At 42.4% G+C, this 143330-nt stretch overlaps 5 protein-coding genes and 1 long non-coding RNA gene across 9 annotated transcripts in view; 3 read left to right on the top strand and 3 right to left on the bottom strand.

Moving 5' to 3' along the window:
* The window catches only part of RP2 (RP2 activator of ARL3 GTPase), an 11501-nt gene extending 7935 nt beyond the window's left edge, over positions 1 to 3566 (bottom strand). Inside the window, exon 1 of the mRNA XM_081001416.1 lies at positions 3329 to 3566. Within this exon, the coding sequence (XP_080857542.1) occupies positions 3329 to 3466 (138 nt within the window). The 5' untranslated portion in view covers positions 3467 to 3566. The remainder of the gene's footprint in view (positions 1 to 3328) is intronic.
* A 3795-nt stretch (positions 3567 to 7361) lies between these two features.
* On the top strand, positions 7362 to 59666 carry SLC9A7 (solute carrier family 9 member A7). 2 transcript variants are annotated; one of them, XM_081001468.1, is made up of 17 exons: positions 7362 to 8006; positions 26888 to 27087; positions 28042 to 28119; positions 31664 to 31740; positions 32131 to 32243; positions 34335 to 34440; positions 34689 to 34830; positions 35751 to 35856; positions 37373 to 37461; positions 38219 to 38332; positions 40217 to 40328; positions 43523 to 43676; positions 48753 to 48812; positions 52026 to 52089; positions 53005 to 53087; positions 54415 to 54520; positions 57800 to 59666. In XM_081001468.1, exons 1-17 carry the CDS (start codon positions 7745 to 7747, stop codon positions 58040 to 58042), a joined length of 2109 nt encoding a protein of 702 aa, XP_080857594.1. In that variant the 5' UTR covers positions 7362 to 7744; the 3' UTR covers positions 58043 to 59666. The 2 variants fall into 2 exon arrangements, with proteins under 2 accessions (XP_080857594.1, XP_080857595.1); XM_081001469.1 differs by lacking the exon at positions 48753 to 48812.
* A 2209-nt stretch (positions 59667 to 61875) lies between these two features.
* CHST7 (carbohydrate sulfotransferase 7) lies at positions 61876 to 79221 on the bottom strand. The gene is made up of 2 exons (XM_081001392.1): positions 76950 to 79221; positions 61876 to 66147 (listed from the first exon to the last, which is right to left on the bottom strand). The coding sequence occupies exons 1-2, from the start codon at positions 78460 to 78462 to the stop codon at positions 66143 to 66145; spliced, it is 1518 nt and encodes a 505-aa protein (XP_080857518.1). The 5' UTR covers positions 78463 to 79221; the 3' UTR covers positions 61876 to 66142.
* A 15944-nt stretch (positions 79222 to 95165) lies between these two features.
* On the bottom strand, positions 95166 to 98626 carry LOC308474914. The gene is made up of 2 exons (XR_013985036.1): positions 98550 to 98626; positions 95166 to 95621 (listed from the first exon to the last, which is right to left on the bottom strand). It is a non-coding gene; the product is annotated as an uncharacterized lncRNA (long non-coding RNA).
* A 329-nt stretch (positions 98627 to 98955) lies between these two features.
* TUBGCP5 (tubulin gamma complex component 5) lies at positions 98956 to 118307 on the top strand. Of its 2 annotated transcripts, XM_081001298.1 has the most exons (23): positions 98956 to 99269; positions 101195 to 101248; positions 101333 to 101441; positions 102016 to 102112; positions 102821 to 102897; positions 103527 to 103659; positions 104379 to 104493; positions 105047 to 105136; positions 105836 to 105929; positions 106093 to 106339; positions 106457 to 106659; positions 107019 to 107134; positions 108033 to 108301; positions 109122 to 109320; positions 110578 to 110766; positions 111288 to 111470; positions 111911 to 111995; positions 112108 to 112228; positions 113717 to 113895; positions 114324 to 114449; positions 115640 to 115728; positions 116637 to 116737; positions 117028 to 118307. In XM_081001298.1, the coding sequence occupies exons 1-23, from the start codon at positions 99094 to 99096 to the stop codon at positions 117072 to 117074; spliced, it is 3099 nt and encodes a 1032-aa protein (XP_080857424.1). In that variant the 5' UTR covers positions 98956 to 99093; the 3' UTR covers positions 117075 to 118307. The 2 variants fall into 2 exon arrangements, with proteins under 2 accessions (XP_080857424.1, XP_080857425.1); XM_081001299.1 differs by lacking the exon at positions 98956 to 99269 and having other exon boundaries at positions 99747 to 101248; positions 102020 to 102112.
* A 2532-nt stretch (positions 118308 to 120839) lies between these two features.
* The window catches only part of CYFIP1 (cytoplasmic FMR1 interacting protein 1), a 59908-nt gene continuing 37417 nt past the window's right edge, over positions 120840 to 143330 (top strand). Inside the window, exons 1-14 of one of the 2 annotated variants that reach the window (XM_081001287.1) lie at positions 120840 to 121002; positions 128561 to 128684; positions 128793 to 128882; positions 130245 to 130322; positions 130997 to 131098; positions 131363 to 131544; positions 134956 to 135052; positions 135243 to 135371; positions 138431 to 138535; positions 139613 to 139704; positions 139886 to 140003; positions 141178 to 141300; positions 141970 to 142095; positions 142200 to 142366. In XM_081001287.1, coding sequence (XP_080857413.1) covers positions 128568 to 128684; positions 128793 to 128882; positions 130245 to 130322; positions 130997 to 131098; positions 131363 to 131544; positions 134956 to 135052; positions 135243 to 135371; positions 138431 to 138535; positions 139613 to 139704; positions 139886 to 140003; positions 141178 to 141300; positions 141970 to 142095; positions 142200 to 142366 — 1526 coding nt within the window. In that variant the 5' untranslated portion in view covers positions 120840 to 121002; positions 128561 to 128567. The remainder of the gene's footprint in view (positions 121003 to 128560; positions 128685 to 128792; positions 128883 to 130244; positions 130323 to 130996; positions 131099 to 131362; positions 131545 to 134955; positions 135053 to 135242; positions 135372 to 138430; positions 138536 to 139612; positions 139705 to 139885; positions 140004 to 141177; positions 141301 to 141969; positions 142096 to 142199; positions 142367 to 143330) is intronic. The other variant, XM_081001286.1, reaches the window with a different exon arrangement.

The following is a 143330-nucleotide window of genomic DNA, read 5'->3' on the forward strand; positions in this document are numbered from 1 at the left end:
ACCCCACCCCTGTTCTTAGGGTTCAAGTAAAAAACCAAGTAGATTTGACAAGGCTGGTCTGCTCACTCCTGCTATAGAAGAGCTGGAGAAAATGACACTAGGAAAATTTATACAGAACTAGCCCTGAATTAATGGTGTGTGTGTGTGTGTGTGTGTGTGTGTGTGTGTATACCTACGAGAGAGAGAGAGAGAGAGAGAGATTTTAATTCTCAAAAAGCAGGTCCTCATATAGCCCAAACAGCACCACTTTGCATTTTCAGAGGAAACCATGGTTTGCACAAGTACAAAACAAAAACAAAAACTTTAGGGGAGGGGGCGGAAACCTAAGCAAGCTATGAAAACAACCCAATAAGGCCTAAACAGATTCAGAACATTGCCTGGACACTGAGGTGGGAGAAAGAGTATCTAGAAATTTGAGGTGGAGTATTCTACACAGCAGCATTTGTTGCAGGTCACACCTGTGCACCATTTATTACAAGTCCTTCTCATCAAGTAGCCTCGTCTGCCTTAATTCCAATCCTCCTCCATCATCATCCGTTTTAAAACATATTAAACTGGTGGCTTTATTTAATCCACTTAAGAGCCTTAGGTGACAAGGGCATTTGGCCATGGTTAAATATAAATATAACCCTTAAATTTAAGTGTGTCAAGTCTGCAATGCTTTAGAATAGTGATAGCACAGGGAATTAGTACAGTTTAAATCCTAGGCACTCTCTTTAAAGGAAGGGCTATTCCCTGAACCACATGGGCATTCATATGCTATATGCAGTCTCAGAAAAAGAACAGACAGGCCTAAAGACAAAGGTGGGGAAAGTGCAGTCCTCAAGACGATGCTCAGCTGCACTGCCATAATCCCTGACCACTGTCCATGCTGGCTAGGCCTGTTGTGAGTCCTGCAATATCTAGAGGAGAACAGATTCCCCACCTCTATGCATGCAGGATGGCCGATTTTGGAAAATCAAGCTCAACAATAACTTCAAATGAAATGACATTTGAAATAACACACCAATTAACATTTAACCTGATCACTTCAACAGCATACTGCATGTTTATTTCAAGGACACTGTCACTCTGAAGAATAGAATAGTGTTTCATTTCCGTATCTACGCTGGGAGCAGTTCATACCCTAACATATAAGAGGATTCATCCTATGTAGGACAGTGGTTCCCCAAGGGAGCAGTGGGATGGCTGACGGGAGCAGGCACAAAGAGTCTAGGGCAGACACCCCCAAACTCGGCCCTCCAGATGCTTTGGGACTACATTTCCCATCATCCCTGACCACTGGTCCCGTTCGCTAGGGATGATGCGAGTTGTAGTCCCAAAACATCTGGAGGGCCGAGTTTGGGGATGCCTGGTCAAGGGGGTACCAGGGGTGTAAATGACTATCAGACTGAAAAGCTGGTATCACTGATTTAAATGCATAAATTATGCTGAATGAAACTAAATAGTTTTAATTGGATTTTGAATACCGTAATTGTGCAAATGATTGTCACTGTTTTGCAATCTACTGTCTAGAGGGTGGCACTGTGGGTTAAACCACAGAGCCTAGGACTTGCCGATCAGAAGGTCGGCAGTTCGAATCCCCGCAACGGGGTGAGCTCCCGTTGCTCGGTCCCTGCTCCTGCCAACCTAGCAGTTCGACAGCACGTCAAGTGCAAGTAGATAAATAGGTACCACTCCAGCGGGAAGGTAAATGGCGTTTCCATGTGCTGCTCTGGTTCACCAGAAGCGGCTTAGTCATGTTGACCACATGACCCGGAAGCTGTATGCTGGCTCCCTCGGTCAATGAAGCAAGATGAGCGCCGCAACCCTAGAGTCGGTCACGACTGGACCTAATGGTCAGGGGTCCCTTTACCTTTACTTTATCTTCCTTAGCGGGTCATGCAAAGCACTTTTCTGAATAAAGCTTTTTTTATAGGGCAGGGGGTACAGGGGATTAGTTTATGGAACCAAAGGGACAGTGGACTAAAAAAAATGATGGTGTCATGCAAAAAAACATTTTAGACTCCTTAGTATGAGATCTATCAAATTGCAAACTATACTGTTTAAGGGAAGTTCCTTTCATTACCACAAGAGGAAGTTGAGTCAAAAACTACAGAAAAGCTTCCTCAGTTGAAATCACCTCCACCACCCACCAAGCACATGACCATAACATGAGTCAAGTGTTACATTACCTCTAAATTTTGAAATACTCAATGCACAGAACCAACTAAACAAAAAATAATTAGGGAGCCAGGAAAATAAAGTGTATGTGACCTCAAAGAGCGGCTTACATAGTGTTGTGGAAAGAATGCAATTAGTTAGCAAACAAGCACAGAATCCTCTGCGGGAAACAGCGGCCTTGGCTACTACCTGCAGCCTCATTGCCAATTCACAAGGGGTTGGGGTGGGTAGGAGGGATGAAATAAGAGGAAACCATGATGTTTTACAATCAGATACACAAGATTACAATGATGCCCTTTTTGCTCAAAATCGCAGAGCGATAACTATATCAGCTGTCAAACCCAAGATTTCCAGAGGTACCTCAAAGGCAAATCGATTGGTGGCATGATTTGAAATACCCTTCGCAGGATGCTGAGAGTGAAAGTACAAAACAGCTTATTCCACAACCCATTGTTGTAGTCTTTAGGATCCCACAACACTTACTATGCATAGTAAGGGCAGATTTAAGGAGTTAGATAACCACCTTCCTTAGGGATAAGAAAGGGATGCGCTAAGTGATGTTGAGCTTGCTCCTTAAGCAGGTAAGAGGATAAGACGTGCTGGAAAAGGAAGTACACGCAGAGAGGAAGGAAGAGTAACGAAAGACAGAAGACGTGTAAAAAGAAAGGAACTCGGGACGTCAGCAGGGAGGCGCCGAAGAAAACACATGATGGGCGACATGGAAGTCTACACGTAGCAGAACTGCTTGCACAACATTAAGGACATTAAGGTACCCGAGCAATGTTGGACCACAACCACCACCCCAGCCTACGGAAGGGTGTCTAAATACAGATTTTTCTGCAAAAACACCCCCCCCCCACGCTCAGGTCCAAGAAGTGTGACCCCTTCCACCCACCCTCTCCCGAAGAGGCACTTGGAAGAGCCGATGGGAGGAAAAACCCAGGCTTCCGCCACCCCAAGCCGACCCGTGTCCAAGGGCGTTCACACGTGCATCCTTGGCAGAAGCAGCGGGGAAGGAAGGAGCCCCAAGGGGAGAAAGGGGCGTCCGAAAGGGAGGATCACGCGTGCAGTCAAGGGAGAAGCAACGGGGGAGGAAGAAAGGGAGGGAAGCAGGAGCGCGTGCAGCTGGCCCTGGCGGGGAGTGGGCGGCAGGGCGGAGGGTTACCTTGGCTCGCTGGTCCCAGCTGTACTGCGGCTGCTTCTCGGCCTCCGAGGGCACCGCGACGTCTCCGTCCCCGCTCTCGCCGCCGCCGGGCTTCGGCTCTTTGGCCTGCTTCCTCCGCTTGGAGAAGAAGCAGCCCATGGCGGTTCACCTCCGGCCACAGCCCGCCTCCGGGATCGCGCAAGGCAGCGGCCACCACCCCAGCCGCGGCTCCCGCTAGCCGAATAAGCCTCGCCTGGCCCCGCCCTCCGCTTTAAGCGCCCGCTTCCGGCTTCAACCTCGCCCGTCTCCCAGGGCGACGGAGGAGGCTCCGCCCCCATGGGCGAGCTGCAGCCTATCGGCGGCTCGGGTCAGGGCCGTCAATCGGACTCGTTGACGAATCGGGAGGCTCTCCTCTTCCTCCTCCCCTGCCTGAGCCTGGAGGCAGAGGGAGAAGTGGGTTTTTTTCTTTTCTCAAATAAGAATAATAATGGAGGGAATCACTCGCTCCTCCTGTTCGTCACACTTTGCTGTCTTTCAGGGCGTGAAAATAAATAAATAAATCCCTGTATTGCAAGGGGGTTGGACTAGATGACCCTTGGGGTGCCTTCCAACTCTACAGTTCTATGATTCTAAACAAATGCCTTGGGGTCTGAAATATCCCCTGGGGATGGATGTGGGGGGAGTGTACTCTGTACATGCTCAGATGCAGGTGTGTATGTTAATTGTATCCAGGTATGCTGCAACTACAGGCTCATATTTGGCAAAAGGCACTAGGGCCAAGTTCTTGTTCATTTTCTCCCAAAATTTGGCCCTGCCCAATAACTAATGTGCTCTGGGAACTATTTTATGGCCTCTGTTAAGAAAATGTTATTGCATTTATCAGGGTTATAGGTGATGCTGTAAAGTTTATAGCATAAAGACTCTGCCATTTGGTTGTGTACTAAACAGAGTTTGTGGCCAAGGGAACTACGCCCCATTGCTTCCCTCGATCTCACTAGGTTTTATTTCAAATTAAATGGGAGACAGATTAGAGTGCAATCCTATACACCTCTATTCAAAAGTAAACCCCTTGGGACTTTCTCCCAAGTAAGTGAAGAAAGGACTGCAGCCTTCACATAATAGAACTTACAATGGAATCCTATGCTGCTTCCTCAGAAGCAGGCCTATGAACCTTAAAATACTAGGCTGTCTGTATATTAATAAGGAATAAAGAAGCAGTGGTTGCTTTAGCTGAAAGCTAGAAGCTTCAGTACAGACAAAGAATCTACTTCTTCACAGAGTGTGTACTTAAAACAAAAAATTTGTGACCACAGGATGTAGTGATGCCACCAACTTCGGATGGTTTTAAAAGGGGATTAAACAAATTCATGGAGGATAAAGCCATCACTGGCTACTAGTCCTGAGGGCTGTGTACTACCACCAGTACCAGAGGTGGTTTGCCTCTGAATACCAGTTGCTTGTGGGCAGTAATTGTATGATGTGTATAATAGTTGTTCTTCTGGAATCATCATTCAGGGATATGGAAACATGTAATAGTAAGATCAATTTGTAAATGAAGAGCTTATGGGACTGATTCCCTGTGTTCCCATGTTGCAGTGCAGAATTCAGTCTATTGTGCTAGCCACTGGGAAAAGAAATTGCTCACTATTTTGTATCCTTCTTCTTTTGCCTGATTTTGCACAGGCTTAGGCAAGCCTAAACAAATGGAATTCAATGGATACACAGCCCCATTTTTGTGTGCATACCTAGTGAGAAGTAAGCTCTCCTGTATTCAGTTGACAGGCAAGGGGAATATGTTCCCCACATGAACTTGAACTCCTGTCATCTCTGACCATTGGCCATGGTGGCTGGAGCTTCAACATCATTTGATAGGGCCACAGTTTCCTCACCCCTGTTCTGAGTAAACATGTTTAGTATTAACATGCTTAACAAATGAATAACCTTGCTTAATATTTACCCAACAGAATATATGGTAAACATTGCAGTTCTCTTTGGGAAATGCTGCTAGTAGACTCCAAGGAATTAATTATCCCAGTTGTTGACAGTACAAAATATCAAGGGACTAAAAGGAGAGGATGTGTGAAAACAGTTACACCATAAATAATAATCTGGCTCAGATTTCCTATAATATTTAGCATTCAGTTAGAAAGCAAAGGTGGTCAAATTGACCTATTAGAAAAATGTCAAAACCCACATTACAGCAGTATCTTTATTAAGCCAATGTGGCAGCATGCAAGGTTTTGAATTCTCCACAATGCTTCATTAGGCTAGAAGGGTAAACAAAACAAGAGGAAGGGAGGGGTGGAAAAATTTTGCTGATATTGGAGCCAAAGATGGAGTCTGCTTTAAGTCACAGTCTTAAGATGAAATATGGGAGGTGACAGACATTTATATGAAGTTCTGCAACGTACTTTGCTGGCTTGAGGTTGCACCAAAGAGTGCTGGAAAAAAGAAACATATATAGTAATGTTGTGTGCCACCCCAGTCAGATGGGTTGGGTACAAATAATGAAATAATAATAATAAATAATCTCAAAGTGGTGCGAAATTCCAGAGGTTCCAGGTGCTTGCTCAGAATTCGGTTTCTTTGGAATGAGGAATAGTGGAGACTATGCTATCTATGATACATGGTTTTTAAATGAAGGGGCTCACAGCATTAACACCCCAAGATGTCTTGCTTCTCCCATAGTCGCAGCCTTGGATTCAAGCAGAAGTCAAGCATGGTCGCACTTTCCGGCTTGTGCCTGCAATCTGCTTCTAGCCCAGCTCTCTCACACACCGGCCTCTGTCTTTCTCACTGCCATCCATTTGCCCTCCGGTACAGAGCAACCTCCTTTGCTATACCTTACTTTGGTCACTATGACCCTTGCCTGGCTAATTCAACAATGAAAACCTGTTAGATTTTAACCCTTGCTGAATCCAGGAATTAAGATAGGACTCCGGCATCAGATAGGAGAACTCCCCTGTGAACACACGATAGGAATTTTTAGAGTTCACATACATTATATCAGTAATCCTTACCGCAACCCTATAAGGCAGGTCTCAGTTTAACTATCCTCATATTGCAGATAAAAGGCTCAAGCTGACTGACTTTGTTAAGGCATCAAGTGAGACAATAGTTGCGGTGGAATTTGATCTGGAATCTTACCTATGTGCAAACATTACTCCACACCAGCTCCTGAAGCATAATCCTATCTAGGCTTACTTGGAAAGTACTCAATGGGTGCATTCCAGGTAAGGATGCCTAGTGTTCCTGTATCAGCATACACATTGTTATTTTTCCAGAAAAAGAGGTGCCAGAACTCACCATGAACGCCTCCATTGTTCTCTTATAATGGCAGTGGCACCTGAGAGATGCCAGAACCGTGTTCCAGCGAGTTCTGGCTGAAAAAAATCCCTGGACAGCAACTTATTTTTAATTTATTGGTTGCGTTTATATTCTACCTTATCTCCAAGGAGCTCAAGGTGGCATACATGGTTCTTCTCCACTTCCACATTTAATCCTCACCCAGCGGGCTTCACAGCTGCGTGAAGATCTGAACCCTGGTCTCCCAGGTACTAGTCCAAGACTGTCACCACAACACCACAAAGGCTCTCTTGTTTTTTTGCTGGAGGGACACTGAGAATGGAACAGGCGTTGCGGCAGCCCCAAACCCCAAGCTTCCCACTAAGCTCCCTTTTCACTTCTAGGTTTGCAATTTCTGAGAGAGCAGCATCGACAAGAACTGGATGCCCACCCTCTAGCAACTCTTGGGACTTTGAGCTTTCTCTACTCAGCTCGTGGTGTACCCTGGCTGCGGAAGGAGGCGGTAGCATGGCCTGCACCACTTCAGGAAGAGGCGGGGGGGGGCGCCTTACACTGTCGAATATGCTTCTTTAACTCTCGCCCAATTAAGCACAACAACAACAGTAAGCAGCAGACCTTTCCAAGGCACCAGACGCGGGGACACGATATTCCCCCGGATATATATATATATATATATATATATATTGCCTGCAATGGTACGGCCGTTCTCCCGCCTGGTTGCGCTGCCGGCGCAAATCCCGCCTCAGTGCGGGAGCGCAAGGAGGTGGCGCCGCCGCCGCCGCGCAGCTGGGAGCGTGGCAGGCCTTAAAAGAGGCGGGGCGGCGACGGCAGCGGCAAGTGACGGAGCAGTAGCAGCAACGCAGCGAGGGCTACAGCAGCCGGCAAACTTTGCCTGCCGGGACCTGCCTGGCGGAGAGGACCCGCGCAGAGGCGGAGTCTGGCGGCGGCGGCGGCGGCGCGCGCGCCACGGGGGATGAAGCTGCTGCTCCTGGCTTGGCGGCCACAGGCTGAGCGAGCGTAAGAGGCTGGCCAGGCATTGCAGAGGCTGCGGGCGGCTCGGTGCGCAGCTGCTGCGGGCCGGGGGAAGAGAGAAACACCGGCGGCAGCGGCGGCCCCAGCACCACCAGCAGCATGACGCGCCCTCCTCCGCTCCTGCTCCTTTCGCTGCTGCTGCTGCTGCTGCTTCGAATCCCCGGGCCGTGCTCCGGGGAGCGGAGCAGCAGCGCCCTGGAGGAGATCGCCACGGAGAAAGAAGCCGAGGAGAGCCACCGGCAGGACAGCGTGAGCCTCCTGACGTTCATCCTGCTGCTCACGCTCACCATCCTCACCATCTGGCTCTTCAAGCACCGCCGCGTCCGCTTCCTCCACGAGACCGGCCTGGCCATGATCTACGGTGAGGCTGGGGGTGCGCGCGCTCTCTCTCTGTGCTTTCAGGTCCTGGAGGAAGGAGGAAGGAGCAGAAGGACAGGGATGGGGAAAGAGATGGGTGTGTGCGCGCGAGATAGAGATCGCCTTTGATGCAAGCGCCTGCCGCGAACAAAGGCTTGTTAGCACACTTGCCTCAAATCCTGTAAGCAGCAGAGGGAGTGTGGGTGTTTGTGTGTGTCTTGCAAGGTCCTTCCGTTCCTCGCCTTGCTTTTTCTCTCCTTCATATACGACGACACAAAACTCTTCCGTATGTTGCGCGCGCGTTTGTGTGTGTCTCCCCCGCCCCCCTCCATCGAAACCTTATTTATTTGTGGAAGCGCCATGAATGTCAAGGCGATTTGCTAATTCCACCTGCCCTTGGCTGTGGAGGCGGGAGGAGGAGAGTTGCATTAGATTCCAAAGGGGCGGGAACAGCGACTGTGCCTATGGCAAAAGGATGCTCTATGGAGGTCAGGGTGGGGGGTACATGGTGGGGTATTAGATGGGCGAGGAGGCATTTGCTCTGGTTGCTTGGACCCCCCCCCCCCCATCGTTTCTTTGCCTGGTGGATGCGACTCCATTCCTCCTCTGCTTTTTTCTTCTGTGTCTTCAGATATATGGTTGTTTTGTGGTGTCTTGCTGGCATCGTTTTCTCAAGGCCCAGGGTCTGGATAAATGCAGATGCACATGTGTGAGCCTCTTCTCAAGTCAAACCTGCACCTCCTTGAAGAAGAATGAGCATCCCTCGAAATGTGTGCAATTAGCCAGGCCTCTGCTATTTCCTAATTCAGCGTTTCCAAGCTAATGGGGGAACAGAAGGTCAAATTGCTTTGGGCATCATCTGTTTTCTCTCTATATACACACCACCATATATACCACTATCGTAAGAGGCAAATTATGTAATGTGCATTTCAGAGAGGGCTTTTGCATATGCAAAATGTCAGTTGCTTTTTACATAATGGAAAAAAATAGAGATGTAAACTATGTTTTCGTGTCGCTTTTCTTAATGGAGATACATTATTATGACATGCTGAAATGTCCCCTGAGGAAACCTTCAGGCCTTATTTGAATGCTGCTCGCTAATTGAACTGGTAATGTGCATGGTGGTGCAGAAGTTAAATTTCTGTACGGTAAACATTTCAATTGTAGTCTTGACAGCAAGATTCTGTCATGTGCTACTTTTGGATTACCCTTTTGGATTCCCTTATTTTTTACTGGGAATAAACTGGGCATAATTTTGTTGTTCTTGTTGTTGTTATTGTTATCTTGGACTCTGTACAGGAAGACTAGACACATCTTTAAACATTCATGCTCTTTAGCTGGAAGCTTGGCTGCCTGCTAGCTTTGTGTTTTTTGTTTTTTTAATCTTTGGCCCTTGATGCTTCCTGGCTCCCTCCTGATTGTGCTGAAACTCTGCACCAGGAAAGGTTACCCAATGCACTTTAAATCCTTGTGTGTGGTCATGTGATGAAATTAAGTAAATACTGGTTTGGAGCTGTTCCATTTGCTGCTTCTTTTATATCAGATTTCTAAAATGGTTCAAAGTTGCAATGCACAGATGCCATGATCCCTGACTTTAGATCTGATTTTTATATCTTTTGCACTATTATTGTTCCCTGTTGTTGTATTTACTTGGGTTTCATTCTGCTGCTGTGCTTTAGTCTGTTAGATGTTACGTTTGTGTTTAATTTGGACATTGTTATGATCTTAACTTTTCTGTAAGCTGCACAGAGAACTTGTTCTTTTTTTCTTTTTTTTTTTGCTAAGTACTGTAATTAAATGAGAAAAGCTTGCCCTTTGAAAGGTTTTGGTGGTGGAAGATCAAAGTAAAAGTACCATACATTTGTTCCTACTATCTGATGTGGCACAGAACTGGGGAATTGTGATCAGCTCAGTAGCCACCAGATTTGATTAATGACTGGTGCAGAGGACTGCATGTGTACCTACACTGACATATATATAACCTTGTGCTATTTTCCTTTTGCATCTTCATTATCATAGCAATTCTTAAGTGTTCAGATTTTGATCATAGGCAGAAGTGTTGATTCTCAAACTCTGGGTTTGATTACTGTATTTGGTTCTTCTTTGCTGGTAAAAAATGAAATCTAAAAGGGCATAATGTCTGCTCAACATTCCATGGTGCAGATGTTTATTCTGGTAAGGAAGTGCCCATGAATGTTTGCACTGGGCAAAAAGCAACCGTTTCCTCCACTATAACTATTTAACAAATCCTTAAAAGTTAAAACAGTTGAAAAGCAATGGGATTTTCTCTGCTGAGGTTTCTCAACCTCTGACAATCTTCTTAGTCATTTGTTCCCTGCTGCAGTGCTGTGCTGTTGTTGCTGTAAGTCTTTTTTTTTTAACACCCTGAACACTTGGCAGTAAAGATATGCAAATGTTTCCTGTGTGCTGCAATCTTGTGCATGTCTACGCAGAAGTAAACCTCACTGAGTTTAATAGGAATTTCTCTAAGGAAAGCATGTATAGGATTTCATTCTTAGCGTAACAGCTTGCATTTGCATCATTTTCCAGACCATACAAAATCAGTTTCCATAAGTTATGGGTATACATAAGAAACATCCACATACTTGACCTGGATGTGGATGATATGATACACTCTCACCATGGGACATTTGTCTCAATAATAGGTTCTATGTTGATTTTTATATTTATATAGAATGGTTTTTTCCTCAATTCTTGAAGCTAAATGCATGGAATACAAAGCAGACTATTATAGGAAGTATAACATATGTTGGTAGGTTCTATGTACTTAAAATCTCAAGAATCTTTTTTTGCGTGTGTCCATCAATAAATATAACATAGCGTTTATTGAGATAAATGGCAGGCTTTTTTTTTTTAAAGAAAATTTTAAGACGCAAAGGTCTGTTTTGTTTCACAGAGTGCACATAGTACTGTAAAGTTACATAAGCAAAAACACAGAACCTTTCCCTGAGTTGCTTCCAAACTGACTTGACAGTGAAGAAGACAGCAGAAGGATAGAGGAAAGTGATCTGGTGCAATTATACACACTTAAGCTCTGTTCAGTTAAAAAATAGGAATTAAGGGATTAATCTAAAGGCTCGCTTAATTTATGAATTCTTTCCTATGAAGCATCTCGGAAGCAACATTGCAGTACATTAAAAACTCATGTGAAACCATAGCACACGTAAAATAAAAGGGAAAAAAGCTATTGCATATAGAAGCAATTTCATGTCCAGTGTAGATACCGACCGAGATAGAAATCTCCACTTAGAAGGTCTCTTGAAAGAGAGATGTCTTCAACAGATGCCAAAAAGACAACAGAGATACGCCTGTCCGGTATGTAACGCATGTGTAGGTGCCTACACACTAAAAGCTTGATTTTTGACATATGGAATGGACCTCCTGATAAGATGGTATCTGCAAGATGAGACTTATGTGGCAAAGTTGGGCTTTGAGGAGGGGTTTGAAAGAAAAGAGAGCTGGTGCTATCTATAAGTAGGGGATAAAATTGAAGTGTAAGAGACAGCAAAAAAGCAAGGGAGAATGAATGCTGATGAGGAAGACTTACCACTCTGGGTGACAGATCTAGGCTGAAGTCCTGTATTAGCTTACTTGAGAGTAAGCCCATTGAATTGAGTGGGACTTATTTCTGAGTACACACGTATAGGATTTCGCCGTTAACTAGGATTGTATAGTATTTATCCAATCTTACATATTGCTCCAGTCTTGTATAAAACAATATAGTAAATACTTGACTATTTATTTTTGGTAAAACTTTGGCAGTAATGTTGTTTGTAGCGTTTAAGCAATGGCTAAACCATTGTTATGATTTAGACAGGAAGACTTTAGCACTAAGTCAGTCTTCTTTACAGCCATATAACATTTATTGCTGGTGTTTAGTTGTAAGCCGTCTCAGCCGTTCTTTATTTGCATTTCAGGGACTTAACTCTACTTCCAAAAAGCACAGAAAAGCAATACTGAAGACAACCCATTGGCCTTGTTATTTCAGCACTGCGCTAGGAAAATCTAGCCTTCGGTGTGGAACATGGAATATGTCAAGCCAGTTTGGGAATACTGTTAGTTCTTTCCGCGTCATGTGTAAATTGCCCAATCACTGTGTGAGAGAAAAGGGGATTTCCGGACTTACTTGAAAGAAATTTTAAAGTAAATTAATTAAACACTCAGGTTTTTTTTTCTATTTCTTTTGGTAATCAAATTTAGTAACTGCTGTTAAAGCTGTTTCATGCTCATTTCCCATTGCAGGTGTAACTTATGCATGAAAGAGTATTCATCTTTGTAGGTAAAGGAAACACACGTTTGGGGAGGGGGGTGTTTATGAAATGGGACAAGAGTAACTTGTCTCGTGGTCATTTTGCTTAGACTCCCATGTGAGTCCAGAGTTTATTATTTAAAACGCAACGAACCTGAATGGTGGGAGAATAAGGATGGATGAAAAGAAGTACTTTTTCACACGGCTGGTAGGTAAACTATGGAATCTGTTAGCTCAAGACACGGTGATGATTACCACCAACCTGGCCAGTTTTAAAAGGGGCTTAGACTCAAGGAGGTGAAAGCTATCAATGGCTACCAATCATGATGGCTGTGTACTACCTCCAGGGTCAGAGGCTGCACTCCTCTGAATATCAGTTATTTTATTTATTATATTTTATGTATTTGTTGTTTTCCACAGACGTGTTTCAAAGTGGCTTTACAATGTGCTGTAAAAACAACATTAACATAACGCAGGGGTCAGCAGCCTAAGGCCCATGGGCCACAGGCAGCCCATGGGGGTCGTTTAACCGGCCCCTGGACCCCTGCCAGCCGCTCGGTCAGCTCCCGTGCGCCACGCTAAACTGGCGCAGAGCAGAGCGGGGGCCGCCTTCCACAACTCTGGCCGGCTTCCCATTGGCTGCAGGAAGCTCCTGCAGCCAATGAGAAGTTGCACATGCCTCCTCTGCACTGGAAGGAGCACTGGAAATAGTGTTTGCACATGTCTGTGCGCGCACTCTGGCCCACTGTGGCTTCTGCGGGACCGTGAACCAGCCTAAGCGACAAAAACCTTGCCGACCCCTGACATAAAGTGTAAGAACAAATAAAAATAAACACAGTAAGGCTTCTGTCCCTAACCCGACTTACCTGGGAGGAAGCCTTAAGCACTGCTCACATGCTTTCAAGCCTATCTGTACAGCTTATAAAGGCTAGAATTCGATCTACATTTCTTCATTCTTTTTTAAAATGAACCCTGAGATTCTTGAGATGCTGGAATACGCGTGGAGCTGGCCAATAAGACATCTTGTTTCTATTCTTTTTTTTTATTATGTATTCTGAGTTGATCATGGAGCTGAATTCTGTGCCCCATGCAAAATGACCAGTGTGAACCTGCCAGCCCCCTTGCTGGGTTCCTTTGAGACTTTTTATGATTCTGCATCAATAAAACCCCACCCTTGGTTCCTGAGGATCAGTAGTGGAAGGGAATTGTTGCAGTTGAGGTCCCCGCTTGTTGACTTCTCATAGGCCTCTGGTTGGTCACTGTGGTAAACAGATTGCACACTGGGGCAAAATAAATCTTAATTTCACACATACACTCATGAGCGTCTGAACTGTTGGAGCACAACCTTGGGGTTGTAGTGGACAGCTTGAGGAAGATGTTGGTCCAGTGGCCCCGTTGAACACAGTATGTCTTCTTTTGAGTAAACCTGTTTTGCAGTGCAATCCTACAAAATAATTTGAAGTTTTTCATCTTTAACAGCATTGCCATGGCAACCTTAAATAGTCCTCAGTTCTTAAACTATTTTGCTTGGCAGTTTGATTTTTGTTAACAGTGTTAAAATCCTTTCCTACACTTTTGTAAATGAGATAACTACAAAAGTAGCATTGCCTAGAACAAGGAACTAAAGTTCTGTGCCAGTTCTGAGAACTCTATTAGATATGTGGCACCAATTTCCAAGAACTTTAGTTCCTCATGAGGAAATGATCGCAATGAAAACACAGTTTTGGTTTCTTGTGAAGGCATGCCTTAATGTTGCACTCCTTCACCCTCTATCAGAAACTGCATTTATTATTATTTTAATGTTACCTGTATGAATTAGGGTGGTTTAAGGCAAAAATGATCTGCTAGGGGGTAAGTCTGGTCCCCAGCATCACCACAAAATTTTGTCAAGGTGTGGCAGAAATTCCTTATAGTGTTGCTCTTAAGGAAGACAGGATAAATATTACAAGTTTGAAAAAAATAAATGAAAATATAGTTAGATAAATATCATTTATAATTTTTTTAAAAAGGCATTTTGTTCTAGAATACATTTCTCCTTGAATTCTCTATTGTGGTTCCAACTTTATTATGAAGTCAAACCGCTTTTAAGCTGATCAACTGATGTGACAAAATATGGTTCTTGAATGATTGTCAGGAGGGTAGAATGGATATTAGAAGTTGGCTTCTTGTGGTTTAAGATAAATGGAAGACAGAAACGATTGGTCTGAATATCTTCCAGTTCTTGTTTGTCTCTTGTCACTAGATATTTGATGCTGGTGCATGGGCGCATTTAAAACTTTTATGGGTAACTGGATCTTGAGAAGCTGATGAAATGCCTACGTTTGAGGGACAAGGGAAGACTATTCCAATAGCGGGGTCAGTTTTGTCCAAACCTTTTTGCCTAGGAAACTTCCTAGCTTATTTATTTTGGATTTCATAAAATTTATACAACACTTGATTGTAAAAGCGAAACGGAACACCCCTCTCAAAGCAGTTTAAAAACCTCAAAGTGTTTTTTAGCTGACTCCTGACAGCAAAAACTGTCTTGATTCCTTATGCTGCATTTTGATCCCCAATATCGCTAACATCCACTAGTCATCCTGACTGTAAAGTTTAAAAAGCAGAAGCATGAATAAACCAGATAACTAAGTGAGACTGCTGCAGTGTGTCTCTGTGGGGAAGCTACTAATTGTGGTTTGTTGGTGTCGTTGTCGGCTGGAGGAAACATTGAGTGATGTTACGTACTTTTCGCTTTGGTGGTTGAATGAATCTCTGCTTGGATAATTATTTGCTCCTTTTTCATACAAAAAAGCTATTTACAGCCTCTCAGTAAGCAACAACTTATTTTTGTCAGATAGAAAATCAACCATCGGGTTCTCTTGAGCCACTGAGCAAACACCAGTCAGACACCAAATGATCAGCTCTGGTTTCAACGCTTGAAGTTACTTGTAGTAGAAGTCTTAAAGTTCATATATATATGGCACACTTTTGCAGAAACATTGACACACCCTTTCTGTGGCCATGCCCCTTGAGGAAGTGGTGAATATGTGTACAATAAGATCACAAAACAGTACCAAAAAAAAGTGATAGGCTGTTGCTTGTAGGGCCTGTGTTATTGTCAGGGACTGGACTGAGGAGGAATGGTGGGAGTCGCGTGCCCCCCTTTATCTGAACTTTCACAAGGGCAGAAGGACAGTATTGAATTAGAACAGTGGTTTGCAGAGGGACGAGGTCCAGAGGGGAAAAGCTGGGAAATACTGGGTGAGGAGCAGCTAGAAGAAGAAACACCAGGAGAGAGACAGCTGGCAGATTCACTGTCCTTGGAAAGCATTCCTGACCCCCCCCCCACCATCGCCTAAGACTAGAAGGGCTCTGAGAGTGATAGAACAGAAAGCGCAGCGGCAACAGGCTCAGATTACCTGACATAGGAGTGGCATAGATCAGGGGTCAGCAAACTTTTTCAGCAGGGGGCCGGTCCACTGTCCCTCAGACCTTGTGGAGGGCCGGACTATATTTTGAAAAAATAATAATGAACAAATTCCTATGCCCCACAAATAACCCAGAGATGCATTTTAAATAAAAGAACACATTCTACTCATGTAAAAATACGCTGATTCCCAGACTGTCCGCGGGCCGGATTTAGAAGGCAATTGGGCCTGATCCTGCCCCCAGGCCTTAGTTTGCCTACCTATGACGTAGATTAATGAGGATGGAGGGGGTGGACCTTTACTGGGAGCAACGCCATTTCTAGAGTGAGAGGCATTCCTTTGTCTCTCGCTGTGATTATTAAAGAAACTATCTGTAAGAACGCTCCTTTTGTTTGATCTGCCAATTTACTGCCACCGCGGGAGGGATCCAGTTCCCCGAAGCCTGACAGTTATTCTGTTTTTTGAGCCCCTTTCAAGTGGGTTGTCTGCCACAGCATGTAAAGCAATACCTGTGTATGGAATGGAGTGCGCCTGGTGTGTGTGTGGGAGCTTTAGATTATTCCCTTTTTGTGCAGATTTTGTTTAGCGTGTGGACGCTGCACAATGCTATGCAGCATGTGGGATTGGCCTTGGAAGACCCTGCTTATGAGTCTGGCATTGGTGGGCACAGAGAATAAGCCTTTTCCATAGTAGTTTCATGCTTGTGGAATTCTCTCCTAGTGAGGAGGAGATGATGATGATATTTACATGCCACCCTGGGCGGCTCTAAACAAAGTATTAAAAGCACAGTAAAACATCAACCTTTAAAAACTTCCCTAAATAGGGCTGCCAATAATAATAATAATTTTGTGTAGCCCCTACTTGAACATATTCTGTAAGCTTCTGGGGGGGGGGGAATTCAAACTGCCTTTGGCTGATTAATATTCCGCAGCCTTTTAAATGTGTTTGTGGGAGGGGGTTTATTGTTTTGTTGATTTTCTTTCACTATTTATTTGTGCTTTTACCTTGTGCTTTTTTCCTGTGAACCGCCCTAAGATCTTGTGATGAACGGTGGCATATAAACTACAGAACACCACATTATTATCATTTATTAGGTTTAACTGCTGCTATTTTTAATGTTGTGCAGTTTTAGGTTTATATATCTTGCCGGTATTACTCCACTGAATTGTGTCTTGAATTTTGTCTTGAAAGGTAGCATATAGGTTTTCTAAAAAATAAATAGTGGTTCCCTGCAAAGCTGTGCTGATTGGCATGATTTCCAAGGATGATTTAGCACATGTGTATGCCTGTTGAGTCAATATAGCTGCCTGCCTGCCTGCTTCCCATGGTTTGTTCTGACAGGCCTATCGGCACAACACTTACTTGAACTGATTTGCTTCCATTTCTCTTTTTGCTGCAGGTCCTCAGTATGCACTTTGCTGGCGATATCACACCCACAATAGACCAATGCACAGAAGCTTGCACGCTTCATATAAGGGTTAGGTAAGTGTGAATCTTTTCGCCAATATTGTATTTTTTTCGCCTGCCTCAATATTCTTATTTTATACTTGGGTCTTATAAAATAAGAATATTTTAAAGGAAAACATGCCATATTGAACAGCAACAAAGACCGTCGTCTTGTGTCCGTGAACAGGCTTTTCTGTCAATTATCCGGAGGGATATGATGTCGCCAGCAGAGTGCATCTGGGCTTGGACTGGCCAATCACTTGACAGCTGAAGGTTATGCCGGGCTGTCACTTTTCCTGGATCATTTTTTTGGGGGGAAAGAATTTTTTGGGGGTTGGGAAAGGTAAGTAGCTATTCTGAAATGTTGCTGGAACATCAAGCTGCTAGCAGTTCGTCTCTCTGCTGGCAATTACTTTACTTTGCTTTGCATATGTTTGTAATGTGTATATAGTCTGAATGTAATACAGTATCCTGATCCAAGGACATGGAATACAATTAGAAACTCAGTGCAAAAGGAAGGATTCCCAGTCATCTAACATGCATAATAGGAACAGGTAGGCACCTGCAAGAGAGAGAGAGAGAGAGGAAAGGTAGAAGAAAGAGTGGTTAACCATTCTTCTACCACCTGGCTTTCCTCTGCAACATTACTTTTCTTTCCAGGATATGTTTCCTTATTTGTCTAGAAAATCCAGTCCTGCAATCAGGTTTGGGAGGAAATGGTGGGATGGGAGGGGTTGGCAAGGGAAAATTGGTGGATGGCGGGAAGCTTAAGAGCTCTCTGCCTATACAATGCTGCAGATTCTCCCACCCACACCCTGCTATTGCTGCTTTGCATGTTTGAGGCAGGTGCACGATGAGGAATTCTTCACTGGTTGCCAAATCATCTAGCCCATGTCTCCATTTAGCTGGAGTATGGACTTGTGCAACTTCTTTTTCTTGAGAAATGTGTCATCAGCATTCAAAGCCTGGGGGAGTTTCAGCAGCAGCTTGGGACATGGAGTATGGTGTTGGCATGCGCAAAGTCAGAGATCCGACCTAGAGACTGGCATAACTGGAAATCGGCGAGAGGATATTTAAGCTTGGCCAAGGATGGAAAACTTGTGGCTTTTCTAGATGTTGCTAGACTCCCAGAGTACTGAAATATACACCGTAGCCAGTGTTCGAATTTTGCCAGGCGTACTTTGCACCTGGATGTCAGCCACTTGTGACCAAGTGAAGATGACCAGGTGCCAGGATGATACATAACGTCTCCACCGTCTGGAGGTGCATGCCTGGAGATCCTTGGATCTTGACTATTTTCACACACTAGCAACACGTCCTGTAGAATTCTACCCGTTGTATTTATCTGCACAATCAGAATGAATTTCAGGCGCCAAAAGGACAAATTGAAAAATTCGACTTTGGAGCCGTCTGCCCAAAAATGGAAACTAGGCATTCCATTTTGGCGACTGTAACCTTGGTTTAAGGAGCCATTTGATGCCTAGCTTAAATATCTCAGTTTCTAACACTGACTGCAGCATGTCACTAAGCAGCTCTGTCTTTCTTTTGGAATCGGTTTGTGACAGATCGACCAAAACTTTTGCAGCTATTGGATTGCAACAATCACCTGTCAGAAACCTTTGACGAATGGTTGGGGGGAGGGGGGTAAAGGCAGGAAGAAGAGACCACTTAAATGCAGAAGTAACTGGCGTCTTATTACCAGTGAAATTATGGCGTTTACATTCCCACCCCAGCCCAGCCAGAGCACTGGCTATTTTAAGAGTGCTAGTACAGGAAACATCTCTAGAGTGCTGCTCTGAATGGCTGCTTTTCATTGGTTCCATTTGGCCATCTAGGGAAAGAAAGCTTCCATTGATGTGAAGAGCATCTGTGAAGGATGAAGTGCAAGTAGGAATGATGGACTCTGGCGCTAATGAAAGGACAAATTGTCTTGTTGGGCATTTTCATTGGCAATATCTTGGAGTGTGCGTATAGGCATAAAGTGTTGATGATGATCTTGGAAACCATTTGGTACAATAAGGAATAATTTTGGTGCATTTTGGAGTTGTTGTTTTTTAATTTTGCAAGGAAGGGAAAGCCAATTCAGTGTTAGGGTGTGCATGGTATTATATCCCCACCCCCACCCCATTTCCACTGATTTTTGCCATTTAGATGACACATGTAAAGCTACAAATAGATTTTGGCTGGTTTCCTAGGAACTGTGTGAAATGCAACATAAATAAGGTCTGCACAAAGCAGAACATGTTATGAAACAGTTATGAATCCTAATACGTGGTACAGATTGAAGCTACGATGTGTATTGGAGAAAACAAATAAACTTTTTTATTTGTTTCTATTTTCATAAGCAGTTAGGAAAGAAATACTAGTTATTATTCCCCCTCTTTCAGTCTGTGTTAGCCAGATGGAAGCATATAGTAACAGTTGTGTGTACAGAGTTGCTATTTCTGTCTCTTAGCGTTACTAGAACAACAGCATTTCCCCCATTTTGGAGACTGACACAGGAAAAGGCTTGAAAATACTGAAAACAACTCTGTGTACAGTGACAGTAAGACGGTAACCAACCTTTATGAAGCCATCTTTGGTGCAGTCTTTTTTAAAAATACAGTAGTACCTCTGGTTACGAACTTAATTCGTCCCGGAGGTCCGTTCTTAACCTGAGGTACCACTTTAGCTAATGGGGCCTCCTGCTGCCGCCATGCCACCGGCGCACAATTTCTGTTCTCATCCTGAGGTAAAGTTTTTAAGCCAAGGTTCTACTTCCGGGTTAGCGGAGTCTGTAACCCAAAGTGTTTGTAACCTGAGGTGTTTGTAACCCGAGGTACCACTGTACTGTGTGTGGATGGTATCTCTCAAAAAAAGCATCAAGAGGTTCGAGTATATTGGGTACATCTGAAGACTTCTTCGTTTTTGTCAGCCTGGTGACTAACAGCTTGCAAGCAATGTGCAAAAGAGTGGCTAGAGCGACTTCCCTTTGTCTTTCCTCTCTGCCAAGATCAGAATCTTAAGCCATTGCATGGCCTTAACCGGCAAGAGCAAAAGCGCTGTTTCATTCAGTGAGAACTTGCAGAATTCACTGCCACCAGTTATGGTGGGGTGACCACCATTACTTAAATGGCCTTAAAGGGGAATTATATTCTGGTCCTGGGTGGGGTTGTACTAAACATGCCGTTTTGAGGGAGTGCTCCTGGACTTGGTGCCATCTGTGGAGCTGCAGATAATGTCAGTGGCCAAAAGTTCAACTGTGGTGTTATCTTTCTTCAGCGGTACATGCTTTGGTAACATCCTAACTAGATTACTGAAGTGCACCCTGTACGGGCCTGCCCTTGAAGACTGTTTGGACACTTTAATTGGAACACAATGTGGCAGCTAGAACATTTGTTAGGAGCTAGGCATTACAACAATATTACAGCTATTCTACATCAGTTATATGGGTCCTGGACCATTTTAAGGTGCTGTTAGTCTGAAGCACTGCCTCATCTGTAACATTGGCATCTCAGGCCCTGTTCTCAGTTCCACCGATGAGTTCTGTCAGATTGGCAGCTACAAGGGACAGAGCTGTCTCTGTGATGGCCTGTCACTCATGCAACACGCTCCCTGGTGATCTATGTATGACTACCTCCTCGGTGTTGTGCTTTCATTATTATTTCAGCCTGTATATGGATAATTTTTTGGAGCAGAGTCTTAGCAAATGTGCATCTGTTGCTATTTGTTTTATTTATTTGAAGCATGTCTGAGCCGCTTAATATTTTAAAATCTCTGATGCAGTATTTAATCATACAACAGAAAAACAGTGAAGCAGCACCGTAAAAAACAGATGCCACGTTAGAAACCAGTAAAGCATTGCTATTATTATAGGACCCTGGCCCAGTCCAGTAACGTAACTAGACTAATTTCATATAACACATTGTTTTGGTTTGAGTTAAGATTGTTTACTATTTTCAACTACATCCACAGAGCACCTACTGTTAAAATAGCATTATTTTAACTATGATTATAACGCTGGAAGTGCCTTGTAAGTGACTGACACACTCTCTTGGGAGAACAAGCTCCATTTATGCAATGGTGGTGACAGATTTAGGTTATGTTATGTCTGCATACATATAGATGCAATTTGGTAGAGCCTATTAAATACAGGTCAGTGGTCCCTTGCATATTTCCTATTGGGTAAGCTAGTTTAGGACATCTGGACAAAAGTTTCCATACTGTTATATCTTTTGTGTGATTGAGAGATATATTGGCAGGCAGAAATCAAGGAAAATATAAATCCTGTTCTGCTCAACAATGATGCCTGATGCTCTTTTAGATATTTTGTCAAGGGAACGGAAATGAGCTTCTTCTGCTATAGCAGACCAAATCTGACATGAATTCATACCTCATGTTGACATATTATTATGATCCGTTGGCTTCCAGACTCAAACTGTGGCACTGGTACTGGTGGTATTATAGTAAACAATGTCTTACTTCATAAAATATGGATCAGAGAGACATCTCTAGGAAGATGGATGTTTTTTGTTTTAATTTTGTACAGCATCCCCCACACGTGCCATCTCAATTATCCAAATTCTAGAAACAATTTTCTGAGGCACTATGGGAAAGCTGGTTCTTTTTTTAAAGGATCCCTCCCCCTCATTGCTTGTACACATGAGGAAAGGGACTTTCCGAAGTAGAGCTGCTAATATTAGACTACTTAAGCAAGTTCTCCTATTCTGAAAGCTCCTGTTTCAAGAGTCGGTTATTTGAAATAAATGAAGTTTAAGTTAGAAGTTTTTTAATGGTTGGATGAGGACCAGAGGAAGCCCTACACAGTCATGAAGCTTAAAGTACAATTTCAGCTGGGTAGCATGTGGTTTTATGGTGGATTATTATTATTAGTTGGAAAATCTGAATTAAATGGCCGGGGATTGGGGGGGGCAGGCTGCCACTTGGATGAGGACAACGTCTTGTGGACCACATGAGATGCACTGAATCCACTTTAAGCTGCTGCATGTACGCAGCTTGAAGTAGTTGGCAGCACTTCAGGGGATTGTGGTGCTGATCTGTTTGTGCCATAGCAGTGGCATGATTGCCTGAGTCATACACCAAAATAGACCCTGGATTCACACATCAGTATAGCCCTATTGACATTGAATGTTGAACATGTGATGAAGAGAGCAGGGTCCTTCCTTCTTGCTGTCCTCATCCATTCTGTTCCAATTACTCACTCTTTGCTCACTTTACTAGGGAGGGTGGTGGTCTGTGGGGGAGCCTGCTGTTTCAGTCAAAAGATTCTAGAGCCTTTTCATGTTCCAAAGTTTAAAGCTTGGAGATAAAGCAGAATCCTTATCTCTAGCAAACAGCTTTCCTTGAGTCACCGCAACTCTGCAAAATCTGAAGGCCAGGAAAGTGGAATGTCTTCTTTTCTCCCACCATTGCCGCCACTAAGTCTTGTGACGTTCCAATTGTGTTTTAACTCCCTATTAAAAGACATTGCTTCTATTTCCTCAAGCTTTTTTTTTCTTGCTTCACATTCATCTTTTTCTCTCTTTTTTCTACAATGATAGGTTGAAAAATGACTACATGTTGCAAAGGAGAAATGGCACAAGGCCATTGTAGTGGATGGCTTGGACCAGGGAGACATGGGTTCAAATCTCTGCTCAGCTTTGAAACTTTCTGGCTGAGCTTTGGTCAGTCACCACCTCATGTACATAACAAGGGTCTTGTAATTAGACATGTGGACAAGGAGCTATGTAAATTTCCCCGAGCTCCATGGAAGACCTCTGATCAATTCAAAGATTTGTGGACTGGCACAGGTACCAACACCAGTAAACATACCCATTCGTGTGTCATGTGAATTGAGCTTCTGCCCACTCACAGGCATGTGAATACTGCCAATGGTGTAGTACTAATGATTCCGTGCTTCAGTGGTAGCCAAATGTGTTGCCCTTTGGATGTTGTTGAACTCTCAGTACCCTAGTCATCATAGCCAATGGTCAGAGATGATGGAAGTTGTAGTCTGCTGTCATCAGGAGAGAACCGAAGTCCTATCTAAGTATTTTATTGAAGTTGAGAAATAGGTAACAGCTTTGCGGATGCTTACCAGTGAACATCAGCTTACTGTGCTGAACACCTCAAGAAGATGTTGAGATAGTCATTGGGAATCTACAGGTGGTTATGGGGAACCTGCTGTTTTTATATAATAACAGGACTTTTGCCTATTGCTAAAGTCCTTTTTTCTTCCATACTAGTGGAAGAGAAGTGTGATACCACAAGACACTGTTTGCCCCACAAACCTACACCGATGATTACAACAGCTTCTTTTACCCAAGGAATTTTTAGTCCTGTGTGATGGCTTGAGAGCTTGACAGTTCTTGGTTATGCATGCATTTCACATAGACCAGTGGTGTAGCATCTGCTCAACCCAGGTTGGTTCAAGGTAGGACTGGGAGAGACCCTTATCCAAAACCCTGCAGAGCCATTGCTGGTCAATAGAGACAATACTGAGCTGAATGGACCAGTTGGGCTGACACAGTATAAGGCAGCTTCTTAGGTAGGTAACTTTGGAGAAAGCCATGATTTGTTGTGTAGATGCTCTGTCAGTCACAATCCTTTGCTTCTTTTTGAATGGAACAAGAGTCCTTTGTTCATTCTCACCCGTGTACTTAAACGATTTTGCAAACGGGATATAAGACAGTTTGATTAATCACTTGCATGTTTCACTATCCAGTTGTCCTTGTCTCTCCTTTCTTCTCCTCTCCCCATTTGAAAATGTGTGTGGGTACAGCGAAGGCCTGCTAAACAGGTGAGTCATGAAATTGAACAAACCGGCTGTGTTGTATAAAGGAGGAAGAAACAAAATTTCCTCTCACTGAATTATCTTTGCAGCTGGCTGACACGGCCAAGGATTCTGGCACGGCCAACCACAAATATTTTTAAAATAGGCACCAGCCCCTGCATCGTGGGATGGGTTTAGAAGCAAAACACATTGTTGCACTTCCATGTGACATCTGTTTTTTGTCTCAACACCTGTGCTTCAAGCATACTTAATCTTGGTCGTAGTAAGGACTAGAAGAGTATTTCTCACACTGCTGAGATGCTTGATTTCAACATACTAGCAATGTTTCTGGAGCCACAAGCGATCCCCAAACTTGAAATCGTGCATCCGTGGCTCAGTCTCCCCTTTGAAAGTGTAACTTGTATTCCAGCTTAGTGTCTGTATAAGCTATTACCTAATTATTAGGCTGTGTGCTTGATTATTTTTAGAGGCAGAGCTTTCCTGGATTTATGCTTGCTGTTAATTTGTGTTAGCAGTTTAGCTAGAAAGTGGAGCAAGATTGCACAACACTTGCCTTCAGCAATCCTTAATTTAGCCGCAATGTGCATTGAATTTTTATTTTATTTTATTTTTGCCTGTGGCATTTTGGTTTTTGCTATGTATTCAGAATTAATTTTTAAGTTGCAGGGAAGATGCATGCCCTTTGCAGTAGGCCTTTGAATCTTCGTGTGTGTGTGTGTGTGTATCTTGTTAGGCTTCTTGTTGTTGTTTAGTTGTTTAGTCGTGTCCGACTCTTCATGACCCCATGGACCAGAGCACGCCAGGCATTCCTGTCTTCCACTGCCTCCCGCAGTTTGGTCAAACTCATGTTGGTAGCTTTTTCGCTTGGTTATTTGTAATGTGTCATCATGTAACACGTTCTAGATGCTAAATTTTCTGGGGCAAGAGGGACTCGCCATCTCAAGAGTCAATATTAACATGCAAATACAGTGAGGTTGTTTACTGTCTGATCGGAGCAGGTACGTCATGCTCAGAATAACAAAATTCATTGTAGGCACTTTGAAAATAGTCAAAGTTTAAGAAATGGGCAAGGATGTACTTGTGACGTTTCTATTTGTGTGTAACTGTATTGTGTAGCAAGTACAAACGCACCAGACTACGCATTCATTTGTATTTTAGTTTCCTCTCCCCCAAGTTGGCAAGACTTGTCTGACAGCAGCAAAAAACTCGAGCTTTTGTTGTCTTCAGCCCAGTCCTGAGGAATATTCTGCCAGTAGAAGTTCAGCAGGCGCCTTCTGTTTTAACCTTGAAACATTCACTGAAAACTTTTCCTTTGTTGTTGGAGATACCTTATCAAAGGACAAATCCATTAGCCCAAGTAGGCAGAACACACCCAACTCTCGGTTAGTACTGAATCCTGCTCTGTTTGCAGTAGTTCTTTACAACTGAACTAAAGTAAGATTGAGGCTGGACTGGTGGCATGTTGGGTCAATGGCTATTGGAATAGGTGGAAGAGTAAGAGAAGCTTAGGAAAATCAAACAACCCTACTTCTCAAAATGTGTTTTTAATAGCTCGTTGTGGTGTATAGACTGTGGCCAGTGAATCACACTTCCATAAGTCAGATTATCCTATGTTCAGTAACACAAAATAAGAGCTGGTGATCATGTTTCAGAGTTGCTGTGACTTATTACTCTTCTTGATTATCTGTTTGTTTTTATGTGCTATGTTCCTCCTTTGCTATTTCTATCTTCCTATCTTCCTCTCTTTACACCTGTGATACCTTCAGCAGATGGCTCATTTTTCTTAAGGTATCTTTTAGTGAAATAAATAAGAGGCCCATACTTATATTTAGGCTTGTTTTTGTTGCATTATGTACCCTTTTTATGGGGTGGACAATCTTACTTGATGGCTAGCTTCATTTTATTATATTTCATTGTTTTGATGCCATAAATAGTCTGGGAGCATCCAAGGATGCAGCATACAGTATCTGAAATTAAGCAGGTATGGTCCTAGTGTGACCCTGGATGAGAGACCTCACCTCAGGAGACAATAGTGTGTGTGTGTGTGTGTGTGTGTGTGTGTGTGTGTGTATACCTTTCCAAACAGCTATTTAAATCAGTCAGTAGAGGATGAGACTCTTAATCTCAAGGTTGTGAGTTGGAGACCCATGTTGGGCAATAGATTCCTGCATTGCAGGGGGTTGGACTAGACTGCCCTCATGATCCCTTCCAACTCTACAGTTCTTCTAAATGTTAGGTGGGCAGAGGTGGGTTTGGGCTATACTGATAGATTGCTAGCTGACTTGCTGTGGGTTGACAGGAGTTTCTCACTCCAGTTTGTTCGACAACAAGAAGGTTCTGCTCTCCCTCCCTGCTAAATGAAAGCATTATAATCTCTGATCTGTAATAGATTTGTACTTCTAGAATCGGGTCATGCTGGTGTTCAGTAGGTAACTGGTTCTGACTTCTAAGCTGCCACTTTGCATCCAACTCCCATTTGATGGATTTCAGTGGTTCTAGTAAAAATCAAAGAAGGTCCTATAAGCCTGAGGTGTTCTCAGTGCTTTTGTTGTCATAGTACTCACCAATGTGAAGTACCATCACCTTTTTCTTCTTCTTTTAACTGCCACTGGCAGCCATTTTGTGCTGCCACCCGCAGCAGATACAAGTTATAGTACCTCATTTTTAACTCCCCCCCCCCCAAAAAAAGCATCAGTACAGAGAATACTTCTCTAGTTGGGCCACAGGTCTGATACAATATAAAAATCCCTTTAGAAGAACAATGTACTCGTACTCAATTGCCTGCTTCTTTTTCTTTGTGCATGTTTAATATTAAAGCTAAGTGTTCTTACAGTGTGCCAAGCACACATTGTACCTTTGCATTAGCTACAGAATCAGTCATGTGTCAATCTTTAAAAAACATGGTCAGTTCTAAAATCAACAACAACCTGTTGACATCTGTATATGCCTGATAGGATATAAAACTCAAGACGTAACATCTTCTCTTTCAGGGCTCATTGTTGGAGTGATCTTGAGATATGGCATACCTCCCACCAGTGGTCGTGATAAACCGTTAAGCTGTTCCCAGGAGGACCGGGCTTACACAACTTTGTTGGTCAATATCAGCGGGAAATTCTTTGAATACACCTTAAAAGGAGAAATAAGTCCTGGAAAAATACACAATGTGGAACAGAATGACATGTTGCGAAAAGTGAGAGCTACCTTTTTGTTAACTGTGGCTGTTTATGAATGCATTTATTTTTGTGCTGCCCTGTTTTCGCAAGTCTCTTTCAGATCTCAGTACGTGTGATAATATGTGATACTTTCATTGTAAGGTTCTGTACTTTGCAATGTTGTTCAGATGTGGTAAGGAGATCCATTCATCTGGATTCCCTTACCCTTAGCATTTAAGAACTTATGCTTACTGGTTCCTCCAAGACAGTTTGGTAGTTCTGAGAAACATCAAACCATTGACACTGGACTATCCAGAATAAACATTCCCCATTCTTCCTCACCCTGGTCCTGTGAAGTAGGTTGCTGGTCTCAGTGCAGTGTGGAGCAGTGTGGAGCAGAATATCTTGTTGCCCAAGGTTACTTACTCAATTCCTTAGAACCTAGATTTTTTTTGTTTGTTTTTTTTGTTCAGCCTGTTGATTTTAAAGCAGCCCTTCACATTCTTAGGTCCCTCAGAACTTGCCACACCCCCAACTACCATGTCTTATTATGACCAGGGATGGCTGGAGTTGTAGTCTGACAACATCTGAGGACCTAAGGTTGGGAAAGACTGCTTTGAAGGTCTGTGAAGGACAACCAAGCTAGTATCTTTGCCTCTTCTGGAACACCTATATGACCACTTTATTATGTGCCAAATATAATCCTGGTTAGAAAACAAACAAACAAATAAATGTCATGAGAGTGATGGTTTTCTGAATGAACCCTAGACCATGGAACACTTAAAAAGAAAAAGAAAAACCTCTCTGCAGGAAACTGAGCATGTTGATAGCTTATTGGAATGAACCTGTGTTCCCTGATCTCTAGGAAATGATTGGTTTAATATAATGGCGAGAGATCGGCATAGGAAATCTGTGGGCAGACTGCAGATGTTTTAAGGATAGCCACCTAGAAACATTGTCTTACAGCTGTTTTTTCTGTGTTTTCTTTAAAGGTAACATTTGATCCAGAAGTGTTTTTCAACATCCTCCTGCCTCCCATTATTTTTCATGCTGGCTATAGTTTGAAAAAGGTAAGCCTGAAACATTTTCTGAACAATATTGCTCTGCCGGTGTGGACTTTGGTCCCGAGAGTAGAATACTCAGCTGTTAAAATCTGCCATATTTTGAGGCAGAGTTAAGTAACTCCTATTGGCTTGAATCCAGTGGACCATTCAAGCAAGACCATTCCTGCAGCAGCAGACCATCTATTCTTCCTCCACAAATGCTGAACTGCAGATTTTCATTCTGTGCTGTAGGTTGTTCCTATAGGTCCCCCCAAGAGATTTGTGAAGTTTGTTAGGTTGCATGGAGGAAGGCTGCCTGCAGGGAGCCTTTGTTCTATGCCAGGGATGTCCAAGAGGTAGATCATGATCTACTGGTAGATCACGGTGTGTCCATGGTAGATCTTGCCCCCCCCCCCCGAAAGCTCAAGAACTTTGGCTCCCTGAAAAAAAGCTCAACTTTGGTAGATCACCGCCAGGTTTTTTATAGTGGGAGTAGATCTCAGTCTCTTGAAAGTTGGACATGCCTGTTCTGTGCCACGTAGTTTGCATAATACTCCCTGTTCAGCCTTTGGCATAAAGGCCTGTCTCTAATTGATAGGCCTATAGGGTTGTGCACCAAAAAAATGCACCAGACAGACCTATCTGAGGATGATATTCCATAGATGAGGGGACACTATTAAAGACACTTCCCCTTGCTGCCACACACCATAGCTTTGCTACTGGGGCACTATGAGAAGGGCCCCTGTTAATGACATCAGGGCATGGGTTGGTATCCCAAACCATGTCAGTAAATTATACACACAACCCAGATGGATACAACCTGATCTTCTAACAATCCACATACTCCTATGATCTTTGTTTTCCCCTTAAGAAATAACATGAGCAGATGGGACTCATTAACCTGGGAAGGTAGCCCATCCAAGAGAAGGAAAACTCTGGTCCTAAACCTCAGCTGCCTTGTGGGATACGTTTGGGAGAACAAGATGCTAAGGAGTAAACCCTACACAAATCCAGAGTGGAGTTCCTAAGATGGATGGATGGATGGCGCCTTGTACGCCTCCTTCCAGCAACTCCCGCGGCTAAGCTGGTGCCAAATGTATCACTCTGATTTCCTTTGGACCACATCAGAGAAGCCAAGAGGGGGGTCTTGTTGTCTGGGCAGTCCAGGACCTCCATACACACTTCTCGGGCTTGCTCCCCAGGGAGGTCACTTCTGTGCTGCTACTGCAGTGGTTTGATTTCACCCGCAGAGGCACACTCCATTGTCTCTTTGTGCCAACAATCTGTGTTCAGGTAAACAAGCTTCTCAAGCATTTATGGTACTGTAAGACCAAACAACAACAACAACAAAAATAGATGCACTAAGTTGCTGATTGTTTTGAGAGCTCACTATAGTTAATGGTTGCTGAAGCCTTAATGGCTGCATTTAGTTCATGTTGGAAATTGGCTGTGGGCGACACATTACAAGCCAAGCAGGGCGTGAGAGGAGTTGAAGGAATAGGTTTCTTGTTCTGTTGCACCAAGGCATTCTTATGGATTTGCTCTGGTGAATTTGGGCCAGGTAGACCTTCATTCAAATCCCCTTTCGCTCAGTTGAGTAGTTTCATGGAGAATTAGGAATGTAGCTCACTGAATTACAGCAATTATATCTTATGCTGAATGGGGCTAACTGCCTCCCATGTCCAAGGTATATGTCCGTGTTGCTTTCTGCTTCACCCAGCCCAGCATTGGGTCTCCTTAACGTCCTTTCTGATGGAACCGTTTCTAAACAAAATTCTTTCCTCTAGTCAGTTTCATAGCATGGATCTCACTTTCACACACTTGCTCTCAACCAAATCTTTTTCTTAGGAATTCTCAGTCTGTAGCTAGCAGAAACTATGCTCCCTGGAGTACATGCTACATCATCTTCTGCTCAGAAGGCTTAGGCGGTGGTTCTCAACCTGTGGGTCCCCAGATGTTGTTGGACTACAACTCCCATCATCCCTGAGCTCTGGCCTTGCTAGCTAGGGGTGATGGGAGTTGTAGTTCAACAACATCTGGGGACCCACAGGTTGAGAAAGCCTGGCATAGAGGGACCTAGATGATGTCCTCAAAAACTGATGCCTTTTGTTGTGGATTGTTTATTATCCACTGAAACATGCACCTGAAAAAAGCAACCTTTTTGTTCCTTTTATTTATTTGACTGTGATTCTTTGCATTGCTTACGCTTATTGACTTCTTGGTTAAATAAACCTGTGAGCTGGAGGGAGCCGTGATTAATCTTGCCCTTATTAATAACCTCTGCCCTCTTAGCCAAGTCCCTGAGAGGTAATATGCTAGCCCTCCAGGCTCATTGGGTGGTTAGAGATGGGAATCTGGCAGAGTTTCACTGGGTACCCCAATTAAATAGAGATTCCCATGCACCCACATACTTAAAAACCAAACGTGCTGTTTAGCCTAGGGGATGGTGACAGCTACTCTATTGTGTTTGTCCAACTTGCTGAAGTGGTAGGCCTGATCCGCAGTAGATGGCTCCATGTGGGCTTTAACCATCAACCCACTGGGTGTTGCTTAGATCATTAGCTGAGGGTGTGTTGCAGCAACCTCTAATCACATAGGGGCTACCCTTTCCAAGTTGAGCTGCGGGTACCCCTCTTTCCCTGCAAGAGCTGAAGAGCCTGTAAAGTGTTTCTTGGAAGGCTAGGAGAGAAGCATTAAGCTTCCTCTAAGAGTGGTCTCTTGCTGAGGAAGCTTTTCAAAGCACTGCTTGGGCCAGATGGATCCTGTCTGGAGAGTTGTCTGATGGAGCAACGAAGAAGTTCTCCACCAAACTACTTCCTGCTCTTGCTCAAACTCAAGGCGTTTAAACAACGCCTTTGTAAATCCACACTCTTCAGAATGGCACAGCTTCCCTACTTGCCTTGTCTCTTCCACACCTCTGTCTGGGGTTCTGTTCATGATTCCCTAAGTCACTGGGGTTTTGAGCCTTGATTTGATGGCCAGCCTGAGCCATTTATACCAGGCCGTCCCAAAGTACGTGGAATCAAAATATGACTCGGACAAGACTAATAACAATCTCCCCAATACTTATTTATTAAAAAATTATGCCACTTGCTGTAACAAAAATCTCTAAGCTGCTCACAATAAAAACACAACATCCAGTGAATTTTCCTAAAAATGAGATAAAAAGAAAATGCAGCTGTATCTCATAAATAAAATTAAACAGTACAGGAAAGAAATTTGTTAAGAGGCGTTTAAGGATCATTACTGACTTTGCCTCATGAATTGCTCAAAGGAGAGCGTTCCATAGAGTGGGTGCTATTATCAAGAAAGCCCACTTATTCATTGTCACCAAGTAACAAACTGCTTGTTGTGGAACAATGAGCAGGGTCTCCTCAGAAGATCTTACAAGATCAGCTTAGTTTTTTGAAATGTTCCCTATATTTCAGAAGGATCACACAGTAGAGTTGGAATTTTTCTGTTCTCAGAATAGAATGTGACTTAACTAGAGCACTGAGAGTGTTGCATTCCTTGGAGTTACAGAAGCATTGCTTCTATATGGCTGCGCCTAACCCATTTCCCCCCTCTACAGAGGCACTTCTTCAGAAACTTGGGCTCTATTCTGGTTTATGCTTTCCTAGGAACTGCAGTCTCTTGTTTCATCATTGGGTAAGTTGAGTTTTGAGATACCATTTAGTCTCGTGGGATATAATTTTGGCATCTCTTTATCATCCATTGTTGTGCCTTAGCTTGTCCAGCAAGATCAGTGAGAATATCTTGGATGCTGTAATCTCTTACCTCTCAAATAATCATGCATACACTGGGTTGCGTGTTTGTCATCAGTAATAAAGTCAGTTCAAAGAGAAACTCATGCTATTCTCTTGACAGCAATGTATTTTTAAACTTATTTTAATATTTTATTCTAAGATTTGTCATGATGAAGGGCAGGTAATTTTTAAAAACGATAAATTAAAATATTGTACATTTTTATAAATAAATATAATCCAGAACAATCTGGTTTAAATGCTTCACTGAATTCTTCTTTCTTTTTCCTCCCAGGAATCTTATGTATGGTGTTGTAAAACTAATGAAGCTTGTGGGGCAGCTCTCTGATAAGTTTTACTACACAGATTGTCTCCTTTTTGGAGCCATTATATCTGCTACTGACCCAGGTATAGACTTCAGCTTAAAAAAAATCATTGGGTTTTTTATGACACCTTTTTTCCTTTTTACTGTTGTTGTTTATAGGATGAGAAGAAATAGTGTTAGGCAATTGTGTCTGATCTTTCCCGTGTCACAGAAATGTCTTTTTCCTTTCTATAAGGTGTAAGAATTGGAAGATTAACGTATAAACTCATTACAAAAATCTATAGGAGAAGTGTGGTTGATGGCATTATTATTTTTAAATGCAGTATAAATTTCCTGTCTGGGAGCCTTAAAGATGGGGTAAAATGGCTAAGAAAAATGAAAAATGCACAAGGAGTTTTGCAGTGTGGCTGTCTGCCAAAAACAGTCCTGCAGAGGTAGTGATACAAGTATTTCCTTATCTCTCCCCAGCCATAGTTTGTATAGACCTGGGTGGAGGGGGAGCTCTCCTGTAGCCCTAACAATGTGGGAATCTGCTTGTATGGATTCTTTCCACACTGTCAGACAAGCATGAGGAGACCTATGCAGGAGGAGCCAGTGGCATTCATGGCCCTTTGTGGAAACTGAGGCAATTTATAAATAACCTCGTCATGGCCTCCTCTGACACTTGTTCTGGGGCTTCTTATGGGCTGCGGGCGAGGATTGGAGGGGGGGTGGAAAGAAGCAGGAACATTATCTTTCCCCCTCATATTTGTGCCAATATTCTAGGGTGCATTGTGCATCGAATTATGCCTGCTGCAATGCCTGCATTCCATTCTAAGACAAAATTGCAGACTTTGGGGAGGGGGCAATGCTATCTTGTCTTGTCCCCTCCCCCATTACCATCACCCCCTACCATGCCGTTGGGTTTAACACAGAACTTTGTGACGAATTCTGGAGAACTCAAACGTTTGTTCGTGGCTTTTTGGTTGGTCCTAATAAGGCCTTGGGACACGGGTGGTGCTGTGGGTTAAACCACAGAGCCTAGGACTTGCCGATCAGAAGGTCGGCGGTTTGAATCCCCGCAACGGGGTGAGCTCCCGTTGCTCAGTCCCTGCTCCTGCCAACCTAGCAGTTTGAAAGCACGTCAAAGTGCAAGTAGATAAATAGGTACTGCTCCGGCGGGAAGGTAAATGGTGTTTCCATGTGCTGCTCTGGTTCGCCAGAAGCGGCTTAGTCATGCTGGCCACATGACCTGGAAGCTGTACACTGGCTCCCTCGGCCAATAAAGCGAGATGAGTGCCACAACCCCAGAGTCGGCCACGACTGGACCGAATGATCAGGGGTCCCTTTACCTTTAATAAGGCCTTAGTGTAGTTTTTGGGGTGTCCCGTCCCCCCTCTGCAATGAACCAACATGGCTATGCACATTTTAAATCTGGGGCAGAGGAAAGGTGCACTGTTGCAGAGGCAATACCCCCTCTGCAACAGTGCACCTTTCCTCTGCCCCAAACAGTAAGTGTTTACCATGTACTCAGTGAGATAATGCCAGATGTCTCCACATGAGGTCGTTTGCTGACTAAATGTTCCCCATGTGGGAACTGACAAGGTACTGAGTTGTCTTGTGATAACTTGAGCACATGCAAAATGAATGTAGGAACTAGGCCTTGGATAGATGTTTAGGAGACCTGGTACTTTTGTGTGTGTGACTGTACTCATGAGTAGTGATGTTAAATTCTTGAGAATAATCTTTTGGGGAATATTCTCGAATATTTTCAATTAATGAGATGTGTACATTTAAAGCAGCTTTGTGGACGACTCAGAATTTACAGTTTGTGGAGAATATTCTCCGGAGAATTTTCTAGCAGAGAATATTCTCACCTCACGTCACTACTCATGAGTAATTGAGTGCTATCACTTCCTTTTCTGCTGCCCATAGCAGCCATTTTGTGCTGACATTCGCAGCACCTACAGCAAAATAAAAATACTGAGGCCTCTTTTTTTTTTAAAAAAAGTACTGATTAGACCTTTCACCAACTGCCAACCTGTATTAAACTCCTTTGGTTTCATGGTTCTGTTATAGCTTGATAACATTCACTGCATACGAAGTCAGCAGAGAGCTGTTTCTTTCTTGCTCAAAATCAAATATACAATAAGACCAATTTTTAGTGCCTTGCTCTTCTCTTTTCCCAATTGTAGTCACTGTACTGGCAATTTTTAACGAACTTCATGCTGATGTTGACCTCTATGCACTGCTGTTTGGAGAGAGTGTTTTGAACGATGCTGTTGCTATTGTACTATCTTCGTAAGTAAAAAAAAATTAAGAGTTTTTGATGTGTTATGTGAAAGACCATTAATACAAAATGAACCAATTCCTGATAGTCTTGTAAATCAGATTTGGAAAGACTGCTGTTTTTGCATTTGCCTTGAGATCATTTGCGTGTGGTTGGGATGATAGATGGGAAAGATGCAGTTCCTAAGATAACTAAAGGAGGAAGAATTATGTGGGATAAATATTTTGCTCATTGCTGCTTCTTGTCCCCTCTGTTGCAGTTCTATTGTAGCATATCAGCCTACGGGAGGAAACATCCATGCTTTTGATGCAGCTGCCTTTTTTAAATCTGTTGGTGTTTTCCTTGGAATCTTTAGCGGCTCGTTCATGATGGGAGTAGTGACAGGAGTTGTGACAGCTCTGATATCCTTTTTCTGTTGAATGCTCCCAGTTTTTGTGTGTGTTTTTTTTGCAGATGCCCACTCACTTTTGACTTCATTCTCTGGTGAAAGCAGCATTTCGTCTTATCTGCTACAATCTTCAGGTCTTCTGCCTGTAGAATCATAGAGGGCGTCATGCCATTAAAAAAATAAAAAACACTGTACTAGAAAACTGCACTGAAATATAGACAACTTTGTTTTACAGGTAGATCAGTTTTTAGGTACAGTAGTCAGTTGCAGGTGAGGTCCCCCATCCTAAGAAAGCTGGAATAGGAATGCAAAAAAAAGGCAAGCAGGCAAACTGTGAAGCAAGACAGCCGTGAGATCGGAAGCCAGGAAGGTTGACAAGCAGAAACTCCCTAGAGCAGTGATGGCCAAACTTGGCCCTCCAGCTGTTTTGGGACTACAACTCCCATCATCCCTAGCTAACAGGACCAGTGGTCAGGGATGATGGGAATTGTAGTCCCAAAACAGTTGGAGGGCCAAGTTTGACCATCACTGCCCTAGAGGGAGACAAGGAAGCCAAATTGATGTGATCAGAATTTGGCTGCTGCCTAGATCAGGTGTGGGGAATCATTGGCCTTCCATATGTTACTGAACTACAACTTGCAGGAGCCCCAGCAAGCACAGCCGGGGCCAGGTATGATACGAGTTGTAGTATCATGTAGCAGTATTTGGAGAGAACCAAACGTTCCTTACACCCGGCTTAGGTGAATACCCAGCTCCGACTTTATAAGCATTTATAACTTGACCAGGTCAGGGAGAACCTGTGGTCCACATTTGGAGCTACAGTACCGTCACATGAGTACTAACTCATCACATTCAACCCTTTGGGAAGAGTTCTAATAGCTGCAGAAAATATCTAATGCTGTGAATTTTGCGATTCCTTAACACAATAATCACGTAACAAAGTTCACAAAACTGCATTGTTTCCCCTTACTGGAGACTGCACTCTTTTTTCTGATGTCTTGGAGTACGTTCTTGCTGGCTGAAGCTTGTGGCTTTACAGGTAAGATGCTTTGATATATTAACAGGCTCTGGAATGAATAGATTTTGTGCTTATACAGTAATTGGTATTATTATTAGGAACATATTGGGTACTCATGTTGTCACCTTTCAAATTACACTTGTGCTGATGTTACAAAGTTGCATAGTATGCATAATATAAATGCATAATATGAATTTGATTTCTGGCGTAATCTATTTGGCAAAAGGTTAACATGGAAACAAGTGATGAACATACGATAGTCAGTACTGTATCTTTTGGCCCTTGAAACTAGACTGCCTTCACATTGTAGATGTCCTGACATATATCTCCTTGTAGAAGTCGTGTGTTTTTCCTGGACATGGAAATCCTTTTAATGACCGGAGTTGTTAACATGTCCTCTTTGTAGATCTTTTTTCACAAATGGCTTTTCTAATTTATTTTGCAATGTGAAGACTTCATTGCTGCAATGTCAACAGATGACTGGGTGGTTGGAGTGCTCTTTATTTATTTTTATTTAATATAGGATTTTTATAGGTCCACACCAGGTTTGGATCCAGTGGATTTTTGACTTTGTGGTATGGCATGGGGATCTGTTCTTCAGTCTGCTTTTGATACCCCCCAACAGTTTAAAAAAAGGATTGCAATGTAGTATGGAGTCAGGAGCCTGCTTTTCACAAAACGCTGGGTGGCAAAGAGCAATACCACGGCTTTTTGGATTCCCAGCTGTAGATTTTATTCTCATTGCCTTTATAGCGGAGAGATTCACAACACATAAACCTTAAGAGGAGCCAAGGGAGTGGATGCCTTGTGTTCATTGTTGTTGAAAGGAGCAGAAAGCCTAGCAGAAAACAGACTTGTGTTTTCATAGAATTGTAGATTTGGAAGGGACCCTGAGGATCATCTATTCCAACCCCTGCAATGCAGGAATATGCAGCAGTCCCATACAGGGATCAAACCTGCAACCTTGGCATTCTCCGGACCATGCTCTAACCAACCGAGCCTTCCAGGTTTTACTCGCATTTCTCCAATATAAATAGCTGATTTGCTGGCCATCCAGTTCTTGGCCAGTGCTAATAAAGTTCATGCCAAGCCCATTTTGGGTTGATCTCTCCATATAAACACACCCAAGAGAGATTCTTTTAATCTTGCAAACCCTTAAGAAATATGAGGCACAACCCTGGGATTTGTTCCTGGAAGCAGGACTGAATCATGGAGTATATATCTGCCTGCCTGCCCTTGGAAGAGTGCAGAATGATTTTCCTCACCTAAAAATTAACAGAACCTGGTCCCTGCACCCATGGAATTATGGGACTACCTTTCCAGTACAGACGGCAAAGCGTTGATGCAGATTTAAGCCCCATTACTTCTCATTGGAACACAGGGCAGGATCACTGGAAAAAAATAACCCACAAAGATAGCAAGTATATATCAGAATGTAATGCTTCAGGATTTAAAGAAGATTGATATGAATACTAAGCCAGAAAAGAGATGATGTCTGCATTTAACCTAATGCTTCTTGTTCTGTTTCTCTTGGTAGGCGTGGTATCTGTCCTGTTCTGTGGAATCACACAAGCTCACTATACGTACAATAATCTGTCTGTTGAATCAAGAAGCCGAACCAAGCAGGTGAAATAATGTCTTCTTAGTTTTGCTTTCTCTCTCTCTCTCTCTCTCTCTATATATATATATAAAATAAGGCATGCTCCTCTTCATTTATTTTGAATGAAGGCTGCTGATACCTGGTAGAAATGGTTAATCTCACAGTTGATGAATGATTGATGAGGTGAAATGCACAATTGGGAGGGTCTTATGTACTTCTGCACTTGCAAGTCTGATTAGTACAATCTAGAGAAGGTATTTTGGACAGTAATATGAAAAGTGTGTGTTGAGAAATTGCGGTAGTTGCTTTCATTGCTTTTTCACCACGCTAATAAGAGTGCATTAAAAGCTTGGCAGTGGCTTCTTCTTCTTTAAAATCTTTTAGTACCTTGGATTTGCTCCCAAACCAGAAAACTACACAAGCAAATTTACAGTTGCCTGTCTCTGTGCTTTCGCACACTTCTTGGGCAGAGAAATTGTTTCTTTAAAAACAAGGTGTGCCCACAGCTATCTGCATGCATGCCCCTTTGGTATTTAATTGGGAACTGTAGTTTACTGCCAAGTTGCAATTCCCAGCACCCTCAGCAAACTACCATTTCCATGACTTTATGGCAGAGGGGGTGAAAGGTGCTTTACAATGTATGTTGTGCATGCTGTTTTAGATGGTTTGTTCAGAATAGGCTGCTCTGAAAAGCAAGTGTTTCTCTTGATAAGACATGTATATTGCGTTGAATTCCATTGGCAGACTTAAAGTTTTTTCTCCCTTCCCTAACTTCCTTTCCAGCTTTTTGAAGTGCTGCACTTCCTGGCTGAGAACTTCATATTTTCTTATATGGGCTTAGCACTCTTCACTTTCCAGAAGCATATATTCAGCCCCATTTTCATCATTGGAGCTTTCGTATCCTTTATTGGGTTCTTCTGCATTATAACATGTTTCTCGGCGGTGTTGCACTTCTGAGAAGCCAGTCTTGAAAGGGGAGGGGCGGATCTTTGGAGCAGCTGAGCTAAAGGAACTAAAACTGGATGAGAAAGGGGGAAGCCCTGTTTCCTCCAACAGGTGTCTGTGCACCTATAGGGAGAAAACAGGCCTTTAACACCTTGTGTGTCTAGTAGTACTTTCCTGCAAATGCCATGGTAAGAATACCGCTCTCTCAACTGGGCTGACTTCTGGGGCTTAGAGCCAGGGATCCTGAGGTGCAAATAACAAGTAAGAATTAGACATTTGCAGAGGAAATTGGGAAGGTGAGGGAAGAGGTAAGACCCTCCCATTAGCCAGTTCTCGCTGCACTTGAGGAACAAACACATACACAGAAACCATGTCTTCCTTGTAACCCGAAGCTTTTCTCTCTGAGGTAACTGCAACCTAATTCCTCTTGACAGTACTTTCCACCCAACCTTCCACTGATTTGGTGGCACACCTGAGACTTCTCTGTTGGCCCGTGTCATAACGTTACAAGAATATTATGTTGAAACCTTATGTTAGGCTTTTTTTAAAAAAAACCCGTATCAGTACGATGATAACTTAAAATCCTTTAAGTTGTACAGTGAATGTTAATAACAGTGGAATATCCTAACATACTGAATTTTCCCTGAGCAAATGGCCAAGGCTCTTGTTTGTTTTTGCTGGCATTCTTAAGAAATGGAAAGCAGCTTTATTCATGTGGTGTGTGTGAAACGGGCAAGCGGTCTCAAGTGCAGTCCCTGGCCTCTCCAGGTACGAACTGGGAGAGAACCATGTCTAAAACCCTGGTGAGCTATAACCAGCCACTGTAGGCCATGCTGGGACTATATGGAGCAATGGGCCTGACTCACTATAAGGCAGCTTCCAAAGGTAAGAAGTGAAGAGGATCCTGGTAAGGTTCACACATATGTGCACAGTTCACGAGTAAGAATCATAGAATTGCAGAGTTGGAAGAAGGAACCCAGCAAAGCAGCTGTCTCATACGGGGATCGAACCTGCAACCTTGGCGTTATCAGCACCACGCTCTTAACTGAGCTATCCGGGCTGAGCAAGAATTTTCCTTGTTTTTGAAGAGACCACTCCAGTTCTTCCTCTTCCGTTTTATCTCCTCTAAGCACCGTTTGTTTGGCCTTACGGAACAGCTCAAAAGCTGCCTGTGTGAAGGTTTAAGAGGAAGAAAGTGCCCACATGAGAAATTTTGCCCTGTAGGAGTGAGTGTTTCTACCCCTCAAATGAATGCTAATGTGACACAGACTCTGTTCAATATGAATGCAATGCTAATACAGTGGTACCTCGGGTTACAAACACCTTGGGTTACAAACTCCGCTAACCTGGAAGTAGTACCTCGGGTTAACAACTTTACCTCAGGATGAGAACAGAAATTGCACAGCGGTTCAGCAGGTCCCATTAGCTGAAGTGGTACCTCAGGTTAAGAATGACTTTCACTTGAGTGTGTTTGACTCAGCAGTGAGGGAAAGCCATGTGGGAGTTAAGTGCACTCTTAACTCTCTCTCTTTAGGGTGTCTCAAACAGAATAGCAGCAAACAAGCTTCTCTGTACTGGAGGGTTGTTAAGCAAGGGCTGCCTCCCCCCCCCCCCTTTTCTTAAAAACACACACACAAAAACAGCTGTAAGGGAGCAATAGTTACAGTATAGAGATACTGGCTTTACCTGTTCAGAGCCACATAACAGCAGGTTTCGAAAGAACAGAAAAAAAGGTATTTCCTGGGTTGGAAGAGAACACTTAAGTTTAAAGAAACTACCTGATCATAGTGTGACGTAGATAACAATATTGGATCCTTAACCAAAAGGTGCTGTTAGATAGCTGTTTTCCTGGGACGAGCTGCACACATCTACCCTCTTTCATTCTTCTTGAATCTGGGCAGAAGGCACAAGATCAGCTGGAATTTCCAGCACATGCTGATGTTTTCAGGTAAGATGATAAGATGAAGCTTGTAATCTTATCTCATCTACAACACAAAGTTCCCATCTGTAGATACAGGTATCACAGATATATAGCCAGGGTTTTTGTGGGAGGGGGGCAGGATTTTTTTTTGGGGGGGGGGAGAACCTCAGTTTGCTGTGTATTTTTATTGATTTGGGCTTGTCTCCTCCTACCTAGCATGCCCCTCAAGGGCCTCCTCTTCTCTCTCTCTCTCTCTCTCACTCACACACACACACACACACACACACACACCAAACTTCACAAAGGGTGACTATTTTTTCAATAAATAACTTCAGTGTTTCATGTAAAGTCCATCGGATTTATTTATACCCCCCCACTTCTTGAGAAGTGCTGTAGGGCAGAAAGGTTTGAAGAGGTGGGGGGGGGAGCCAGAGCAGGCCTTGGATACAGTTGTAATGCTGCTTGCCACCTTGGATGGATATCTAAAATAATAAAAAGAAATAGAGACTTCCGGGGTGGCGCCATCAGCAATGGCGGACTCCCTCTGAACTGGAGGGACTAGCTCCGCACGAAACGGGTCTTCTCCACTATGGCGAAGCGGGGACCCTTTTAAAAATCACAGGCGGATGAAGCCTGTGACCATGGGACTCGGCGGGCACCTTTAGCGCCCCCCCAACTCGCAAAGGAGCCCACTAACGGGCTCCGAAGTGAAGAGGGGGAAGTGGCGCGGTGCTGTGAGTCAACTGCTATTTCCGTGGAGCGAAGCCGCATAGCCGTTGCCGGAGAGCGCTGCCTTTTTCCTGGGACAATTTGGATTCTAAAATAAGCACCTGTGAGTACTTAAACTTTGAACAACTGGACTTTAAATAAGGACTTGCGAGCAGAAAGGAATTGGACTTAAAAATTTATTTCAATTTGGTACTGAAACGGGAAGGTCTAAACAGGAAGTCAGCCTTCCGTTCTTTTGTAGACAGAATAAAGCAAAGACAACGTAAACTAGAGCTCAGAAAATCGCCTCTAAAGGATTGGATTTCATCATTTAAAATTGTGGAACCCCCCTTCGACAGCAGGAGAAGAAGGGGGATCTTTTTCGGACTGTTTAAACCTGCAGAAGTGAGTTTAAAGTAAAGTAACTTTCCACCGTCCTGATCCTGGAGCGGGGTGTCAGGACTGACGTTTGAAGCTCATTGACCAGAGATAAACGTTTTTGACAGATAGCTAAAAGAAGATAAACATAGTGATTCCACTGTTTCTCTTCGCAGTTTAAAGGAACAAATATTGACAAAATATCTCAAAAAGGAAAACTTTGTCGCAAGAAGAAATAGAAGTTTTCTCCCTAGAGGGAGACTGTGAAACTGTAACCAATTCCAGGGAGCCGGCAGCTGTTACAGATTACAATCGTGGGAATAGACATTTGACCTTGCAGGACAATGTATTCAGAAGCTCTGTTGCGTGCTTTATATAAAACAAATGCCCTACTGGAACAGTTACATGACAAGATGAATTTGATGGCGAATTCAACTAGAAATTTTGAACAGGCAGTGGGAAATTTTGAACAGACAGTGGGAAAATATGTGGAGCCCACCCAGGAATTAAATCAGGAGTGTGTCCTGACAGAACAGGCCCAACAGGAATATGAGCTTTTGGATTTGACAAATGAACTTGGAAAAAGCCAGATTTGGAAAGAAAAAGTTTGGTTTGGCTTGGAAATGGGGGGCTGGATTGACCCCCCTATGCAGGGATGTTAGGACTTTTCAAATCTGGCAGTGGGCCGGGAGATGTTTGGGATTGTAGGGGCTCTTAATTTTGGAGGGTTTTTGAAACATGTTTTTAAATACCACATGGAATTTAGTGTCGAATATGGAAAAGGGGCTGATCTGTCGAGAAGGGTCAAAAATATTGCCAAGCTGGAGTTCCCACAAGCAGGAGACAAGGGAAAATACAGTTACAAATATGAAGAAGAGCTGCGGAAGGGACATGGAAGAGACTTAAGGGCCTCGGATATAAGGTTGCCAGGTTAATGCGCTAGATCGATGGGATAATAAGGACTGACAAAACCCGGGACCAGGAGGAAGGGACGCTGGATGAAGATTGGATTTGTTTTTATTTCTTTTTTTTACTATTAGGACTGTTTTATAAAATTGATGAATGTTAGAAAAATGTTGGAATGAAATTACTCGGCTTTAGTAAAAATGTTTAAAGAATTATGAAAGAATATTATGGTTATGAGAAGTTGGTAAGGATAAGATTTAAGTTTTAAGTTTCAAGGTTTTTTTTATAGAAAGATAAGATTAAAATAGTTTAAGGTAATGTAATGACAGAATATTATGACATATGGAAAGGATTTGCTGTGATAATTAACAACTAGGATACAAAGAAAGGGAGGAAGAGGAGGTCAAAGAAAGAAGGAAATGACAGTTGAGGATTTGAGAATAATGGGTTTGTTTTTAAATGTTTTTAAATGTTTGTGGTGTATTTTTGTTTTTTTTTATGTTTTCTTTCTTATTTTGAATTTGTATTCGTATTGTTGGAAGTGGTTTGTTTTTCTCTTTTTCCACTTTGTTTTTCTTTTGTAACTTAAAAAAAAAAGTTTTTCCCCCAATAAATATCATTTTAAAAAAATAAAAAGAAATAAAAAGAAATAAATGCCTTATAGGGGCTCAGGACAGGGAGGACGGGTTTTGTGTTTCTCTACCCTGTGGCTCTTGTGATGTTGTATCAACTGCTCTTTGTTGCACATGTTGCACATGTCTTGTCGCTCCACTGATTAATAACCTCTCTCAAGAGACTTGAGCAGAAACCTGCTTCCTTTGCATAACATAATTAGTTACTCAGAGAGCATATTTTAGGGCATCTTAATGGGGAACTGACAGCTTATTTTTGGAATGGAATGCCAACAGCCCTTAACAGTAAGCTGAAGAGACATATCCTCTTGGGGAAGGGCCATAGTTCAGCGGTAGAATATCTGTGTTGCTTGCAGAATGTCCCAGCGTCTGCAGCTAAGACTCTCTGCTTGACGAAGACCTGAAGAGAGAGATGGCTGGTCCATGTGATTCATACTGGACTAGATGTGCTTCTTATGTTTACTGCTCCCCCCCAAGTCTATATGACTTGGGACGAAAACACCTTAGCGTTCCAACTCTATGTTTGAGGGGGAAGTATCATACAAAACAGCTCTTGTGTTGTCAGGTTTTACATCCCTCTCACTTGTTTATCTACAGGACTTCGAGGAGCCATGGCATTTGCTCTAGCCATACGAGACACCGCAACTTATTCTCATCAGATGATGTTCTCCACCACACTCCTCATTGTCTTCTTCACTGTTTGGATCATTGGCGGAGGGACAACGCCCATGCTCTCATGGCTAAATATAAGGTGCCCATGTTGAATCTAAACTGTACCTTTTTCAGCGTCACGTTCACATTTCTTAAATAACAAGGAAATAACGCGAACTGCTTGATACGTACAAAATCAGTGTCATATGCATTCGATGTTTGGCTTTGCATCATAGGAGAATAACTGCTTATAACAGCAAAATCTTGCTGTTCATTCAGGGGTTGAGCATTTTGCTTGCTTCTTAATACCTAGTCATGTTTGAGGTCTGTGTGGGATTTTTGCAGGGTTAGGTTACCAAGATCGTGGTAGCTCACAATAAGTGGCCACAGTTAAATAGCAGAACCCTATCCTCTGTTATAACTTGTGGGATGCTGGTGCTTATCAAATAACATGAGAAGCTCATATATCCTACAAGGGATGCGGGGCATTTAAGAACCTTCCTCTGCAATCAGTAGAGCAACACATTTATTTCCTGTTTGCCTGGCACAGTTCAGATACGTTTCTGTAAGGCGATACATACAAGCAGAACATTTGTGCAAGGGGCGGGGACTGTTTTACTCTTCTATTGCAAGTTAATTATTTATAGGCTTTGTACTTTCCCAACATACAGTTTCTGGCGTGGGAGCAATATGTAGTCAGATGCTGGGGAATTGGCAAATTTGCTTGTAGTTTGTAGTGTACTTCTTGTGATCTTGTTTGATCTTAATTTGTCATCTAGTAATTTCCCATTTTCATAAGTTTCCAATGAGGTCAATAGGGGTTGTGGAAGCCCATTGACAAGAAGAGGACTCTGGTTCTGTACTGTGCTAAATGGCTTTTCATAACAAGAAGAGTTTGGATTTGATATCCCGCTTTATCACTACCCGAAGGAGTCTCAAAGTGGCTAACATTCTCCTTTCCCTTCCTCCCCCACAACAAACACTCTGTGAGGTGAGTGGGGCTGAGAGACTTCAGAGAAGTGTGACTAGCCCAAGGTCACCCAGCAGCTGCATGTGGAGGAGTGGGGACGCGAACCTGGTTCACCAGATTACGAGTCTACCGCTCTTAACCACTACACCACACTGGCTCTCCTACAAGCCTACTGCTATCTAAATAGAACTGTTTGGTTTTCTGTATTCTTGCCAGTGTATCATAAACAAAGATGTTGCAAAAGTGCCATTTCCTTCCCTCACCCCTTTGCCTAACCCAGCAATGTTTTTGAATGTTTCCTGGCTCTCTCTTACAAGTTCACCATTACAGATAGGTAGCCGTGTTGGTCTGCCATAGTCAAAATAAAAAAATCCTTCCAGTAGCACCTTTAAGACCAACTAAGTTAGTTCTTGGTATGAGCTTTCGTGTGCAAGCACACTTCTTCAGAAGAAGTGTGCTTGCACACGAAAGCTCATACCAAGAACTAACTTAGTTGGTCTTAAAGGTGCTACTGGAAGGATTTTTTTAAGTTCACCATTAGTTATGCACCAGGTTGTGTTCAAGCATTCATCTGGATGGGAAGCAAAAAACAAAACAAAACACTTAGTGGAAAAAACGGCTTAGCTTTGCAGTTACAGTTATGGATGTGTCTGTCCATGCTGTAGGAAACTGGAATGTGAGCTCTTCCTTGAGTGTGCTAGGTAGGCTTTCTTGACATTGACTGGTTTACCAGGTCTGACACTTATTTGTTGCTGTATTTGCTCTTAGCACGCTGAATAGGAAATATTTAAGTCAGGATTGATCGCTGTGCTGAATTGAAGGAGTGAGAGGCTGGGCCACTGATTTCAAACTTAATATTGGTACCCTTCCTGGAAACAAGTGTCACAGTCCTTTCGTTTGTGCCACAGGCATGGGAATGTACTTCAATATTGGACGAGCATTCTGGAACTCTATATACAGTTCAGTGTAACATATCTTCCTTTTGATTAGGTCTGCTAACCTCAGTGTGCTAAATTTGACCTTAGAGCTGCAGAAAAAATAATTGCAAGCCCCCATCTGCATTATCATACCACTTTTAAACAGCCATGCTTTCCTGCAAAGTGCAGATGAGGCTGCATGAGATGAAACCTTCAGTCCAGGAGGTGGCAGTCATGCGCAACATTAAAATACCATGCGAAAGAGAGTTGCCTGTTCATCGAGATCCTGCTGCAGAAAATGTCTCTCTGTACATTGCAAGAGAGTGGGATAGTGGCTGATAGCTGAGGATTAGACGCTCAGGACTCTGCACAGTAGGAATTGGAAGGTTGGTCTTGACTTCGCATGCCTGGCAGTTTGCTGCAGAGGTACACAACCTGTAGCCCTTTAGATGCTGTTGGACTAAACTCTTATCATCCCTGACCATTGGGTGTGTTGGCTGAGACTGATGGGAGTTGGACAGCAACGTGCAGGTTCCCCAACGCTGGGGTACTGTAATGTTTGCTGGAAGAATTATGTCTGGCTGAAGGTGCAGTGTCTGTTTCAAACTATCGCTAGCAAGAACAAATGTGGAAACTACAGATAGCACTTCCATGAGACATAGTGCCAATGCACTGCTACAGTCCTACCCACACTTAGCAGTTTGAACTCTGGGGGACTTAGAATGGTAAAGTTGGAAAGGACCAGGAAAGTCATCTAGTCCAAACCCCCTGGAAGCTTTTGCCCAACATGGGGCTCAAACCCATGACCCTGAGATTAAGAATCTCATGCTCTACTGACTGAACTATCCCAGCTTCTAAATAAATGCATGACATCAAGCGGCTATTGTGACATGGCTATCTGTAACAAGGTTATAACTGTCTGTTGTGACCCACTAGTCTGTATGCAGTGAGTGCAGTTACATTTTAAGTAATGCCTGAATAGGAGAGCTTAAAATCCGGTTGTCTTCAAAACCTTTTGCAGTTCACCCATCTTCAGAGAGAAGGGGCTTGAGCCAGGAAACCAAAAAACCACTGGCAGCGTTTTCTTCTGCAGAAAACAGCTGACTAAGCTAGTTTTCCTGGTAGTTCTCAGAAGAAATTAAACTAAACTGCAGCTAAATTCTGGTGTTCATTATGACCTAACGAAAATGAACTTTCGTTTTTAAAACGATTGCTTTTGGAAACAAGCAGTTGCCTTAAACATCTATTATATGTTTGGTCTTTTTAGAGGGTGGGGGGACATATTGGGGTATGGAAACGAAATGGATACATTTGAAGTGTCTGTAATTTCCTCCATTTTCAATGTTTACACTGTGAATTCCATTGCTTATGTAGTCAAAACAGCACCACACATACACACATGGAGGGTGTATCAGTAATGTTGAGGAAACTCCAAGGTTTGCAGAAGTACAGTTTTTTAAAAGAGAAAAAAAAAAATCCCACAGAGGCTGGGGAACTCCAAAAACAGTCCAATGAGTAGCGCATGAGACCCTTAATCTCAGGAGCCCCACATAGGGCAAAAGACTTCTGCATTGCAGGGGTTGGACTACAGTTCTGTGATTCTCTATGAATATGCTCATTGGCCATGGGCACTGTTTCTCTGAAGGCCGCTGGAGACTGGAGCGCTGAGCCCTTGGAGGGGGAAGCTGGCAAGTTGTTCTAAACCAAGTTTTGCCTTGGTTCATTTTGCTGTTTTGAGGCAATTGCACATGCCAAGCTTCTGCTTGTGCAACTAACTGAATCCAAGTCCCATGAACACAAGGGTTTCAGTCTCTCTTCTGCATTTTTGTGTGAGCCAAATAGTTCCCTTCACGTATAAGAGGTCAGGGGAGCTGCAGCACGATATACAATTAGGACACTTTGGGGTCAAGGAATGCGATAGAAGGGCAGTTGCACCCTTTCTTGTCTTTGCTGATGACACTGCTATACTCTCGAGTCCTTATTAGTTATCATTTACTAAGAAACTCCTCTTGTGTTTGAGTATACACCATCATTTGAAACTATATGACCTGGCTGCCACAGTCTGTCTGTGCCATAACAGTCACATCTAAATCTAGTCCATCCATAATGTGCATGGGGATCCTAGCATGTAAGAAGATCTAGTTCTGCTAGATCAGAATCTAGTTCTGCTTATCAGAACATTCTTAGAATCTTCAGCCATCTAGCTGAGCTTTCTTCCGCAGGAAGCGTCAGTTTCTGAATGTGTCAGTTTAGCCAGCAGGAAGGTTAGGGCATATGCCTGTATAGATATATATTGGGTTTTCTTTGTGGTTTGTTTTTCCCCACCTTGTTTTGCCACTAAGCTATGGTCACGTGGCAGTACTGAGCAGGAACGGGGAAGTTAAACTGGAAAATCAGAGTTGGGGTTTACAAGCACGGGAAGGGAGTAGAAACCTGAGAAAGAGGACCTTGAGGGGAGTGGGAGAGACAAAATGGGGACGGGGGAGAAGCAAAGGGCATTTGGGAGAACGCGCAGGAGTCAAGAAAGGAGATTGCAACCAGGAAAAAAGGAGGGGGGTGGAAGGAGAAGACTGTGTTCCACATAAATTGGCAGAGAAGCACTGAGGGAAGAGTCAGGAGGGAAGGAGTTACAAGCAGAGGGCTTGAGTGAAGAGGAACCTAAGAAGACTGTAGATCAGGCACAGGCAAACTCCAGCCCTCCAGGTGTTTGGGACTACAATTCCCATCATCCCTAGCTAACAGGACCAGTGGTCAGGCATGATGAGAATTGTAGCCCTAAACATCTGGAGGGCTGGAGTTTGCCTATGCCTGCTGTAGAATATAGGAATTGCAGCCATAGGCGTCTGGTTTGCTGCATTGTCCTTACTTTCTGGCTTTCCTTTTAAGTGTATAACACTTGTTTTTTTTTTATGTTTGTGTTTGCAAATGTGCTGAGGCCCTAGGGAGGGGCTTGTTTGAGTGGCAACGAGAGAGAGAGAGAGAGAGAGAGAGAGAGAGAGAGAGAGCATATTTGTTGTTGCACCCTGGAGTGTTGCCTGCTGCGTATGCCTAAAACATTTATTATTTCCGCAAGAATGATGGAATTGGTATTACACTAGCATTTCTCTTCTGATTTTATTGAGGTGTTTTGTTTTGTTTTTTAACATTTTAGTATTATGGTTGTGTGTGTGTGTGTGTGTGTGTGTATGTGTGTGCATAAAGCTGCCCTAAGAAACTTTTTGGGAGGGGTGGGGTGGAAGGCAGGGTAAAAATCTATAATTAAATAAATTCCATTCTTGTGCTGTACTAGAGTTGGCGAACATGTTCCATCGGTGGAAGAGATGAATGAAAGCCGCTGGCTGTACTTCAGGTGACAAATAATAGTTCCATTGGTAATGAGCTTTACCTGACGCTTGGCTTTCTTCATCTTTCTAACCTAAGGTGTATGCACTCTCTGTCTGCTGTTGCATGTCTTGCCTCTTAATGCTGCAGGATTCCTGGATTTTCTGCAAACCTTGCTTCATGTGGGTTGAAAGAATGCAGTAGCTGTTATCTACAGTCTCTTAACCTATAAGTTAAAAGGAGTGCACAGATTTAGAATGTAAACATGCATTCTAGGGAAGTCTTGCAATTCAGATAGAAATCGTGGCGTGTACTTTGGCTAAATTAGAACTTTCTGAATTAATACCTGAGCTTTTGCTGTGCTGTTCTTGTGAAGCACCAAGAATGTTATGCTTCATTATAGCGTATTAAAGCAAGCCAGTCTGATCTGGAAAATTGACATTTGTTTCTTAAGCACAGTGTACACAAAAGAATCCCATAATGGTTGACTACCTAGTAACTGTCCTAATAACATCCTTCCGGAACATCAATTCTAAGCAAACACAAATATTTGCATTAAGAGATTTTTTTTGTATGAACGTTATACTGGGGTGCAACCAGCTTGTTTTGTTTTTTTACTTAAAATTGAACACAAAAGGCTATTATTATTATTATTAATACTATTATTATTACTACTACTACTACAATATAAAAACACAACAATACATAACATGGTACCAAACAAAAACAATACCCCCCTACAGTTTAAAAGGCCATAGGTTGTTTAATTAGCCAAGGCCAGGGAGAAGAGGAATGTTTTTGCATGGTGCCTAACGATATGTAACAAAGGTGCCAGATGAGCCTCTGTGGGGAAAGCATTCCATGAATGGGGAGCCACCACAGACAAGGCCTGTTCTCATGTTGCTACCCTCTGGACCTCTCTTGGAGGAGGCACGTGAAGAAGAGCCTCAGATGATGACTGCAGGGTCTGGGTCAGTTCATATGAGGAGAGGCAGTCCTTGAAGGTATTGCAACCCTGAGTCATTACGCACTGAGGAGTCGGTGCATAAGATTGTACTGTAAAGGTTTTTGGAAGATCTAGTTAGGGTGGTATTTAGCTGGTATGTGATGCAATACCCACTTCCATTTTCAAAGGACAAACACAGGGAGGGAATTGTTATTTAAATTTGCATTTAATTAAGGACTTCCAGGCACCTAAAAGTAAAAGGGTTGGTTGCAGCGTTCCCCTTCCATGAATGGAGGATCTCCTTCTTTTTGTGGAAGGTGGAGGTTCCTGCTGTAAGAACAAGACAAAGTGATTTTTACTAATCCCTGCTTTTCCTCTGCTGTTCTGAAGATTTCCTCAACCTTCCGAAGCAGATTTTTGTGAGCGGAAGGTCATCCGAAAAGGGGTTAGATAGGTTTTGCTTGGGAAGCAGTTCTAGAGTTTAGAAGCTGCCACACCAAGAAGCACCTTGATTTGGCGTCCACCAAGTATGCGTCAAGCTTTGGTGGGACAGGAAGAGGAGTTTCTCTCGAACACCTGAAAACCTGGACAGGCTGATGTGGGGAGATGACCATATTTATAACCAAGTAGACCATTCCCAAGTCTTGAAGGGCTTTGTAGTTCCTTATCAGTACTTTGAGTTATCCCCAGAAACAGACTGGTAACTGGCGAAGCTGTTGTAACAAGGTAGTTGTGTGCTTCCAAGAAATAGCAGTTGCGTAATGGAAAGGGATACGAAAGTAAGTTGAGAAGATACTTTTTCAGGCAACGAAAGAATTGTGGGAAGTGGGGGGAGGGGAATTGAAGAGGTGACCATGTTCAAAAGTGAGGGCTTCTTCCCCCTTTTCTTTTTGGAAATACAAACTGTTGTTTGAAGGGATTTTACTCTATTGGGTACACTAAGAAAATCATCAACACGAGGAGCTTGCCATAGTGATTTTAGAAAGTGCGTACCCTTGCCTCTTTCCCCCAAATGCAGTATGGGAGCAAACAGTCCTCTATGGACCAGTACTGACAGTACTTAAGAAAACGAAAAGTGAAGACTACCATCTTCAGTTGGGACTTGGCAGGGGGTGAAGCTGTTCTTGCTTGACTCTCCGGCAATTGCCCAGCGAAGCTCAAGAACTGCTGTGCCAAAGGGTTAACCTCTTTGTATTCTATATATAAAAAAACCTACTCTCTTTTGGTCCTGCCACTTGAGAACGTTCAGCTGGAGAAATCAAGAACTGTAACTGTCCTATTCTGTCCTTCTGGGACATGTGGTTGATTGAACATTATCCAGCAGGGGAACTGACACCTTATTTGCCCTATACTTGGATTTGCTGTGTTCTGCTTGGTCACTGATGGCTTTGTCTTTCCATGCTTTAAAAACGTGTGCTGTTTTGAAAAACAACTTCCTCGTGGTCTGCTCTCTTGTAACCTTCTGCGAACTGATCTCTTCTTGGGTTTCTAAGCAACGGGATCTTAACTCTCTGCTTCTGCCCTGCGGCTCCTTTCACCCAAAGTATCTGAACCTTCAAAACTGTCACAAACCAGCTGTTTTGGGGCTACAATTCCCATCATCCCTGACCACTTGCCCTGCTAGCTAGGGATGATGGGAGTTGTAGTCCACAAACAGCTGGAGACCCAAGTTTGGGAAACCCTGATTTTATACCAATGTCCCATTGTCTCACCGGCCAAAAAAAAGGAGGCAGATGAAGTTTAAGTACATCTTGCTGAAACTAAGCAGATCTGGGTCTGGTCAGTACCTGAATGGGTGACTACCTGGGAGATAGAAAGATATATAGATATAGATATGGTTTTATGTCAGAAGAAACATGTGATATAAATATAAAAAAATAAATATGTCGTGAACCCATCATAACATAACAGAGGAATTGTAATCTACCTATTACATCATATAAGGAAAACAAGCTGATGTGATGCTCCAAGCTACTGGACATGACAATCAGCATTCTCTCTCTCTCCAAAATAATATGCTACTGCACCTTTATAAAGTGATTCCTTGCCCAGAGTTTTTAAATCTGGCAGCAGTGTTCAACTTGCAGTAGTTGGTGTGATGGGGCTTATCCTGACAGTGGCTGCATAGAATCCTGTAGATTACAATAATCTTTCTGAAACTTCTTGCACCGTAAAGTGTTCAGCCACCCTTTTACAATGGCGCCAAGCCCAGTTTAAAGGGCATTTCAAGTTCACTTAAGCACAACAGTATTCTGCATCCTCCCCTTGATGTTGTTTTGTTTTGTTCTTTGGCAGAGTTGGAGTTGATCCAGATCAAGACCCGCCACCCACTAACGACAGCTTTCAAGTTCTTCAAGGAGTGAGTAGCTACCTTTCTCCATAGGTTAATGAGATGCTGGAATCGTACTTCGACAAATCAAGAGTGCTAATTGCATGCAAGAGGCCAAAGTCCATAAGGTCTCTTATTACTTTCTTTTATCACATGAAAATCAGAGCAAAAGTTGCAGTTACTGGAAACCTGAGCTCATTCAAATCAGTTTCTTCTTGGTTACTAAAGGGGCATAGCAAATGGCTATATAGAAGAGATTCAAAAGCAGCAAAAAGGATGCAGAGTCTTTGGGGGTTTTCTACTGCTAGGATTTGGGACAACACTGGGGGATATTTAAGAAAATGAAACAATGCTCAGGTCAATTAGGGGCAAGCCCAGACCAAATGGGGAAGTATGGCATTCAGATTTAGGCAAATTGGACTAAAGGATTCCTCTCTGTAACAATTTTGGTGCTTTTGTCCATTCCATCATTCTATTCGTCATCACAATATTGCATTCAAAATATGCTCAGTAATCTTTTTGCTAATTTGATAGTTAAAATGCAATGCAATTTCCTCCTGGAGCACCATGATTCCAGGCCCAAGGTAGATAACAAATATCACATCTCTAGGTACATATGTTACAATGCAGGTTGGCATATAACATGTGATCGGGGACATGTGTAGGCTTGGTAACATAGCATGAAGGGGAGCATAAGGGACAGAGCTAATGCCCAGTAGAGAAACGTCCTATATCTGTTCCTCCTTTGCGTAGGTCCATATGGCTCATGGTCACCATCTCTTCCATTTTCCATTCCAAACAAAAGTGAAGACTACATCTTCACTTGGGGGCGAAGGTGTTCTTGCTTGACTCACTGGCAATTGCTCAGTGAAGCTCAAGTACTGCTGTGCCAAAGGGTTCACCTCTTTGTATTTCTATATATAAAACTGGTTGTCTTCTTGACAGGAGGGTCCAGATGCCGAAAGAAGGAACCGGACAAAACAGGAAAGTGTTTGGATCTTCAGGCTGTGGTACAGCTTTGACCACAAGTATCCTTTTCGAGCTGTTAGAAAGCGCTTCAAACAAGAGGTAGCCACTGGCTCTTTATAGCTGGTCTCTAGGATGAGAGTGGGCAGCTAGGATGAGAGTGCTCCAGCAGGAGCAATGGGCAAATAGCTCAGTTGGTTAGAGTGTGGCGCTGAGTTGGGACTAGATGACCCACAGGGTCCCTTCCAACGCAATGATTCCATGAAATGAAGGCACCACTTAACTCACAAATGGCCTAACCAGCAATAGGAAACTCCAAGAAATGGAGGGAGGAGGGAAGTTGCCAGAGCCCAGCATCAATAAAAAGATTACTTCCCAGAAGGCCGGTCAGCCAGGAAGAATTTGGGTAACCAGAAGAGCCAGGTGGCTTTCCTGATCCCAACCTTTTTACCCTTTACCTCTCTCCCTAACCTTCCCCAGTCACACAATCATCTTCACATGCGGAACGAAATCTGGAAATAGCCTTCCTCTGATGGCTTCATGAAGCCAGTGTCGCAACACAGAGCATGACACATCGTCTCGTTCTTCAGGGCATATGAAGAGTGAGGTTAATGCTAGCCAATGCCAGAAACAGACTAGCGTTGCACAACACAGCGTCCTGATCTGCGTGTTGCAACAGTGGCGAGGAAAAGCTGTTGCCCAGGTGCCATGTCCAGCTTTTTCTGCATGAACACGCCGGCTGCCTCTAAGCCCCCTGATCAGGCAGCTTTGAAATAATGGCATGTGACACGGGGACAAATAGAAGAAGATACCTTCACCCCGGTATGGCTTCCCTTTATCACATACACAGCCCAACAAGACAACGACAAGAATCCACCAACAGCATACGAATCAATATGGCTAACCTAATTCAAAAACACCCACCCACCCCACTCCCACACAAAAACAAAGTCTACCACAGCCAATCACAAACAAGCAACCACACCCATGGCCAACGCCAATGTCTCTCACCACCAAAGGAACACAAGTGAATAGCAAAGAGAACCCACACAAATGACACTGACACAAAACCCCACACATACATTAAGCAGATTAGAAACATCGCCTCCCCACCCCACCCCCACTTACATGCCCCCCTCCACCTCCCCCCCCTTTCTTCCTAATGTAACCCTAATATCTCAACAAATGAAACTGACCTATGGAAAATGTAACCTGAAAAAAGAGACATTGCGCATACCTTTGTAAACCAAGAAAACTTTAATTTAAAAAAACTTGTTTACAAAAGCAATTAAAAAAAAGAATATAGCCGTGATGAATCGGGGTAGAAGTATTTTTTTTTAAATCGTTTTTACTAAGGCGTGTTTCTTTTCCTTAACAATGCATTAAAAGTTACCTCAAGCCCATTCTCACACACAGTGGCCCTCCGCTCGTTACGACTCTTCCAAGTTGGTGCGGCTTGATAGCACGTTGCTTAACGACTCCCCAGGTTTATGAGGTCAGTGTGTTTTCCCCATTTGGTTAACAAAAGTGTTTTCTTTAGCTAGAGTAAAAAAAACTTGGGCACACACTGCAGTGCTCTGAAATGCAATAGAAGCAACACATATTCTGATACATTCCAATAAATGCTATATGAGATGTTGCTTTTGGTATATTTATGACTGAAGGAACACCTGAGTGCAGTAGGTTTTTAGAGGATATCAGAACATGGATTTCCATTCTTTTGGGTAGATATGGAAATCATTCAGAATGCTGACGTCGTAAGACTGGCTGGATGAAGAGGAGTGGTGGGAGGCAGCCCCAAGGGAGGAAGGCTCAGACCTAGGGGACTGGTGGTGGGACAAGTGGTCAGAGGGAGAAGGAGCAGACAGGAAGGTGGGGAAGTAATGGGAACAGGAGGGGCGACAGGGTTTAGTGAGCGGGAAGAGTCTGGAGAGGAGAGGGGTCAAGAGGCTGTGGAAGAGAACAGGGAGTCTCCCCCTCCTGTAGCAACCAGCTCCCCACTCCCCCAGAACATGGAGAGAAATGATGAGGGCAGAGGAATGAGAGGAAGAAGGCAAAGCCTTAGGCTCCTGGGGAAGGAGTGTTAGAAAGCCTTTGGTCCTTACAACTGCTTCATTGGGGCAAGATCTCCTGGAAAGTGTTTCTGAGACGTGAGCTGTGATTTGCTCCCTTGAATAAAGAGTCAACTGCACAGGCCTCAGTTGCTTTATTGTTTTATTGCTGACCTGTACCTGACTCCAGCCCTGACAGTTGGGTCCTCTGTGGCACCACCTTATTAAGAATGGACCATTTTCAGCAGATGCTCTGTGCTATTTGCACAGTGACACGAGAGAAACTTTGGAATAAGCGACTCTGTTAACTCTTTAGGAGTTCCACAACATCCCTGTGTTGGAGGTCTTGCTGTTTTTAAGGTCCTCAATTGGATTTGAGAGACAATCGGTATAAATATTTGCGATTGGGATTCAGTCATGTAGCATACCCATGGCTATGTGTTTAGCTTTTAAAAAGCGACTTAACTGGAGAGCTGTTCTAGGCGAGGTTCAAAGTTTGCTGAGAACTCAAGAGTTGGGGAAGGAGACTCTACTTGCTCTGTGAAGGGCAAGTGAGGCAGATTCTTCCCCTCCCACCCGTCCTCTGGTATGTTTCGGTGGGTGGGAGGCAGCCGGGATTTGAAGGCACTTGAAAGCGATGAGAATCTTTCTTGCTGCCTTGGAAAGCCTTCAAGGCATGGCGAACTCCTTTGTAACTGTGCTTTTGAAAGCTTTCCCAAGCAGCAAGGTGGATTCTGATCACCTGCAGATCTGAATGCAAAGCGAGAGGCTTGGGGGAGAGGAAGAGATAGCAGCCAAAAATTGCTGGCTACCAAGGACAGCCAAAATCTGTGGTCTCGTGCTGAGGTTTGTTTGTGTACATGCACAAAACTAACAGGAAGCTGGGGGAAACTCTGCAAGAGCTTTAAATTGCACAGGTAGTATTTAGCTTGGACTGCGTTCCACAGACTGGGAACTGAGTTGCATGAGTCGATTTCATTAGTCCCGAAAATGGCACAGGTTTCAATCCTTCGTTAGCTGCGGGGTTCCTGTAATATTGACTTGCACTGCAGCCCCTGCTTTTCTTCTTTAATGAGGAAGATTAAGTACTTAAAAAATTACATTGAAGTGTCAGTTCTGCTAAAACACTTCTCTTTCACTGAGGGCTTACCCTGAGGAGTTAACATATGAAAATATAAAGGAAAATGTCCATGTGGCTACTGTAGCATACCCAGTTTCAGGAATGCCTCCATCCTGGGGGTGGGTGGGTGGGTATATTTAAATATATATTTAACAGGATGAGTAAAAGTTGAACCCAAACACATTCTTGCAGATAGCATATCTTAAACTCACTTGAGAAGTAAGGAATTGAGAGGCCGTTTTAGGGTTATTTTTGGAAGATTTTCAAGTCCCCAGGGATCCATGTTTTGGCCTCTTTCAAAAGAATGTTTCAGATTACTTGAGCTCCATCTGAAGTATTCGCTTGTCCCTTCCGCCTCAAGACAGCATAATCCTGAGCAACGCTGTCAGTTATAGCTGGGGGTGTGTTTTTTGTAAGTGGTATTTGTGGCCCACTTGGCTGCAGTTTTATAGCTTGCTCTAGGATAAACCAAACTTAGCAAAGGGAATGTTTGGTGAAGAACATGGGTTGAGGTAAAGTCCTGTTTATTGCAAAGTACTCCTGGTGGGGAGGAACCATGTGTTCATAGAGTTTTGGAGTTGGAAAGGGACCCTGAGGACCATCTAGTCTAGTCCAGGAAAATGCAACTGCCCCATCAGCAGAAGGACTAGGACTTCTCTTTGTGCAGTGGCACTTCCCCCCCTCCTCCCCCCCCAAAAAAAAATAATTGGCTCTTGGGGGCAGTCAGAAGAACCCCCGGCAACAGCATTCAGGGGGAGGAATGTTTTATCTGGCAAGCCAAAATGTGTGAAAGTCTCCCCAAATCTCTCTTCGGGAAAGGAAATAATTGTTAAGGAAACTACTTATCTCCTAACTTGCCTCTTTTTTTCACCTGGAACTGCATTGGCGCCGCTAGTCTGCAAGCTACCTTTGCAAATGGTTCCCCCTTCCCTTTGCTCCATACACCATTAGATCCCTTTCATCTCACTATCAGAAACTCCAGCGTGGGCACTAGAAACAATTTCATTTAAACTCAATAGAATGGAAAAGCCCTGAGGTGTGGAAGGAGGCTGGAGCTGCCGACATGTTTGTCACTGTTGACAAAGAGCTCTGGCTTCAGCTGCTTTTAAACTGGGCTTTGCTAGCTATTAAGAGCATGGTGCTGATAACGCCAAGGCTGCAGGTTTGATCCCTGTATGGGATAGCTACGTATTCCTGCATTATAGGGGGTTGGACTAGATGATCCTTAGGGTCCCTTCCAACTCTACAATTCAGCAAAGCTGGATGTACTCTGCATTATCAGATTGTTGATAAGTTGTCAGACTCTGCATACCAGTGGCAGGCATGAGAGTAAAGGATAAATGGGCAGTCTATAGCTTTCTGGCTGACACATGTGACCCCTCTCCCCCAAATATCTTTGCATTAAAACCGCTTCTTTCTAGAGCTATTGAATGTGAAGATACTTCTAAAAGAATGCAGCTGATTGCTTATAACTGGTGTGTTAGTTGTGCTCAAGATTTCAGTCACAATCTTGTTTGTCTTAAATCCGCAGCATTTTTGGTTTTGCTTTTTAGTAACTTGCACCGACTTACACTGGGAAATCTGTGTGGTTTTTCTTCTGCAGAACCAAGAGCAGCTTAGAGATGAAGACTCTGACTTTATCCTTAATGATAGCGACCTGACGCTGACGTACGGGGACACGACAATAACTGCTAACGGGTCCTCGGGTTCACATGCTGCTGTTACCAGCCTTGATGGCAGGAAGACAAAAAGCAGCTCAGAGGAGGCCCTGGAACGTGATCTGGGAACAGAAGCGCCTGAGGTGATGAGCAGAGGCACCCGGCTAGTGTTTCCACTGGATGCATGATGACTGGCTTGGTAAAAATGCAGCAATAGACCCCCAACACCCAAAGATCAAAGATGCCTGCAGGCCTCGGAGCTGGCAGAGAGGCTTATCAAACTGAATTCATGCCTGTTGTCCAAGTGGTTTTATTAAGGTCTGAAGATGCCCTTGCCCCCCCCCCCCCATCTCTTCTCTTTAATTTCTTTCAAGATGCCGGCAAATGTCTAGAAGATACCTGACAAGTGAAAAAGTGGTCAGGTTATTGTTAAAAAGAATACTTGAAATGAAAAGTAGCACGTTTTAAGAGCCTTGTTCTACTGAGCCACACCTCGTGAGATGAGGCAATTAATGGTAATGGTGGTTTAAACTAATTGAGAACCACTAAAAGCTTTTCAGCCTGGAAAGCGCAGGAGATGTTGAGGTCGGTCATCACTGAGAGAGGGTGCAATGTTTGACTTATACTTGAAGAAATGTAGGTGCAAAGGTGTATGTTTTATGTTGTGACCACACCCACAAATGTTGTTTTATTTCCTGAGACTTGTTGAAAAACAAAGCTCCATGACATTTCAAGGGATATTTAAAAAGAAAGAAAAAAATTATAATCGTCCTTGCAAGTAAAGTTTGCTATTAAATTATTCTGTGTCTAAAAGGGGAAAGAAGCAGTCTGTGCGTTTCTCTTAATCTCTTATTGAGAATTTCTGTTAAGAGTCCTCTGGCTGTATCACAAGCAAAAAGTCCAATCTGTTCGCCACCTAATTTTTAAAATTTAACTCTTAGTTCTATAAACTCCTAGACTTTACTTGGAGGAAAGCATCAGTCAACCAGTGGTGACATTCCTCTAACTATGAAGACAGTGTTGAATGAATGCAATGCAGCTTATACATTAAGAAGTATTGATGGAATCTGTTTTGGGTTCCTGTCCTCCAGGGCCCATCAACCCCAAACATTATGGCCAGTGGTCAGGGGTGATAGGTGTTGCAAGCTCACAGATGCTCCATCCTTGCTGTATGGTGTCTGGATTTAAGCTACGATTCTCTTAACCAAGGAGGATGAATGAGCCTGCCATAAGTGAAAGCTCTTCATGTGATGCTTGCATCAGAACAAAAAATGTTTCTCTTTCTCTGTTAGAAGTCCATTCGTTCGTGTGTGTGTGTGTGTGTGTGTGTGTGTGTGTTAGTGGCATATTGCACTATGAACCTGATCTATTAAAAACAGTGCAGTGCCTTTTCTGTAAAAAAGAAAAGAAATCATGTTGTAATCTGAAAAGGGAAGACTTTGCTTAAGGCACAGAGATGCTCGTTTGCAAATAGAACACAGGCAGTCCTAATTGTGAATGAGTGGCACCCATGACACAATTAGGTGGTTCCTTGCTGCTTCCCTCAAAAGAAGCTTTGCTGATAAAAACAGGTTTTAAAAAAATAATAATGTAATGTTTTGACTCTTAATGGGTAGGCTGTTTTGTTTTTTAACTGACTACCCTGGTAATTGAAACATAAGAAAAATGCTTAGGAAAATTAAAAAAAAAATAAATCGTTCTTTTCTTCTTACCATGAGGACAATTTTTTACTTGCTGTTTTCTTTTAGTCTGCTTGTGAAGCAGAAATGAAATTTGAACCCAGTCGATGTAATAAAAAGTCTGTAACTCTTCTGCTTCTCTGTTGTGATTATGCACACACATTTGCAGATAAGAAGGTTGATCGTCATGGTGTTTTTAAAGAAAGCTATTCCGTTTCTATCAATGGCACTACCTGTTCATACAAGAAATCTGGACTACAGTACATTCAGGCTTTCATTTACACCCTGTGAACTAGTGTAGCCTGGTGGGATGCATGTTTACTCAAGACAAGTTTTGCTGACTTCAGTGGGGCTCAGATCCAAGTCAGTGCATAAAAAACCCCTTTAAAACCAGATGTCATTTATCCCTTCTGTGATGGCATGTGTCTCTCATCCTTAGAAGGATGTGGTCCTTCCCAAACACTCTTTAAAAAATGATCCAATAATAACACAGTGCTTTTCTCAAAGCAGGTCCATGAGCCACAAGCTGAAGCAACAGATGTTCCTACAGAACAAGGGGGAAAGGGTTGGGGTTTTTTTAATAGCATTATTGCGTAAATAGCACTACTTTGCCCTTAAAACTAGCCTTTCCTTAGTTTCCGTATCTCAAGTTACTTAACGCTTCAATCCTAAACGCAATTAGCTGGTAGCAAGTCTCATTGGTTACGTCTGAGTAGACATGCCTAGGATTTCACTGTAAGTTTAAGTAAGATAAAGTTGCCCAAGAAATGCATTTAAGTGCAGTTACTCTTTTAAGAGCTGATATTTGAGGCTGCTATACCCCTTTTAGTGCATAGTCTGGCCATCATCGCACATGGAGAAAAAGGTGTGAGAACTTGATGGGTCTTCAGCAATTACTGTGTTTGTGGCAGCAGCCCTCTTGCCAGCTGTGAACAGCTGCAGCAACTGCTGTACACTTTAGCCACAATCCTATGTGGAACTCAGGTGTCATGGAAATCAGTGCCCACCTAAACGTGTGCTGATTTTAAGATGAGTTAATACCTTTCATTTGAAAAAGCAGCTTTGGTTTTGTTTGTTTTTTAACAGTAGAGGTGTGAAACCTGAAGGCCTCCAGTTCATTTTATGTAGCCCCCAGTGCTTCTGAAGCTGCGGATTTTAAGTGCATGTTTTCTCTTTCCCTGTAGCTTCAGCTGTTTGATAAAAATAAATTGAATGGTTTTGCAGAACTGGAAGTAGGTTTCTGTCATATATGCATGTGCATAGCCAGTAAAGTATTCAATTTTCTTTCAAAAATGGCATCTATATTGGTCTGTTGTACAGTGGTACCTCGGGTTAAGAACTTAATCTGTTCTGGAGGTCCGCTCTTAACCCGAAACTGTTAAACAGGTTAAGAACGGACCTCCAGAACAAATTAAGTATGTAACCAGAGGTACCACTGTACCTATTTATCTACTTGCACTTCGTGCTTTCAAACTGCTAGATGGGCAGGAGCTGGGACCAAGCAATGGGAGCCTACCCCGTCGCGGGGATTCGAACCACCAACCTTCTGATCGGCAAGCCCTAGGCTCTGTGGTTTAACCCACAGTGCCACCCGTGTCCCTATGTGCTGTAGCGAGCCTTAAAACCCACTATCTCATGTACTTTAGGTTTGGCATGTGCTTACAAGAAAGTTAGCAGCCACAATTTAAGAAGGATGTTGACAAACTAGAACGTGTGCAGAGGAGGGCGACCAAAATGATCAAGGGTCTGGAAACCAGGCCTTATGAGGAAAGATTGAAGAAGCTGCGTTATGTTCAGCCTGGAAAAGAGGAGACTGAGATGAGATTATGATAGCCATCTTCAAATATCTCAAGGGCTGTCACATGGAAGGAGGGAGCCAGCTTGTTTTTTCCTGCTCTGGAGGGTAACTGGCTTCAAGTTACAAGAAAGGAGATTCCGACTAAACATCAGTAAAAACTTTATGACAGTAAGAACTGATAGACAGTGGAACTGTCTCCCTTGCGGGGTGGTGGACTCTCCTTCCTTGGAGGTTTTTAAGCAGAGGTTGAATGGCCATCTGTCGTGGATACTTTAGCTGAGATTCCTGCATTGCAAGGGTTTGGACTAAATGACCTTCGGGGGGGGGTCCCTTCCAACTCTGATTCTATGAGTTTTAAAGTAGTTTTGCTCCTCTCTCTCCCCCGTATACACTCTTGTGTTCTTTATGCTAAGATGCACGTTCACCGAAAGCCAGGAATTGAACCAATTATCTCTTGTAAACATTTTTATGACTATAGCAGCAAAACGCCTCCACAGACAGAAAGCAGTCATGTCTTACAAGGCTAGCGGCAAGAAGTGTCGTATTTGACGGCGAGAGCCCTGTACAAGCCCTTTATTCGTGCTTATTCTATTTCAGTGTACATTTTGTGCCACATAACATTGCTTTCAAACAAGACAAGGGTCTTAATACAAGTTGAGTTTCCCTGCATGTGATAGTGCAAGTCTGAAACGCGCAGTTCCTCTTTTAAGGTAATCCAGAGATCAAGTGGTTCAAGAATTCACAAAAATGGACCCTTTAAACTACACTGTGCTATTTACCTACAGAAATATGGGCAGAGCAATCCAAAGGGGTTGAGGGTGGAAGAATGAAAAGGCAGAGGAACCATCAAATTCAGAGTCCTATCATGCTCGTCCTGGCAAGGCAGAAGATGGTGGTGGTCTGTGTTTTTCTTTCCTTTTTTTGGTTTTTCTTTGGCTTATTTTTTTTATGATTGTCTTTCTAATTGGTTGCAGTGGGGAGAAAACAAGTAAGCCAGTTCCAAAGCTAGTTTACTTACTGCATTGCATGTAAATACAGTCGTACCTCGGATCCCGAACGCACTGGAACTCGGATGTTTTGGCTCCCAAGCGCGGCAAACCCAGAAGTGATTATTCCGGTTTGCAAACGTTCTTGTGGAACCTGAACGTCTGATGGGGCTTCGTGGCTTCTGATTGGCTGCAGGAGATTCCAAGGTACGGCTGTAGTCACAAAGCTGCTCTGTTAATGTGCAGTTTGACTTTTGCAAAGTGTCTTTTTAATCATCTATCAGGTGTTCAAGGGGGAGGGGGGACAACAACAACACTTTGCCTGCTTTTTTTCAGATTTGAATGGTTTCCCGCAAACTCGATTTCTCCCCATCCAGCCAAGCCTTGCCCGTAATGTGCTCTATGTAGAAAGCCCCATATACGAACCCTTTTTTCGTATATTTGAACGTGAAAGAAGAGTTCCCATGCAATTTGTTCATTGGTGAGATAGTGCAGTGAGAGGTTCGTTTGCATTTTTAGAAGCCGTAAGCGCCTTGGAAAAGTTATTGTGTTGCTACTGGCTTATTTAGCAGTACTGCCTATAAGGGCCAAACTGGACGCTCTAATCAAAGTGCAGCTACTGCCCCAAATAACAACCTTGCGTCAAGTTCCCCTTCCGATACCCTGTACCGTGTATTAATGGAAATGCATATGTTGTGGCATGCGGTGTTAGTTCCCCTCCCCACCCTCTAGTAGCTACTGATGCAGCATGGGAGGGTGAAGAAATGCATGCAATGTTACATAAAAAGGTAAAGGGACCCCTGACCATTAGGTCCAGTCGTGACCGACTCTGGTGTTGCGGCGCTCATCTTGCTTTATTGGCCGAGGGAGCCGGGTCATGTGGCCAGCATGACCGTGCCACTTCTGGCGAACCAGAGCAGCGCACGGAAACGCCGTTTACCTTCCCGCCAGAGCGGTACCTATTGATCTACTTGCACTTCGACATGCTTTCGAACTGCTAGGTTGGCAGGAGCAGGCACTGAGCAATGGGAGCTCACCCCATCGCGGGGAGTCGAACCGCCGACCTTCTGATCGGCAAGTCCTAGGCTCTGTGGTTTAACCCACAGCGCCACCCACGTCCCTGCAATGTTACATACGCTAGCAGAAAATCACAAAGTATTTGCACTGTTTCCCTCCCTTAGTGCCAGGCAGCTCTGGGTTCTCCCCATCCAATTTCCACCCCTCCCAACAACTCTGTGAGGTAGATTACCCAGCAAGTTGTACTGATGAACAGGGATTTTGTCTTATATGGAGTCTGCCCTCTGCCCCATCTAGTTCAGTATTGTCTACACTGAGTGGCAGCTGCTCTCCAGGGTTTGTCTGTCTTGGACTGAATGTGGGACTTTCTGCGTGCAAAGCAGATGCTCTTCCAACTTGGCCATGACCCTTCCTCAAACTTGGCTTCCAATGGTCCTAAGGCTGATGCAACACCACACAGCCACAGTTACAGCTGAGTGGAAGGGAAACTCCACATGGTGTTGTAGCCTTAGGTTCTTCATTGCCTCCCAGTTTCCTTCCTTCCTTCACTGTCCTCCTAACTCTAGCAGAGAGAATTAAATGCCATGTTCTTAAATGAATGTTTATCTGTCTTTATATGTTTTATTCCTATTCAGACAAGGCTTTACTGGTGAGGGCCACATGAACTATCCCGCACTGGTTTTAAGTCAGAAGCTAATGTGCACTGAAAGCACATTCAAAACTCATTATAATGTAAGACGGAACTAAACTATATTGTTGTAATATGTGGCATGTGCTATAAATGAGGCGCTCCCAGTTGGAGAACAAGCACCACTTGAGCCGATCTGTCAAATAGATTAAGATTCCCCGTGTATGGGTTTGAAATACGGGTTTGCTTAATATCTGTTGCACCCTTACATGGTACAAGTCTATGGCTGCAATCATAAACACACTTACTTTGAAGTAAGCTCTGTTAAACAAAGTGGTGCTTTCCATAAAGAACAGCTGCAGCTGTAAATATGCAGGACTCACAGCTAAAGCTATCCTTCCAGCCCAAATCCTAATTCATTTTGTCCTGTGCCTCCACATTGTGCAAGATTCCTGCATTGCAGGGGGTTGGAGTAGTGTGGTCTCTTCCAGCTCTACAATTCTGTTCTTCTTCTGCTCTGTTAAAAGGTTGCTAGTTACCACTATTTTTAAACAGTGTTGTGAATAAAGTGAAAAGGCTAGTCATGAGGTTGTGAGGCTCAGATGCCATATATCTACTGCGGCCTGGTCCTGACTTTAAATCTGTTTTGCACAAGTTGGCTCAAAACACTTCTACAATGAAGCCGGGGAAAGTGAGAAAAGATGCCCTCTTCTACACCTCCATATTAAAAACTACTTTTTGCACCTTACAACCCCAAACCAAGGTCCTTGGCGAGAACGGAACAGGCAGAGAGGCAAAGTTAGTATACTGCAAACTAATCTTCTGAAGAAAGCTGTTCTTAATATTCTGAGCAGCATACCTGTGTTTGCACAAATCAAGCACTAAATATATGCTTCAAACAAAAAGGTCTCTCAATATTGGATTAGAATGTTGGCCCTCTAACTTGAAAGTCTATTTATAAAGTTCACTTATGGGTCAGTTCAAACACAATCTACACCTCTCATCTCCAATTACTTGTAGCAATGGCATTCTTTCATAGGCACGCAGCCTAGTAACAATCACCACAATGCTTCAGTTCCTACCACCCAAAGTTCCTCTAATGTTTCTTAAAGTTAAAAATAAGTATGTCGGGAAATATTGTGTGTTTTGGCAGTTTGATCACAGCCTAATATTTTGTTCTCAAAATAAATTAAGTTCCTGTATCTTATATATAGCCTGAATGAAACAATGCATGTGTGTAGTTTTTTCAGATCACTGGCAATCTTCACTTCCTGGGTGACCAGCCCCATTTTTAATGTTAAACCTTTTTAACAAAATGAGACAGTCAAATAAAAAGAGCACGAGAGTCAGAAAAAAGGAGTGGTAGATACATTGGCCTCCACATCTGAATAGGTCGAAAGCTACTACCTTATTTCAACAGTCTACCATATACCGGTACCTTCTCTAGGCAGGACTCTTGAGTGTCAACCTCAGTCTAGAACAGGGTTTCCCAAACGTGGGTCTTCAGTTGTTGTTGGACTACAATTCCCATCATCCCTGACCACTGGTCCTGCGAGCTAGGGATGATGGGAGCTGTAGCCCAACAACAACTGAAGACCCAAGTTGGTCTATATACTTGATTGGATTTAGGCTTACTCATCATGCTTGAAGTAGATCTAATGAAAGGTCTAAGTTGGTCACTCATGACGAAATTGTTACACTGATTTCAGAGGTTTGCTCTAATCATGAATAAACCTGGATCCAACCCACTGAGCTAAAGTTTTCCCTCTATGAAATGATCAGGACACTTAGGATTCTAAAAACAGTACCAGAGACCCTAAGCAAAACACCACTCGTTTGTATTTTAACTTCACGTAAACAGTAGTCCAAGTACTGACAGTTTTTTAAAAAAGTAGTCTCTTGGAGGAAACAGTAGCACTTACGATCGGCAACACACAGGGAGACGGAAGAAAGAAGTTGAGGCACTCCACAAATGGAGGGCTACAGTTATTCATATTGCACCATGTAACCTTCCGTATGGAGGTCCTCATCACAATAACGTCCATTTCGTTAAAGCTAGCCAGTATTCACTCTGCCAGGCAGAACCTACAGTAGAAGCTGCATTTCACTGAAGTTTCCAGTGTCCGTGGAATACACAGCTGCTCTTCCATGTCCTCTGTCACAGGGCAACCGCTGGCCAGTTAGCCTGAGGAGTTGAGAAAAAACAACAACCCCAATACTTGCGTTAGAAGATAACTTCAGCAACAAAGTGCATAAATTTTAAATAAACCGGTGCAAGCACATACCTACTCAATTCCTTACATTATCCCGAGCCTAACCTGTATTATATCCAACAGGCAAATGGGTTTTCCATCTTTAACTAATGCCTACCAGGGCTAAATAACATCAGCAAAACTATTTTTGTTTTTTTTTATTGGTTTAAGGCAACAATATAGCAGCAGACAACAATATAGGCAGAGTTACTACAATTTAGTAAGTTCTACTTAGAGCAGAACCAGTGAAATTAATGGACCTAAGTTGGTCATGGTAATTAATTTCAATGTGTGTACGCTGTACACTAGCAAAGACTTAATCTACTTGTCAGTCCTTATATAGTTGCAGTCAGCTAAGAATCACTTATGAGGTGCTATTGCTTGTCAGGTATTGTCTCCAGAAGAGGGGCGGAAAACCTTGCCTCCACCCCTCACAATTCCCTTGTGTGACGGTGGGGTTGTTCATGGGTTGCATACCAGTGGCGGATGGGGCCAAACACCCACACACCTTGGCGTCCCCCTTGCTCTGCACTTAAGAAAAGGCAGAAGCTGGCCATACAAGGGGAAAAAATCTCTCCCTGTATCTCCCAACTCCATTTGTGTCCTCACTGTGGGGTGGGAGGCATCGGGAGGTTATTTCTCGGTGCACAGAGAAGAAATGCAGTGGTAGTAGTTTGAAGGCATGGCGGAAGAGATTGTTAGGAAACAGGAAGCGGGGTAGCTTAGGAAGAGTGATGGGGTGAGATTAAGAGGCCTGGTGGGCAGACTCAAAGCTCCCTACTGCTGCTTTAGTACAAGACTGGGTTTAGGTGAAATCACTCCCCAAAGCAGACAGCTATGATCAGATTATCAATAGAGTGGTACCTCGGGTTAAGAACTTAATTCGTTCTCGAGGTCCATTCTTAACCTGAAACTGTTCTTAACCTGAGGTACCACTTTAGCTAATGAGGCCTCCTGCTGCCGCCGCAAGATTTCTGTTCTCATCCTGAGGTAAAGTTCTTAACCCGAGGTACTATTTCTGCGTTAGCGGAGTCTGTAACCTGAAGCGTCTGTAACCGGAGGTACCACTGTATAACTTATCAAACAGTAATGCTCAACAAGAGAAACTATTATTTCCAATAATGATTTTTTTCCCCACCCTAGGTTTTGCCAGCTATTATCTTTTTTATTCTCATAAACTGTTTAGAATAAAGTTGTTTGCATTCTCGTTGCAATATTAAAGGGCCCTGGGAAGGCTTAGATTAAAATTAACGGTAGGTCTGGGTGCCAAGCAGTTTGCCTGTGTGAAATCATACATATTTTCATGACCTCGTGCTCACCTATTTCCCACCACAACCACCGAGTTAAACAGAGCCTGAACAAACTTATCTTTTTTATCTGAGAAACCAGCATCAAGGCTAGTTCAGATAATGTAACACTTTTCTTAGACTTACGTTTCATGAAAGATGATGCTACGAAAATAAGAACTGAGGAAGATTGGATTAAGCTGAGCAAACCCCAAAGACTTAAATATTTATTTTTATCAAAGATGTTTGATCCATAGGGAAGAAGGGAACGTCTTAGTTTGGTGAGGTTATTTCAAATGGAAACCATATTGGACAAAACACAGCTGATTCTTGTTTATGGTTACTGAGGCACAATGGACTTCTTTAAATGCGTTGTTACAGGTAAACCCTCCTCATTTTCTTTCCCCCCAGGTCATATACTATATTAAAGAGAGAAAGCTTTTAAAAATTCATGTTATGGCAGTCCATTTGGCTACTTTTCCACATTAATTTTGCACACTGTGCAGCTAGCTCTGGCAGCTTCCAGTAAGGAGTGAGTTTATCTAAGTTCTCCAAAAGCAGCAGAATCAGCAAGAATGCAGAAAAAGTTTCCATAACTTTTCTTGTTGAGCTGCTGGGCCAGCCCTACCCTTAGGCAGTGTGAGAAACAGAGGAAGCTGCTTTATACTGAATCAGACCACCTAGCATTGCCTGCACTGTCTGTCAGAAGCTCTCCAGGGCTTCAGGCTGGGAATGTCTCCCAGCCCTACCTGAAAATACCAGGCATTGAACCTGGGGCCTGCCAGGCAGATGTTCTGGAACTGAGGTATGACCCTTTTGCTCTATCTCAGGCAGTTGATGCTAGAGGGCAATGGCCAGCAGCCTCCTTGGCCATTCCTTTCCAATGGAGGTCAGAGCCACACAGCCTGTCTAGTTTTAAAGATACAACATAAGCAGCAGCAGCAGCCAGGACCTTTGGGACTGCCCATCAATGGTTAGCATCTTGACATCAGACTGAGCAGGGACATGTGTCGTCTGTCACAGTCTTCTCCACTGCAGTGAAATGCACTGAATTCCTGTTTGCAATATGGAAATAATTTCCAAATTTGCATTTCTGCCTATATATATATCAGCATATGCAAATTCGTGCAAAGCTATATCATCTTTTGTCCTCTATGTCTGGTGATGTGTAACCCGTGATCTTAAAGGGAGGATGTAAATAAATTTAAAAGCCAAGCACTGTGGGACAAATGCAGCCTCTGTGCTCTTGCTGAAGAGGGATGATAAAGCCTATATTGCACACACACCCCGTGGAAATTAACCAGCTTAGATATCTGCTTGGTATGAAATTCTTATTGGCGGAAGATAGCCCTCTGCTCATACATGTAAATTCTGTATTTTTATTCAGTGCACAGAAGCCAAAGGATTGGACAATTTATTTTCAGCTAGGAAACAGATGAAATGTATGCTCAGCCTCGCTCAGTCTTGCTGGGGGACTGGGTGAATATAGGTCACCGTCAGAGCTTAACACTTCAGTGGTTTCCTGGCGCTAAATACCTTGCTAGACACTCTCAACAGTATGAGATTAATCAGGCTGACCTGTTGTGAAACCAGGGGCACAAGACACAGCTTGAAATTTCTTTCAGACACACCAAACCAGCCAAGGAACTATCCAAAGCACACATACAATTATATGATAGGAGGAAATGTAAACAATAACGTTTGAGCACTCTGGCAATATAAGTAAGGATTTTAAGTTTTGGTTTTTTTCTTCTTGGATATCAAGGTGGATATAGTTTTACAGTTTTTTGCTCCTGTGGCACTGATTCCCACCTCCTTAAACACACACACACCCTTTTCACTATCACCTGTTCTCAGTCTTTATCCAGAAGCTGATTGTATGAAAACCCAGAATTTAAACCACCATGCATTTAAGTAAATCTGATTTATTCATTTTATTTTGCTCATCATATGTTGGGTGATATGAGAGCCTAACCGCGCAATCATAAAGGCCTACACTTAAGTCAGGTGGGGCTTACTTTGAGGTAAATGAGTACAGGGTTGCAGTTTTAAGTTTTACAATCCTAATTCCACCTACCTACCAGCAAGCCCTATTGAATTCAATAGGAATTCCTGAGTAGGCATAGTTAGGATTGTGCTGTAAGGCATTTTGCACTCTGTGCTTAAGCTAATTCCACAATAATCAAGTGGCTGAAAATTTGTGTTGCGGGGCTCGAGGGCATTAATCCACTTCAATGGTTTGCAATAAGGAAAGCACTTTCTTCCCATTAGCTTTCCTTTCCACAAAGCCAAGGCAGAGCCCCTAATGAACACATCTGCCTAGTGAATTCTAAAGTGGGACAATTAAAAATTGAAAGCAGAGATAGAGAGCCTGCCATGCTTCCTGACTGTTGCACTGTGAACAAGCAGACTCTTAGTTATTTAGACTCCACCTTTCCCCCCTCAGAGTTCAAGATGGGTATTCCCACCCCCTCCTTTCCGCACAATCCTGAGAGGCAATGACTGGCTGAGCGGAGATTTGAACCCTGATCTCCCAGGTCCTAGCCTGACCACCCAACCCAACTCTGCTCTCTTAAGTCTTTCTCCGCTAAGCTGCTAAGTAAAAGGGAAGCTCTAGGAATGCTCTTTGCCTCTTTACTTACGCTGTTTAACATTAGTAAATTTGTGTGCAAGGTGGTTAAGATTTTGCTCTTATTATATGCAAGCCACCAGCAGTTTAATTATTTTTCCCTCTGTGTGTATGTTTGTGTTGGATAAGGGATTTCCTCCTCCTCCTCCTCCATCCAGCTCAGTTACACCTAGTTAAACCCTTTAAAGGCAAAGGATTTGCATGAGTGTCAAGGGGCACAGGCTGACCCACATTAATGCCTGAAGAGGAAATAGCCTAGTTGGACTAATCTGTCATCATTCTTAAGTTCGGCAGCACTGACAGCTACTGCAGTGGAGTAGCAGGGAGAAGAGTTTATCTGACTAACAGGGACCATCCTGCAAACCTTAAAGCACTTTCAAGTCTCATTTATTTCATTAGCAGAGGTTTAAGCATGAGCCTACGTAATATTCTCTTTTTTTAAGGTTATTGATAACTATCATCAAGTGAAGTAGCCTATGGGCAGCAGCCAAATGGCTTAAGGTGATATATGGGAAATATCATTACATCGCCAAGTCAAAAGCATGAGCAGTATTGAAAATGTTAAGAACACTCATTACTTTAAGGAGTGGAGAATGAAAACATGGCACTACATTACAGTGACTAAAGGACTTAATGGAAAGAATATTAATGGACAATAAGGAATCAACTAATGGGAAAGACCTATTACCATTATTAACCCCCCTCTGTATGAGTATATGACTCTTTCAGAATAATGACTAGCAGTAGGTCACTTTCTCTGCATAACTGCATGCTTGGGCACATCAAAAAGTGCATCCAATCAGTTCAATACTGTGACGCTGTTAGGGGGAGCATGCAGATCCAGACATACATCTATATGAAGAACATGCACAGAACTTTGCTTTCATATACAGAGTGGGGCAAGCATTATCCTTTTAGTAATGCAATGCCAAATTACAACATCCTGTTTTGTTTACTGTTATGAAATGCACCAGCCACTTCTCAGAATTTAATAAGTAATAAGGCCGGCAAGACTGAACAGCTACATTAAGCTCAACCCTGGAAACCAAAAGGCACATTCAAACAGTTAGGATGTTTTCAGGACAGCCCTACGAATCTAAGGTATGTATGTGAGCCCTGTCCAGGATGCAGTAGCATCATCTGAAGTTGAACAGGAACGGATCTGTTTCTAGATTTTACCTCTCTGATTCAATCACTCTCATCCTGACATTACCATTTGCACAAGAGTAATATTGGTAGGACTACATCCACATATGAGAGGCGGATGTGCTAATATGCTTTTGAGATTCTTCTCATGCAGCTGCCTCACCTGTGTTTAAGATCTTTCATCATTATTGTTATCACAGCAATTACCTGAAGCAAAAATGTAGGAAGCAGCACATTCTGCTGACAGCTGCTGCTGCTCCATCTCTCTATACAGGTCTGCCTTAAGAGGAGTAATATTTTATTTCTCTTGCTTTCAGAAAGTTTTTCCTGGTGATTATTTCAAGACATTTGAGGCAATGGAAACATGTTGAGCCAAATTTCTGCCTAAGCAGCTAAATATGCCCGATTCTTGGCACTAATCTATAGTTTCAAGACTCAGGGGTGTTGATGCTTGTGTCCTGAATCCCAATTTATATGGCGCAATCTCCTTTGTCTCTCAACCCTTAAATACATGCTTTGTGGGTCACGCCCCTGGGATTTTATGGTTTTTTCCTGCAGCTGTTCTTAAAACTCCGCACTTCCCACTCTTGCAAAGGGACTGCTTTTGCTCAAACTCTGAGGTCATTAGAAGTTCTAGCTGCAAATGTATTCTTAGCCCCTCACATCACAGTAGGCCACCTCCCAATAGTCTCTTGGCACCACACCACCACCATTCTGGGCACTTCCCAAAAACAAAACAAAAGGAGTTTGCTCTCCAAACAATGCATACTGCAAATAAACAAAAAAATCTTGATGGCAAAATGCCTTTATGTGGAAAAACGGGGACCATTCATTTGTTGTTAGCAAATGAAGAAATTGAGTTTCTTGGGGATTTTTTAATGCCAATGTAGAGACCGCATGTGAAACATGCTATGTTTATGGGTGTTTTGTTTTTCAATTAAAAAAAGAAGCCTAGCAAATTCCAAGGCAGGAACATTGTTGGCTTGGACATAGCTGTATTGTGACAACCCTGCAAAGCTTTCTCTTTTCTCAGAGCCCCAAAATTATCACTTGAATGATTTACAGTGCATTTATTGTTTCAAGCATGTAAATAGGGCCCTTTCAGCTACTTGCCATAATCCCTCTTCAGTAATTGCTTCTCTCCCCCTCCCCACCAAAAAAAACCTCCTTAATGTGCTTTGCATAATTGCCACTTTATACACCAGCTTCTCGTTATTATTTTGTAGAAATCTTCCTTCTGGGAAAAAAAAGTGGCTATCACTAATACCCAATCGTTCGAGATATATTATATGCTTGCGTTGCAGGAAACACATTGAAAGACTGAGGTCCAAAATATAATTATACTACACAAGAAAGGAAAGGGAAGTTTCCCACTATGAATGGCAACTCCCATCTTTCAAGCATAGCCTTTTGCATTACATTAAATGGCTACGGGTGATATAAACAACTTGTCTGGCCACCACTGCAATGGAATAAATAAATGTCTTCTCGCTGCCATACCACGGCAAACACAGATGCCTTCTTTGGAGGAACTTAAGTTACACACCAGTGTTTTCAGAAAGCGTGACTCTGTAGCAGGATCAGATTAAAGTAAAGGAAGGAAGGAAGCCAGAATGCTACCGATCATCTATATGCAAGTGTTCAAGCAGATGTTGCCTGAAGGGCAAAATTCTCCTCCTCCTCCTCCTCGTCCTCTTACTCTGGTAGTAGCTAGAAGAGCTTTGTATGAGGGAGAACAGAAGCAGCTTCAAATATGTTATAACCATTTATAAGATGGAAAGCTACTGCCCTGTTTTTCTCAAATCATACCAAAGTGAAAAATAATAGGGATGTTTCTATCCTTCTTAATGCTTCTACTATCTGTCAAAGTGAGGGCCAGGGGGAACCCTCCAGCTGTTGTTAAGACTCCTGTACCAGGCATGCCAGATGCTGTTGGACTTTAATTTATTCATTCAAAGCCCCATCAGATTCAGATCCAGCCAGCAAGGGCCATGTTCAGGTTTTATTGCGGGAGCTGTCATCCCAACATCATTCCTCACCCACAATGACTGCATTTGTGACGAGGATGGCTATCTATCTATCTATCTATCTATCTATCTATGGCTGTCAATGAATTATAGGATTTTTAGTTCATCATATGAGATGCTCTTCAGCTGTGTTTATGATTTTAGCCTAACTTGACTAATGTTGCAGTCCTATACACACACCTTACTGGGAATCCGTGATACTCAATTTGATGAGGTCTTTCTTCCGAGTAGATGTTGATTGAGGATTGCGCTGTGAAATTTGCAGCCCTTAACTGCAATCCTGCCTCAGTACACCAGCTCGGAGACAAACTCCACAGAGATCAAGAGATGGGTGAGCTGACCCTATGCATGTTTAATCACCAAGTCCCACTGAGTTTAACGTGGCTCACTTCTATGTGCGCGTGTAACTGCAGATTTCTAAATAAGCATGCGCAGAATTGGATCGTCAAAAGTCATAACTAGATCTACTGATGTTCTCTGTAGTGTAGCATGCAATACCATAATAATCAAAAACTACAGTCAGGTTCCAAAGCTTCCTTCTACGATGGTGGCAATAGTGATTTCTCAGCTATTTTTCTTCCCAGCAATTTTAATGCATTGGCTGATTCTTGATCCAGGGTAATCCCTTATTTGAGGTTCCTGGTCTCATTTCTGTAACAAAGTAGCAGCTATATAAAATGGGTTTGTAACCTTAAATACCCTCTGCAGGTTTATTAGAATGTCCCCCCAAAAAACCCTAGGGTTTCACCCAGAAAAACTGCATCAATTCAAATTTTAGCCTGCAATAGTTACACAAATGGAAAAGCTTTCTCACCAAGCTTGCCAAGGTTAATTTGAAACTGTTAGGAAGCATTTGGATTTGTTTGTATGCCAGCCAGCATTTAAAATCTGAGAGGATGTTGTTGTAGCAATAGGATGCAAATCTCTGCATCAGTCAGGAAGCTGGGGAAGTTAGCTCTTTCCCCTTGAGGGTCCATGGATCCCCTGAAAACAAGCCTATTCTGAAGGAAATGAATCATGGCCACCAGCTTCCCTGATACTCTGTTTCTCAGTAGTCTTTACAATTCATTCAATATGATGTTACTTACTTATATTTATTTATTTAATGGGGCTTATATATCACCCAATCACCAACATCAAGTAAACACCAAGTAGTTTACTTAATTATACATTAAAATATATGCTCTCTCTGACAAATTCATACTAGGTAAGACTCTATGAAACAAACGAAACTCCTACAATCTTTACTTTTCCAAAGAAACTAGGTTTTTTTAAAAACAATAACCAAAAACATAAATCCCACAGATGTTTTATTAACTGCCAAGTTCCTTCCAAACCTCAATGTAACCAAATGTTAACTGAGGGTCTACACAAGCAAAAGTTTCCCTGTCCCTTATCTGACTGTTTCATAACCTACACAGTTTTATACTGTCTTATGCTATACCACCTACACCAATGGGTAGAAAAAGTGTCACAGGTGAAAACACCAGTTTCACATTACAAATGTCACCAGCAGCATAAATTTGTTTCCAAAAGGAACAATCAGTTCAGTGTGAGCTTTACTGCTCATTTCAATAGGACCCGCGTATCTGCCTTTTATAGACTTTTTCTTTACACTGTTTCTCTCCTACTCACTTGCACCAACCAATCCAGCAGTATGGTTTTCAACTTTTCGGAAACAGATACGCGTTAGTTTGCTTTTTGCTGTATTGTTCTCAAAACTTCAAAGTGTGATCTGCATTCCCCCCTCCCCAAGTGAATTCAGCCTGCAATATGATGCATGAACACTTATGAGTCACACTGAAACCCGTGGGACTTACTTCCCTGCACAGCATGAACTAGTTTCAGACACTGCACTAATCAGTTATGGAGCTATGGACACAAGCCCTTTTCTCTTAAAACAACCTTTGATCTTTCTTCTCAAACCTCTGCCTTAACTATTAGACTGAGGAGCATATTGTGCTCCTCCCAATCTTCTCATTTACTGTGCTCAGTCTGCATCCTAATGATGAGTATTTACTTAAGGATTGGGCTTGGGGCGGCATGTCTGAGAGTTAAGGATGTAATCCCAACTCCATTTACCTGGGAAAACTTGCTTCTGAGTAGGCATGGCTAGGATTGCCCGGTTAGTTCTGACACGTATATACAATAATAAACAGTCTCCCCCTTGTGCAGGTGCAAAGTGCTTCCCCCTCACTAATGAATGCTGATTTGCATATAATTCTGCCTGGATTACTGTAAAATGAATTATATGTGGATCAGCTTTTAAAGACAGACTTGAAGCTTCGTTTACTACAGAATATAATTCTGGCAAGCGTATGTGACTCTTGTGTCACCACCCTCAAAAGAGCTGCATTAGTTTGCTTCCAAGCTCATTTCAAAGCCTGACTTTTAAAACCTTAAAAAGCTTGCGACCCAGTTAACTGAACCATCCTATCCATACCTTTAGCTCATCTCTCTCTCTCTCTCCTGCTCCCTCTCCCTCTCTGTTCCATCTTTGCTGATGGCAAAGCAGCTGCAAGCCAAAAAGAGAGGTGATGTTTTGCACACATCTGTGGAATTGCCTCAACAGGGAGGCTTGCCTGGTAGCAGCACTGCTTTCTTTCATGAATCAGGTTTTAAAAAACCCACCCTTTTCATTCTCAGGCTCTTAAACTCTATACATTTTTAGATTTTGCTGATGGTCATGTTTCATCCAACTGTTTTGTTGTGTGTATTTGTTGCTGTGACATTTTAATGGTGCTCTCAGATCAGTTTTATTGAACGATGGTATGGAAATACTTTAAACAAGAAATAAAGCCAGTATGTTACAGAGCAGCAAATCCAATGTATGGCATACATACATCCCTTGTCAGACAACATCACATTGGCTGCTCCTGGTGCGACCACCTGTGATGAATGGCTGGTGCGCAGTACCGTCCAATTATCTCTCAGGTCACGTGACTTGCCTTATAGCCAGTGTAATTTCCTTGACGCCTAAGTGGAACTGCGTTCAGTGGACTTAACTTCTGGTGCGAACGGAAAAAGAACAAGGCAGCTCACAAAAAGCAGAGATCAAGGGTGGCAGTGTGCATTTCATCCATTTTAAGAGTATACCAATGCCAATCCTTTTAGTGAACCTTACTGCAGGTAAAGAGGCCTGGATGCACACTACTGTTACAGAGTTTTAACAGGAAAGGAGATATTCCTGCACTTAGACAAATGTTTGGAGTGGCACAGTTCCTCCCTTTTTCTGCAGAGTGGGATTAACCCTCTTCCTTAAGTGGATGGGACCAAATCCAGACATCAGCAATGAAAATTTGGACCACACAGGTCCCCTAGATCACACCCCCCCTCTCCCCATGCCAGGAGCGCCAGTGACCGTGGGTGACATGCAGCATGCATGGCCCTGGCACTGAAATTTGTGGGTGCCCGGCCCCTTCATGGGGTATTTTGTGGGTGCTTGGGCACCCAGGTCCCCAGGGAGTTGGCACCTATGGCCCAACAGGGGCAGCTATCCTTTCCCCCTGGCAATTCTCCTGAGGCCTTAATGCCTGCCTGCTAGAGAACCACAAACTCAAGTAGCAAACCGCCTCACTCTCTTCGCCCCTGAGGGAGAAAGATGCCCAAGGGAGGGTCGAAGGGACCGGAGGTGGGTCGGAGGCTACCTGGACGAGGAGGGCTGGGGCGCCCCCTGGAGGCCTCCTGCCGGTCGCCGTCCTCCTGGCCGCTGAGCGGGTAGGCGAGCAGGCGCATGGGCTCCCAGCAGGCCGCCTCCACCTCGCGCACCTGCTCCCGGCTGAGGCGCTCCCGCCAGGCGTGGATGGCTTCGCGCGCGTCGCGGGCGGAGATGAGGAAGGGGCGCTCGGAGGAATAGGCGGCGCCGCGCGTCATGTTGAGCACGAAGTCCTCGAGCGCGGGCGGCGACGGCAGGTCGGCGAAGCGCAGCAGCCGGCGCAGCTGGGCGCGCGGCTCCAGCACCAGGTCCTCGTAGCGCAGCTGCGTGTAGCGCGCGCGCAGCCAGGCCGGCGCGCGGCGGGAGAAGAGCAGGTCGCGCAGCCAGGCCTGGCAGATCACCTCGAGGGCGCCGCCCAGGAAGAACTCGGCGCGGTGCTGCTGGCGAGGGTGGACCCCGGCCAGAGCCGCCGCCGCGGCGCCGCCGGCGAAGGGGGGCAGCAGAGGGTGGCGGCGGGGGAGTCCCCGGGGCTCGGCGGCGCGGTGGCGGCTCCGCAGCACCTGGATGCTCTCCCGCAGCAGCGCCTGCTTGGCCTTGAGGCGCGAGTTGTGGACGGCGCGCGGGTCGCGGAAGAGCTGCACCACGCGCAGGTCCAGCTCCGGGTCGCGCAGCAGCGGCAGCAGCGCGCCCAGCTCCAGCAGCCTCACGTCCTTGATCACCATCACGGGGTACTTTCGGCACTCGGCCTCCAAGTCCCGCAGCGCCCGCGGAGGGCAGCTGCGCTCGCAAGCGGCGCCGTCCACCAGGCCCACGTCGGAGCGGGCGCGGGGCGCCGCGGGGCACAGCGGCGCGGAGCAGATCACCTTGTTGGTCTTCCAGCCGAAGATGCTGGCCGTGCTGAGGTTGACGCCGCCGCCTCCGCCGGGCAACAAGGGCGCCAGCGGGTCTCGGGGCCCCGGCGGCGCGGCGTAAAGGCGCAGGACCGAGAAATCGCATCGGAAGAGCGAGCGCACCATGTCTCGCAGCGCGCCCTGCAGGCTCAGCGCGTCGCCCGGGTACAGCGCCTGCCACATGTGCCACATGGGCTCGTACAGGTAGAAGACGTCCGGGTGCTGGTTGAACAGCTCGCCCAGGAACGACGAGCCCGTGCGCCAGGTGGCGTGCAAGTAGATGTGGCGCTTCCCGCCCGCCCGGCTCCCCGGGCCGGCTTCGTCGGAGTCCTCAGACTCGTTCCTCTTCGCTTCGTGCCTGGGCGCGGGCGGAGCGGCGGCTTCTCCCGGTGGCGGTGCCGGCTGCCCTTCCCACGCCCAGTCCCCGAGCGCCTCCTCGAGGTCGGGGCAGCGGTGGGGCGGCGGCGGCTGCTGCTGCTTTCCCGCGCGCCCTCTCCTGGCGCCGTAGTCCAGCATGTAAGACACCAGCAGCAGGAGCAGCAGCGTGTAGAGCGCCAAGCCCAGCGCGAAGCCGCGGTGCTCCCAGCGCCACCTCCAGCGCCGCCGGCTCTTCATGGCGCTCTCCGGCCGCGCCTGAGGGGAACAGCCCAGGGCGCTGCCGCCGCCGCTTGCTGCTGAGGCGGGACTCGAGCGAGGAGGCTGCTGCCTGTTTGAAAAACAGCCACAAACTTGGAGAGGCGGAGGAAAGCGAAGGAGGCGGCGGCCCAGAAACACGCCCACACGCCGGCGAGTGTGAGGAGAAAGCGGCAGCCAGCCTTGCTTTCAAGTCGATCCCGCCGCCGCCGCTGATGGGGTCGGTCTGGAAGCGGGTCGGTGCCCAAACACTCTTCCTCCTGAGCGCATGTGCGCTTTCTCTCCCGAGAACCTGCAGGCTGCTAAGCCTGCGCGCTTCCAAACTTGAGCCTAGACAAAGGCGCGTAGGGTCGGGGTGAGTGTTGACACTTCCTGAGGACTCAATGGCGGAGCCCTTAACTAGTCCTCATGATTTAACACTGAGGCTCCCGTCTACATTTTTTTTGCAAAATAACTGTCAGCCGTCGCGGTACCTCTGCAGCGGAAAGCAGCAGGAGCGAGTTTGACATTTTGTACGCACGTTTTCCCTTTACGGCTCCATATGCCCGTTCAAAACAAAACAGGAAAAGGAGGGAAGTGCCTAGAGCAGCGCCTGGAGAGAATGGTCGCCACAGTCTCCTGTTGTGCTCATTCATTCATTCATTCATTCAACCTCCCTTCCGCCCCATAAGGAATGCTCAATGCAGATTCCGTTGTTTAAAAACAATATACCATAAAATCATAAACAGGTAAGAGCCAGTGGTTGTGTATGTGTGCTGACGAGACCCGGGTTCAAAGAATTGTTTGGCGATGTGACTTTGGGCTCCTCACACTCTCTGAAGGTGACCTCCTACTTTGTATGGACAGCGGTGCGGTGGTAAGTTTTGCAATGTAGGAATTTGCCGTGACACAGTGCCAGGGAATGTCCCAAAACGCAGGTTACTCTTGTGATCTACACTCACATATATACATCCCAAAGAGCAAAAACACCAAGGAAATGTGTTTCCCTTGCAGTGTTCTGCTGACCAGGAGTACCTCTGTCTTGTCTGGATTAAGTTTCAGTTTGTTTGGTCACATTTATCCTATTACTTGCTCTAATCTGTTCAAAACCTCCAGTGTCCCTAGTTTGAGATGGAAGTGTGTGTGTGTGTGTGTGAGAGAGAGAGAGAGAGAGAGAGAGAGAGATTGGGAGATGCACCATGATGTCTGCATAGTGATGACAAAAAGCTCAAAATATTTGGGCAGCCTCCACAACAGTTTTCCGTGGCTGTTGAGAAGCATAGTTGACAATAGGAAAATGCTGAGAGACATGAAAGGCATCAAGCAGGAGTTCTCCAGCACCTCCTACAGAAATCTGACCTGTAGGAAGGACTGGAACCACCATAAAACAGTACCTCCAATGCCACCTGTCTAAACCAGGAGTGGACAGGAGGTAGCTAGCAGGGTGATCTGAAGTAGATCAGCAAGAATTTATGGCTCAAAATAGATTATTAATAGCAGCAACAAAATTACTCTTCCCTGACCTACAATAAGCTGCTGAAACGAGGACAGCTCAGGGTAAGCAAGAGTGGCCTTTTTATACAGAATAATTTTGAGCTCCGTTCAGTTATGAAACTCAGAACAAATTTATCTAGGCTCAGAATTATCAATTCCTTAGTTAGCCTGTGTCTTTTGCCCCAAGCCCTCTTAGCTGACGGGTCTCGGAGTTATGACAGAACTAACACTAGATCTTAGCAGCCCAAAGCCTAGACCTATGTTTCCCAAACTTGGGTCTCCAGCTGTTTTGGGACTACAACTCCCATCATCCACAGCTAGCAGGACCAGTGGTCAGGGACAGGGCCATCTTAAGCATATCCAGTGTTGTGGTGCAAAGCTCCCTCCGGCACCCCCCCCCCATTTCCCAGAGTTTTTTAGGGAAGACGGCACTGCCGGCAGGGCTGGAGGAGGCAGGCAGCGGCTGGAGGGCAGCTCCTCTGGTGGGGAAGAGGCGGAGACTGGACGCGGCGCCTCCTGGCTCAGCTGGCCACTTCGTGCCACGGTGGCCATGGCAGATGGAGGCTCTGGGTGCGGCGCTGCTTCGGCGTGGCATGGCAGAGGTGGGCGAGGGCGATGAGCTGATGCCAGGAGGTGCTGCATCCAGCCTCCGCCTCTTCCCTGGTGCCCTCCAGAACTTGGTGCCCCGCACCACTAGCCTCTATGGGTAAGATGCCCCTGGTCAGGGATCATGGGAACTGTAGTCCAAAAACAACTGGAGACTCTAGACAATCCAGAAGAATACCATGGTCAGTGAGTAGTATTAAGTCTGCTGAGAAGTCCAGGAGAACTAAAAAAGAATGTACACTCATATTGCCCAATTCCCAGCATAACTTATCTACCAGGACTTCTTAGGGCTCTGGCCATGTGCCAGTGCCAATTAGTTGGAATAATGGGCACACACATCCATTAAATGCCTTGGGGAAGAGAATGCAGGTTCTCCCATATGTCGGCATAAGTCAGATCTCGTTACGTAATAACTAATAAGCACAACAGTCGCGTATTTATCTGGAAACCGTTGCTTTCTAAAGCTTCAGCATGGATTGAGCGAACGTTTTTATTTTGGTATGTGTGAAAAACAGTTTTATATGTTTATTGCGTTGCTTTGAGGTTGTATGGGATGAAATCCTGGCCCTACTGAAATCCGTGGGAGTTTTTGGCCAGCACCCCTCAGTGCGAGCAGCATGTAACAGTTTTACACGTAGAAGTCTGTCTCTCTTTAAACTAGGAACAGATTTTATTCCCTTGGATTTGCCCCATTTGGAACTGCCTCATCCCAAGGGGTCAACCAAAAAGCTCACACATGCCTAATAGCATCTTAAACTCCAGTTTTAAAGAAACCCAACAACTCTGGAGGTTCTTTGAACTGTTTTTCAGACAATAAGACTATCAGAGGTATGAATGAAAAGAGTATGCACGGTTAACATCATACATTAATTCTGGCCTTTTTGTACAGTGAGTTTCTCCCATGCATTGTGAATTTTCTCAAATAATAAGTATTTTGTGTGTGGAATATCATACTTGTGTCATAGGGTGTGAACGCTTATATCAGGCATAGGCAAACTTGGCCCTCCAGATGTTTTGCGACTACAACTCCCATCATCCCTAGCTAACAGGACCAGTGGTCAGGGATGATGGAAATTGTAGTCTCAAAACATTTGGAGGGCTGACTTTGCCTATGCCTGGCTTATATGAGCATCTCGTATTTCGATTTTTTAGATCTAGAACCCATATTGTAGGAGTGGGGGGTGTTTTTCAGCCTGAGGGTGGTATTCCTGCATCAGTAACCTTCCATGGACCACATGTCCATCAGCGATGGGCAGGGCCAGAGGCGGAAAGTGGGAGTGACCAGAGGTAAATGTGAGTGGTTTCTTTGCCCCATGTAGCAGCAACCTGAGACCTGCGTAGCATCTAGTATAGCGGGGGGTTGCCAGCCTTTTGGGGTCTGTGGGGCACGTTTCTAAACCAGAGAAACTGCCATAGGAGCCACACATACCACAACCAAACATACATGCAACCGATTCTGTTGGCTATAATAGAATGCTTCTTTCAATTCCTCATTTCAGCAGAGGGAAGGGGAGGAGAGACCCCTGCAGGCGCAAGGGAAGGTCTCTGTGGGCGTGAGATCCCTGTAGTACAGTCTAATCCAATTAAGCCTGCCATCTCCTCCTCTGCTCTTATCTCAAGACTCTGACTAAATGCAGACTTTGTGGCCTTGGTATCAAGATAGTTTCCTCTCCTTTCACCATTTTGTTCACCATCCAGTCTGATGAAGGGTTTGGTGAATTCAAAAGCCTGGTCGCTTCTTTTGTGACGTTTTGGCTGGTCTTAATAAAAAAAAATTGCCCAGTTGTGGGTTTTGAAATTATAATACATGAAAACCAAAACAGCGGAGCTTTGAAATGAAATTGAGCTTATGATCTTTCTCGGCGGTGACCTAGAAATAATTTCTCCTGACTTGCGGAGATGAAATGTTATGGACATCTTGTCCTTGTGAGTGGCAGGGCTGCAACTGCTAAAATTCCCAGGCCTCGGAGAAATAAATGAATATATAACCACTGCCAAAGTCTAGACAAAATTGTTTTAGTTACCAGTAAATATCCATTTATCTCCACGGTTGGTTCAGTAGAAATTAATTTTAATTTAATTAACTCTATGCATAAAATATTATGCATTTCAAAAATAATTCTGTTGACAGTGGACTGTATCCAGCAAAGTCATAGTCAGAGTAGATGCACTGAAATTAATTAACCCAAGTTAGGCCTGGGAGTCTTGTCCATTAGGTTTACTGGGTTTACTCTGAGTAGGATTAGCATTTAATACAACCCATCACTATATATTATCAATAATGCAATGTTTCAGTAAATAATTCTGGATCTGTCTCAAAGGTAACAAAGTTTTACCTGGAAGTGAATTCTATTTTTATTTTTTTGCTGAATTATTCCAAATCTAATGTTTTCAGCAGTCTCATCCTTTTACTGGCTGTGCCTCTTAAGCACAAAACCAAGAGTAGACATTTTCACCTTGACCCAAAGCAATGTAAATCACATCGCCCTGGATGAGGGTCCAACAAACTGCACAACTCAAAGCGGTTTGGGCTGTCTTGAACAACACCTGCTCAGGCTACATAGCAAACTTCTTCTGAAAGCATGAGGAATTTCAGAAGCAGCTTGTAATGTAGCCTATGGGTGTGCCATTCAAAAAGGGAAAACCTGGAAAACACCAATTACAAGCATGATAAATTTGCTTCGGTTACTAATACTAAGAGGGCAGCTTCAAATGTTCCACTTGCCACAAGTGAAGTATCAATTCTTACTTCCATGGGGTTTGTTTTGCAGACCTTCTGCCACAACAACAAGGTCATTATCTTCTTAAGTCTGCTTTGGGTTTCTTTGCTCATTTCTTGACTGCATTCACGATCCCTTTCCATCTTGAGTGCTACCAATGAGGACACAGAGATTTTTTTCGTGCTTTCTTCCTCCACATAAACGACAAAGGCACTTTCTACATAGAAACTTTGCCATTCTCTCTCTACACACTGCTAAGCTGCTTAAACCCCACAAAAGTGAACTGTGGTACAGCAGCTAGCATCAAGAAGTAGGGCTGGAGACAGCCAAGTTCCAATATCCACCAAGCAAGGATACTCATTGGCTGAGCTCGTATCAGTCCCTCCCTCTCAGCGTAACTACCTCATTTATTTATTTAATATCAAGGTTTACACCCTGCCCTTCAGTCAAATTATTAGGCCATCTTAAAATAAAACATTACAATGAAATATTAAAACTGAAATTGAAAAACAGTAAATCCATAAAAGCTACATTAAAAAGAAAAATACAAACCAGAATAACAGGGAAAGGAAAAATAAAAGTGTAAAAGCCTGGGGAAACAATAAGGTTGGGGAGAGCATTCCAAATCCAGGATGCCAGCACTGGAGAAAAAATAATAATCCCTTTGCTGGGTACCTCAGGCTTGAGAAAAGAGTCTCTGAGAATGACTCACAAGCAGGCATATGTGGAGAATCTGGTCCTAAGCCATAAAGGTCTCGCAGGGTAGTTGTGAGCATGAAAAGCACTGGGAGAAATATATATGGCCCCATGAATTCCTTCAAGGAACGACAGAATAAAAAGGAAACAAATTCTACAACCCCACCCAACAAGGTCTTCAGCTCTCTCCCTATACTTTTTTATTCTCTTTGATTCCTCTTGCAGTTCACTGTCCACTGATGTTATCCCCCAGCCACTGGCCTTCTGAGCTGCTTGCCTCTAACCTAAGGCTACCAGATGTCCCCGTTTCCCAGGGACAGCCCCCAGATTTACAAATCAGTCCCCATACAAAAAAGTGTCCCCGGATTCATTGAAAAAAATCTGGTAACCTTACTCTAACCCCACCTCACTGCTTCTGGGAAACCTCTCATTGGCTGCTAGTACTTGTCCCTGAGTGTCTCTTTGCCTGGTAGTGCTAGTTTCTGAGTGCAGAATGACACCTCTTGTCTGCTGCTGCAAGACACGTGCTGTTGACTGACCTTGCAGAGTATGGTGTATAAATAAGTAAAACACCCAGTGTATTAAATAAATAAATGAGCAAGCAAGCAAGCAAGCAAGCAAGCAAGCAAGCAGGGTCTTCTCTGATCCAGGCTCATATTGTGGTACTTCCATGCACTTCTATCACTCACAGTTGGCATTATGTAGAGCCTTGCTGGATTAGACCAAAGGCCTACCCAGTTCAGCATCCTGTTCTCATGGTGGCCGAGTCGATGCCTATGGGAAGCCCACACTGAAAAGGATATATCAAGAACTCTGGCCAAAAGTTTCAATATAAGGAATAATTCCTACTCAAGAGTTGAAATGAAAAACGTGTGTATTCTGCTAAGAATAACAGTTTGAAGCTAGTAGTAGATTTAAACACAACGTATAAGTATGATAGTTTTAAAGTAATGGTAAGTTTGGATACAACGTTTAAGTGCAGAAATAATGTCGTTTCAAATATACAATGATATAGTACAAAGGTACATGAAATACCAGTGCACAACAATTGTTTTATACAAGTCTCAATAGCAGTCAAAACGAGTCCACATTATATAAAATTAGAATAAAGAATAAAGAATGAAGGATCAAATGGGGCCAAAAAGGAGTATCCGGAGTGTGAATCAGATGTACGGTTCAGTGGTGGTAACCAGGACAGGGCCCTGTTTCGGAGTACACGCCTTCTTCAGCTCGGTTTTTTGACGACTATAAATCTGTTGGAAGTCTGTATCATTTAGTTCTTTTATGTTTCTATTTCGACATGCGTCTTAGATAATTGCATCCAAGTTTTCTTGCGTTTCTCTGTGCGCAAGAAAACTTGGATGCAATTATCTAAGACGCATGTCGAAATAGAAACATAAAAGAACTAAATGATACAGACTTCCAACAGATTTATAGTCGTCAAAAAACCGAGCTGAAGAAGGCGTGTACTCCGAAACAGGGCCCTGTCCTGGTTACCACCACTGAACCGTACATCTGATTCACACTCCGGATACTCCTTTTTGGCCCCATTTGATCCTTCATTCTTTATTCTTTATTCTAATTTTATATAATGTGGACTCGTTTTGACTGCTATTGAGACTTGTATAAAACAATTGTTGTGCACTGGTATTTCATGTACCTTTGTACTATATCATTGTATATTTGAAACGACATTATTTCTGCACTTAAACATTGTATCCAAACTTACCATTACTTTAAAACTATCATACTTATACGTTGTGTTTAAATCTACTACTAGCTTCAAACTGTTATTCTTAGCAGAATACACACGTTTTTCATTTCAACTCTTGAGTAGGAATTATTCCTTATATTGAAACTTTTGGCCAGAGTTCTTGATATATCCTTTTCAGTGTAGTTTCAACAAGAACTCCAATTTCTTTAACGATTCTTATGGGAAGCCCACAAGCAGGACTTTAATGCAACAGCAGCATTCTCCCCACTTACGATTCCCAGAAATTGGTATACAGAGACACATTGCATCCAGTTGTGGAGGTAGGACATAGAGCCATCATAGCCTTTGATAGCTAGTAGACACTGTAGGCTAAACCACAGTGCTTGCAGGGTTTGCCGATCATAAGGTCGGAGGTTCAAATCCCTGTGATGGGGTGAGCTCCCGTTGCTCGGTCCGTACTCCTGCCAACCTAGCAGTTTGAAAGCATGCAGTGCAAGTAGATACATAGGTACTGCTCCAGAGGGAAGGTAAATGGCGTTTCCGTGCGCTGCTCTGGTTCGCCAGAAGTGGCTTAGTCATGCTGGCTACATGACCCAAAAGCTGTACGCCAGCTCCCTTGGTCAGTAAAGCAAGATGAGCGCCGCAACCCCAGAGTCGTCCGCGACTGGACCTAATGGTCGGGGTCCCTTTACCTTTACCTAGACATTGCTAGCCTTATCCTCTATGAATTTGTCTTCACACACACACACGTAATAGTATCTTAACCTATTATTGTGGGTTTTTAAAAAAAAGTTTTCAATACCGCTGGTGCTGAAAGTAGTGACCAAAATAAAGCACATCCTCACCAGATGTTTCCACCATCGCCTACCCAAGGTCTTAATTCTCCTTATTTCTCTTCCTGGGCATTGAATGGCAGGCGAAGAAATCAGTTTTATCAGCAGGAACCATTCATATCTATTCTCTTTCCTTCAATTGTCACAAACTGCTTCTGTTGAGTTATTATGGCAGCTCATTCAAAACAAACACTACAACTGTTAATCCTGCAGGCAGTTAAAACTGCAATCTTCAAATGATAGGTTGCTCACTCTGCAGAAGCTCCACACAGAAAAGAAAGCATGGTAAGCTACAGTTTGGGGGGGGGGGAAATCCCTCTGTAATCTTCTATAATGTAACAGCCCCTTCCTGCTCCCCCCAGCCAATGCATGTGAAATCTGTGTTTTATGTGACTTAAATTAGTGGAAAACTAATGCAGACAAAGCTTTTTTGGCCTTAATTTGAGCCTGGACTTAGCAGGACACCCTTCAGTCCTGTCTACAATATAAACTTGCATAGATTATATAACTTTAGCTGCCATTACATTCCAGGATTTGTTGCAGATCTCCAGTGTGGATCTTATTATCCATTGTATTTTTAAATGTATTTTCTCTCATTTGGAAGCTTAGAGCAGCATACAATTAAAATAAATTCTGGTTGTAATGCATAATTAAAATACAGTCTGGTTATATTAAAAAAATCTGGACACAGGTACTGCAGGAGGTGGATAAGTCCATGCACACAGATATTCCATGTGATCCCAGTTTATGTTTGCTTTCCTTGTTTCCTGACCCAGTAACACACATCTGAAATAGCTATACAGTTGGTAGCTTCAAGACAGACCGTAACAGAGAATGGGAAAGACTCGAAACACTTGAATTCGGACATGTGGCATAAGAAACTATTATTCGTCTCTGTTTCTGAAAAGCTCGCACATCATCTAAAATGCAGTGTTTATGATGGTTCAAATGGAGGAGGTTTAGAACTAGTACATTGAGTGCAAGGGCATATGATGGTAACGGAGAGTGGCCAAAGCACCAGACAGTTAAACACACGTGCTAAAGACATTTGGGGAGAAAGACCATTTGAAGGTGTTTCCAAGCCAAGATGGGTGAGCTGCAGTGCTTGGTCTTAGAGATATTGTCGGTGTAATGGAAGTCTGGTGGAAGGGAGAGATCTAGTGGGGCATGGCTATCTCTGGATACAAATTCTGTAGGAAGAACAGGGAAAGGCATACTGGAGGTGGTGTCCTCAATTTCATTAATTTAATGCGGAACACTGGATCGTTTCTGCTACACTACTTCTGTTTTTGACTGCTATTCCTTTCCCTAGGCTAGTTGGGTGGTTCTTACTTGTGTTTCAGTAGTGAGTGCCTTTGGCTTTGAGGTTTGCAGTCTATTGTGTCTGTTATCGCATCATATCAAGCTGTCTTTGCCACAATCCTTTTCCTTTTGCACTAAAAACTCCTTCCCGATTCAGCAAGGGAGAAGCATGGATGTAGAGACAGTTGATGCTTGCAGGTTCCCTAGTGAATCAGTAGCCAAAGTGCAAGTACAGTGGTACCTCAGGTTACAGACACTTCAGGTTACAGACTCCGCTAACCCAGAAATAGTACGGTTAAGATCTTTGCTTCAGGATGAGAACAGAAATTGTGCGGCGACAGCGGGAGCCCCATTAGCTAAAGTGGTACCTCAGGTTAAGAACAGTTTCAGGTTAAGAACGGACCTCCGGAACGAATTAAGTTCTTAAACTGAGGTACCACTGTAACACATTTGGATGTGATTGAGGACATATAGGTCAAATAATAATATGCCAACATGGTTAATGAGGCAAGTCAAAGAAGCTATTAGAGGCAAGACATGTTCCTTCAGAAAATGGAAATTTTGTCCAAATGAGAACAAAAAAGGAACACAGGCTTTGGCAAAAGACACGCAAGAAGATGATAACAGATGCAAAAACCCACACAGAGTCCATTGCTAAAAACATAAATGCCACAGGACTTTTTTTTTTGCAGCCGGAACTCACCAGAATTCAGTTCTGGCTCCTCTCAAATGGGCACCATTGCCATTCTAAGAGAACAAGGGAGGCATTCGTGTTGAGTTCCAGCACCTCTTTTTATAGAAGAATAGTGCTGGATACGAGTACCGCCACACACATACATAGGAGACTGGCTAGAGGGGCAGTTAAAACCTTTGTATGACAAGGAAGTCAAAGGTGTGCTAAAGGAGGAACATAAGGTTGCAGATAATTCTTTTTGATCCTCTTCACAGAAGATGTAGATCCTGTGTCTTAAACTTTCTCAAGAAGGGGATCTGAGGAACTGAGGCAAACAGAGGTGACAAAGTCAAGGTCAAGGAACCTGCAGCTGTTCAAATGTTTGGGTTCATTTTCCACAATCCCTAATCATTTGCAATGCTGGTTGTAGCTGATGGGAGCAGGAGTCCAGAAGCTTCAAGAGGACATACAGAGTTCTCATCTCTGTTTTAAAGTGCTATGTTTTAATAAAAAGCAGTTTAGATCTAAAATAAACTCTTTCTCATAACCGGTGTATGCTTTAACACGCCATATAAGTTTCCAGTCCAAATACCTTTATTACGTTTGGATCAGTACATTTATAGGTCTCTACTCCAAGGTGTCAATCACTTGCATAACATGTAGCTATCATTCGCCCTGCTCACAGCTTTTCTGATTTTCTGCATGGCAGGACAGACATATTGGCTGAACTGTATTCTGCCAGTTCCAAAGCAAGCAATTTAACTCTAGGCAGAGATAGCACATTATTTGGAAGACACAGCTTAAGATATATGACTGCTGCAATATAATGTTGGCTTTTAAAATCTCAAAATGAATAAATACCTTTGTTCACTTTTCTATTCCTTTATGCTTTTGCTATTAGGAATAAATATTAGGGGCTAACCATTTACACAGAGAGGTTTTGTGTGTCTAAAAAGATAATGTTCCCCGCAGAGCACTCAAATTGTGTGGGTGTTCCCTTGATGTTAAAAGTGAGCAATAAATCTAGTGACAGGGACAGTTGCCATCTTAGCCCAGTTCAGCCCATTTTGGTAGCTTGGAGACAAAAGCCATCATTCAAAGAAATATACCAGCTCTTTGCCCAAGGACTTGTCCACACTCACTTGTCTTTTTATGAAGTGATCCACAAGCAATACCATTTCCTCTGTTTCCAATTCAGGTCGTCCCATATATGTAGCTGGAAGTGCACTGCCCCATGTACAAGGAAAGACAGAGGTATCAGCAGACTTGGGGTAATCCTGAGGTTTGCATGGGTACAAATATCTTCAGAAAACAATCCTAAGGCATGGAAGAAACCTCAAAATGTCCAACAAGGACTCAGTGGCCACAAAATTCTGAATGATGGTGAAAAAAGCAGACAACCAGTTGTCTGGAAATAAGAAAAGCAAAGGAAACATAGGCAGATGCCTTATACTTCCGTCTAGCTCAGAACAGTATTGTTTATGTAGTGGCTCTCCGAGGTTTCATAACTTTATTTCTAGATAGGCTAGACTGTCTCACCTTCTTTTATTTTTTTGAAAACACGATAGCTCAGAGTTTTGCAACCTGTTCAGCGGCACCAATGAAGGCCTTCACAGGCACCAGGCTGGCGACTCCCCACCCTAGTGGACCAGCCTCTACTGACTCTAATTGGGGAGTAGGAGAAATAAAGGTTGGAAACAACGCAACAAAGATTCTAGAATTCAGCAATAGCCATTCATTGTTTATAGTCATGTTTCAAAGGTATCCTCTCAGTTAACAATATATACTCATAACTTGAGGGGCCCTCCGCTGCAGGGAGCCCTAATTCTTTGCACACTTCATATACCTATAAATCCACCACTACTCCCACTCCCTGCTGATGTGCGTGGCTGTTTCGTATGCACGTTCATGAGTTTGGAGTGGCCTCACCCACCACTGGCATGGCCTCCCAGAGGTTAGCTAGCACTGCACTGGAGAGAAAACCCTCACCTTTTTGTGAGGGTGATTAAGCCTCACAGGAGAAAGTCATGGTAGTGATGGACAAATGGGATGGAGAACCATCCTCCCTCTGGGCTATGTTTCCTCCTTTGTGGATGAAGACAAGTGTTTAAACACTCTCAGCTTGTAGAACAAGAACCATCTAACTTTCTCAAAACATACCTCAGTCCGAGGACCCAGCTTGGGAGAAAGGTGGGATATAAATACATTACATAAACAATAAACAAAACAAATAATCCTACTTGCCTTATATCTGGTGTTGCATATGATGCTCTGCTTCTGGTAAGATAAAGGCCTACTAGTCAGACATTGGACTTATTTCAAATCCTGACTGATACAACTACCTTATCTAATGCTTACTTCACACATCTTTTCACAAATTCTTATCAGTATTCGCCAGCTTATTTTTAGGAGTCAACACACGCAGCAAAGTACCTTTAATATGTTCTCTTAAAATCTTCCCCTCAAAGTTCCCCTTTGCTCTGCAGGTCAATTTGTACACAAAACTCCAAACCATCAAATATAACACATGCATACACAAACACACATATCAAATAATGGAAACTGCTCTGGAAATTTCTATATTTCAGACATCACAAGATCATGGAGGTTCTAGGTTTAAAAGGATATTTCCAAGCATCACACAAGGAACTTGTGCTTCTGGTTGAACTTGTCCTTCAAGTTGACCTATGAGCATTCTGGCATTAGCCCTGGTGTAGTGGCGACATGGAGTACCAGGACCATAGGAACAACCTGAAAGTAATAGACAAATGAAGTGTTTATTCAGTTCTCCAAACGCACTGATAACTTATTTTTAACCTAGTTTGATGCTTGGAATGCTTAGGATGCTAGAAGGCAAGCTGTTCAGACATTGTTCCTGCAAATCAACTCACAAGGACATTGCTAGAGAATTTAGCTCCCTGCTGATTCAGAGGTAAGCATCAGTCCCCTACCCCCACTGCTCGTTCCTAACAGTGACCTACTTTGTATCTGCCATACTCAGCCTTTGTTGTTTGATGGGGGTGGGGAAGATAGATGTCAAGGAAATTGCAAGACACACATTCCCAGGCAGCTACTGCAATTTTCTTTTTATTACCTTGAGCGCTCTTTTTACAAAGAGGTTAGCGCTAACAGTTCAGAAGGAAAGCATTGTCTCCGACAGCTAGTCTGTATCCTGTGTCAAGCCAACATCTTACAAACCGCTCAAATGGTCCATACACCAAGTGATGCAGAAACCCATTTGCAAGTCAGTGCGATCTTTTCACTTTTCACACTCTCTGTAGTCCAGAGCATAAACCTAAATCTATCTAACTCTTGACACACCTGTTAATCTTTAACATGTTTGCTACTTTCAGCAATTGTTAGAATATTCATAATGTTGTTATCAGCTTTAGGGGACTTCTAAGTTGGAAACGAGGAATTAGCAATAAGGAATGAGGCTCAGTGGTAGAATATACGCTTTGTATCTCCTCTCCCCTTCTGTATTGTAGTTTCTCTGAAACATCCAGACCGGGCGGCTGTCAAAGGCAAAATACGAAGCTAGACTAATCATTGTTCTAGCCTAGGAAGGTTGTTCTTATTACAGGATGCATCTGACTGGATAGCATTTCATTTGTGCCAGGAAATTCAATCCTAAACATCTACTTGGAAATAAGCCCCACGTGATTCAATTTAACTTGTATCCACACCATCCTTGGGACTAGCAGTGTGCTGTGTTTTTGTGGGTGTGGAGGGGAGAATCGTTTTAATGTGTTATATGTGGAACTGAGTTAAATGACTTCTCACGGAGGAATGGAGAGTTGACTCACCGTTTATACGGCTTTTGTTCACATGGACACTATTATTCATAGCAACTGAGATATTAAAATTACTAAATCTGTTGCCAGGTTTTCTACTGAGCATCACAGCTGTCAAAGAGGGTTTTCATGCTCTATAGAACACATTCTATTGTGCAAAAAGATATTTGTAGCATTGTCCTCTAGCAGCTGCAGTAGGCAGCGTATTCAGAAAGGCTAGACAACTTCAGTATCAAAGGCTCCTAGACTGGAAAGTCTCCTACCTCTGTAGCTAGCAAAATATCTAACTGTAAAAATGCAGAGTTATTTTTATTTAATTGTTCTACTTCTCAAAAAAAACGAAAAACAAACAAGTGTACAGTAATCAAGAACTACCTTTATTTTTAATGGAATGTTTTCTCAGCCATGTAGATGGAAAATAAAACAGGCCATTTATTAATTGTCCTTTACCCCCCCCCCCCCGGAACATTACTTTAAATCTTCAGGTGTAATTACTGCAATCAGTTCAGGAGCATTTCAGAGAATCAGCTCAGGGGGGGGGGGCAATCATTGAAGCAGTAAACATGCTGCGGCTTCTGAAAAGAGCTCCACAACTGTTTTCTACAGAGAAAAGACTTTGCCGCTTGCCTCTGATAATTTTCTTCATCCTTTTGTTGGTTTCCTAGTACAGTGTGTACATTGTTGGGTTTCTTCTCCATTCCACCCTGTATCAGTGTAATGCTAGTGGCAAGGATAAAATTAGCCCCCCAAACTAAATAATAACAACCTGTGTTTTTAAAAAGAGTTCTATGTGTTACCTATTGTGAAGAAAATAGTCTACAGTGATTGGAAAACAATTAATAAATTCACAGTAGGGCAATACATTCATTAGGACCTACTAAAATATTGCTTACTACTTTGTGGCATTTTAATTGGGTCATTTAAAATGTGTTGCCTTTATTTATTATTATTATTGTTCAAGATGATTTTATTAATTAAGAGAGCAGGCCTTTTCTGTGGTAGTTTCTTGACTGTGGAATGTCTCCCCAATGCAGTTCACTTAGTGCTGTCTTTGTCATACAGTATTTCTGGTGCCAAGCAAAGACATTTTCCCAGACATTTGGACAGCACTGATTATCAGGCTTTTGGTGGTCTTGTGTGAATGGAGGGAGTATTTTGTACTGTCTCAGATGACTTTTTCTTTGAAGGAACATGGTTGGCATTTTGTGTTTGTGTTATTTTATTGAATTTGTTATGTATTTTAGTATTGTAAATAGTTTCTGGATGTGTAAAGCTATATATAAATATAATAAACTAATTATTGTTGCAGCATTATGGACAAAGATCATTATGAACAAAGACGAACTGATTGTTATTTCGCTTAATTCTGGAGACACTTGTAAACCACAATGTTGGAAAATTAGTCAGAGAAAGCCCTGCTCGATGGTACAGCTGATATGAGGTTCCCTACATGATAAAATGGAAAAATAAAAACTGTGCCAATTGCAAGACATTCAGCACAGATGAGTGTATTTCCTTTGCAAATCTTGCATTTTGTTGTTTAATTCTAGCCAAATACAGCCATGCTGTCCCTTGCCAGATGCCACTACTCTCATCTACTTGCTTTAGCAGTAATGCTATTTTCAATGAGATCAAAGTATTAGAAAAATAAGTAAACTTCATTCTCTGAGTAATGAAGTGATAAAATGCATTCAGACTGAATGGATTCCAGTGACATAATTTCAGAAACATCTCTTTTCTAAATGGACAAGGCAATTCATTAACGATTAATTGTAACCAATGGTATTACAGCAATGTTAAGAGCCAGCAATGTTTTATATTTATATTTGTATTATGTTTGTATTACTTTTTAAACTATATAAACAGTGATCAACCATTGGTGTTGTTGTTTTCAATCCATTAAAGATCATTCTAAGTCATTGTCTGTGCAGAGGATAGAGTGTGGGACAGTAATGTCCTGTGTGCCATGAGAAGTAAAGGCTTCTGCAGTCCAAAGGACACCACATTTAGGAAGCTGCCTGTTGCCTCTCTGCAATAATTACTGTTGGATAATTCAGTCACTGCTGCTAGAGACAGCATTCAAAATACCACCCATGGAGGAGGATGCTCCCTTGAATTGGAATTAGTCACTGTTCTGCGTTTTACATTATTTTTAGGCAGATATTATATCCCCTGACAACATAAAATTCTGGAATTTCTTAGGGAGCTTGAGCAAAATGTTTCTCCAATTTTAATTTGGAAATAATCCCACAACTGTTTCAGCTATCAGTATAGGATTTTCTTTGTGCAATGGAACCGTCTTCCTTTTATCCTCCCGCCGTCTATTCCTCCAACCCTCCAAAGCAGATTTGGGAATGGTGTGAGGCATGCAGGGGAGGAGAGGCGGAAGTCACACTGCACTGGCGGGAATCTTTGTGATGGAATCCTGTGGCACAACAATTTTGTTGAATATGGTCCTCATCTTCCCTTCTCACTCCCAGCAGTCACTTCTTGGTGGGAGAATTTGGAACTGTAGGGCAGGGATAAGGAACCTGTGGCCCTCCAAATGGGACTATGACTCCCAGCATTCTTGACCATGCAGGCTGGGGCTAATGAGAGGTGGAGTCAACCGCATTCAAAGCACCACAGGTTTCCTGTGCCTGCTGTAGGAGGAAATTTCACTACCTTGTCAGCAGAACCAGGACCTCATCTCCTCTTTTTCCTTCCGCCTCTCTCTCTAGGATAGGATGCCACTGGTGGATTGTGAACTTTGATTCTGTTCATCTGCCCTAAGCCAAGCATGGACTGGATGGCAGGTAATACCTGGTCTGTATTGACCACACCCTTAGGCATCCCATTTATTTATCTTCTGCACAAAAAAAGATTGAGTAGAGCTCATGTCTGAAAATGAGTTTATTTTAACAAACCTGTATTTAAAATAGTTATCCCCCCCCCCCCTTATTCTGGAACAATTTCTTCAGTAGAAGAATGTGCATTGAGGATGGGAACTCTGAAATTCCAGCTAAATGTTAAGCACAGCTGAGCAAGAATAAAAACATTTTGCCATACGATTTTCTGCTGTCACAACTTGGCATCAAAAATGTCTCCACAGCAATAGACAATACATTTTTTCACACTTGCATAGTATCTGAATGGGATTCATTTTTTGTCAACTGGCAACGTGTCAAAGAGAAAATAGCACAAGCATTTCTCTGCTCATAGTTTCTGAGGGGTTTAGAGCTGTGCAGCTTCCCCTGTGAGCTGTAAGATACATCCTTTGAGACAGCACCATATGGGAAAAGAATGAAAAACTTCTGATGTTGTTATTGCAGAGTTGTATGAAACCAACAGCTGGGGATGAGGAATAGAGACAGCTGTTTGTTATTCTGAAGCATTTGCTTTCCTTACCAAAGAGTTCAATGTTAGTTTTAATTTTACTTGTAAATAATCTCTGGCTTTCCTTTTCCATAGTTAAATCCTTGATCTTATGTGAACGATAGATTTCAGAAATAAGGAAGAATCCAGTCTCTTCATGCCAAATGCAGTCAACAGACGCTACTTAAGATATAAATAGAACTAAACTAGGTGGGGCTTCTGGCCACCAGGACAACATTAAAACTCCCTAAGGGATTTTTTGTTGTGCTGATTTCAATTAACTAGCACAGTGATTCCCAAGTGAGGGGGAAGGCCTCATGTTTTGAAGGGATACCATTACAGCACGTTCCAAGTATTGTAAACACAGCATACATATTCATCTAATGCATTTTTACATATGATACACCAGAGACAGTGAACCTTTGGCCCTTCAGATGTTCATGGACTCCAGCCCCCATCAGCTTCAGCTACCATGGCCAGTGCTCAGGGAGGGTGAGAACTGTAGTCCCACATGATTGTGATAAACCATGGCTTATCACAATGGGAGTGAGCCTTGGGGAGCCTAAGCGGAGAAGACTAGGAGCTGGTGCTTTTGTTTTTTATTTACCAGAGCTCAATGATGTCCAAATCCTAAACTGTAACTAATTTTAAATACAGTTGTTGAAACAAGCCAGTTTCATAACCCATGGCATGAGGTTGGCTAGTTTCAAACAAAGCATAGCTGAGATTAAGGATAGTTTGTGCCAAGCTATGGTGCCCTGCTCTGTTTCAGGGCTTACTGCTGGCAAGCTATCTGTCTGCTAGAGCACAGCTGGGACCTCTGCTGTTCTGGAGTCCCTTTCCCCAGCAGTGTTCCTCTGCTAGCAAAGGGGCCTTTACTCACATCCTAACCCACACAGGCATTAACATCTGGGTAGAAGTAGGACCACACTCTTAGACTGCAATCAGGGGGCCTGGCTTCATAGACTACAGTATAGTATAAACTTAACTTTTATATACACTGGGAAACCTAAAAGACTGTGTGTCTTGCTTTATTGTGATACTGTTTTTGCTTTATTGTGGTGGTTTGGAACCAAACCCACAATATCTCTGAGGTAGGTATGTATTGGTCCCAAGGTAAAAGGGGGTTTGTACACCACTGCAGTAACAGGACAATAGCACCCAGTTTGGCTTGAGTGTTAGGTGAAAACTGGGCCTCTGGAAGTATTGAGACTTCTTGGTGCTTATTGAATATCCCTGATGAGCACACATCCCTCTCCTTTCCTGTGAGCTGGGGAATGGCAAGGTTCCAGCACACCTTACTGTTGTGCTGGGCCTTAGTATGAAATCAAAACCTCACCCCACCTTCTTGAGCTTCCCCGCAAACTTGGGCTCGTCTACCGGTCAAACTTTTGAGGAAGCCTATGTTTGTAGCACAATTTATAACTTTAATCTCTTGGAATAAAGCTCAACAGACATCTAGAAAAAAAAAGGAAGGTCTGGAGAAGAACACTTTTGACACAGTGTTATTAAAGAGAAAGATACTTATCTAAGAAAATTCCAGTTATTACCGTTTGCATTTAACAGGAAACATGCAAACAGTACTAATATAGTAATCTTGGGAAACCTTCGGTGAAGCAAGACATTCTTGAAAGCTCTATTGGAAAAAGCAATGAAAGCAAAATGAATATAAATGAATGTGACAGGCTATGCAAGGAGAATGCTCATTAGCATTTGTAAAGGTCAGGCCTGGTTCCCAACATGGATTAAAAGCACTATTCCTCAACTTAATCCTCAACAGGTAAAAGGAACTGAGTCTTGCAGCAATACCCCTTTGGAAATATGTTACTGCATAAAACATATTTGATTAGAATAAAAGGGCAGAATAAGTGTTTCCAGTCTCAGCTATATCATTTTCATTCAACTACCATCCAGCTGTGATCCCATCAATACAACTCTAAGACTGCAATTCTATGCATATTTTCCTGAGTGTATGCCCCATCGAACACAGTGGGATTTACTTATGAACGAACATGCATAGGAGTATAAGCATAATATTATAAAACTTACTAGGTGCAGCAAACAACATTTCATGTTTTGAAGTTCACCTGAACTGAAAAATGATCACACACTCTGTTTCAGTATAAAAACACAGACAAAAAATATAATTTGAGTCGAAATGAAAATCTGGTTTCCGAAACCAGATTAAGGTGCACAAAAGCTCAGGAGTGTAACACAGTAACATCTAGCAACCCCAAGCAAAAGTGGGCTGCCAATAAGTTTTGTTTACTAGAACCGTTTTTGCCAGTACACCGTCAACCCAGGCCTGCTGTTGGGGAAAGAAGGTCTATGTCCCACAAGCTCTGAAGAGACTCTCCTCCCACTTCAGGAAAGGTGCTCTTCTGTCATTGACTGAAGTTAATGTAAAGGAGTGTGGGGTTGGGCAAAAGTAATAAATGCTTCAGAAGAGAAAGGCATGTGGATGAAGACAAACTTAAGAATCTGCTTTAGCTGGGCTTTCTCATGTCTTCTACATGGAAAGGATCCCAATGTCTCTTTAGAAGCTGCAGAAGTAGTTTTTGGGTAGCGCGATTAGTGCGGCCACACTGGGTACCCATTGCAGGCAGCACCACAACAATGCTGTAGAATGGAGCGTGAGAGGCAGGGGGAGGGCAAAATTTTTAGCAATATACAGGGAGCCGCTGAAATTTTGAGAGCCCAAATTCTGCCACTGGATGTTGACAATGATTAAGGCAACACCACTAAACTACTACTATTTTCTACCACAGACACCAAACTATTCCTGCTAATATTAACACGACTAAGGGCTTCACCATAGTTATATAAATGGGGAAAAGCTGTTGGTTGAAAATAGCTGTTACTCTGGAAAACAAAGTTTTGCAGTGTAATCTTAGGCATGCTTACACAGAAGTAAATTCCACAGCGTGGATGGGATTGTTTCTAAATAAGTATGCACAGGATTGCAGCTGCAGAAACTGAAGAGATTTGATTCCTTCCTATTCTCGAGCCAAAAAAACTGAGAATAAATCACGATGCTTTAAACGAATGTTGAGTCCTTGTGTTTTCAATAGGGGATTTCAAATCCCGATACAGCTTTTTTGACGCAGACATTACGGGGGTACATTGAAAGTTTTACTTTTTTTTTTTCCCAAAAGCAGCAAATTAACATCCAAGAAGCTGCTTGCCAAAACGCAGCCCTCTAAGAAAGAAAACCTCCAGAGTTTTAATAAGCAAGCAAAAGGCGCATGCGTAGAAGAGCCTCCTTCGCCCTCTCCCTCCTCCTGGAGATTCGGGAACGGAAACCTCGCAGTACTTGCCGCGAGATGTTATGTGGACGATGGCGACCGAAAACAAACGGAAGCGCCGAAAGGTGACCATATAGGAGGAGGGAGGGCGGGAAAAAAAAAACCTCTCAGCTTCTTGCCTCGCTCAGGAGGCCTGCTTGGCGATGGCGGCGGCGGCGGCAGCAGCGACGACACCCCCCGCGCACTGGAGCCGCTTCGAGCAGGAGCAAGACGTGACGTTGCGGGAGCTGATCCGGAGGGTAACCGGCCTGAGCGGGCAAAGCAAGGAAGAGGCGGCCCACTTCCAGGCGGCGCTGAACTTCTCCTGGTCCAACTTCAGGTCCGTTACCTGGGGGGCGTGGCGTGGCTCGTGCCCAGAGCGGCGGCGGGTGGGGGGGGGCAGTAGGGAGACGGGAGAGGCGCTTTTACCTGTTACCGGTTAGAAGTCTCCGCCTTGGCCTCCATTGGGCACCTATGTGGGTTAAGGAAGGGGGTGGGGGGTGGAAGAGAGCCCCATCCTGGCCAGTGACCGCAGTAGAGGAATGGGTTGATGGGTGGGATCCAGGCTTAGTCACGCTTCAGAGAAGGCCCACTGGTTTCATTGGGTTTACCGCCCCCCAAGTCTGGCTAAGACTGGATCCAGCCCCGAGTTGTTTAGTACATTTGTAGCCAACCTTCGTAATACCTTCCAACATATCTCCGATGAAAATAGGGATGTCCTATTCCATAATAATAATAATAATACTATTCTATGACATCCTTTGACTTTTTAAAATGTGGCTCTTTTTTGGAGAGGGGTGTTATTGGGGGTTGTTTTTATTTTGATTATACTGTATATATAGATATATAGTGGTTTTATATTTCTATTTTGTTCTGTAAACCGCCCTGAGACCTCCAGGTATAGGAGGGTGTATAAATTCATTCATTCAATCAATCCATCAGTCCATCCATCCATCAGGGTACAGGGCAGTATATAAATTCATTCATTCATTCAATAATAAATAAATAAAATAAAATAATAAACTTTTATTATTTACCCCACCCAACTGACTAGGTTTCCCCAGCCACGCTGGGCAACTTGCAACATATATAAAAACATAATAAAACATGAAATGTTAAAAAAAAAATCCCTAAACAGGTCTGCCCTCGAGTGTCTTCTAAAGGTTGTATAGTGACTTATCTACTTGGCTCACGTAACTCCGTGCCCTCCATTTCTTTAATGAAAATAGGGACGTCCTAAGGAAAAGCGGAACCTTTGTGGATCAAATCAGAAACTGGGATGGCTTCTGTAAATCCAGGACTGTGCCTGGAAAATAGGGGCACTTGGAGGGTCCGGTGTTATATGGTCTCGGTAGCCACTTCCAGTCACCAGTCTAGCTGCTGCCTTCTGGATTAGTTGTAGTTTCCAGGTCACCTTCAAAGGTAGCCCCACGTAGAGCGCATTGCAGTAGTCCAAGGCGGGAGATAACTAGAGCATGCACCACAATACTGAGACAATACTGAGCTAAATAGACCAATGTTCTAACTACTTAACGCAGCTTCCTATGCTGCTGTATAAGTGCATATAGAATTTTTACTTTTCTTCTAGAAGTGGAATGTAGCTTAGTAGTAGAACATCTGATTTTTATGCACAAGATCCTAGTTGCAACCCCTGGCAACTCTAGTTAAGAATGGGAATGTCCCTTTCTGAAACCTAGGGGAGTTGCTTCTGGTCATTGTAGACAATACTGACTTGGATATGCGGGGGTCTGACTTTGTATAAGGCAGCTTCCTGCACTCTTAGAATTCAACTCCTGTTAACTGCAGCCACCATGGTCAATGGTTAGGAATAGTGGCATTTCACTTCCAATTCATGCTTGAGAGATAGAAAAAATTCAGGCTGTGAATGCCATAGCTTCTGTAGCCAAAACTCCACCACTCACTTACAAGAGAGGGGTATCAAAAGGCACAAGGTTTGCAGACATAAAAAAATCATTAGAAATTAAACACTAAGGGGGAACCCAAAAAATTAATCTATTGAGGACTGGTTATGATCACTGGTCGTGGAATGCTAACTGACAGGGGTGGGGAGAAAGGAAAAATCTGGGTGGAATGAGCAGCAGAATGGAGTATCCTAGAAAAGGGGCTGGCTAGCTGGCTGGAATAGTCAACAGGAGTCCTCCACACTGCAACATTTTGTTGCAAGTCTTACTTGCATATTCTACAGCAAAACTTTTGAAAAATTAAACTATGTGGTGCAATAGATATTTTATTATTTTTCTTTAGGTTTCATCAATTTCTTGATGTCAGCCAGCACAAAGTGGACAAAATAATAGAGGGGTAAGGCATTTCTATTTTTATGACATTGGATTAGTTGTTTTCTGTTGACAGATTTACTTATAAGCACTGAACTTTTTGATACAGGATTTATGAAAAGCTGATAGTTCATTCAGACCTTGTTAAAGCTGCAAGCTGGAAGAGTTTAACAGAAGAGTTTCTGAATTCTCCGCTTCCAACCACTGAAGGAACAAAGGTATGCAGTTTAGAAAACAGATTTCAGTTGTATTCTTTCTTTCTAAATAAGGAACATACCATGGAGAATAAGTAGTCTTTATTTACAGAGTTCTTATAGTTCTAATTTCCTGTTCTAACTTAACTGTATTAACTGCTTCATAATAGATACCCTAGCTTTTATATATATAATTTACTTATTAATTTATCAACACAGCAAACATTTTGTTCTTAGCAGCATTTTAAATATCTGTACTAAGAACTTGAATTGTTCAAACAGTTGGAGGTTTACCATGAAGGCAGTAAATTCCAGTTTTAGTAATGTTTCTCTGACCAATTTGTGCAGATTAAAAGCTATTATTATGAAATACGGACTTCAGCTAATTGAAATGCACTGTTATGTAGCCTAGTGTCTTGTTTTTCATGTGATTCTGCATCGTGATCCTTTTACTGCTGTATTGAGATGTGTGATAAACTGAAGCTTTTATTTTGCATTTCTAAATATATCGTTGTACTAGAAGTCCAGTCTATTCATTTCCATAACTATTGACAAATACATTTCCTCCACTGAATTATTTGTTTGTCTTCCGTTTAAGACAGATGCCCATTATGCCATACTCTCTCTTCTGTTGTGCTTGTCTGATTCTCCTTCCAACACCAGTTATGCAGAAAAACCAAGAGAGAAAGAAGTGGGTAGGTTTTAATATATTACACGTAATTCAGGAACCAAATGGGAAAACTGGATGTTTCATCCCTTTTGAAACCTTTATACAGTGGTGCCTCGCAAGACGAAATTAATCCGTTCCGCGAGTGTCTTCGTCTAGCGGTTTTTTCGTCTTGCGAAGCAACCCGATTAGCGGTTTAGCGGCTATTAAAGGCTTAGCGGCTTAGCTGCTAAAAGGCTATTAGGGGCTTAGCGGCTTAGAAAAAAGGGGGGGAAGCGAAAAAAAATCTCAAGACTCGCAAGACATTTTCGTCTTGCGAAGCAAGCCCATAGGGAAATTCGTCCTGCGAAGCAACTCAAAAACGGAAAACCCTTTCGTCTAGCGGGTTTTCCGTCTTGCGAGGCATTCGTCTTGCGGGGCACCACTGTATAACATGATTGTTAATCTCATACAATTCCTTTTTATTTGTGAGTTATTAGTATTAGATTGTCCATGTATATTGAAATATAATAATGTATAATAAATAATGTATACTATTATTTAGCATTTCCATATCTCTCTGCACTGTAGTAGTTCAGACTACTTACATAGTTGTCATATTCTTGGAAGAAATGGGATTATTTATTTATTTGATTTCTTACCTGTCTGCCATTCTAAGAGGTCACTTGAGCCTTCAGTGACAATGTTGGATCCAGGAATATCCCAAAACTACAGACCTGCTTTTTTTTTAATCTAGAAAAAGAAGAATTTGATTGGAGGAAATACTTGATGGAAGGTGAAGAATTTGACTATGGTCCTGATTTAGAAACACCAGTAAGTAATACATAGAACTGCATTATAAAGTCACAGGATACATTGGAAAACTGGGGAACTATTTCTGCAGACCATAGTCTTCTGTAAATCTATCTGCTTTTTTAAATTTTTATTATGACTTACTAAATTTCTTGATGGCCCTTCACCTGAGGATCACAGTGTGTTTTATAATATAAAAATACATAGTAACAAACAAAAACAACTCCTCCCCCCCTTAAAAAGACCATGGATTGTTTAATTAGCCAAAGGTCTGGGAGAAGAGGAATGTTTTTGCTTGGCACCTAAAGTACACAACGAATGTGCCAGTCGAGCCTCTCTGGGGAGAGCATTCCATTATTATGCTCCGCTCATAAGCTTTTCTGTGGCATTTGTCAGGCCAGTGTTGGAAGAAGAGTGCCAAGCTAGATAGATTTCTTAATCTAAATTAATGAGGCAGGGATTATGCTTTTAGGGTGTTTGGTGATGGAACTTGTGAAGAAAGGCATTGTTAATAGGTTGAAGGGGGATCTGATTTAGCTGTTAAGACATACGGTAATACAACAAAATGTTCATTTTATTTTGTAAAAATGCATTGTAAGGTTCCCACCTGTCTTGAATTAAAATACACTTTGTATGCTTATGTTTTACAGGAGTGGTCTGACGTAAGTGATGATGATGAAGATACTGAACCACTGAGTAGAGAAGACTCTGGCATTCAGGTGGACAGGACACCCCAAGAAGATCAGGATCAAAACAAGAAGTCATCACATGTCACATGGAAAGGTTTGTTCTTCAAGACTTGCTTCATTTGGCTAGAGTTTTTGCCTTTTGTGAAGCATATTGCTGTCATGTGCCTAATTGCTTTGAACTTTATGAAAGTTTGTATAGTTAGTATTGAAACTTGAGCTGGCAAGTCTCAATACTCCACAAAGCAGGAAAACTAGAGTTTGTGTTTTGGCAACAAACCATGATGTTTGGTGCCTCTCTTTGGTTGAACTCCATAGTAGGAGGGGCCCTCAGTTGCGCTATGGCCAAATTCCCTTTTGAGAGAGTTGCTAGGCACCAAGGCACTATGAGGTTGGGTCCAGCCTGCCACTGGACACTTCCCCCTCTAATATGCTCTTACCGCTACATGCTGGTATTTTATTTTCAGGCAGTTTCATAGTAGGAGAGTTGTTAGGCTCTTGCTCGGTATAGAAGAGATGCCGTTTTTGAGTCCAGCTTCCTGGTCAACCAATAATCTTAGTGACCATGGGTCTAAATTTTTTTCCTGCTTCTGGAAACATCTGTTTCTGGTTTGTGAATTTTCAAATTGATACCTATTTCAGTTTGCCTTATTGCTCCTGAGATTTAGGATACTGTAAACTTACCGGAGATGAAACCCTGTTAAACTCAGTGGGGCATTATTCCCCATAGACATGTTAGGATTGCTCTTGTTATTTACATTATAAAGTTTTCTCTTCTATGTAAATGGAAACTGGAGTGAAATATCTTGTATTCAGGTGAACCTGATGCACGTACCTGGCTAGAGCAACATGTAGTTGCTCAATACTGGACTGGCAGAGGAGTTCGTTTTCCCCATAGTTTGCATTTTCATTCCAATTTAGCGGCTGTATGGTAAGTAGTTAATTTTGTGTTGGGAGGATATAATTGATGATCAGCAGACTACTACATTACAATAATTTCTAAAAACCCTGTTGCAGATGCCATTGCATGCTATGAAATGCTATATTGGGTTGATTCCTGCCCTACACTCCCCTCTCTGGTTATTTTGTATATATGTGTACTATTGATAAAACTGAATTTAATATGCATGAAGAAATGCTTAGATTCCTGAAACTGTCATGAATATCTCTGATGGATTACAAAACATCTTGGGCCTGTGTTATTCTTATGTCATAATGGTGTCAGAAATGATGTATGCAGTTTGCAATTTAAGCATAGCATGCAACTCTTGACAGGAAGTGATGCATTTAAAATATTCAAAGAGCTTTTCAAGCTAGAAACAGAGTAGTTCATATGCATTAAAAATAGAAATAACGCAGAAATTATTCATTTGATTCCCTAAGTACATTGGATCTGCAGGAGAGGAGCAAATATAAGGAATAATATTTGATACTGGTTACCAGCAATTTTGGTTGTAAAAAATAATGATGATTTTTCCTTCTAGGGAGCAGCACTTATATACTAGTGATCCCTTGTACATGCCGGAAGAAAAAATCATTGTTACTGAAACACAAGTCATTCGTGAAACAATTTGGTAAGTAGCAGGACTAAAGAAATTACCACTTGAAATCTGTTTAATGTTCTTTCATGGAATACTCTCAACATTCAGACTCATGTGGTTATGCTATTCCTTTACTTCAATGCCATCACTCATAATGACAATTCTGGTATTGCAATAGCTTTAGAAGGAGCAGCTTTAGAAGGAATTTAATGCTTTGCATTGCTCTTGAAATACAGTAATTCTAAATGTTATCTTAAAAGACCTTGCTACCTTTCTTGTGTAAATTTAATTCATTTTAGCATGCCTCTTGTCAGTGAGAGATACAATGAAAATTGTGTTACTCAAAATCAAGCTGTTTCCCCCTCAAGCATTAACAATATGAATAACACAACTTTGAAAAATAAGCACCTTCTTAATGCAGTCTGCAAATCATTTTCTTGTGATGTACTCTGTAAAGTTGAGCCCGCTTCATGAAAAGTTGATGGAGAAAATTACCACAATTTCCCCAAACTATTACAAAACTACTTATCCATGCCACCATTTCACCAACACATAGATCTAATCCAAAGGTATGTCCAAATCAGTCAAACTTGTAAGCCTTAATATTTGTCTGGGGTCCTTTTGAATATATCCTATATTTTGTATATATAATGATATTTCTGCAGTCTTAAAAAATTGTACTGTGTGTTGTACTATGTTTTGTACATGCTAAGTCAGTTCTTATTTTTACAGGCTGCTTTCAGGCGTAAAAAATCTGTTTATATTTCAACTGAATGATGGAAAGATTACTGTGAGAAATGACATCATGGTGACTCATTTGACCCACGTAAGTTCACTGATCAATCTAGATCAGTAATCAAGGTGCAAAGAAAGCCTTATATTGGCACATGGAAGAAGGATTGCTTGCAAAAGATGATATCTTACCCTCTGAGTTTTCTATATTGGAGTGTTAATACTAAAGACGAAACGAAACCACATTTGTTTTGCAGAACTCGTTAAGATCAATGTTGGAGCGGATAGCAGCATATGGGCAAGTTGTATTTAGGCTGCAGAAATTTATTGATGAAATAATGGGTCACAGCTCAGAAAGTGGAATACATGGAATCATTTCTACTCCCAAGAAATCGGCAGAAGCCCCATTTAGAACCTATCAAGCTTTCATGAGAGCCCTCTATAAATATTTCATAAGTTTCAAAGAGGAACTTACCGAAATTGAGAGGAGCATAATCAACAAAGGTAGTATACTTTGGATTATAGTAGAAGAGTTTCTATAAGTCTTAATCTGTTGTGAAAGTATAAGATGTGAACTAATAACCACGCATTATGAAACATGACTGTATTTCTGTTCTACAGATGCAACAATCACTCTTTCCATAGTCATGGATAAGTTATCACATCGATTAGCTCAGCTCAATATACTTCATAAGGTTTTTAGCACTGGAGTAGCAGAAGTACCTCCTGACACTCGCAATGTTGTAAGAGCATCTCATTTGCTCAATACCCTGTACAAAGCGATTCTTGACTACGATAACGTTGGGGAAGCCTCTGAACAAACGGTATGTAGAAGGTGTTCATCATGATTTGTGTAGGAGAAAAATAAGTTATTACTTCAGTCAACTGATGACTAGACATAAATTATAAATACTTTAATATACAAGTGGCAGTTGTAGTGTCTTCCTATGCTCAAACAATATGTTCTGCAAAACTATAAATGTTTGTACAGCTGATTGTGATAGTTAGGATTCGAAATTCATTGTATGCCGTTTACAAAAAAGATAAAGTGCTTCCTATGTGTGCATATCGTTTTCCTTGACTGTATACTGTAAACACATTGGAGAGGCTATATATGCTTTACTAGTGAATTCATGAAATATTTATAAATCACCCAATAATCCTCTTTAAAATTTCATTGCAGGTATCCCTCTTGTTTTCTCTCTGGGTTGAAACAGTGAGGCCATATTTACAGACAGTGGACGAGTGGATTGTCCACGGTAACTTATTTGATCCTGCAAAAGAATTTATTATTCAGAGGTAGGGATAATGAACTTGTCTTTTGGATATACTGGTGTTTCTTAGGGCAGAGAACACTTCCTATATGGCAGTATCTGAACCCAAAAGCAGTACTGCACATGTAAGAGACTTTTCCCCCTTGCTAACTACCAGCTTCCTGTGCAGTCATAGGGTTTCGTCTCCCTTGACCATAAGAGACTCCATGTATAAATGCAGCTGACTTGTAATCTTCATCTTCTGCAAGGCTGAGAAAGACCAGGACAATTGAGTTAACGTGGGTGATTGTAATTAATAAAATGACAAGCAAGCTATATCTAGGATAAATGTTTTAATGAAAAATATTATAGCAGTGCAGCTGGGCTGTGATATGCACCTTGTATTGGAACTTAGTTTAATTTTGTGAGAATATTATTCACTGAATGTTAATTGTAGAAAGTGAGCTTGGGATTTTTAAATCATGAATATGTGGGTTGAAGGAAACTCAAAGGCATGTTTGCTACAAGTGCTTATGCTTGCAGTTCCTTTTGTTCAGTGTTCCTGCTTAAGACATTTGTAATGCCATGGCTAGTTTGTGCTTTATAACATCATTTAACTACTGTTACGTGTTCGGTAAAGCCTTGGCACAGATATGTGTTGCAATATATCAGAGCCTTATCCTGTTGATCTGTAAATCCTAGTTCTAAAAACTTAGTATTTTCTCAATCAGAATGTTTGTATTACCGTTCTGAGAGTTCAAAGCTGTTTCTGTGGATTCTGAACCTTAACAAGACCCCCAAAATATTTAATCTTGTGGTTGAATGTTTATCTTCAACGTGATCACCTGCTTCAGGCTATTTTCAATCATTGTCATGATATAAAGAATTAGGAAGTGTTATAGTTTCCTATGGAAGAACTAATGATCGCATGTCTGTCTTTGCAGAAACAAAAACGTTCCAGTTAACCATAGGGATTTCTGGTATGCTACCTACACTTTGTATAGTGTGTCGGAAAAGACAGAGAATGAAGAAAAAATGAGTGATAATGCTAGTGCCAGTTCTGGCAGTGATCAGGCACCCTCAAGTAGACAGCATACCATGGTCTCTTTTCTGAAACCTGTACTAAAACAGATCATTATGGCTGGAAAGTCCATGCAGTTGTTGAAGAACTTGCAGTGCACAGATGGTTCTCCACAGCAGGCTGCATCAAGAGGTGATAAAATCCTATTTTACTGTGTAAATGTTATTATTATTCCTGGTTTTAGTGGCATGCAGCACTTCATATTTCATGTGAAAATGCAGCCCACATAGTAATGAAATAGCAAAGAAAAAATAGTTTTGGCATATTGGTAGGTATTTAGCATTTCAGATATAGGTCCCTCTATTTCCCACTGAATTTTACTCCTTTAATTGTTAAAAATCTTAAAAATCAATTATTAGACTACTGATAGATTATATTAGAATTTAAATGATTTTTCATTATTGTTAATTTTTAGCCAGCCCAGAAAATATTATCTCAACAGTGTAAAATACCAAGATAAATGCTATTTTCTGGTATCCATTTTCTTTTTTCCTTAAAGGATGTTTTATAAACCTAACTTTTCCATTTTGTGGAGGCAAGTGTTTGTTTAAATTGCCATCACCACCTGATTGTTTTCATGTGAAACTTTTATCTTGTGAAAATATCCCAGTATGCATTGCGCAGTCAAACTTCTGTGGTTTTAATCATAAGACTCAAGTGCGCTATCAAACATGCACCAACGGGTCTACTCTGACAGATGGACTATTGTTTCTTTATTGAACATTACTGGAGCATTAGAAGCAATAAGGAGTGCAAGTGTTATGTGTTAAATAGGCTTACAGTGTTTGAGAATCCTACCTTAAAGCACCTCCCAATTTTTTTTTCTGAACTCAGTTGAGAGATAAAAATAGTTCATTTTTTCTTTTTCTTTCTTTTTTATTGTGGCTTACAACAAACAGCTATTTCTGAGAAGTAAGTAATAACCTACCATACACATCTCTGTCCTATTCAGATGCAGAGAGGAAGAGCTTGTACACATTATTTCTGGAGTCTGTGCAGTCACGCCTACGGCACGGGGAGGAACCTGTTCAAGATATCATTACAGAACAGCAGGCCACCAAGCAAAGTCTAATAAAGATGCAGTCTATTGCAGCAAGACACTTAGAGCTGGATGATGTTCACGATCCCTTGCTGGCTATTAATTTTGCAAGGTAACAGAAGAGATTCAAAATAATTGATTCTCCCTACTGTGTCACTGTCCAAAGTCAGATTCTACCAAGCACATATTGGGGAATTCCTTCTGTTCAGGCAGCTGGTGTGTGACTTGGAATCCAAGTTGCTGAGAGGCGGCTTGTCACACTACAGTATAGCCTTCAGAAGCCATACATCATTACTCTTTATTGCCTTAGGCACTGGCCACAGCAGTTGTCAGGATCTATAGTGTAAAAACACAGCAGCAAAACCTGTTGCTGATTTTAGGTAGGTATGTTCCCTCTTAGAGATACGCTGTGTCTGAGGAAGTACAGGACGAGTTGGTTAGATTGTGTGTCTGTTTTCCGGTTTGTGAGAGAATCATGAGAGTCTGGGGGTGAGGAAGAGGGGAAATAGTCACAAATTCCTGAAAAATATGAATCTGTCAAAGCCCAGTTATAATGTTGCGCCTTGTAGCTTGTTTTTAATGATATGTTTTGCTTATCATGAACCCAAAGATTACTGTTCATAGAAATAAACTACTGTGGTACCTTGGTTCTTGAACAGCTTGGCTCCTGAACAAATCGGATCCTGAACACCACAAACCCGGAAGTGAGTGTTCCGGTTTGCAAACTTTTTTCAGAAGCCAAACGTCTGATGCGGCTTCTGCGGCTTTCGATTGAGTGCAGAAAGCTCCTGCAGTCAGCCTTGGTTGTCAAACCATTTCAGGAATCAAATGGACTCCTGGAATGGATTAAGTTCGAGAACCAAGGTACCACTGTATTAGAATTGGGCTGTTTTTTTTAACTGGGGGAGGGGAAAATTCTGATAAGTTCCAGAAGGTCATCTAGCACCTACAGATTGTTAAGGTCTATTCCAGAGGGCTGTGAGATTGGTAAGAGGGCCCAATCTGCAAATGCAGGTTTCATCCTACACTGAAATTTTGTACTAGTAGGTGCTGGTGACAGGTTTCTAGATGCCAGCATGTGTTGCTGTAAAAGTTGCAAGGCCCACAGAAGCTAGAAAATATGCCAAATACATTTTGTCTCTCTCCTCCCCACAATTCACAGTATTCCAGACAGAATCCTGCTATAAAGCTAGAAACCCTGTGGCAAACTGTCTCCCAGCTTTGGAGTGGAACTTCATGGGATTTCTACAGCAGATTTTGCTCATCACAAACAGCTCTAGTATTAAAAGAAGATTCTTAAGACATTTCATGTCAAGTATTATTATTATTATTATTATTATTATTATTATTATTATATTTTATTTTGTAGGTTGTATTTGGAACAAGGCAGTTTTCATGAGACGCTTACTGGTGATGATGTTTGCGTGGATAGATCATCCGAATCAGTTACGTGCCAGACATTTGAACTGACATTGAGGTCATGTCTTTATCCTCACATAGACAAACAGTATCTGGAGTGCTGTGGAAACTTAATGCAAACGTTGAAGAAAGATTATAGGTAAGAATTAAAATACTTACGCACTGATGACTTTATTAGTTCTTGTAATATGCTTAAGGCAGTAGTAGAGACCTGGATCGGATTTCCAGTCATTAGTGATTGATACTACTTCACTCACTCAGCTTAGGGACCCAGTCTTTCTTATGGAGGAAGCATCTGGGTCACTCTTGTTGCAAAAGGGGCGACAGCAGAGTGAGGCAAAAGTATCACAGAATTCAACAGTAGAAAGGGTGGGTACATGGTTGACAGAAAAAGTTACCGTAATGCTCTGACAGAAGAATGCTGGCAAGCACAGTGATACAGTGAAAATAGAGTTTAAGGCAAGATGCAGCTTTCTTACTACAGGAGTTGGGTCTTCTGAGCCATGAAGTTTACTAGTATTTGTATATAATAATAAAAAAGTAATTTTTTTTGAGCTCAGTGTCCTTAATAGTTCACATTTGGAAGGTTTCCTAGCATAGCTTAAGTATTAAAAGTATGATGAAGTGAAATTTGAATAAATGTGTGTTTTTGTTTCTTAGGCTGGTAGAGTACTTGCAGGCTATGAGAAACTTTTTCTTGCTTGAGGCTGGTGATACTATGTATGACTTCTATACATCCATTTTTGATAAAATAAGAGAGAAAGACACATGGCAGAGCGAACCATTCCTCAATGTCCAGCTCCAAGAGGCAGTTGGACAGCGTTATCCAGAGGATAGTTTAAGGTAATAAGCATGCAAAATATATGTACAGTATACATTTGGGTGGGAGGGGAGAGCCTGGTATGACTAGGAAAAGATTAAGAAAAAGTGTTTATTTGGCTGTATTTGGAGAGTAAATGATACCTTGTACATCTTGCTAACCATGGCACGTGAAATATAGCCTTTTCCCCCATAATTTGGAAAAGCCAAGGCTGTTTAAAAGACAAACATTTTATTGCTGCATTTGCATTCTACCCAGTTTGAGAGTATTAAGGTTTCTCTGTCTTATTTAGACTGTAGCTATTTCTGTCAGCATAGATATCTAATATCCTTTTACAAAGTTTGCAGCGGAAGTAATTGTAGCTGTGTTGATTTTATCTGATTTTTCATTTGTTTCGTTTGCCTAGTAGTTGCCTAGCTCCCAGAGCAAAACAATGGTAACGAGTATGTGTTTCTGTGTGCAGGTTGTCTATATTGTGTGAAAACATAGATATAACAAAGAAGAAGCTTCCTGTTCATACCTTGGATGGCTTAATATTGAGCTACAAGGTAACACTAGTTTAAATTAAAGAACTGAAATACAATAATGGTTTAATTATAAGGTAATATAGAGATGAGGGGAAAATGAAGTAATGTCTTCAATAATGTTTTTCCTCCTTAGGTCCCCTGGCCCGTGGATATAGTTATAAGTGTGGAGTGTCAAAAAATCTATAACCAAGTGTTTCTTCTATTGTTACAAATAAAGTGGGCCAAATATAGTCTGGATGTATTACGATTTCATGGTAAGGTAATTCATGGACACTTCTTTTATTCTGAAACTATAACACTAATAATTGGTGAACTGTAGTTACACTGCTTCCAGCTTCTGAAAGAGCACAATACTTTCTGGGAAGATAGGGCAAAGGACAAAAAATAATGTAAAAAGTAAAGAGACTCCAGTTGCGAATCACTTTGGGGTTGCGGCGCTCATCTTGCTTTACTCGCCAAGGGAGCTGGCATGCAGCTTCCGGGTCATGTGGCCAGCATGACTAAGCCGCTTCTGGCGAACCAGAGCATGTAAAGGGAAGGAATTATGGAAAAGAAGGTATTGTGGCAAAGTATAAGTAGATAGTGGCTGGTTATCAGAAGGACAAGTGGGACTTGCCACAAGATGTTGCAGTGTACCATGTATCTGTTTAGGATTCTAGTCAGCCATGACCTTTTTGAGAAGACTCCATTTCATTCTCACTCCCCAACGGTCAGTGAGCACTCCATGCCCACTGAACATGCTCACTTCTCATTCGACTTATTGTGGGGAGTAGGTAAGGAAATTGCCACTTTCACGTTTTTCCACTAAAGTTTTTTATACTCCTGTAAAACTTGGTGTACTCTGGAGTTGCTGATATCTCCTTGATCCTCCTTTTACCCTTCTCTTGTGTGTGAATGTTGTCATTTTGGTTACATAAATCATTCTCCAACTGTGAATTCTTCACTGTTTGTTTATAAAAAGAGCAAGTAGATTGCTTTGAACTATATCTGATCTGGAGTAGATGTGGTTAGCTGTTTATCTGCAATACAGAGCTGTGTGTGCTCTGCCAAAAATAGTCTGTACTGAGAAAAACTGAATTTTGTCACTTGACTCGGTACCCAAATTGTTCTTTGTGCAAAAATAATATTGTGGTACTTTTTTACAAAAACGTACCACAAGACCCTTCATTAATTTTACTAATAGACTGTTAGTGTCAGGGCTGGTTCTGTAGGTTATGCAAGTTTGCCTTTTTGTGTACATTCTGTAGTTTATTCTGTATAGTCATAGGAAGTAGGAGGCAGGGCACTAAAGTTCTTCAGTTTTTTTCAACTCAAACAAAAATTCAAGCCATAAGAGCTGGAAACTCCCTACTTCTTTTCTTCCTGAAATCCTGTAAGGAGCTTAATGCTATGATGTGGTGGTTCTAAAAATATTTTTGCATTTCTTGATTTTATATAGTGTTGTATAGCTTACTTAGAATAAAAATGTATCTTAATACTTGGTTTTAACTCTTCCCTGTTTATAGTGATTTTACTAAAATGTGGATCCTGTGCATTTGATTGATGTCCTGATTGATGTTTGTTGTCTTTACATCAAAGAAACCCTGCCCTCTGCTGTTTGAACAGTTTATTGTCATCAGTAGATTTTTTTTTCTACTGAAGAATTTAAGGGCACCTGAACTGTTCAGATGCTGATGATGGCAGAATTGTAGTTGCGGTCTTGCCATTTCCTGTAATATTCTGTTGTCTTTAACTCTTTTAAGAACTAGTCAGGGCTGCAGAAAAGCCCCAGAACAAAGGAGGAGCTGTACTTGAGCAAGAGACATTTCTTCACTTTGGATCACAATTGGAGCCCATTAAGCAACAAACTCATCGAATGTTCCTTTTGAGGATGAAACTAATGCATTTTGTTAACAGCCTGCATAACTACATCATGACTAGAGTATGTGATGCATTATAATTTCATTATTAATGTGCTACTTTCCCTAACAGTCCAGAATGACTTCTGACATAGGTGCAGGTAGTTTGACCTTCATTTTGTATGGCAGAAGTACATCTCGTTCATTTAGGTTTTAGCTAATATCCGGAATATGTTTAAAATAGCAGTGGCTGTTCAGATGCTGAATAACCCAATTCTACTAAGTCACAATGCTTTTGGAACACGTGATAGATCCTTCCGTATTACTGTATTCTTGCCAGAACTCTTAATTCCGTGTACTGCAAACAGAAGCCCTTTGTAGAACATAAAATGTTTAATAGCCAGCTCAGCTTGTGATCTTGGAGAAAAATTAGAGGTGTAAAACATTTTTCATAGAAGTGTGCTAAAGACAAGATTTAAGCATAAAGTTTAATCACTCTGTTTTTCTAAAGATTCTTCATAGTACAGGTTTAGAATTTCAACATCAAGTAGAAGAAGCCAAAGATTTAGACCAGCTGATTAAAATTCATTACAGATACCTTTCTACAATCCATGATCGCTGCCTGCTGAGAGAAAAGGTACATCAAGTTAGACTACTATGGTGTATTTAGTTTACACAGCAAATACCTATAACACTTGCACTCTATTCAGGGGTTTTATATCATATATAACTGCTATAGAAAAAAATTATCTGTTGGGTCATTGTGAGGGTGAGCAGAGCTCCTTAAAAAGGTAAAGGTAAAGGGACCCCTGACCATTAGGTCCAGTCGTGACCGACTCTAGGGTTGCGGCGCTCATCTCTCTCTATGGGCCAAGGGAGCCGGCGTTTGTCCGCAGACAGCTTCCGGGTCATGTGGCCAGCATGACTAAGCCGCTTCTGGCGAACCAGAGCAGCGCACGGAAACGCCGTTTACCTTCCCGCCGGAGCAGTTCCTATTTATCTACTTGCACTTTGACGTGCTTTCTAACTGCTAGGTTGGCAGGAGCTGGGACTGAGCAACGGGAGCTCACCCTGTCGCGGGGATTCGAACCGCCGACCTTCTGATCAGCAAGTCCAAGGCTCTGTGGTTTAACCCACAGTGCCACCCGCGTCCGCGTTCTATAACTGCTATAGAAAAAAATTATCTGTTGGGTCATTGTGAGGGTGAGCAGAGCTCCTTAACCTTCTTAAAATAGCATTTTCATTGTTTGTCCAGGAGACTTAGAATATTTTATTTGCCCAATATTTTGATTTAATTGTTTGCATAAATTGTTTAAACACTTATCTGAATGAGCCTTTATTATATTTACAAAAGCTCTTGAAACAACTGTTTCAAAACATTGAGAAGGCTTCGTTCATTCACAATTGATAGAGGGTGTATGTTCTCTATCAGTAGGTAGAAGAGGAAGGACTATAATGATTCTGCAGTGCAATACTGCTGTGGATGTCAAGATCAAAGCCTGGGGGTAGGGCTTAAACCTGTGGAGGTGTGTGCTAAGCTTAATGGAAGCAGTTCCTCCTTCTCAACCACTGAAACTCCTAGCCTTGCCTGACTAGGAGTTAGCACTTACATCCTGCTATTTTGCTGTCAGAGAGCCATGGGGACAGGACACATGCACAACCCTCAGCCCACACTAGTTTTGGGTGGATAGCTTTTACATTGGGTAGAGCATTGGAACCACTTGGGAGAGCTGGAAAAAATGGAAAATGCACTAGGGAAGTGGAATTGCCTTGAACTTCAGTATGGAACTATGATCACAGCTGCTACTTTTAAAATGTCATTTACAGGTTAGTTTTGTGAAAGAAGCTATAATGAAAGTGCTGAACCTAGTACTGATGTTTGCAGACCGTTGGCAAGCTGGTTTGGGAGCTTGGAAGTAAGCACACACAAAATAATTTGGATTGTAATAATTTCACTGCATTAGGCTTTTAAATGGCATTAATCCCTTACATGAAATATTGGCTAGGATGCAGTGGAACAAGCAAGAGACTAATCACGTGGCCAAGAATGAAATGGATTTAAGATAGATCTCATCAGCTCTGGGCACATGTTGCCTTGAAATCAGCATGCTTTTTAAAGATAAGGTTGTAAATCATACATTCATAAAATAAATTATAACTTTTAGATGCTTAACAGTAGAAAGTATTAAGTTAATGTAGCCTTAACTTGGTGTAAGTACCAAACAGGATCAGTATGGTCTGAATAATTTTTCTTTGATTGGTGCTACTGGGAAATATTGAATGCATTGAAGTTTTGTTTGAAGTGCTTTTATGGTGTGAGAATCATGAGTTTCTCAGCCAGTGACTTAATTTGATCTTTTGAAGATGCAAAGCTATTTTTAAAAGGGGTTACAACAGTTGTGTTGTGTAGACCCCTATATCTTTTTTTTTATTTCAAACAGCTTGATATCTGGATATATTTTCTGCATATTCATGCATCTCCTTTAGAGTAAAGAACAGTAATGAGGAAAAACTAGTCATAGAGGCCACATCCAAGAACAAACCCTTCCATTTGCTAGGTACCTGTGCATTTACAATAAAAATTTTGGCTAAGACATTCTAATGTCAAAATGATTTGGGTTTAATCCAGTTCAATTTTTGCTGATTTCCACTAAAAGCCCCTGAAAATAGGTGGGGACCCCCCAGAATAGTATGGAAAGGTGCAGGTAGAAGTGAAAATAGCCTACTGAAAAGAGGAACCCTTTTTGTTCTCAAAACGAATTTTATTATATTTTTTACTACCACTTTATTTTTGTCTACTTAAAATATTCTGCCCTGTTGTCAGGATGGAATCAATAACGAAGATGGAATCTGACTTTAAAAACTGCCACATGTTTCTTGTGACAGTACTGAACAAAGCAGTCTGCAGAGGTTCCTTCCCACATTGTAAGTATTTAGAAAATAAAGGTAACATTTGATTTTTCATACCGTTAGGCATTTACTGCAAAGTGCATTGTGCTGCTTTCTTAGCGCTTTCAGTCTCTAAATAATTTTAAAGCATAGTTATCTGCTGATAATTATAGGGGGAGATTTTTGTGTGTATTAACAAGGATTCTTTAGAAATCTATGTAATTCATAACCAGTTTGTTCAACATGCTATTTTTCTTCTCTTTTGAGACTATGCAAAATACAAATGCCAGACATTAAAATATTTCACTTTGTGTTTTGGTTCACAGTGGAGTCTTTAGCCTTGTCACTCATGGCTGGAATGGAACAAAGTTAGTAAAATGCAGATGTGATAAAACTACTCAAACGCCTGCAACATCTTCTGTGTAATATTGTAATCGTCCAATGCTGATTGCTTGCATGAAGTATATTTTGAACTGTGTGGCAGGGTTTTCATTTTGAGCGATCCCAGGATTGCAGTATTATTTTTAGGATGTACATATTTGTGCTTGAAACTGTAAAAAACAACAACACATTCATCTGTAAATAAAACACTGAATGCAATTAATTATACAGTATACCATTTATTTTATATATTAGGAAATATTTAATCAGATCAGGTCATTCTTTTGTTTTCCTCTGTGAGGAACAGTTACTAAAATGCATACTGTATAGCAAAAATTTTAAAAGAATTTCTGTGAACTTTGCTCCTGTGCATAGCTTGCAGGCTGTCCCTGAATGCAGTGGCAGAAATGTTTTATTCAGAAACATTTATTTATTTAATAAGCATACCACCCTTCATCTGAAGATCACAGAGTGGTTCACAACATAACAATGCAAAATGAGAACGCAAAATACATAATAAAACAAAAGCAAACCAATAACCCCCTCCCACAAACACATAAAGGGCCATAGAATGTTTCATCAACCAAAGGCCTGGTTATAGAGAAACTTTTTCACCTGGTGCCTAAAGATATGTAATGAGGGCATGAGGCGAGCTTTCCTGGGGAGAGCATTCCACAAGCGGAGCCATTGGATGCCTTCCTTTTTCCTTTTCCCAAGATAAATTGTCACATGCTCTCAAAATATAAAATGTCACCTGCAACTGAAATCCCAGCAGCTGTAGTGCTATGGCAAATGATACTATTTTGTTGAATTGTGTTTTTTTGTGTGTGTGTGTGTGTGTGTTTTTTGTGTGGAAATGAATAGCACAGGTAAGGCACTTTATGCCACCATTAACTTACTGCACATCACAACATTCTAACATTTGTTTTGGCATTCCTAGCAGCTTCAAAATGTTCATTTTTAAGCTTTGTAATCTTAACTGCTAGCAACATTACTGGTGCATTAGGATGGACTATGTTTGCATTATCTGCTTACATAATGTGTAAGGATAATACTTCCTTCTCTATACTGCTAATGCATTTCTAGGGTAACTGCCTTTTATGAAACCTGATAGCAAGTGATTTGATTCTGGAAGGAATTTCATGGGAAATATATCATGAAGATTGTAGACGATTGTGTAACTCAACCTTCACATGACCATAAATATATTACTGTCTGAAAACTGGCTGTTGTAACTTGCTGCTTTTATAAGGTACCAGTAGTTTCCCTTTTATATTGTTGGGTGTGTGTGTGAAGCTTTTGGTTAATTCTTTATTAAGGCAATACCAAGCTTGCTATATAAAAAAAAATGACAATGTGCCTCTTACTGTAGTTGAGAACACAACTCTTTACCAACTTTAGTAAGTACTATTTATTTTATTTATATATATGCTACAGGGATTGCCCGCAGTGGCTCATACAAGCCAGAAATTTTTTTAAAGTTTTTTTTAATGGCAGCCATGCCCTTGACCTGTGGAAAGGCTTTTTTAAAGAAACTTTGAGGAGGGGGATGCTCAAGTATTTGTGAGTGTGTGTGTGAGAGAGAGAGAGAGAGAGAGAGAGAGTGTGCGCACGAGAGAGGGAGAGATGCATGTTGAAACGCACAAACACAGAGAGAAAGAATTCTGGTCTGTTTGTGTTTATGGTCTGTGACCTGGACAGAGAGAGTGAAATATGTATGTGTGGCTTGAATGTGAGAAGTGCATGAGTGTGTGTGAGAGAGAGGTGTGGTTTGATCCACTTGAATATTTTTTGTGGTACTGGGGATTTCTCTCTGTTACTATTATCTGGGTAGGAATTAATATTATGTGATCTGCATAATTAGGAGCAGCAAGGCATAGGTGATTCCCATGACAAGCATGAGGTTGTCTGGATGTGGGAAGAGTACTGTACTATTACTAATTTTGTGTGAAGCCATCCCCACGGAGTCATGTTGTGTTATGCCATTTCCTTCTTTCTCACAACAACCGTTTTGTATTATGTTATACCTTCATACCAACTACTTTGTGAGTGGCATCCACAGCACTTTCTCAAAATGTGCCCACTGGCCCAGTAAGATTGACAGTTTGTAAAGCAAAATATTTAACCTGGTTTTTAATAAGATTTCAAAATAATGAAAGCATCTAATAATCCCAGTAAACAACCAAATCAGTATAATGAACAAAGCAAGAATGGACAACATGAAAACAGGTGTTATCTTGAAGAAAACAGTCTTCAGCTGTCTTTGGAAGTAGAATGGGTCTAAACATGCTTCATTTAGACTGGTTTGCCTGCTCCTTTCAGAGGTTCTATAGAAGATCAGAACACGATCAGGATGTCTTTAGAATATTTTAACTTGTGTGTGTCTGTCTCCTTCAGAAGCTCCTTTTAGGGATTTGATATCCAAAGCCTTGAATTGGAGCTGGAAAGAAATGAGTCTGTACATTCTGCTCTGGAATAGGTGAAATATGAGAGAACTAGTCTTCACCTCTCAAGAAGCATGATGTTGATTACTGCACTAGCTGATGTTTCTGAACCATTTTCAAAGGCACCCAGAAAAGGAATGACTGGCCAGGTCTCTTCCAGCAACCTGGGGACTGTGTATCAGTTTTAGGGATATAAATGCTTGTGTGGAAAGAAAATTATATGGAACAGTGCTAACAATGTGGCTTCATTTGGGGGGGGTGACTGCACAACTTTTAAATCATGGATTATATAAAATCATGTGGCTGGCCTTTTTAAAAAAATGTTCCTTCTGAATGGGATACAGCTGATGCTGCTGTATAGTAGCTGATTATTTAAAAGCTGTTTCACATTTCAGACCTTACAGAGCAAGTCCACTCTGTGGTGCTGGAGAGTTTGGATGTGACCCTTTGGCCACCAAAATTGTGGGTGGGCTGAAGCTACTGCCAGTAGTGTCCTCCTCTCCCAAACCCAAGTGTTTCTGGGGTGAGGTAGGGAAAGGCAGAACTGGGCATGAAAGGGATTTGCTGGGTTGAAAACCAGTCCAGCTACTACCAGTGAGCCCCACCAAGCCCCTTTGCTGTGGCAACCTAGAGCAAAAAAGGAGTGAACCAACCACCAACTTTTGTCCATGCAGCTCTCATTCCCAGATAAGATTTAGGATTCTTTCCTTCAAGATTTAAAGCTGTATTAATCCAACGTATCCATTAGTTCCAGATTGCTTTATGAGGGTAGATAATTAAAAAAAAAAAAAAAAAAAGACAAAAGCACAAGCCGAGGTATAAAATGGGCGTTGGTCTTTACAAAAAGGATGTGTCTATAAATTCCAGGCGGAACGCTTGTGACCTTAAGAATCGTTCTGAAATTAACTCAGCTGGATGCTGGGATGAGAGGACGCTGGAAGATTTAGAAAGGGTATATGCCACGAAATCCCTAAATTTGCAATGAAAGAAGGCACGATGTGTGCAGCCAAAATCGTTCAACAGTTTTTGTGCGGGGTGCCTAACTTCACAGCGATCCGGGCTGTGAGCTGAGCGCTCGCCGCCTCCGACCTCCCTCCTTCCCTCCCTCTGCAAACCGGACCCGTTTCGACGGCTGTGTGAGCAAGATGTGGGAGGAGAATCGCTGGCTGGGAGGAAGGAGGAGCCGGAGGCTGGCTGGCTGGCTGGGCCAGGGTAGCTTCGCCTTGGAGAGGAATGGCTGCGGGTTTGGGACGGGACGGGGGAGGAGCTGCAGGAAAGGGTGTTTCCTGGCACGGTTTCCTTGTTTGAGTGACTCAGACAGGAAACTCCCTGCTTCGTGCGGCCCTGGGAAAAGGAAAGCGGCCCTGGCGAGGACCCCTCCGCCGACGCACAGGCACTCTCTCGCCGTCGCGCTCGAGGGGGGAAGCGGCGCCTCAGGGAGAGCAGTGCCGGGGGCTCCGCGGGCTACAAGCGGAGGTAAGCCGCAGGCCTTTTTCGCCCTTGGAGGCTGCGCGAGAGAAACTTTCCTTGAGGCGCGCCCTTATCCGCCCGGGGAGGAACTTGCCCTCTGCTAAGCGACTCCTCTTTGCCTCTCTTGCAACAAAATGCCGGGCATTTAGAGCTTCGGCTGCATGCAAGAGACCCGAGCCCTCCTTCCCCCGCTATATGGCCTAACCAGAGGGGCGGACGTCAGTGTCTGCCCGTGGATTTTGGGGCGGGCCTCGGCGCTTCGTTCCAAACTTCCTTGGAAGTTTCGCTGCCTGTGGAGCGTCCCCGTTTCTGCCCCCCGAGCCTCGCCTCATTTTGGAAGGAGACCGAGGGCCGGAGCAGCCAAGGGGGTAAGGGGAGGAAGCCCAGGGTGGGTTTGGGCTTGGGGAGGGCAAGGCTCGGTTCAGTGGCGGGCTTTTGCGGGTGTCGTTTTGCTGCCCGTGGTGAGCAGCGGCCTCGGGCAGCTTGATAAGGTCGTGGGGAAGGTGTAAAAACAGGAATTTGGAAAGCACTTCCGCGCACCAGTTCTCCTAACATGCGTGCAAGATCTCCCTGCATCGCTTGATAAACACTCAAGGTGGTATGTTCGCCCTGCACAACTTGACCTAAGATAAATTTCATTGTGGAGTCGTATAGCCTACACAGTATGCAGAGTTTTAAGTCTCTTCAGCATAGTAAAGAAGCCCAGACAAATTGCTAGCACATAGGTTTTGTTAGTCGTTTGTGGGTCTTAGGTGACCAGAGAGAGAGAGAGAGACCAGCCCTCTATTTTGAGAATATTCACAGAAAGCGTGGGGAAACTTGAAGGTATCATAACTTGCTAAGGGACTAATTTGCAGGAGACTTTGGATATGTACTAATACACATTGAAAGAGTGAGAAAGTTAATCTTTGGTAAACACCCCTCAATCTGCAAGGTAGTGGAGTTTGACTAATCCATTGCAGACCTACACAGAAGTTAATGGGACTTGTTTCAGAATAAACATTCATAGAGGATAGCAGCTGAAGTCATTAAATAGCAACTAATCATTAAAAACAATGAACTTGTTTTATAGTGGCCAGGCCTAAGACTGGCAGGCTTTTCCAGAAATGTGTGTCTTTCTCTTGTAGTTTTCTGAATTTCTGCAGTAAGCAGTTTATATAGTGTAGGTTTCAGGTGTTCCAAAATCTTTCATTGAGAGGCACTCACATTTCACTACCCTAATACAAAAGTTGAACTTGCAAAACACTGAAATATGACACGGGGTGTTGGAATAGTTGCATTTTAGGCTGATTTTAGTAGCCTCAATTCTAGGGATGGGTTAGAGCATTCAGGCATAACTAACTTCATTATGAACCCTTTAGTTGGGTTTTGGGGTAGTGAACATAATTTACATTAATGTTCTGGCCACAGCATTATGCAAAATTATTTTATAATGTCTACTAGCTATGTTTAGCTCTATTCTTAATTTTACTCTTCCCCGTGTTATCTGTATTTAGTATACTGTGATTCACATATTTTTCACCTGGTCATTCAGGAATGGAGTTCAAGAACAGGTTATTTCCTGTGTTCAAACTATTTAATTAACACCCTACACAAATTCACTTAACTCTCACCTGCTCATGTTTTGCTGTTTTAAGCAATCTGTTTGGATGCCAGTGAACTTTCTTGCTTTTATTTCTATTTCTTTTTCACATTTTACAAATATTTTAAAAACAAATCTACAGATCCACTTTACATTCCCTTCGACTTCCCTCCCCTTCTTTCTGCAGTTATTTATTTTATATCTTTTTATTACTGCATATCCAATTCAAATCTTTTTACCAATTTCCCCTAGTTTATCTCTTACTGCACATGTTTATATCAGTCCTGCTAATGTTTTGATTTGTTTACAATGCATCTTCAGATAATAAGTTTTCCCCACTCTATTTTTAAAAGTCTTTCTTCTTGGTTTCTTACTCATCTGGTAAGTTCAGCCATTTTTGCGTACTCCCATTAGTTTTAATTGCTAATCTTGTCAGAACTGTTTTGAACTTTCTTGATTTTAAATGGGATGCGCCACTGTGGAAAACAAGATGCTAGAATAGCATCTGGCTTTCACTCTGATTCAGTAGGGCTGCTCTTACAATATGATATTTTTTATTCATTAATGAAGTCCACCTTTGTACTGCAAGGAATTCTCAAGAGAATATTGAACAATCAAACTTATTAAGTAGCCCAGAGTATTGCACTTAAATGCTGATAATGCAGTTGAACGAAAAAGGAGCTGAAGAAAATACTCTAATGGAATATAAAAATTGAACCCGAGCTTAGTCGTGATAGCTTCCTGAAAGTGACTACCAGGAACACCTTGTGTTTTCCTGCCATTCACATGAGGAGTTCCATGGAGTGGTCACACTAAGAGGGTAGGGCTATGGATGACTCAGTGACTGTTTTTCCATTGGCGAAGGCAGTAGGCCTCTGAATTTGGGAACTTGTAGTTGGGGTCAGCACATGCCCTGGTTGCAGGCTTTCCATAGGCATCTGGTTGACCGCTGTAAGAACAGGACTAAATGGAACTTGGGCCTCATCCAGCTGTACTTTACTTGTGTTTTTTAGATCTAGTTCTCAGTGGGATCTAAACTTTTTGGTTCACAACTCTAGCGGGTAGACTAGCTCTTACATAACACAATGTCCTCTCTTGTTTGTGGGGCATCCATTCATGTCAATCTACCTGCACTCTTTTACATGGTTGGATCTCGCACCAAGATGACTTAAGGAAGAATAAGGTATTTGGCGTAATACAGATACCAGGATATTTAGCATTTATTTGGCTATTAGAAGTGAAAGCCAATGTGATAGATTGTAGGAAGCTGATAAGCATGCACATACATATACACACATAATGTGACTAGTGAATGTGTTGCAGGTTACATGGACTCTTTTAACTAATATAGAAACAAGAAGTTTTTGGGTGTGCACGCGCTGTACTCCGTTGGAATTATTGGTGGTTCGGTGGCTTTTCTTCCACACCTGTATTCTCTTCAGATCAGGAGTAGCTAATGTGGTACCCTCTCATCAACTTTAGCCAGCCTGGCCAATGGTTTGAGATGATGGGAATTGTATTCCAGCAACATCTGGAAAGCACTATGTTGGCTAACCCCGGTTAAAATAGTGATAGGGAAACTTCTCATCAGGAAAGAAAAAGTGGAATATTACATGCAGTTTTTGCAGTGTACACTGTAGTTTTCACTACACTGTACACTGTAGTTTCCCCTCCGCCCTCTGCCACTCAAGTTTTTTGTCTCCAAGCATCCATAGACGTCTCTTGATTTCTTCCAGTACATTCCAACTCTGTAATTCTAAGGTTCTCTGAATGGATTCACTGCATCTGTCCTTGGATAGGAATTTTCTGAGCAGAAGTGAAAGAGAGGAAGTTGTGCAGATGGTGCTTCATGCATGGAGTAGCTATTTTTTGTATTTCTCTAAGCTGCACATGAAATTTGCATGTGAAAAAGGAATCTTCATCTAAAGATCTTAGATGTGCAAGTTATGTGCCCGGTTTTAGCCAGCTGTAAATATACTTTGGACAAGATAACTGTGTGCAGAACTGCATGACTGCTATTTCATAGAATCCGAGCTGCAAGGTACCTCAAAGTCCAACCCTCTGATGGTTCAGGTGATCTTCTACTTGTCACGTACTGGGGCTTTTTGCTCTTAGGTTTTCTTGCTGGTTTCTGTTGAGAAGTTTCAGCTTTGTTGGGACCATAATTGCCTTCATTATGGTGGAAAGAATTTTTTCAGGGTCTTTGAGAACTTGTTTATAGTAAAAAAAAAATGCTTTCAGAAGAGAACTCAACATGTTTGTATGTACATGGCAAATCTTATTGCAGAATTCTTCTGTGATGCCTTTTTATTTATTTGAAACATTTAGGCCCCTTCTTTCCCAACTAAAAGTTTTTCAGGTTTGTTTACAGCAATAAAAAAAACTATAAAACAATTTATGATGGACTTAAAACATCACAGCCAAAAGGCCACAGTAACAAATATTAAATAAAAAGCCCTCCAGAATAATCAAGTCTTCAGTGGAAGGTGGGCAGTGATGGAGCCACCTTCAGGAAGAACATTCTACAGCCTTGAGTTCAACTATTTGTGAATTATATTCACAGTTTCGTTGCATGCTAGAGTAGGGGCAAAGTACCCTGTCCCTCCTTTCGGCAGTTTCTTGTGTTTCTGTGCTGGGCCTGGAGGGGAACACTTTGCCTCATCCACCCACAGCTTAGAAACCTGAATAAGCTAAAAAATACTGAATAGGTCTGCAATGTAGACAAGGCGTAGCTTTGTGACAATCTGCTGATTTCATTCTTTTTTTGAATCACAGTATTTTGTGCTGATGAGCGCTCTTCCTGTTGTTTCTCTATCAGTCAAATGCTGATTTTTCTTGCTTGTTTAGAGTTAAAATAAGGAAGTCTAAGATGTATGCACATCTCTTGAAGAGAAACTACAAAAGGTTTGTTCCATTCACCCCACTTCCAGTCTATGTGCCCAGACAAACCAAAGAGAAAATCCATAGTGGTCTTAGTAATGCAAGACATGTTTCTGACTATGTTTAAATGAGGCATGCAAGAATAAATTAACTTTAAAACCAATTGATAATTCAGTGAAGGCTGCAATCCTAACCCCATTTACCAGAGTAAAATCCACTGAATCCCATAGGACTTCTTTATAAGTAGATATGGTTAGGATTGAGCTGTAAATGACTTTGAAGCAGATTTGGTCCCACTTGAAGTCAAGTACAGCACAATATTTGAGAGGCTTTGCTTTAAATATTTATAACATCATGTATCTTGGGGCATTTCCACTTTGCCATTAGAAAAGGGAGCAGGGATCAAACTGGTCATTGAACTTTAAGCAGAGAACTATGATGGAAACATGTGTACCAAGTTTAGTTGGTTATATCAGTCTTTAGTTGGTGATCTCAAACTATATTGAGAACCCCAGTGTAGTTTCCTCACAACTTTCCTTAACCATCATTGAAAAATAATGGAGAGAGTTTGATCTGGAGTTTGAAATTGAAGCACAGAATGGAATGCTGAGTATGCACACATGTTTTCATTCTGATATCTCTCTCACCTAAGCAGTTACTGAATTACAGTGTGTTTTGTTTTTTCATCCCCATTTTAAAAATGGGGTCAGGGCGGTCACGGACAATTGTGCCCTAAAAATGCTTACAAGATTAAAATTTGAATTTCTCAGTATTTACCTGAAAGCAACACCCAAACTTATAAGAGTTGCTTGGTGAGTTAAAATTTTGCCTGTTGAATTAAAATTGAATTTGTTCTAATGTAGGAAATAGCCAGGGTACTGGTCTGCCTCTTGCCAATGAAACAACAACAATAGCTCTTACTGGCTGAATTTGTACATATATTGAGAGTTTATGATGTTGATGATGAATAGGTGCTGTTTTTCTATGAGTGGGGTCATCCTTTGTTTTTCTTCCAGTATGTAGGCACAAGTACAGGCAAACCATTTGAAAGTGAGTCACTATTTCTAAATTAGTGAGTTTATGCAGTTTGTAGGTTGGCAGTAACCCGGCTGACTAAATTTAGCCCTGCTTACTCAGTGACAGAACTGAAGAGTCATGTCAAGGTATAATGGCACAATATTGAATGCTGGCGATGAAAGGATGCTGTAGAGGCTATACAGTGGTACCTCAGGTTAAGAACTTAATTCATTCTGGAGGTCCATTCTTAACCTGAAACTGTTCTTAACCAGAGGTACCACTTTAGCTAATGGGGCCTCCCGCTGCCGCCGCACAATTTCTGTTCTCATCCTGAGGTAAAGTTCTTAACCTGAGGTACTACTTCCGGGTTAGTGGAGTCTATAACCCGAAGTGTTTGTAACCCGAGGTGTTTGTAACCCGAGGTACCACTGTAGTAATGCAGAAATCATGTTGCTAGGTTTGTCATTGCAAGAGGCATAAGAAATAATTCATCATGCACAGTTTGGCAACATAACAGGCAAGAAGCCATGATGTGGGAATTGTAGAAGGTTTTAAGTTGAGCTCTAGAACTTAACTTGAGAATCCCTTTGCATTTCCAGGATTCAGCAGTGAGATAGGAATTATGTAGCAATGGGTCTCCTTGCTTCAGAAGGGGATTGGGTTAGATGACCTTTGAGGTCACTACCAGTTCTAAGAATAACAATAAATGAGGAACTGTAGCAGATCCCACCACATCTGCATTTCCAGGGCAAAGGAGGTGACTTGGAAGCAGACTTCTAGTCACCTAGAACTTAAATACTGGGTTCTTTTAGCTGGACCAGGGATGGGGAACATTTTTCAGCCCAGGGACCACATTCACTTATGAATAATCTTCTGGGGGCCACATTTCAGTTGTGGGGCAGGGTCAGAGGGGCTAATGGGTTTTATCCACCTATAAACCCCTCTCCAGCCTCCTTTCAAGGAAGCAGGAGGCTGTGTAATGATACATTTATAGTGAGGAGCATCACTTCTAAGGGTGTGGCTTTGGGAAGAGTTTTCCCCTTCCTTGAGATAGACAGTGTGTGGTGTGCGAAGCAAGAACCTTTCAATTGTTTTTGTTGTTGTGATAGCTACTAATCTTATGACTTCTGCCTGTCATCTTTGGTGAATGTTTCTTCCGGACGTTTCCTACATGTGGTAAACTTATGAGTGAAAGCTCCCCAGGATGTGGTACTCCTCACATCTCGGTCGTTCTTTACGAGTGTGACAGGCCGAAGTTATGTCACGTTGACTGTTCTTTGTGAAATACGAACGCAAGGACAGCCTTGTAAATATGCCCACAGGAGCCACTATACTGCATATTATTTATTTGGTTATTTGTTTTACAAGACTCCTGAAGGCTGGCAGAGGAAGGGAGGAGGCCTGTATTTCTATGCTTGTTGTGGAAGATAGGGCTACATTCCTCTAGTATCTCACACGGTTTTATGCTCAATACAGAGGAGAGATAGTACTGCATCCTTCTCCACCAACCTACTCACTTGCGGGCAATGAATTCCTCTTTGCCTGTGGCTTCCAGACTAATGCTTAAACCCAAAAGGAATTTGATCCCATTATTTCCTTTTTTGCACACACCAGACACCTTTATGCCCAGAATATTGGGGGGGGGGGACGTGCCTATCCTGCAGGATCTGAACTCTCTGAGAGGGTTTTTTCTGCCCCTTTTTAGTACCGCTGTTGTGATGCCAAAATGTTTTTTGTGCCCCTCCCCCATTGTTTCCATGTCTTTTTTTTAAAAAAAAATCATTTCCATTTTCTTTTACTGACTACTCTGCTGTGATACTGTGATGGCAGAAACCATTTGTACCACCACAAAGATTCCCCTCAGATTTGTTGGGTTTAAAGGAAATGAAGTGGTTTCATCCATCTGGCCACAACTGCTTTTGCTGTGCCCTCTTTTACATGCTGTCCCTTGACGGCTGGGCCCATGGGTCAAAATGGCCCTTAGCCTGATAAAGATTAACCATTCCTGGTCTACAGCATGCTGCAGGTGATCTCTACCTGTTATGGATTTTGCCAGTTGTTTAAAGTTATGTTTTCTCTTTATAGAACCAAAATGACTGCCCAAGTTACCTTGGAGGACGCTTTGTCCAATGTAGATCTCTTGGAAGAATTGCCACTGCCAGACCAACAACCATGCATTGAGCCCCCTCCATCATCCTTGCTTTATCAGGTATGGCATCTGCAAAATGAAATATTTGTTGACCTGTTTAAGACCACCATTTGAATAAACTTCTTCAAGACCTTTGATCATTTTGGTGTCTTATTTCTTTTCATGCAGCCAAATTTCAACACCAATTTTGAAGACAGAAATGCATTTGTCACAGGCATTGCAAGATACATCGAACAGGCAACTGTTCATTCTAACATGGTAAATATTTTTCTTATGTTTTTCTTCCTTTTTTACAGTGACAACATAAAAAAATACGGGCAAGTGAGGGAAGGGTAGCATGGTAAAAACTGAACAATTTCCTCTTGTCAGGATCTGATTACAGTAGAAGGAAATGGGAAATTATGTTAGTATGTTTATTTCAAGCTGGAAAATTCATATGTTGTTTTTTTTAAAAAAAGTGTTAAACTATATGTGTATAATCTGCATGTGTTCTGGATAATTTTCAGTACTTTCACCTGTTCTGTGGTAGAAACTTTGGCTTAATTTCATTCTTTTATTTTGTGTGTGTGTGTGTGTGTGTGTGTGTTTTCTCAGTTTGTAGCACTGTGATTATTTAGGTCCAACAAATAAAAAAAAAGTTCATTAGAAGTTCTGTAAATGTAAGTTTTAGGAAGAGGCGCCAGAGGAAGCTTAAAGGGAGTTAACTCAAAAATTCTGAGAAATGCTGACTTAGACTGTCTCAAGTGATCCTTGATTCTGCTAAAATAAGCCATCTGGTGTTACATTATTCCTTAGTTATATACTGGATTGGCAAGTTTCATTGCTTAGCCTTCCTTTTTTACGATTTAAAGGGGACGGCTTTGATGGCTAGAGCTGATGGGTATTGCCGTCCAAAAACACCTGGAAGACACCAGGCTAGAGAAGGTTGGTCGAGGATGCACGATTCTCACTTAGGATGCTAGAGGTCCCAGGTTCTTTGTCTTTAAGGGAAGGGCCATGTTCTGTGACGGAGCAAATGATTTGCATGTGGAAGTTCCGAGGCTCAGTCCCTGGCATCTCCAGTTTTGAAAGGATTGGGTAGCAAGCAATGTGAAAGGCCCTTTGTGTAGGACCCTAAAGAGCCACTGCGAGTCAGAGGAGGCAGTTGGCTCGATGGACTAACAGTCTGACCTGGTATAAATAACACAGCACCCTATGTTCCTGCAGTTGGACTGTTCTGTGATTCTGCTCAAATGTGAGAGTTTAGTATTGGGCACATACCAATTAAGCATCCCAAGAAACTTTTTCTTCAACCGTTTGTTAGGGGATATGATTCATTCAGTGATTTGTTGAAGCCGTAACCATTATTATTGAAAATGAAAGATTTGGCTATGTTCCTAAGCACAATTATTTGGAAAAACCAGGGCTTAGAATTCCCAGTTGGCGATGTTCAGAGCTGGAGAAATAGTCAAAGCAAAATTTTGGTCAGTGTTCTGATGAAAGCTTTTAGCTTATCTCTTCTGAGATGCCAGGCAGATGTTTTATTTCTTTCTTTACATCACTGCTAGCTCCAGTAAACTTCCCTTTGTGTTCATCTCTGCATCTTCTTCGTCGAAATAACAGCTTTTATTTTTACGATAGAATGAAATGTTGGAAGAAGGGCAAGAATATGCTGTCATGCTGTATACATGGAGAAGCTGCTCAAGAGCCATTCCTCAGGTAATGGAGCAACATGGACTCTTTAGTGCTATCATTTTGGCTTCTTACAAAGGTGTTGTGTCTCCCATTCCATACAGCTGGCTCCTGGGACAGCTGCCTTCTCAGCACCTGTCTACCTGCCTGAAGGGTGTGTGCACATGTCTCAGTGTACAGGAACCACTTCCCATCTTTTTCTTGGACGCTTTCTCGTTCTTGCAGCACACATATTTTTTACTGCAATAGAGGACAACGTTAGAAAATTAATGAGGAAGTGCTGTACAGTGGAAAGAGGGCAGGTGCTGACATTGGAGATGATCTTCCTCTATTTTAGTAGTACTAGAGGCAGAACCAATGTGAAACTCTACTCACCCCCTCTCGATCTTTGTAAGAGACACCACCAACCTGTTATTGAACTACTAGGCAAGCCCTTTCCAGCACTTGACTCAAGTGTGTTGCATTTGGTAGAATAGTTATTGAATCAAGTGCTCAATAAGAAGGTGTGTTATGTGGCATAGTGTAGCTTGCATGTTTTGAAATAGATATTTTTGTGTGCAGAAGTTTTGTTCTGTGAACTGCCCTGGGTCCTCCGGGTATAGGGCAGTATATAAATTAAATAAATAAAAATGTTATAACTAGGTGAGGAAGATGTGTGTGAAGAGTATATAATCTGACAAATTCTGCCCTCCCCTTTTCAGGTGAAATGTAATGAGCAGCCAAACAGAGTGGAAATTTATGAAAAAACAGTGGAAGTGCTGGAGCCAGAGGTCACAAAACTGATGAATTTTATGTACTTTCAGGTAAATGAATATTGCTTGCTAACTTGATGGCTGTTCTTCTTTCCCAGTGCTTTTCATGATTGAAGCTTTCTCCAGCATCCTTCCTTCCTCATCTGCCTTGTCTGTTCCATGGTAGATATGTGTGGTATTTATTACTTAATGAATGGTTCACGTGGAGAGTCATTTTGTGTACCAGCAGTGTATGGACAAATCTGATCACTACAACCTGTGGGTAGCACTCTTACTTTAAACAACAACAACACAGAGATTTGTTTTTATCAACAGAGAAATGCAATCGAAAGATTCTGTGGAGAGGTGAAGCGTTTGTGTCATGCTGAGAGGAGGAAGGACTTTGTGTCTGAAGCATATCTGATCACTCTTGGAAAGTTTATCAACATGTTTGCTGTTTTGGATGAGCTGAAAAATATGAAGTGCAGTGTGAAGAATGACCATTCGGCCTACAAACGGTGAGATGCTCTGTGGGGATGTGGGGCCGGGGGGCAGCGTTTTCTATAGTTGGTTTATGTTGTTACTGTGAATCATGCCAACTAGTACAGAGTTTTAGTATCGTGTTTGCTGTTTTATCAGTGCAGCATCTCTTCTAATCTTCTGCGTCTGAGCTGCTTGGAACTAGTGGATCACTGTAACCCTATGTCAGGTGCGACAAGCCTTTGACTCTTCAGATGTTGCTGAAGTACAACTCCCATCATTCCTAGCTATTGGTCATGTTTCCTGGGGCTGATGTTGGAGTTCATCAACATCTGGAGGGCCAAAGCTTCTTCACACCTGCCCTGCACAGTTGCTGAGTGTCATACCCAGGCATAGGCAAACTCGGCACTCCAGATGTTTTGAGACTACAGTTCCCATCATCCCTGACCACTGGTCCTGTTAGCCAGGGATGGTGGGAGTTGTAGTCCCAAAACATCTGGAGGGCCGAGTTTGCCTATGCCTCTTGTCATACCTGTTGAATTAAGGCTATTTCACAGATTGCGTGGTGGCAAACATGTTTTCATCTCCAAATACCTCTGGGGCAGCTTGCTGCGAGACATACTAGCTTCCTAGCATATATGCCTATAGGAATGTGTGTCTAGAAAAATGCAGGCATTGTGTGCACATATTTTGTGTATCATCAAAAAAAGTATAATATGTCAGACAACCCTCAGGGTGTTTATATACTGGAAACATACATCTGTTGTTTTCAAACCTCTGTTTGATAGGGGCACATTCTCTGCAAGGAGTTTCAGATTAAGTCTTCTGGCAGCATTTACCCCTATGGAAAAGGAAGCATTCTTTTTCTCTTGGCATATGAAGTTGCCTATAGCACCACAGGACAGTGTGGCCACAAGATGGCACTAGTTGTTTGCTATATGCTATGTTCACATTTTGTGTATACTTGTAAAATATATATCTTCCCCCCACCCACCCCCAAAAAGGTATAAAATGTGTCCTGGAAAATACTCTCACAGTGAGTTGAAACAAGAAGAGGTGGACTCAGGTTAGAAACTGCACAGGATTGGGGACTGGTGTCAATGTGACATGCTTCTTACCTGTTTCTCCAGGAAATGTGCATGAGGCAGATAAGAGATGACTTTTGTGCGTGGATATCTTTTTCCTGGAGGGGTGGAATACAAATGGGCTGCCCGTTTTGAAATTGCATTTCTGTTACAATATGCCTCCATGAGCATCTTTGCAAAAGCACTCCCAACGGTGATAAATGTTGAAGAAAGGTTGAAGAAAAATGTTGCACTGGAAAATGCATTCATTCTGGTGGAACGTACTTAGAGCTGGGGCTCAGCCTCGGAACAACTTCAGTGCCCATATCCGGTTCTGAACCATGTCAATAGAGAGCCTCTGAAGCATGCTTGTTGGGGTTCTGATGCACCACAGTCTGAAGCTTTGGGGCAGAACCCAGTATCTCATGGCCAGATTTTGAGAGTTTGTTTGGGGGGGGGCGGGGAGAGGGCATGGAATGCAGGAGACATTCCATTGCATGTAAGTGGCGTTCCATTCTGCTCATGGTGGGACCTTGCAAATCTTGCCAGGTCTGATTTTATTTATTTATCACAATTTTTTACAAACTGCTGAACATCACAATAGTACCATAGCAGTATACAAAAACAAACAAACAAACAAAAAAAACACCCCTCTGTAAATAAAATAGATGACAACATAGATTACCTGCTCTTTGGTAAGATCATCATTCTGTGGTAGCTTATAAAAAACTCCGAGAAATTAAAGTTAGCAACCTGTTAAATGTAACCCGTGTCAGGGCCTTTCTAACTTCAGTGGGAAGTGTGTCCTGCCACTGCAATGAGGAACCTAGTCCCAGCTACAATGGGATGGACCTTTGGCACACTGCAGCATCACAAGGAAGCAATCTTATTTGTAAGGAGGTTTTAGCACCAGCATGGCTTTAAAAATAAAAAAATCAAGCTCTGGGTTCATCTCATGCAATCCCATGTTTGACCTGCAATCTTCCAAGTGTGTTATCTCTATGTTCTGTGCCTTAATGCTGCAGTCACCTGCAGTTCATACCTTAAGACTTGCTTCTGTAAAAAAGTGCATAGGCTTGGGTTCCTAGAGAATCTTGTAGGCAACAAACGGCTGTTCCTCTGAGATAACACCTGCAAAACAATGCCCCACGGAAATGTGCCGGGTGGTTGATTATGATGTTAATTATGATGAATAGCTTCATTAATCCCACACTGCTCCTTTCAGAAAAATCCCATTCTGTGCAGCGGGGAAGACAACCACCTAGTGTCTTAGTATAAAACCACTTGCAATTCAGGCCCTGCTGTTGCTTTTGGATTTCTGAAGGGTAGTGTGTGAGTGAGAGGGGGTGGGGAAGCAAAGAGAGAAGGCAGTTTTCTAAGAGCTCTGTCTTCAGATGGCAGCTGAAAACGACACACCCAGCTAACTCCCACTTTAATGATTTGTTAAAAATTGGTAGTTTGGATCTGCACCCCTTATGGGTGTATACTAAGCTATAGGAGGTTTCTTTATGCTCTTGCCTGCATGGTTTGACATTTCTTAAGTGAGATACCATTCAGTCATTGAGTGTTATATCGCAACCTTTTCCCTTTGTTACCTGTATGACGTCAATCTAATAACTTCCAACCATAAACGAGGTCCTTGCCTCTTGGTGTATTTTTATATTGGTGCATGTCTTAAAATTTGTTGTCCACTCAAGAGGGGTAAATTAGAAATATAAAATAAGCAAATATTTTTGCCTAAAAAGGAAGGTGGAAAAAAAGGAAACGGTTCAGGAAGGAAAAAATGAAGTTGATTTTGGGTGCTGTTCTTGACACACACCTGTTTTGCATTCTGCATGGTTCCTCAAGAATGATATAAAATTAGGTAGTTACCGCTGAAAGTTGATTACAAAGTAGAAGTGGCTCTGCCTAATTACCCTGTCAGAACTGATCCTTATGGAAAGCCACTGTTGCAGGATCAGTCTCCATGAATGCGCCAGTTGTCCTTATGCTGGCAACCGTGAGTCAGTTGCATCACAAATTATTGCTGCTGGAAAATAATGACAGAACAGAGTGTGGTGGGACAACAACCTGAGTCTCTTGCCCACTGCACTCACATTTATTGGTTTCTACATTGCTCATCAAGGTGTGACATTGGATCCCATAGTGTGCATGCATGTGCACACGTGTGTGCTGGCTTCTTCTCTAGCAGCAGAAAAGCTAGTGGAGGCCAGCAGAGTCGTCTTTATCCGGTGACAACAAATCATTAAGATATAGCAAATGTCCTTCATTCATACACTTTGCAGTAATGTGCTTTCTTGCAGGGGCCAGTGGCATAGCTATAGTGATGATAGATATGTCTATCATTCTTGCAAGATTTAACTTTTTCTCCTGTTTCCTTTGAAGGGCTGCCCAATTTCTGCGTAAAATGGCCGATCCTCAGTCTATCCAAGAATCCCAGAACCTCTCCATGTTTCTTGCTAATCACAATAAGATTACGCAGGTATGTTTTTAAGTAAACAAAACTATGATGTCATTGTTCCCTTCTTATTCTTGTACAGAGCATGGTATGTTACGTGCTGAATAATATAATAAAATCCAGCTATTTCCATACATATGAGTTCTACAAGTGTTCTCTCTTAATCCCCCCCCCCCCATTGCCATATACAAAGTTAAACTGGTTTCTGTTCTAGTCTTTACAGCAACAACTTGAGGTGATTCCTGGCTATGAAGAGCTGCTTGCTGATATTGTGAATTTATGCGTGGATTACTATGAAAACAAAATGTATCTAACGCCTAGTGAGAAGCACATGCTCCTAAAAGTAAGATATGCTGCTTGAAGCATTTCAACATTTTGGGGGGGGGGGGATGGATGGGAGGAATGCTGGGTGAGCATTGGAAATACTCTTGAAATGCTAGAGGTTCGTTGTCAATAATTGGAATAATTGGTATGCTCTTTGAAGTATTTTCAGCCTCTCTTTTATGTATGTGAATTCCCTCCCTCCACACTTCTATATGCACAGGGACTAAATGATTTTAATGAAGGGGGTAGAGAAAAGGCAAAAATGGAATTAGAACGTTTTTGTGTCATTTTGTCATATTGGGTAAAAGATATGCAGAGGCAAATCTATCATTTGCAATGCTTAGAGGAACTAAATTGCTCGGCATTCATTATATTGGCTTTTAGCTAAACGGATATAGTAATGTTGAAAAAAGCAATGTATTTGTGCCCAGGAATTTTTCGGCACTGTGCCTCCAAATGGCTCCGTATGCATTCATTCCATTGGTTTTTAGCCAAACGAATATAGTAATTTTAAAATTTTTGAAAAGGCTAGTTTATTTGTGCCTAGGAATCTCTTTGCAGTATATCTAGCACTGCACAGGAAAGCTAGTTTAACAGCTTTCAAATCTGATTACCATACTTGAATAATTAGAAGCATTTATCCTTCAGATGCTTATAGCTCTGAAATGTAGCAGTTAAATTTGGCTGGGATATTCTAAGGATTCCAGAGCTTATTATGCTTATTCTTAACATATTTGACTGTGTTTTATTTTAAAAATTCAGGTGCCTGCTTCTATGATTCATTTTTCTTTTTCATTCATTACATACATCTCAAATTCTTAAGATTTACTGTATATTCCTCCCTCCCCTCCAGGGCTTCTCCCAACTTCCGCTTCTGGTTTGTTTCTGTTTTCTTTTTTTTTTTTAAAGCAATTTATTAGGTTTTACAATAAAAATAAACATAATAAGCAATATAACATTGATCTTAACATATTTTCACATTTTCTTTGGACTTCCTCACATCTCCCGCTCCCATTTTCATCGTTGTAACGTTTTGTCAGCAATTTATCATCTTATTTAAATTCTTATATCCCTTATATTTCATAATCTTATAATTCTCAAAAGGAGCTAAATTTCACAATCTTACTTATTTTCTTAAAAACTTCTAAATTTAGTGGTGCTCAGTTATTTTGATCTAGCATCTTGTTTAGCATTCACTCAAATTACAGTACTTTTGTAAATAGTTCTTAAATTTTTTCCAGTCCTCCTCAATCCTCTCTTCTCCCAGGTCACGGATTCTGCCGGTCATTTCAGCCAGTTCCATGTAGTCTATCAGCTGTATCTGCCATTCTTCCAGTGTGGGTAGATCTTGAGTTTTCCAATGTTTTGCGAGAAGTATCCTTGCTGCTGTTGTTGCATACATAAAAAATGTCTGGTCCTTCTTTGCCACCCCTTGGCCGACAATACCCAAAAGGAAAGCCTCTGGTTTCTTAGTGAAGGTATATTTAAATACCTTTTTCAGTTCATTATAAATCATTTCCCAGAACGCCTTCACTTTAGGGCAAGTCCACCAGAGGTGGAAGAACGTTCCCTCACACTCTTTGCATTTCCAACACTTATTATCAGACAGGTGGTAAATTTTGGCAAGTTTGACTGGGGTCATATACCATCTATAAATCATTTTCATTACATTTTCTTTCAGAGCGTTACATGCAGTAAATTTCAATCCATTGCTCCACAACCTCTCCCAGTCCTCAAACATGATATTATGCCCAATATCCTGTGCCCACCTTATCATAGCCGATTTAACCGTTTCATCTTGTGTATTCCATTTCAACAGCAAGTTATACATCCTTGAAAGTACCTTAATCTTTGGTTCTAACAATTCTGTTTCTAATTTCGATTTCTCCACCTGGAACCCTAGTTTCTTATCATTTTTAAAAACTTCTTTAATCTGAGCGTAATGTAACCAATCTCGCACTTTGTCTTTCATTTTCTCCAAACTCTGCAATTTCCAATTGTCTCAGGTGCCTGCTTCTATGGCCTCTGGTGAAGCACAGTCTTACTCTGTGTTTAGAGTTAATGATTGATTTTAATATTTTAGAAAGGCTAGTTTTGTAATTCAATTGCTTCTGATATCTCCCAAATATATTACAATTATGAAAACTTTAAATTAGAAACTGGGCACTTTTCTTAAGAGAAGCTTCAAGATTTCTGCATGAACAACTTCCAGATGACTAGGTCTCAGAACAATGTATATGTACAGAGCGTCATGCATAAACCCATCTGCATTTTCATGATTGTAAAAATGATCAAAATTTTATCTTGGGAAGACTTGGTGACCTCAGTGTTTTGTTCTGGACATCAATGGTTGCCATATTTGGGATTGGATGAAATCTCCCCCAAGTCTGAATGGTGAGTCACCTGGGATATATTTTGGTCCTCCAGCACCGAGAAGCAATTTATGTCAGCACTAGCTGATTGATTCTTGGGGGAAGAAAATACCCCCATTGAGTTGCCATCACGAAGAAGGCTGTGTCATATCTCCATGGGCTTCTGCTGATGGTGGGGCCACAAGAAAGCCCTGTTGCAGATCTTAACACACAGCCAGGCTGATAATGGAAAGAGGTGCTCCTTCAGATTCCAAGCTGATTAGGGCTTTTATACGTTAATGCTAACTGATTGTATTGAGTTTGGTAGCCTATATGCCACTGATGCAAAGTCTTCAAAATAGATGTGCTATGGTCTCATCTCAATGATCCATCACATTTTGCACTAGTTGCAGCTTCTAAACCATCAAATAAAGATCATAGATAGCTTTGGCCAGGTTATATTGGACCAGGAACAGGCATAGATGGTACTCTAACTCTGACTTTGGGGCTACTTAAATAATATAAATTTACGTGCATATGCATGATTAGAAAGGAGAGTTTGGTCAATGGTAGAAAAATAAAATGGTGAATCATATTTATGATGCTTGTGCCATTATGTTCTAATAAACTTTATTTTGAGGAAGGTTTACAAGGTTTTGTTGCTTTCAGCATTGATCAAGTTAAGAATCAGGCAACAGGTCTTAATGTTATTTTATTCTCTTTTCAGGTAATGGGTTTTGGTTTGTATCTGATGGATGGCAGTGTCAGTAACATTTATAAGCTGGATGCCAAGAAAAGGATAAATCTGAACAAGATTGACAAGTTTTTTAAGGTTGGTTAAGAAGGTTGTCTGTCTTTTGAAATGGGAGTGGTTATATATTACTTAGGTACGTGGGTGGGTGGTCACCTGAGTGACTAGGCATGTGAACTTTCCTGGCTCTGATTACATCATGAAGGTGGTTTCCTACCTATGATTCTTAAAATACATAGGTTTGTATCCATTGAAGTCATCCTTTTTGCACAATGATTTCTGCTTGTGCAGTGCAACTTCTCCTCCCTTTTCTTACCTTCTGCCCCTCCAGATCTGTTCTCAAGTGTTCGGGGGACCTCCAGAACCAGATGGGGGGGTTTAAGGGGAGAGGATGTTTTATTGTGCAAGTATATGTCGTTGGATGCAACCCACTATATTTCAAGTCGACAGCATGTCCAGATGACAAATTCCCCAATGCTTAGTGTTGTCCTGATGTTTCAAGCCAGATGTGTGTGTGCTGAAGGCCCTATTGCCAGCAGAAGGTGTTTGTTCTGCTGGGAATGTTGTACCGTATTTTTCGCTCTATAAGACACACTTTTTCCCTTCTAAAAAGTAAGGGAAAATGTGTGTGTGCGTCTTATGGAGCGAATGCAGGCTGCGCGGCTAAGCCCAAAGCCAGAACAGGGAGACGGAGCGCTGCACAGTGCTCCATCTCGCTGTTCTAGCTTGGGGTTAGCTGCACAAAGCCTCCGCAGGGCAGCGGGGTGCCTTCACCCCGCTGCCCTGCAGAGGCTTCAAAGGCTGTCCCTGAAGCCAGAACAGCAAGAGGCTATCCCAGAAGCCAGATCCCTCTTGCTGTTCTGGCTTCTGGGATTCAGAATTTTTTTCTTCTTGTCCCCCCCCCCCCCAAACTAGGTGCGTCTTATCATCTGGTGCGTCCTATAGAGCGAAAAATACGGTAATTTGCCAGTACAAAGCACAGGGGATTTCTTTTTTGGTACCTTTACAAATTAATATTCTTTCCACGGAGAGTCATGACTGCATATCATAGAATTGTAGAGTTAGCTTATGTATTTGCTGATTGTGTGGCTAAGTCCTGAATGAAACCATAAGGTGCACATAATTAATTTTGTTTAATTTGTTTTCTCTTGAGTCCAGCAGCTGCAAGTAGTTCCACTGTTTGGCGACATGCAGATCGAACTGGCGAGATACATTAAGACTAGTGCTCACTATGAAGAAAATAAATCTAGGTAAGAACTGAAAAGACACGCTAGCTTGCTTTTTCCAAGAACTACGAAATTGCTCCAAGTCATTCTTGCAGTTCACTTAAAGAAAATTCATCTGTGGGGCATGGATCTCCTTGCAATGGGAATGTATAATTTTTTGTTTTAGTAATTTCATGCTTTCTTTTCTCTTTTTCCCCTACCCTAGGTGGACATGCACTTCTTCCAGCAGCAGTCCCCAATACAATATCTGTGAGCAAATGATCCAGATAAGAGACGACCACATGCGTTTTATTTCGGAACTGGCTCGTTACAGCAATAGTGAGGTGTGTAGATTAATACAGGACATGAGTCTTTGGATGGAATCAGGTTTTATATGCACCCAACCTGTTACGTTAGCAGTCCTAAACATAAAAATGTGCCCCTGTTTCTCGTACAGACTAAGTAGCGTTAGTCTTACACTTGCGTGGTGTCAGTAAAATATTTGCACCCTTTTGAGTGGCAAAGTACTATTAGTGAATTCTAAATTTGTGTGTGTCAGTTTTCTAACAAGTTCCATACCAGGTTTTTTTAAATACTTCTTTAAAAACAACAAGTTTATTTATGAAAATATATAGCCTGAAAAGGCCGCAAGGCATATGATGTTCATTACCCAGGACTTAATTTGATCACAGGGTTCATTTCTTAAGTATATTTCAGCCTCAGTTCTAAAATACGTGAAGTAAGGTGGAGAAAGAGCACATTGGTATATTTAACTATGGGTCTTTCCGTTCCCTACCCTCTTATTAAGGGGAAAGAGTTCCAGACCAGAGTCAGCTTGACCAGTGGGGAAAATAGTGGTGTAAATGCTTGTTCATCGTAAATTAAAACACTACTCATTTAAAGCACATGTCTCCCCCACAAAGAATTCTGCGAATTGTAGCTTGTTATGGGTGCTGAGTAAAAGGTAAAGGACCCCTGGACAGTTAAGTCCAGTCAAAGGCAGCTATGGGGTTGCGGCGCTCATCTCACTTTCAGGCCAAGGGAGCCAGCATTTGTCCACAGACAACTTTCTGGGTCATGTCGCCAGAATGACTTTACCACTTCTGGTGCAATGGGACACTGTGACGGAAACCAGAGTGCACAGAAACCTTCCCGCTGCAGCGGTACCTATTTATCTACTTGCACTGGTGTGCTTTTGAACTGCTAGGTTGGCACAAGCTGGGGCAGAGCAACGGGAGCTCACCCCATGATGGGGATTCAAACTGCTGAACTTCTGATTGGCAAATCCAAGAGGCTCAGTGGTTTAGACCACTGTGGGTGCTGAGTGGACCAGCATGGGGCTACACTATGGGGAAGTGGCTCCAATATTGTAATATGGAAAATGAGCCTCAGCATGTTTTTTTACAAAGGTTTGAAACCCGAAAAGCACACACAGATGATTTTGTTCTGCACTCTAAAACAATTCATGTTTAGCCATATATGCAGTGCATGTTTTAACAAGCATGCTTTTCATTACAGGTAGTGACTGGATCAGGCCGCCAAGAAGCTCAGAAGACTGATGCTGAGTATCGGAAGCTCTTTGACCTGTCTCTCCAAGGTCTTCAACTTCTGTCTCAGTGGAGTGCACATGTTATGGAAGTGGTATGTGCAGGGCAGGCTGTGGAAAGTTCTAAAGAGCAGCAACTGTGAGGGGGAGTGGAAATGTTTTGTTTCACTGTAATCTTTAGATGGCATATTATAGAGCAGCATGTGATATTCTGTTTGCACCCTTACTTGGATGAGTTAAAGATCTCAAATAGACTCAAAGCTATTATGTGGAGCATGTATCTGAATGTCACATTTGTAGGCTGTGAAGGAATTTTTCCGCTAGTTGAGTTGGCATGAAATCTTTGTGGGGTTTTTGTCCACCTTCCTCTTAGTAATATTCATATTAGAATATGAGATTAAAAGCCACTGTTTTACTGTTATGGCCATTTTGCAGAAACCACTGGAAACACTTCCTTGTGGAAGAGTTCCCCATCATGCTAGGTTCAGTGCCAAAGCTACATGTGGTGAACTTGGTAAAAATATCAATACATTACCTGCACACGCAGAAGCTTGCTTCTATATTCACTTTGTTTTCTTAGCTTGGGGTGTTGATCTTCCTATTTTTAGGGCTTAGCAACTATTGATCTAATGAAATGCAGTTGCCTGTTCAAAAGCACAATCGTATATAAGCTTTCATTCAGCCTTAGTGGTGTATTGCAATTGTTACTGTGGTTTCTCAGTTCAGTTTTTGTCGGTTCTGGCCATTCTTAACCCCCTTTGCAGTATTCTTGGAAGCTGGTGCACCCAACGGACAAATATTCCAACAAAGATTGTCCAGACAATGCAGAAGAGTACGAAAGAGCAACACGATACAATTATACCAGCGAAGAGAAGTTTGCTCTTGTTGAGGTAAGAAAGAGAAAATGCCTTCTGGCCATGATCCCACCCCACCCCTTTTCATGACTTTTCATGCTTTGTCTAATTATGTGAAAACCAATTTTTTCCCCATTCAGGTTATAGCGATGATTAAAGGGCTGCAGGTTTTAATGGGGAGGATGGAAAGCGTCTTCAATCATGCCATTCGCCATACTATCTATGCCGCGCTCCAGGATTTCGCCCAGATTACACTTAGAGAACCGTTGAGACAGGCCATCAAGAAGAAGAAGAATGTCATCCAAAGGTGGTGGCTAATGCCCTCTCGTGCCATTTAGCTTTTCTTTCAGATGCGCAGTATTTGTTAAAGGAAAACATAGCACCTGAGAGCATCTGTTATAATGCAGTGGGACTGTCTTGAATTCTCCCAATGGAAACTTGAGAATGTTTTTTTGGATGGGATCCACAAAACTTGCTGTGTGCAATGGCTCTCCATCTCCTGGCCACCTGTATTACCCAGTGTTCTACAGACCACATGGCCCAGCAGCTGCGCAGTATTGCCAGAGCTTCTGCAACTGGTCCAAGCAGTTGTGACAGCTCCATGGCGGCCGTTGCAAGCTCTCTCACGCCATACTTCCCACAGTTGTTGATGAGCTACTCTGCAACTGTTCTGGCCATTGATCAGATATTGGGTGGCAATGTACTGGCATTATATGCCTGGCATTAGTTAGGAAAGTAGGAAGAGGATGCTGTATTCATATCTCTTTGGCAGGGCTTTGTAGATTGCATCCTTAGTGAGGCTATTGGGAATTCGTTTCCTCCCAGAACTGCAGTTCCCTTGAGAGAAAGTAATGACAAAGTCACTTTGCATGACGCCTATTAAACAAAGCTAAACCATACATATCCAGTAACATTTTCCTTCACAAGGGTCTACATTACAGTTGCAATTTTAATAAAAACAATAACCATAACTTTATTATTTATATGTCGCCCATCTGACTAGGCTGCTCCAGCCACTCTGGGCAGCTCCCAACAAAATATTTAAAACACAATAAAACATCAAACATTTAGAACTTCCCTATACAGGGCTGCTTTCAGATGTCCTCTAAAAGTTGTGTAGTTATTTATCTTCTTGACATCTGCTGGGAGGGCATTCCACAGGGCGGGCGCCGCTACCCAGAAGGTCCTCTGCCTGGTTCCCTGTAACTTCACTTCTCACAGTGAGAGAACTGCCAGAAGGCCCCTGGAGTTATAACAGTGCTTCATATATG

This window comes from Podarcis pityusensis, assembly GCF_964106645.2.
Source record: "Podarcis pityusensis genome assembly, chromosome: 4".
NCBI classification, from domain to species: Eukaryota; Metazoa; Chordata; class Lepidosauria; order Squamata; family Lacertidae; genus Podarcis; species Podarcis pityusensis.

Coding starts and splice junctions, on each gene's coding strand:
- SLC9A7 (XM_081001468.1), top strand. CDS start 7,745: ATGACGCGCCCTCCTCCGCTCCTGCTCCTTTCGCTGCTGCTGCTGCTG. Junction 8,007..26,887: donor CGGCCTGGCCATGATCTACG/GTGAGGCTGGGG, acceptor CTTCTCTTTCAG/GGCTCATTGTTGGAGTGATC. Junction 43,677..48,752: donor CTCTCATGGCTAAATATAAG/GTGCCCATGTTG, acceptor GTGCTGTACTAG/AGTTGGCGAACATGTTCCAT.
- CHST7 (XM_081001392.1), bottom strand. CDS start 78,462: ATGAAGAGCCGGCGGCGCTGGAGGTGGCGCTGGGAGCACCGCGGCTTC.
- TUBGCP5 (XM_081001298.1), top strand. CDS start 99,094: ATGGCGGCGGCGGCGGCAGCAGCGACGACACCCCCCGCGCACTGGAGC. Junction 103,660..104,378: donor ATCACATGTCACATGGAAAG/GTTTGTTCTTCA, acceptor TCTTGTATTCAG/GTGAACCTGATGCACGTACC. Junction 112,229..113,716: donor GGATGTATTACGATTTCATG/GTAAGGTAATTC, acceptor AACTCTTTTAAG/AACTAGTCAGGGCTGCAGAA.